This window comes from Melopsittacus undulatus, chromosome 17 (genome assembly GCF_012275295.1).
Source record: "Melopsittacus undulatus isolate bMelUnd1 chromosome 17, bMelUnd1.mat.Z, whole genome shotgun sequence".
In the NCBI taxonomy this organism is placed as follows: Eukaryota; Metazoa; Chordata; class Aves; order Psittaciformes; family Psittaculidae; genus Melopsittacus; species Melopsittacus undulatus.
The window spans coordinates 3,457,921-3,588,899 of NC_047543.1; the positions used below are offsets into that span (position 1 = coordinate 3,457,921).

General features: G+C 60.0%; 16 protein-coding genes across 24 annotated transcripts; 8 read left to right on the forward strand and 8 right to left on the reverse strand.

The window, feature by feature from the left end:
- Positions 1 to 9,996: 9,996 nt before the first annotated feature.
- On the forward strand, positions 9,997 to 17,659 carry TBX21 (T-box transcription factor 21). The gene is given in 7 exon segments (XM_034070255.1): positions 9,997 to 10,448; positions 15,496 to 15,650; positions 15,734 to 15,855; positions 15,965 to 16,120; positions 16,670 to 16,731; positions 16,812 to 17,382; positions 17,384 to 17,659. Coding segments are annotated over 7 exon segments (1,716 nt in total). The 3' UTR covers positions 17,582 to 17,659.
- A 309-nt stretch (positions 17,660 to 17,968) lies between these two features.
- OSBPL7 (oxysterol binding protein like 7) lies at positions 17,969 to 24,931 on the reverse strand. Its single transcript, XM_034070333.1, has 23 exons — positions 24,891 to 24,931; positions 23,997 to 24,184; positions 23,703 to 23,825; positions 23,499 to 23,552; positions 23,264 to 23,377; positions 23,096 to 23,188; positions 22,895 to 23,015; positions 22,705 to 22,808; positions 22,532 to 22,624; positions 22,322 to 22,451; positions 22,126 to 22,250; positions 21,832 to 21,912; positions 21,625 to 21,756; positions 21,192 to 21,264; positions 20,827 to 21,104; positions 20,021 to 20,158; positions 19,880 to 19,943; positions 19,722 to 19,800; positions 19,491 to 19,635; positions 18,877 to 19,018; positions 18,667 to 18,793; positions 18,466 to 18,588; positions 17,969 to 18,344 (listed from the first exon to the last, which is right to left on the reverse strand). The coding sequence occupies exons 2-23, from the start codon at positions 24,087 to 24,089 to the stop codon at positions 18,236 to 18,238; spliced, it is 2,541 nt and encodes an 846-aa protein (XP_033926224.1). The 5' UTR covers positions 24,090 to 24,184; positions 24,891 to 24,931; the 3' UTR covers positions 17,969 to 18,235.
- A 352-nt stretch (positions 24,932 to 25,283) lies between these two features.
- Positions 25,284 to 26,939, reverse strand: MRPL10 (mitochondrial ribosomal protein L10). Its single transcript, XM_034070187.1, has 5 exons — positions 26,869 to 26,939; positions 26,617 to 26,792; positions 26,241 to 26,405; positions 26,020 to 26,164; positions 25,284 to 25,873 (listed from the first exon to the last, which is right to left on the reverse strand). The coding sequence occupies exons 1-5, from the start codon at positions 26,900 to 26,902 to the stop codon at positions 25,626 to 25,628; spliced, it is 768 nt and encodes a 255-aa protein (XP_033926078.1). The 5' UTR covers positions 26,903 to 26,939; the 3' UTR covers positions 25,284 to 25,625.
- Positions 26,940 to 27,063: 124 nt separating this feature from the next.
- On the forward strand, positions 27,064 to 29,284 carry LRRC46 (leucine rich repeat containing 46). Its single transcript, XM_034070311.1, has 7 exons — positions 27,064 to 27,296; positions 27,391 to 27,499; positions 27,672 to 27,718; positions 27,836 to 27,945; positions 28,169 to 28,238; positions 28,363 to 28,520; positions 28,926 to 29,284. Exons 1-7 carry the CDS (start codon positions 27,064 to 27,066, stop codon positions 29,282 to 29,284), a joined length of 1,086 nt encoding a protein of 361 aa, XP_033926202.1.
- Positions 28,732 to 31,646, reverse strand: SCRN2 (secernin 2). Of its 2 annotated transcripts, XM_034070348.1 has the most exons (8): positions 31,615 to 31,646; positions 31,248 to 31,419; positions 30,986 to 31,167; positions 30,709 to 30,908; positions 30,408 to 30,623; positions 30,123 to 30,288; positions 29,828 to 30,005; positions 28,732 to 29,736 (listed from the first exon to the last, which is right to left on the reverse strand). In XM_034070348.1, exons 2-8 carry the CDS (start codon positions 31,416 to 31,418, stop codon positions 29,578 to 29,580), a joined length of 1,272 nt encoding a protein of 423 aa, XP_033926239.1. In that variant the 5' UTR covers position 31,419; positions 31,615 to 31,646; the 3' UTR covers positions 28,732 to 29,577. The 2 variants fall into 2 exon arrangements, with proteins under 2 accessions (XP_033926239.1, XP_033926238.1); XM_034070347.1 differs by lacking the exon at positions 31,615 to 31,646 and having other exon boundaries at positions 31,248 to 31,558.
- An 817-nt stretch (positions 31,647 to 32,463) lies between these two features.
- SP6 (Sp6 transcription factor) lies at positions 32,464 to 42,827 on the reverse strand. Of its 2 annotated transcripts, none has more exons than XM_034070022.1 (3): positions 42,774 to 42,827; positions 35,104 to 36,294; positions 32,464 to 33,562 (listed from the first exon to the last, which is right to left on the reverse strand). In XM_034070022.1, the coding sequence occupies exon 2, from the start codon at positions 36,258 to 36,260 to the stop codon at positions 35,136 to 35,138; it is 1,125 nt and encodes a 374-aa protein (XP_033925913.1). In that variant the 5' UTR covers positions 36,261 to 36,294; positions 42,774 to 42,827; the 3' UTR covers positions 32,464 to 33,562; positions 35,104 to 35,135. The 2 variants fall into 2 exon arrangements, with proteins under 2 accessions (XP_033925913.1, XP_033925912.1); XM_034070021.1 differs by lacking the exon at positions 42,774 to 42,827 and adding an exon at positions 39,098 to 39,279.
- On the forward strand, positions 39,993 to 55,092 carry SP2 (Sp2 transcription factor). 3 transcript variants are annotated; one of them, XM_034070018.1, is made up of 7 exons: positions 39,993 to 40,139; positions 48,522 to 48,597; positions 49,455 to 50,402; positions 51,253 to 51,568; positions 53,651 to 53,825; positions 54,425 to 54,618; positions 54,819 to 55,092. In XM_034070018.1, the coding sequence occupies exons 1-7, from the start codon at positions 40,000 to 40,002 to the stop codon at positions 54,917 to 54,919; spliced, it is 1,950 nt and encodes a 649-aa protein (XP_033925909.1). In that variant the 5' UTR covers positions 39,993 to 39,999; the 3' UTR covers positions 54,920 to 55,092. The 3 variants fall into 3 exon arrangements, with proteins under 3 accessions (XP_033925909.1, XP_033925910.1, XP_033925911.1); XM_034070019.1 differs by lacking the exon at positions 39,993 to 40,139 and adding an exon at positions 45,444 to 45,941; XM_034070020.1 differs by lacking the exon at positions 39,993 to 40,139 and adding an exon at positions 46,376 to 46,480.
- A 1,638-nt stretch (positions 55,093 to 56,730) lies between these two features.
- Positions 56,731 to 59,366, forward strand: PNPO (pyridoxamine 5'-phosphate oxidase). Its single transcript, XM_034070358.1, has 7 exons — positions 56,731 to 56,852; positions 57,278 to 57,402; positions 57,953 to 58,052; positions 58,187 to 58,240; positions 58,458 to 58,586; positions 58,666 to 58,736; positions 58,806 to 59,366. The coding sequence occupies exons 1-7, from the start codon at positions 56,808 to 56,810 to the stop codon at positions 58,969 to 58,971; spliced, it is 690 nt and encodes a 229-aa protein (XP_033926249.1). The 5' UTR covers positions 56,731 to 56,807; the 3' UTR covers positions 58,972 to 59,366.
- A 735-nt stretch (positions 59,367 to 60,101) lies between these two features.
- Positions 60,102 to 62,022, reverse strand: PRR15L (proline rich 15 like). 2 transcript variants are annotated; one of them, XM_031042346.2, is made up of 2 exons: positions 61,812 to 62,022; positions 60,102 to 61,016 (listed from the first exon to the last, which is right to left on the reverse strand). In XM_031042346.2, exon 2 carries the CDS (start codon positions 61,002 to 61,004, stop codon positions 60,714 to 60,716), a length of 291 nt encoding a protein of 96 aa, XP_030898206.1. In that variant the 5' UTR covers positions 61,005 to 61,016; positions 61,812 to 62,022; the 3' UTR covers positions 60,102 to 60,713. The 2 variants fall into 2 exon arrangements, with proteins under 2 accessions (XP_030898206.1, XP_033926248.1); XM_034070357.1 differs by having other exon boundaries at positions 61,806 to 62,022.
- Positions 62,023 to 63,329: 1,307 nt separating this feature from the next.
- CDK5RAP3 (CDK5 regulatory subunit associated protein 3) lies at positions 63,330 to 66,791 on the forward strand. Of its 2 annotated transcripts, none has more exons than XM_031051599.2 (14): positions 63,330 to 63,381; positions 63,507 to 63,564; positions 63,772 to 63,903; positions 63,974 to 64,074; positions 64,148 to 64,196; positions 64,352 to 64,530; positions 64,656 to 64,792; positions 64,923 to 65,067; positions 65,164 to 65,280; positions 65,381 to 65,456; positions 65,904 to 65,992; positions 66,070 to 66,275; positions 66,357 to 66,528; positions 66,600 to 66,791. In XM_031051599.2, the coding sequence occupies exons 1-14, from the start codon at positions 63,376 to 63,378 to the stop codon at positions 66,663 to 66,665; spliced, it is 1,533 nt and encodes a 510-aa protein (XP_030907459.2). In that variant the 5' UTR covers positions 63,330 to 63,375; the 3' UTR covers positions 66,666 to 66,791. The 2 variants fall into 2 exon arrangements, with proteins under 2 accessions (XP_030907459.2, XP_005140475.3); XM_005140418.3 differs by having other exon boundaries at positions 65,384 to 65,456.
- Positions 66,792 to 68,764: 1,973 nt separating this feature from the next.
- LOC101873320 (feather keratin Cos1-1/Cos1-3/Cos2-1) lies at positions 68,765 to 82,264 on the forward strand. Of its 3 annotated transcripts, none has more exons than XM_005140266.4 (2): positions 68,765 to 68,886; positions 69,318 to 70,066. In XM_005140266.4, exon 2 carries the CDS (start codon positions 69,339 to 69,341, stop codon positions 69,633 to 69,635), a length of 297 nt encoding a protein of 98 aa, XP_005140323.2. In that variant the 5' UTR covers positions 68,765 to 68,886; positions 69,318 to 69,338; the 3' UTR covers positions 69,636 to 70,066. The 3 variants fall into 3 exon arrangements, with proteins under 3 accessions (XP_005140323.2, XP_033925972.1, XP_033925971.1); XM_034070081.1 differs by lacking the exon at positions 69,318 to 70,066 and adding an exon at positions 81,652 to 82,264 and having other exon boundaries at positions 68,806 to 68,886; XM_034070080.1 differs by lacking the exons at positions 68,765 to 68,886; positions 69,318 to 70,066 and adding exons at positions 81,230 to 81,363; positions 81,652 to 82,264.
- Positions 73,335 to 74,394, reverse strand: LOC117437065 (feather keratin Cos1-1/Cos1-3/Cos2-1-like). Its single transcript, XM_034070082.1, has 2 exons — positions 74,236 to 74,394; positions 73,335 to 73,947 (listed from the first exon to the last, which is right to left on the reverse strand). Exon 2 carries the CDS (start codon positions 73,924 to 73,926, stop codon positions 73,621 to 73,623), a length of 306 nt encoding a protein of 101 aa, XP_033925973.1. The 5' UTR covers positions 73,927 to 73,947; positions 74,236 to 74,394; the 3' UTR covers positions 73,335 to 73,620.
- Positions 74,365 to 79,343, forward strand: LOC117437063 (uncharacterized). The gene is made up of 4 exons (XM_034070078.1): positions 74,365 to 74,387; positions 74,830 to 74,947; positions 78,067 to 78,198; positions 78,566 to 79,343. Exons 1-4 carry the CDS (start codon positions 74,365 to 74,367, stop codon positions 78,944 to 78,946), a joined length of 654 nt encoding a protein of 217 aa, XP_033925969.1. The 3' UTR covers positions 78,947 to 79,343.
- On the reverse strand, positions 76,236 to 77,532 carry LOC117437064 (feather keratin Cos1-1/Cos1-3/Cos2-1-like). Its single transcript, XM_034070079.1, has 2 exons — positions 77,380 to 77,532; positions 76,236 to 77,013 (listed from the first exon to the last, which is right to left on the reverse strand). The coding sequence occupies exon 2, from the start codon at positions 76,990 to 76,992 to the stop codon at positions 76,633 to 76,635; it is 360 nt and encodes a 119-aa protein (XP_033925970.1). The 5' UTR covers positions 76,993 to 77,013; positions 77,380 to 77,532; the 3' UTR covers positions 76,236 to 76,632.
- A 2,995-nt stretch (positions 82,265 to 85,259) lies between the features above and the next one.
- DLX3 (distal-less homeobox 3) lies at positions 85,260 to 89,425 on the forward strand. Its single transcript, XM_034070212.1, has 3 exons — positions 85,260 to 85,743; positions 86,075 to 86,265; positions 87,805 to 89,425. The coding sequence occupies exons 1-3, from the start codon at positions 85,425 to 85,427 to the stop codon at positions 88,144 to 88,146; spliced, it is 852 nt and encodes a 283-aa protein (XP_033926103.1). The 5' UTR covers positions 85,260 to 85,424; the 3' UTR covers positions 88,147 to 89,425.
- A 3,884-nt stretch (positions 89,426 to 93,309) lies between these two features.
- Positions 93,310 to 96,277, reverse strand: DLX4 (distal-less homeobox 4). Its single transcript, XM_034070361.1, has 3 exons — positions 95,890 to 96,277; positions 94,822 to 95,015; positions 93,310 to 93,968 (listed from the first exon to the last, which is right to left on the reverse strand). Exons 1-3 carry the CDS (start codon positions 96,179 to 96,181, stop codon positions 93,717 to 93,719), a joined length of 738 nt encoding a protein of 245 aa, XP_033926252.1. The 5' UTR covers positions 96,182 to 96,277; the 3' UTR covers positions 93,310 to 93,716.
- Between the last annotated feature and the right edge of the window lie 34,702 nt (positions 96,278 to 130,979).

The following is a 130,979-nucleotide window of genomic DNA, read 5'->3' on the forward strand; positions in this document are numbered from 1 at the left end:
TGTGACCCAGGGTGCCATGCTCCCGGGGGGCACAAGGCTCAGTGGGGCTGAGTACCTTGGTATGCCCCAGGAGCAGGATAAGGGTGCATCACTCCCCCCTTTGTAGCCCTCAATTCATCACCCCATGGGGCTCACCCCGTTCTGCATGGGGAAACCCTGACCTATCCCCACCGACGCCATCAGCACCCCCGTGCCTCAGTTTCCCTCTCCCACCCCACTGCAGCCCCACTGCCAGAGCATGGGGGGGTGAGGGGGGGTGTTTGCGGCCCCGTTTCCTCCACACACCCCCCCCCGGTTGCTGCCGCCTCCTCGGTGCTCGCAGGAGGGAGCTCAAACCGCAGCGCTCGGTTGTGGTTTTGGTCTCTCTCCCACCCCCCCCCGGGGTGGCAGAGCCTTCACTGGGGCACCCACCAGGGCTGAACTGGGTGCTCCTGGGGGGACTGATGCACCCAAGGGTGCCTGAGCCCGACACCCGGTTGCCAGGAGCATCCCCCCTTTATGCCACTGGCACCGCACACCCCACCGCAGATGTGGGGACAGGGATGGTGGCAATGACCATGCCCTGGGGTCTGCTGTGGGGGTCCTGTTGGCACCAGGGGGTGGGAGGACCCACATCGGGGTGCGGGGCTCTCGGGGTTGGGGTCACGGATCCAGCTGGACCCATCGGGTCCCCAGTGTGACCTGGGATGAGCCAGTCCCTCCTCAGCCGCAGCATGGCTGGGATGCAGGGACCCTCCTGCAGGGGCCAGGGATGGGGTCCAAGGACAGCGGGAGCATCCCTGTGGGGATTGTGCCTGGAAACAGCAGGGATGGCTCAGGGCATTGTCCCCCAGAGCCACGAAGAGCCCCCCACCTATGGGGCCCACGCTGCAGCTCCATGTCCCTGTCCCCATCCCCTCATGCAGGTCGCACCTCAGCATTTCCTAAACAGCAGCTTCCTTTGGTTTATTTGACTTCTCCCACCAAAAAACCCTTATTCTGAGGCAGGTGAAAAGCTGCTTTTTCCTGAACACTTTCAGTTTTGGGGGTTATTTTCCTTTCTCGGCATTTATATCATTTAGGGGAAAAATGAGCCAGTTCTCCCTTGCTCCTGCAGCACCACCGAGGGGATGGGGATCAGGGATGCTGCTTCCCTATTGCCGGGTGTTCAGGGTCAGCTCCAAGCAGGGAGGACAGCGTCCTGGTGTCCCTGGCTGCCTGCATCACGAAGGCGATTCTCTGATGTCTTGTAAGGGCTGTGCTCATGTCTTGCCCTGGGTGCTTCTCGCTCCACCTGCCCCCAGAAGCTGATTCCTCCCCTCCCCAGACCAGGCTGGAAGTATCCCTGCGGCTCCAGATGGGCTCCAGAGGGCCCCATGGCTTCGGTTGGGGGCAGCAGCAGCTCAGGCTCTTTCTTTTTCTTTCTTTCTTTCTTTCTTTCTTTCTTTCTTTCTTTCTTTCTTTCTTTCTTTCTTTCTTTCTTTCTTTCTTTCTTTCTTTCTTTCTTTCTTTCTTTCTTTCTTTCTTTCTTTCTTTCTTTCTTTCTTTCTTTCTTTCTTTCTTTCTTTCTTTCTTTCTTTCTTTCTTTCTTTCTTTCTTTCTTTCTTTCTTTCTTCTTTCTTCTTTCTTCTTTCTTCTTTCTTCTTTCTTCTTTCTTCTTTCTTCTTTCTTTTCTTTCTTTCTTTCCTTTCTCCGTCGGGGTTTATAGGAAACGGCTCTGCGAGGAAGCACCCGGCGCTCCTGCCCGGGTGAGCGTTTCTTTCCAGCCGTGGGTGCCAAAAGGCCCCCTCTGTGCCACGGATCCGGTGTGAGTCAAAGCCGGAGCCCTGGGGTTTAACCACAAGCCCCAGAGCTGCCGTGTCACGGGGCAGCATCGCCAGAGGCGTTTATAAGAAACGGAGGGGCTGCCGGGGGGGGGGGGGAAGGGACCCTGGGTGGCACCGGGGCTTTGTCCCCACCCTGGGGTGAAGCCCTTTGGTGACTGCAGCAGTGGCCACGGTCCTGCGAAGGACCCGGGGTTGCTGCACTTCAGCTTTTCAGCTTGGTCTCTTCCCAAGGGTGCCCCATGCCCGCATCGCCCCAAGGTGCCCGCATCACCCCAGGGTGCTCGCATCACCCTGAGTACCTTCATCCAGCATCACCCCTGGGTGCCTGCATCACCCTGAGGTGTCTGCATCCCCACGAGGTTCTGGTCCCTGTACTGCCCTGGGATGCCCACATCACTCCTGAGTGCCTGTATCCAGGCTGGGTACCCAGTGCCAGCATCACCCTTAGTGCCCACACCGCTGCATCCACCTGGAGTGCCGGTCCCTGCCTCATGGCCCCGGGCTGTCGCTCTGCTGTCAGCCCCAGCTCTGGCTGTGCACCACTCACCACTGGTCCCTGTCCCACTGGGGTGCTGGCCGCTGCCCGACCTCTCTCAGATGCTCTTCCTGGAGATACAGGAGGTTTTCACACATGCCTCACCCTCCCCAGCGCCGGCTCCCCACAGCCTCGCAGAGGAGTTGGTGTCACCCGTGGTCCCCACGGCCCTCCTGCCCTTCACCCCCGGGATGTGCCCTTCCCACCCAGGCAGGATGAAGCAAGTCCCCTCCTGGCCAAGCCACCGCAGTGTCCTTCCTCATCCGTGTGATGGGATCAGCTCTTTAGCATCCATCCGTGTTCCCAGCCAGCGGGGGGGGGGGAAGGGGGGAGCACACACACATAACAACACACACGGCCCCGGCTGCCATGTGCCCAGCGCCATCACAGATGCTGCAGAGAGACAAGTGCCACCGGCCCCCCCGGGGACACGCAGGCTGCCAGCGTGGGACCCGCCGTCTCACTGCGGGGAGGTGACGGAGCCAACGCGCCCTGACATGGGTCTCACGTCCCGTGTCCCCCCCTCCTCTCCCCTCCGCGGTCAGAGCCTCGCCACTGCTGCCAGGGGGGGACTTCTCGGCTGTCACATCCCATCTGCATCGGGGGCAGCGTCTGCCGGCGCCGTAAGTGGGGTTAAACTTGGGGTCACCCCGATCGAGCATCCAAGGGGGCTTGTGAAACACAGCCCCCAAATCCCCCCTGTGCCTGTGCCTATGCCCTGCCACCCCCCTGTCCCCAGCTGCCACTGGGGTGGGGATGCTCTGCGATAGGGATGCACCCAAAGCAGGGATGGAGATGGTCCCCCTGGTTGCTGTGTGGCTCTTGGGGACAGCAGTGATGGTCAGCCATGCTGGTGGCCCCGTGGCTGATGTGTCCCCTGGGGACCTGCTGCTGGGGACATTGTGGGGCTGTGACAGCCACGACCCACTGGTGGCCCCACTGAAATCCAGCACCCAGTGGGTGCCCGGAGGCCATGGACACCCTGAACTCCCCATGACCCACTGAGCCAGCGCGAGGCCACCGTGGGCACCGGGCCCCACAGCCCTGCCCCATGGGAAACCTTGGGGTCCCCTAAACACCTCCACGGGGACCAATCTGGCCATGCCTGTGCCAGCACAGGCTGATGCCGAGCTGGGCTTTGGGCAGGCAGGACCTGGGGCTGGGGTCCCACCACTGATGGAGCATCCCATCCCATCCCATCCCCTCCCACCTCCATCCCACCCCACTTTCAGCTCCCTCCGCGCCGGCTGGACCCACAGGCGGCTCCTTGTACCCGGCGGCTGAAACGAACCCGGCTCCTTCTCCTTCCCCATGACCTATTTTTAACGTTCGATTGGAATCTTTTCCCTCTGTTCCCGGTGCCACGGCGGTGTCAGCCCCGCGTCACATCCATTAACGCGTGCGGGGCGTCATTTGTCACTTTGCATCTCCCAAAGGCCCCTCACCCCTGGGCACACGCCGGGACCCGGGTCCCCATCGCGGGGGATGCTCCTCAGCACCCGTGGGTTGGGGTGTCCGGTGGGGCCGCAGCACCCGGTGCTGCCTCCCATTTGATTGCGGTGCCGGGGCTGGGTAGGAGGGTCCCCGGTGGGGGCCGGGACACCCGAGTATGGCCCCCCCCCCCGGGCTGGAGCAGCCGGTGCCGACACCTCCACTTCCGTCGGCAGGGCCCCCACGGGTATTTTTAGCTCCCGGCTCTGCCGTTTGGCACGCGGTGAGTGCCCGTCCCCAGCGCTGTGCCCCGGGCAGGATCGGACCGTCCAGAGCTGCGTCGGACCCTGCAGGACTCAATGGCGCAGGATGGGACCCAGTAGGAAAGGATGAGACCCTATGGAGGACGAGCAGCCCCTACATAGGATGGGACACTGAAGAGTTGGATGAGACTCAAACAGGCAGGATGAGACCCTACCGGCCAAGACAGGACCTTGCAGCACAGGGTGGGTGCCTATAGAACAGGATTGGACCCTACAGGACAGGCTGGAAAGCAAGGCTAAATTCAGTGGGGCAGGATGAGTCCTTGTGGGGGAACGTAGGACCCAGCCGGGCACGATTGGACCCTATAGAGGATGATCAGCATCTACATAGCAGGATGGGACCAATCACACTAGCATGTGTCCTTGAGCAGTAGAATGGGGCCCAACAAGGCAGGGTGAGACCAAACCTGGCAGGACAGGACCCTGCAGCACAGGACTGGAACCTATAGAGCAGGGTTGGACCCTATAGGGCAAGCTGGAAAGCAGGGCTAAATTCTGTAGAGCAGGATGAGACCCTGTGGGGGAAGATGGGACCCTGCAGGGCAGGACTGGACCCTATGGGTTAAGGTCCTATGTGACAGAACCTTCCAGACCTGGCTGTGATTCTATAGGGAAGGGTAGGACCTAAAGAGGGAGGATTGAACCCTGTGGGGCAGGATCAGACATCACCATCTCTTCCGCTGGGTGCGACCATCCTCAGCCTCATCCCAGAGGGGTCCGGCCCCCCCATGACCCCAAGTTACCCGCAGCAGGGCGGGTGATCCCACACAACGTGTGCCCGCCGGGATCGCGCGTTGTCAGAAGCTGTAGCCCGTATCTCACCCATTGTCCCTGTCTCCCCCCCCCGCACATCACTCCCCGGCCTTCGCCTCCCGCTGATGAAGAGGAAGGGCCGGGGGGCCCGAGCCCCGTGTGCCCCCGTCACGCTAAGCCGGCCAGACAGGGGCTGCAGCCCCCCGGCTGTCCCCAGGGAGCCCCGGCTCTGCACCGGGGATCTGCCTCCCGCTGAAGCAAATCGCCTCCTACAGCAGCGGGGGGCGACACGGACCCCCCCGGCCCGGCGGGTGATGGCGGGGGGGGGTGCTTCACACAGCCTCATGGACCCCCCCTGTGCTGCATGGGCCCACGGGGGGTATCTGTGTGCAATGAGCATCCTTTGCACACCCGTGCACACTCATGCACACATCCTCACATGTCTGTGCACCCCCCCCCCCCCTTACACAGCCCCTTACACACCCTTGCACACACACCAGGCCTTTTGCACACTCACACCACCCCCAGTGCCCATCGATGATCCCTGGAGCTTCTGCCCCATGGACGGTGACACCCGCACACGGTGACACCCGGGCACGGTGACACCCGCACACAGTGACACCCGCACACAGTGACTGTGCGGGCTGTGCACACCCCAACTCCCACACGGGCTCCCACGCTGGGGTGTGAAAGAGGAGGAGGAAGAGGAGGAGGGACCGGAGCTGAGCTGCGGTTCAGTGTCCCCAGAAGCTTTAAGCGGGACCCCCACAGGGATGGGGTGCTGGGGGCTCTGTCGGGTGGACCCCCCCCACCAATGTCACCCCACGCCCCCCCCCCCCGCATGTCCCCCCCCGCATCACGGCGCTGGGGACACGGGGCTGTCGCACGGCACCAGTCGGGTTTTGGATGGCAGCGGCTGGAACGATGTTAATGACTTTTCTTCCTGTTGCTCTCCTTTTACACCGAGGGCAGCTCCGTAACCAGAGCCGCTTCCTTCCCCGAGATTAAGGAGCCGTCTGCTCAGTGCCCCCCCTCCCTGCTTGCTGATATCCCCCCCCGGAGCTGCCACCGACGAGTCACCCCTGGCTGGCCCTGGCAGCACCCATGGGTGCAGGGTGAGCATCCTCCCAGCGCTGGTCAGGATCCATCAGGGTGGTGGTTTGAGGCTGTTCAGGGGAAGCCCCATGGTGGAACGGCCTCCGTGCCCCCCCACCCCGCTCCCCTCCTTCCCACCGGACACCCCCTTCCATGAGGTTTCCCGCAAGTGGGGCTGCCAATGGCTGGGGTGGAGTGTGGTGCTTTGGGGCAGGGAGGAGGGTGCCAGTGTTGGGGCGCAGGGTGGCGAGTGGTGGCATTGGGCAGATGGAGTCTGAGCCCACCCCCCCCAACCCAGCCACTCATTCCCTACTTATCTGAGTCCCCACCCGTGACTCAGTTTCCCCAGGACACCGATGGCAGCACGGGTCCATGCTCTGGGATACAGCACGGACCGGGGAATGGGGCTCCATCTCCCCTTGGATGCGCTAAGGATGCTGCCTGCAGCCCCAGGGCAGGCTGGGTGTCCCCTGGGTGGGGGAGTGCCCTCATCCTGCCCCATCCCACCCTGCAGTTTGCATTCAGGCCTCCATGAACTTCTCAGCAGCACATTGCCTTCGAGCAGCAGCGAGATGCAAATTCCTCTGGGGTGGGGGGAGTATTTTTGGTTTTCCCTGAGACCAAATTTAGCCCCCGTGGGTGCCCAGTGCCTTCGTGCTCGTTTTAATAATGAAAACAGGAACGGGGCCGTTTACTAAGAAAATAACCCCAAAGTTTCCCTTTGGTGCCCAGCAGCCAAATTCCTGATGGGAAAGCAAATATCCCACCCTCCCCCCAGCATCACCAGCACTGCCTGGGGTCTGTCTATGCTGGAGGGGACAAGGGGGCTTGGGGACATCAGGGACATTGATGAGGGCTGGCTCCTGCCCAGTGCCTCTGTCAGGGATTTGGTCCTGGGGCTGATGCCCATGAGTGAAGAGATGCAGGATGGAGACATGTTGTAGGGCTGGGTGACATAGAGCAGGGGGTGTTCAGGGTAATGTCCCCACAAAGGCTCTGACCCCCATCCCCATCAATGCTGGAGACCCCAGGGATGGGGATATCCAAACCTGCAGCCACAGGAGAAGAAACTGAGGCAAGGCAGATGCTGGGGCTCAGCTCTGGAGATGCTGCGGCTGCCGTGGGGAGGGATGTGGCCCGTGGGGTGCATCCTGCAGCGTTGGACACTTGCTCCCTCTTCCAGGAGGGACCGGGCTATGGGGGGGACACGCTGCTGCCCTCATCCACCATCCCCATGCTGTCAGATGTGCAAAGTGCCGTGTTGCATCAGCTGTCTAGAGAGAGGAAACTGAGGCACGGGGCTTGATTTAGCCTCTAGGAGGTCCTGGAGCACTGCAGATGGGGGTGCATGGGTGCATTTCCTGCTGTAGGGAGGTTTGGACCCCACCTCCCAGCTCTTCCTCACTACGGAGAGCTGAGCTCAGGCTGCTTGGTCCCTTATGCCAAGGGACAGCGCAGTGGAGAGGACCGAGGCTGAGGATGCCCCGGAGCATCCCGGTCACCGTCGGGGCCATGGGAGCTGTTCAAGGTGACGGTCAGGACACGGCTCCCAGCTCTCCTTCCCCTCCTGGCCCCAGAGCGAGCCCTCCCTGCGCAGGGACACTGGTGACAACCAGCGCCGGGAGTGCTGCTGTGTCTCCCAGGGAGGGCAGCGTCCCCGGTGTCACTTTACGGGGGGGGGACACAAGCACACACTCAAGGACAAGACACCCTGGGGACAGATCCATGCTCCCCTGCCAGACCCGGTGTCACAGCGGCAGGGACCGGGGGGACGCGGGGTGACGGGGGCAGGTCCCCAGCCATGGGCACAGCGGGATGCTCTGGATCCCGGCGCTGATCCCGCAGCGGGGGGGGGGGGGGGGTGTGCCTGTGAATTCATCCTCGCCGGCGATGGTATAACGGGAATGAATTAGCACGTCGTGATGTTGGGGAGCACATGTGCTGCAGCACTTGCTTCCCCCCCATTAATGAGTCACTCCCCCCCCCCCCTCCCCTCCATAACCCCCCCTCCGGCCTTCATTTTATCCTCCTAGAAAAAAAAAATTGCTGGAAATTTCCATGTTTTCCTGCTTTTTCCCACTTGGGGGGGAGGGGGGGAATTCCTGACTGATGGATGGGGAGGGGGTGCCCAGGGACAGGGGGCAGCCTCCATGCTCTGACCTGGATGCAGGAACACAGTGGCTGTGCCGGGGAGGGGGGGGGCACATACATGTGCATGTGCATGCGTGTGCACATACCAGGCCAGGTGTGAGCATGGGGTCTGCAAACACACCCCCCCCCCCCCCCCCCCGCTGCTACACCAGTGCTCTCCCCCCACCAACTCCCAAGGGATTAGAGGGCAGGAGGAGCTGGCAGGGAGCCGGAAAGGATGGGGAGGGGGTCAGCAGGAGGGGACTTTGCATAGGGATTGAAGCCAAGGACCCCTCTGAACAATGCCCCCGGTGAAAAGCCGGATGGAATGGCTGCTAAGCTGTGTCTGATGGCCAATACACACCCCCCGGAGACCACCGAGGCCACCAGGTGACTCACTGTGGAGACATGGGGGTCCTCTCCAAACACCCCCCACACACACATCCTGTGCATCCTTAACTCCCCATTTCCTCCTGCCCCACAGCTGGACACCTCCGTGGGGGAAACAAAGCTGTCCATATCCCTGTTCCCATCCATATCCCTGTTCCCATCCATATACCTGTCCCCATCCATTTCCCTGTCCCCATCCATTTCCCTATCCCCATCCATTTCCCTGCCCCATCCATCCCTGTCCCCATCCCTATCCCATCCACATCCTTGTCCCATTCCTGTCACCATCACACCCACGTCCCCATCCCCTGGCAGCCCCATCACCTGCAACCCTGAGGCCACAGAGCCCAAACCACTTAAATGCACGTTTGCCAGAGCCCCCCCCCCCACTTTCTCCCTACACCCCCCTCAAGACCCCAGCTCCAGAGGGGTCCCATCAGCACCCAGGGACCAATCCTGGCCTTCAGGGCCGGGACCCCCAGGACGGTGCCAGCATCCCTTGTCCTTCCATGCGGTGCGGGAGTGACAGGCACGGGGATGCTCCAGCCGTGCCCCACCGCTGGGCATGGAAAGTATTGATGGGCTGGGGACCTGCCAAGGGATCCGGCCCCCTCCAGACCCGAGCGCCTCCGCCGGGGCTCCAGCGGACACACGGGGACTTCCCTGGGCACAGCGGGGTCAAGGGCAGGTCCTGGGGAGGCCTGGCCTCGGGGGGGGCACCGGTAACGGGACCCCGCGGTGCTCCGAGCCCCCGACCCCAGGGACAGGATGTCCTCAGGTCACCCCCAGTGAGCCATGGGGGGAACCCCAAACATCTGCACACGGCAGCGGAGGCGGTTGGGGGGGGGGGGTCCTCAAGCTCACAGGAAGGGGGAGCACCCGCACAGGCCCCATGCAGCACCCCAGGGTGAGTGAGTGGGGGGGCCCCCAGTGCCACCCCAGAGACCCCTGCTCTGTCCCCTTGCTCCCCTCATGCTCTGTCCCTGTGTCCCCATCCCTGCAGGTGTTCCATGGCCCCACGTCCTCATCCCCTCTCACGGTACCCAACATCCCCCCATGTCCCCCCGTGTCCCCCCGTGTCCCCCATCCCCTCCCCTCGTGTCCCGCCCCCCGGCCCGCCCCGTGCCCGTTCCCCGCCCCGGTGAGGGCCGCCTCTATGGGGGGGCGGGGGGGGCGGAGCTCCCGGTGCGGAGCCGCTTCTTTGGATAAGAGGCGCGGCGCCACGGGGATGGGCAGGTGAACGCGTGAGAGCAGCGGCAGCCGCGGGACGGGGCCGGATCCCCATCCCCCCGACGCCACTTTTGGGCGCTTTCCGGGTGTTTGGAGGCTTTTCTTTGGGGGGGGTGTTTGGGTTTTTTGCCTTCCCCCCCACACTTGGCTTTCCCCGGGTCCCCACGGTTCGTTCCCCCCCCTGCCCCTCCGGGGCCACCGGGCATGGAGGGGGCGGCTGAAACGCGCCCGACTCCGGGTCCCGGGGCCACCGGCGGGGCCCCCATGAGCGGCTGAGCGGAGCCGGGGCCCCCCCCGCCCGTCCATGGGCGCGCTGGAGCCGGGCACCGGAGCCCCCCGCCCCGCCGCTCCCATGCTCAGCTTCGCCAAGGAGCCGCCGGGCCCCCGGGACGCCGCCGCCGCCGCCTCGTACTACGGAGATGGGGGGGGGCCCCCTCCGGAACCGGGAACCCCCCCGCTCCCCTACGGTGCTCCCGGGGGCTTCGGCGGCCGGCTCTTGGGGCCGTGCCCCCCTTACCGAGCGCCGCCGCCTCCCTCCGCCGGCCCGGGGGAGAGTTACGGGGGTGCGGAGCTGTACTCGGGAGCGGAGGGAGGTTTCGGGGCCGGGGCCCCCCCGTTGTGCCCCCGCTCCGGAGCGCTCTGTGCCCTGCCCGGGTACCGGGCAGCCGGGAAGGTGCAAGTGATGCTCAACAACTACCAGCTCTGGGCCAAGTTCCACAAGCATCAGACCGAGATGATCATCACCAAGCAGGGCAGGTGAGCCGGGACACCTGGGGGGGAATCGGCATAGGGACCGGCAGCAGCACCCGGACCCTTATGGGCTCTGGGGAGGAGAGAGGATGGGTTCCGGTATGGAAGGGATGCTCTGGGGATGCTGTGATGGGCAGCGGGGTGGTCGGCACGGTGAGGTGCTGGAGGTGTGGGAGATGGTTGCGGGGGTCCCCATCTGCCTGTGCAAGGGGTGTAGGGGGGAGTGCAAGAGGGATCCCACCCCTGTGGGTTTGGGATGATGTCTTTCTGCATGGTCAAAAGTGGGGGAGCAAAGTGAACCAGACCCCCCCAGGCCTCATTTTCTAGGGGAGTTGGAAAGAGAAAAGGGTCTGGGGGTGGAGAGAAGGGGGATCCAGGCAGGGTTTGTGTGCCAAGGCAGCTCATGGCAATGGTACTGGGGGCCTGGAGGCAGGGTTCGTCTGGCCTCGACCCAGAGCTCAGCACCGCTACAAGTAGTGAGAGCCCAGGAGGGTGCTGGTGGCCCCGGGCACAGCGGAGTGGGGGCTGACACCCCCTCTGCTCGCTAGGATGGGGGACGGGCAGAGGCCTGGGGCCTCCGTGTGCCTGCGGAAGCGTTTCGGCAACATCCTGGGTGCCGGAACAGCCGCTGGTGGCACCGCAGGCCAGGACCTGCTGCTCCCTGTGTGCTGCCGCAGTGTCCATAGGGGTCCTGGGGGGCATGTGGGGAGACTGAAGTCCACCCCAGCCCTGCCAGCATCCCTGTTTGCAGGGTTTGGACAGGGTCCTTCAGCCCCACACCAGAGTGATGGGGGGCAGGCCCCATGCTGCGCTGTGTGATGTCTCAGTGGGATCATGCTGGGGCCGGGAGGGGAGTGTGAGCATGGTGGTTCTGGGGTTCCCAAAAACCCATGGTGAGGATTCCCAACCCCCCCCCCCCCCCCCAGCTCCTTCTGCTTCGCCCCCCCCACCCGCTTCCACCACCATTCCTCGCCCAGGGGTTCTCTTTCTGCCCCTTCCCTGCCTTGGCCGAGACAGACGGTGTCACTTCGATGCTGAGCCCAACCTGTTTAATGTGTTGGAAGTCTAAACACGTTAGGGCCGCTTGGTTTGCCACAGCCATTCCCAGGCCTGCTGCCCCCGCCGGGCTCGGGGGCCGCTCAGCACTGGCATGGATGGGGTGATGTGTCCCCAGCATCGGTCAAGGGGGTGGCTGAGGCATTGGGACCCCCCCATAGGGTTGTTTCTCCTACAGGAACCAGATGAAATTCACCCCTTTGCTTTTCTCTTCTCTTTCCCCATCCCCTGTGGCAGCGGCTGGGGCAGTGCCCATCCCCGCTGCATCGGGGCAGCTCCGGAGGCTGGTGCTGAGGCAGGGCTGCATCCCGAGATCCCATCCTCTCTGCCCCTCACCACACATCTGGGCTCTGCTGCCAGCCCCAAACCAGGCGATTCTGGGGCTCTTTTCCCAACTGTTCCCCACAATGGCTCTGCAGAGAGGTCGGGGTCTGGGAGGGGGGGGACGGGACGGGACGTGCGCTGTGCAGGGGGGGGTCAGAGCAAACCCAGCCCGGGGGAGCCGTCGAACTCGGAGCCACAGAACATCCGTTTCCCCCGACCCTGAGCTGCTTTTGCACAGCGCCGGCTGCGGGGCCAGGCTGCAGCGCTGCTCGCACAGGAAAAACCCCATGTGGGGCTGGAGGGAGAGGTGAGCCCCAGAGCTGGCACCCCCCGGGCTGGGGGGGCTCTGGGGCAGGGAACGGGACCTGTCCCATCCCGTTGGCACTGCAGGAGCCCCATTCTGCGGGGCTGCGCTGGTCCCTCGGTGGTCTCTGGGGTTTCCCAGTGGAGAGGAGCTGAGGCCGGGGGGGAGATGGTGCCATTGGGGTGAGCCTGGTCTGGTTCCAGGGTTTACCTCCTGTTCCTCTGCTCTGGTTCTAGCGCGCTGTCCTATGCCTCCCATGCATGCTGTGCCATCCCATCCCACACCATCCCATGCCCACTCATCCCCAGCAGAACTGGTTTCCTGACAGTTCCCCACATGGATACCCATCCCTCCTTCATCCCCATTCCTCCTCCGTTCCCATTCCTCCTCCATCCCCATCCCTCCTCTGTCCCCTCTACTGTTGGGGCTCAGCCAGGGCTGGATTTCTGTGGAAACCCCCAAGGACTCACCATTGCCCGGCTGCAAGGACCTGGGGAATTCCTGCTGTGGGTTTCTGCTGCAAAGCAGGCGCTGGCTTTGCCTTTTGGGGTGACACAGGGTCTGGCTTTGACTTTGAGGGGGACTCAGTGATGCCATTAGGGGCTGGCTTTGCAGTTGGGGGGACTCGGTGCTGCCTTTGGGGGTGGTTTTGTGTTTGGGGACAGAAGGGATGGCGTCGCTTTTGGGGAGGATGCTGGCAATGGCTTTGCACTTGGAGGACATAGGGGTTGGCGTTGCCTTTGCAGGAACACGGGGCAGCTTTGGGGACAAAAGGGCTGTGTTTGGCAAACACGGAGGTTGGTGTGGTTGCAGGGGTGAGTGTGCATTTGGGGGGACTCTGAGCTGCTGTGCCCAGCTGCTGTTCCACCATGTAGCTGTGCCATATACCTATCTGTGCCACACAGCCATGCAGCAATGCCATGCAACCGTGCTGCTATGCAATGCACCCATGAAGCCATGGCATATCTCCATGCCATGCAGCCATGCTATGCAGTCATGTAGCGCCATGCCATGCGGATGTGCCATGCAACTGTGCCGCTATGCCATGCATTGCCATGTCACCCTGCCATGCAACCATGCGGCATCATGCAGCTGTGCTGTACCACGCAGCTATGCCATGTCACCATGCCATGCAGCCATGCATTGCTGTGTGCTGTGCCATGCATTGCTGTGCACTGTGCCATGCAGCAGGGTGCTGAGGGCATGTGGAAGGCACTGGGGATGCAGACAGGGGGAAAACTGGCTGGAAAATGGGGTTTACTTGGCAGACCCCAAACTTCCTTCCACTTGGGCTCATTATGGACTCCCTGTCCCTGTTCCCTGCCTCCCATCTCCCCAAGTTCCCATGTCCTAGCATCTCCTTGACACTTGGATGTGCCACTGTGCCCACAGCTCCCATGTCCCCTGTGTACACCCCAAACCCTCTGAATGGAAGAGTTCGTGCAGGGGCAAACCTCGGGGCAGCCAAAGAGCCGGGACCCCCTTCCAGAGCTCCATCAATGGAGTGAAACCAGGGGTCCCCAGCTGCTTCTGGGGTGCATTGATCACCCCAACCACGGCACCTCCCAACCCCAGCGGAGCCAAGTCCTGTCCCGGCGGCAGCGGCTCCAGTGCTGAGGGGTTATAAATAACCCCGAGGTTTCGGGTCTTACCCCCACCCGGCCGAGCCCTGTGGTTTGCACCGCGGCACCGGTTGGGCTCTAAGCCCGTCTCTGCTCCGAGGCTCCGGCGGCTCCGAGGGAGCGAGGTGCACAAAAACCCCCTAAAACCCCAGAAAAAGGCTGTTTCTTCCTCCCCGCTCCTCGCAGCAGCTCGGGGCCGGTGCAGCAGCCGGTGCGGCTGCTCAGCCCGGAGCCTGCATCACCCCGGGGCTTTGGTGGTGAGGGTTTGGTGGTGGTGAAGCACCGCCCAGGAGAGCTCGGAGCCCCTCGATGCCGCTCTTTGATGTGGCTGCAGCTTTTATCGGCGGCAGGAACCACGGAGGCGATGCTCGGCACAGCGGCGGTGGGATGGGTGCTGGCACAGCGGCGGTGGGATGGGCGCTGCCCCGGCTCGGATGGAGCCTGTGGTACCCGGGATGCTCGGGGCCGCCGCGCATCCCGGCCCCGCAGAGCACGTGTGAGGCTCCTCGTTACAAGAACCGCTTTCTTTTTCCCCTTCTTCTCTTCTCTCTCTTTTCCCCTCTCCATCGCAAGGGCAATTCTGAGTCAGCAGCACCCGGGTTGGGCCATGGGCTCAGCTCTTCGCATGCTGCTGCCCTGGTGCCATGGCACTGCCCAAGACATGCTTCCTGCCGGGGCCATGCCTGATGTATCCCCCCTGCTCCCAGCCCCTTGCTTTGCTCCTCAACCCCAAGCTGGTGTGAAGGGGCTCCGCGGTGTTGGGAGGATGCTATTGGTGTTTCCCTAATGCTGCTGCTGGAGGGGGTGGGGGGGTTATTGTGATGCTGGGGCAATACTGGGGTGTATCAGTGGTTTCTGTGGCCTTGGGAGGATGGTGGAGGGGGGTTGTTGTGGTTCCAGTGCTGTTGGGGTGGAGGTGTGGGTGCTGCTGCCCTTTGGTGCGTGGTACCATCCCTGTCATGAGCTCACAGAGCCTTGGGCCGGTGGGATATGCCGGGATATGCCAGGATAGGCAGGACACCCAAACTAACCCCCCACTGGATCCCCCCCATCCTTACCTACTGGGTACTGGCTCATGGAAACAGCAAAGCACAAGAGAAGGAGGAAGAGGAGGAGAGAGGGATGGGGTCAGGGTTCCCCCCACTCCTCTTCCACCAAGGAGGGGGGGTCAGGCTGAATTCCCCCATCACCCCATGCGTATCATACCTGGGAGGAAGGCTGAGGACTCCCGTGTCCCCCATGTTGGTTTGGACCAGTGATTCCACTGCAAACCTGGGCTGGCAACTGGGGCTACTGGGACTACTGGGGCCGGTGATGGCAAAGGAGGGCTTGAACTTGGAGGAAGGGGAGCAGGCCTAAGGGTGGGATTTGGGGGTGTGGGGCACAGTGGGGTGCAGCCCCATGGGGGGGTGGCAGCTGCAGCCCCAGGGCAGCAGGGTCGCCCCTGTCCATCCCATCCTGTCCCCTTCCTGCCCTTGGCGCAGGCTGGCGCCCAGCCCGAAATAGCAGCGGTGTTGGTTTCCGATCCGGAAGGTGCTTGGGGAGGGGGAGGAAGATGCCGGGGCGGGGGGGGGGGGAATCATCCCCGAGAGCATCCCCCCAGCTGCCAGAGTCAGTCAGCTCCTCACAGGCACCAGGATGGGGGGGGCAATGACTGGGCATTGCACTGCCTCAGTTTCCCCATCCCCGCCATGCCAGAGCTTGAGCTGGGGGGGTTAAACTGTGCCTGTCCCTGTCCCCTCCCCAGGCGAATGTTCCCGTTCCTCAGCTTCAACCTCTCGGGGCTCAACCCCGTAGCCCACTACAGCGTCTGCGTGGACGTGGTTCTGGTGGACCAACATCACTGGCGCTACCAGGGCGGCAAGTGGGTGCAGTGTGGCAAAGCCGAAGGCAATATGCCAGGTACGGGCTCCCAGTCTTCATCCTCATCCTCCCCATGGTGCCGAGAACGGGGTAACCCCATCCCTGCTGCCCCTTATCCCCAGGGAACCGCCTCTACCTGCACCCCGACTCTCCCAACACGGGCGCACACTGGATGCGGCAGGAGGTCTCCTTCGGGAAGCTGAAGCTCACCAACAACAAGGGCGCATCCAACAACGTTGGCCAGGTGAGGGTCCCACCTGTGCCCCCATAGCCCCCCTATAGCCCTGAGGGTCCCACCTGTACCCCCATAGCCCCCCTACAGCCCCCCCTGACCGCCCGCTGCCCCCCTGCAGATGATCGTGCTGCAGTCGCTGCACAAGTACCAGCCGAGGCTGCACGTAACTGAGGTGCAGGAGGGTGAGGACGAGGGGTTCCCCTCCCCACACACGCACACCTTCGCCTTCCCAGAGACGCAGTTCATCGCTGTCACAGCCTACCAGAACGCTGACGTGAGTATGAGACCCCCCCTCCGGTCCCTGGTATGGGGGTACCCCCACCAACACTACCCCTCGCCCCCCCTCAGTACAGGGACCCCAACATCCTCCCTCCAGCATCCTCCCAGCACCACAGAAACCACTGGTACATCCCAGAGTCACCCCAATATCACCCCAACATCACAGTAACCACCCCAGAGCAGCCCCTCACAACCTCCCCCCCAGCGTCATTGAAGGATCCCAGCATCAGGGAAACCCCAATGGCATCCTCCCAACACCACCAAACACCCCTGTCTAGAGCATCTCTGCACACCCCCAATCTCCTCAGCATCCCAGTGCTTCTCCCCGAATCCCAGTAGCCCCCCAGCCCCCCCTCAGCACCCCAACACCCTGCAGTGTCCCCCCAGCACCCCAGCATCACCCCAGTTCTCCCGGATGCAGCTGAACCCCATGGGTGATGGAGTGGGGGTCCGCCGATGGGCAGGGTGGTGGGTACATCCCGGGATGCAGAGGGGGGATCAGCCTGGCAGCAGCAGCACCCCCATATCCATGCCCCCCCCCCAGATCACGCAGCTGAAGATCGATCACAACCCCTTCGCCAAAGGATTCCGGGATAACTTTGACTCGTGAGTGTGTCCCCTCTCCCTTCCCACGGGTGCCCTGTGGCAAGAGGGCACCCCCCGACTCCCACCCTGTCCCCCCCCAGGATGTACACGGCCTCGGAGGGGGAGCGCCTCACCCCATCGCCGCTGGAGGGCCCCGGCTGCCGGCAGCTCCTGCCTGCCCCTCGCTTCCAGCCCTTCCTGCCCGAGCAGTTCCCACTGCCCTCGGGGCGCCTCTTCGGTGCGGAGCGGGGGGCTCCGCTGCCGCTGCCCCCCAAGGACCCCCCCCGCTGGTACTTCACCCCCCAGCAACCCCCGGCCGCGGGCACCTTGGAGTACAGCGGCTACGAAGCGGGGTACGGGGGGGGCAAGCTGGTGCCCTATGGGGTGAAGCCCTTCACCCTGCCGCCCGCCCCACATCAACCCCTGCCCTATTACCCCGAGGGGCCGGCGGGGTTCGGGGTGTCGGGGGGCTGGAGCCCTGGGCAGTACGGCCCCAAGGGCAGCCCCGGGGCTCTGGGCTGGTACCGGGAGCCCCGGGAGGAGAAGGGGAAGGAAGCAGAGGGCTGGCCCCCCGAGCCCCCCGCCCCAGCGGACTCCGTGGACTTGGGGCTGTACGAGTGCAAGCGGCGCCGGGTGTCCCCGTACCCCTCCAGCGCCGAAAGCTCCCCCCCACCCCGCAACGGGGACCTCTATGACAAGGACCCGGCTGCCGACGGTGGCTACTACGGCTTCTATGGCAACTGAGCCACACTGGGGGGGCTCAAATACCCCCCTCTCCATGGGCACCCCAAAGCCTCAGGACCCAAGGGGTCCCATGAGTGTGTATGTGTGTGTCCCCCCCAGTTCAACATCATATCCTGGGAAGACTTGAGCACATGGGGGGGGAAAGATGATGCCAGACAATCAAATCAGCCCCCAGTGGCACCCCGGTGGGGCCATGGGGGCAAGCGAGGAGGGAACAGGGAGGAAGGGGGTGGGTTTTTGTCGTTGGTTGTTTTTAAGGCGGGGGGGGTTAATGCTGAAGTATTTATTGAGCCCCCCCACGTGCCCGGTGTGGGGCTGGGGGCAGCAGCATATCTTGCAATAAAGGGGACGCTGTGGGGCACAGCTCTTTGCTATCCTTTGCAGGTACATGGGGGGGGGGAAACTGAGGCATGGGGAGGAGGGTGAAGGGACCCGTGTGTGTCCCCCCCATCCTGGCCTGGGAGGGGAGTCCTGGATGGGGGAGAAGGAAGCTCTCCACACACCCCATCTCTTTACAGCCTTTATTGGAGCAACCCTTGGGGGGCCAGAGGGGTCTGCCCGCCCGCGGGCACCCCACAACCCCCTGCTGCCTGCTCCCCCCAGCGAGCCAAGGACCCCCAGGGCAGGGGGGGCACTGCCAGCCCCTGCCCCATTGAGACCCAGCCAGCCCTGAGGCTCTGCCCCAGGCTTGGGGGGTGGCTCCACACCCCCTTTACTGGGGGGACCAGCCCCACTGCTGTGATGAGCCTGGAGGGGGCTCAGCACCCCATTGTGGGGGTCACTACCAGAGCACCGCGCTGTCCAGGTGGGCAAAGCCGGGATCCAGACGCAGCTTCCAATAGGTGTTGTTGGTGACCCACGACTCCTTGCCATTAGCATCCATCAGCCGTCTAGGGATGGGGGCGGGGGGGAACCATCCCATCAGGACCCCCAGGGGATGTCCCCATCCCATAAGAGCCCCACATCCCCCTAAGCCATGGCGTGCCCCACGCATTGCCCCAGAAGCCGGACCTGAAGAAGCGAGCCTGGTGTGTGATGTTGTTCTCCTCCATCACCCGGCGCCGGTCCCGCTGCAGCTGCTCGATCTGGCGCTTCTGTGTCTCAGCCGCCGGGACGTTGCCTTCCTCCAGGTACCTGAGGAGGATGAGGCCGTGGCTGCGGTGCTGGGGCAGCCTCAGCACCCCCGGACCGCGGTGCTGGGGCGCTGCTCACCGCTGGTCCGGCCGCAGGCGGGTGTCAGTGGAGGGCAGGACTCGGCGCAGCTCCGGCGTCAGCTCGTTCAGCTCCAGGGCGAACTGGGTGAAGCCGTAGTTCTTCTCATGGTCACGGGGCATGGGGTCTATAGGGATGGGGGGCACAGTGCTGAGCCCCCCCCCATTGCGGTACCCCCCTCCCCATACACTTGTGTGTGTGGGTCCTTACTGGCCCTCCAGATGCAGTGTCCTGGTGCCGGCCCCCGGTGCAGCCCCTCGTGCCACTTCCCGGCCAGGCGCTCCACCACGGCCCCGCTGCGGCTCAGCACCAAACCCTGCACCTCGTTGGTCCCTGCGCCCCAGTACCGAGCCTGCGGGAGGGGCGAGGGGTGGGGTGCGGGGGGTGGGAAAAGGGGAGGGGCTATGGGAAAGAGTATGGATACGGGAAGGGATGGGGGAGTGGGAAATGGGTGGGATTGTGGGAAAGGCGCGGGGCTATGAGGGAGGAGTCATTGGGAAGGGATGGGGCCATCGGGAAGGGGGAATCCAAGAGTGATGGAGTCACTGGGAAGGGATGGGGCCATTGGGGAGGGGGAATACAAGAGTGATGGAGTCACTGGGAAGGGATGGGGGCACTGGGAAGGGGGAATCCAAGAGTGATGGAGTGGAGCCATTGGGAATGGGTCACCTAAATGACAGGTGGGGCCAGTGGGAATGGGGCGGTGCTATTGGGTAAGGGGAGGGGGTATCTGGAAAGGATGTAGGCATGGGAAAGGTGGGAATAGGGTGGGACATGACAAGGTGTGTCATGGTATGTCGCAGTGTCGTGTGTGTCGGCCGCACCTTGCCGAAGGTGATCTTGCAGTGGTAGGCAGCATCCCGTGTGTTGCGGATCAGCACCTCGCCATAGTGCTCGATCCAGCGCGGGCCGCTCAGCACGTTGTGGATGCACGTGGTCACCTTGTTCCATTGGAAGTGGTCCCCGGTCCTGCGGGAGCACAGGGGCAGGATGGGGATGGGGATGGGGATGGTGGCAGTGCCGGAGGGGGGCACCTCCTGGTGCTGGGCTCTCACCGTGGCAGCTGCACGTTGACGGTGCCCACAGGGACGATCTCCAGGGACTTGCCCCAGAACTTATTCTTCCACCTCATGTCTATGGGATGGGGGAATGGGAGGGGTCAGACCCCCCCATGTCCCCCTTGCATGGCCCCAGCACCCTCCTCAGCACCCACCTTGCCAGAAGATGAAGTTGTCGGACTCAGCGTGGCAGGCGGAGATGGGAGGGTGGTGGCAGACCTGGATGGAGGGGGGGGGTAAAGGGCGATGCCACGGCCCCATCCGGCCCCCGATGCCCCCCCTGTGCCCGGCCCTACCTGCTCGCTGATGAAGCGGAAGCCGCGGTCGGGCCTCACACACTCATAGGTCTCTCCCAGCACTGGGTTGAAGGGTTTGCTGCCCGCCCGGTAGTAGGTGGAGGCATAGGCAGACACGGCGAAGGCAGCCACATAGACCTGTGCCCGCAGCGTCAGCACCAGAGCCACGGCAACAGCAGGGTGCCCCCAGGAACCCTGAGCCCCCCAAGGGTTCCCCTGCTCCTACATGGCCCCCAAGCCTCACAAATCACCAAACTCCCCAAGTGCCCCCCGGGCTCCCAGTGCCCCTGACCTTCCTGAGCCCCTCATGTCCTCCAAGCCCCACATCTCCCCTGTATTCCCCAAATTCCCCTGTGTTCCCCAAGCCCCCTGTATCCCCTGAGCTCCCCCTGCATCCAACCCCCAGTGTCCCACAAGCCCCTGAGCTTCCTGAGCCTCCCATGTCCCCCACATAGAATCATAGAATAGTTAGGGTTGGAAAGGACCTTCAGATCATCCAGTTCCAAAGCAGGGACACCTCACACTAAACCATGGCACCCAAGGCTTCATCCAACCTGGCCTTGAGCACTGCCAGGGATGGAGCATTCACAGCCTCCCTGGGCAGCCCATTCCAGTGCCTCACCACCCTTACAGCAAAGAATTCCTTCCTTAGACCCAATCTAAACCTCTCGTTTCAGTTTGAACCCGTTACCCCTTGTCCTATCACTACAGTCCCTAACGAACAGTCCCTCCCCAGCATCCCCCGTACCCCTCACTCCCCCCATTCCGTCCCCCCCCGATCCCCCCCCCCGGTGCCGGTGCCGCACCAGGCGCTGCCGCGGGTCTCGGGCACGGCTGGCGCGGTCCAGGAGTGAGCTGTACTCGAGCTCCTCGCAGAGCCGCTGGAGTGTATTGAGGGGCTCATTGAGCTGCACGGGCAGCGCCACCCGGGACAGGTCCTTGCCCACACTGCTCCGCAGCAGCCCCCATAGGCTCACGTCCCCCGACGGGGCGGGCGGTGCGGGCAGGCGGCTCCTCCGCTGCGGGTCCGGACCCGGCAGCTCCACCGGCGGCGGCTCCGCGGGTACCCCCGGGCCCTCCGCGCCTGCGGGAGCGGCCGCTGTGGGATGGAGCCAAACACATTCCCCCCCTTCTCAAGGTCCCCTTCTCATCCGTGTCCCCCCCCCGGTACCTGTCGGGGGCTCGGCCGCGTCCTCGCAGGCGCTGGTGGTGGCCTCGCTGATGCAGGATTCATCGTCCGAAGGCTGAGGACACGCAGGGACCGCCGGCGGTTGGGGGGCGGGCCGGGGTCTGGGGATTACCCCATAGGAGGGGTTGGACCCTCCCCCGAGAGGATGGGATGGGAGCCGGGTGCCTGCGATGGGGGCAGGATGGGGAAGGGGGGGTACTGGTGGTGCAGGAGTGGGGCCGGGGGGTGTTAGAGACTGCGGGGTCCCTGAGAGCCTGAAGGGACTGCACTAAAGGGGGGGCCATGGAACACGGGAGCTGGGGGCACACGGGGGGCAGCTAACAGGGAGGGACAGGGAGAGAGAAGGAAGAGATGAACCCACAGAAGCAGGGGGGTCCGCAGAGCCCCCCCCCCCCCCCCGAAGCCCCTTCCCCACCTCGTTCTCAGAGGAGCTGGCGGAGAGGAAAACCTCACAGGCATCGAAGAACTCGGTGTGGGAATCAGCCAGAGACACGATGCTGCGGTTGGAGAGCTGCTGCTCCCGGCCCTTGGCTGGCAGCGTGTCCGGCTGCGGGACAGCCACCACCTGAGCCCCCCGGCCCCAAACCCCGACCCCCAACCCCATCCCGGCCCCCACCCCGACCTCATCGGGGAGCAGCGACGCGAAGGAGTCCATGGTGGCGTCAGAGGAGACGGAGAGGGAGTGGAAGCGGCGCAGGGCAGCCTGGAGAGGTGTGGGGAGGGGGATGTTGAGCCAAACCCCCCATACATGTGCCCTCCGACCAGTGTGGGGCTGACGGGGAGGGGGGATCACCCCCCAATGGTGTGATCCTGAGCCCCTGCCAACTCACTGCACCCAACAGCACCAACCCCCAGGTACTGGGTGTGGGGGACACACACACACCTAAAACTCCCCCCCGGCCCCTGCAATCCTCACCCCGGTGTTGCCGGCGCTGCCGGGGCGCGGTGCTGAGCGCCGCCGGTCCAGCGCCAGCCGCAGCTCCTCCAGACGGGCCCTCTCCACCGTCAGCGCCGTCACCACACTGCTGAGCGAGCCGTGCACTGCCGGGCACAGGGGCTGTGTCACAGCACCCACCCGCAGCGCTCAGCACCCCCAGCAGCCCCTTCCCCACCTTTCTGTGCCAGCGCCCAGAAGCTCCTCTGTAGCTGTGTGTACTCCGGGGGGAGGCTGAAGGGAAGCTGGCTCTGGGATGGCTCCAGGTAGCGCGAGAGGTTGGGGACGGAGCCATGCAGGCGGCCCACCTTGGGGGGGGGACACAGGGGTGAGCCCCTGGGGGTCTCCATCCCCGCACCAGTGGGTCAGAGCTCGGTGGGATGCTCACCCTGCCAATGGTGTCGTCTTTGGCAAAGCTCTGAGTGCACCAGATCCTGGTGCTCCTTCTGCCTTTCTTTGGCCTCTCTGTGGCGGCTGAAGGCTGCGAGGAAGAGGAAGGGGCTGGAGATGGGCCCTTGCCATGAAGAGTGATGCTCAGCATCATGGCCACGTCCCACTCACCTGGGTGCTGGAGATGAGGGGTGCCGAGGGGATGCGGTGCAGCGCCTCCAGGCTCTGCAGCATTCCCATCAGCTCCTGCAGCTTCGCCTGGCATTCCACCAGCTCTGCAATGGGTGCAGAACGAGCCCCATCAGGGAGAGGGGAAGGGGCATCACCCCCTGCCCCACACATCCCCTGCTGCCCCACTCACCGGCCGAGCAGCGCTCCAGCCCCTCGCTGTCCTTCAGCCAGGCATTCACCTTGTCCCGGGAGCTGGCCAGGGTGGAGAGGGCAGGAGCACTGCCCGAGGGCAGGATCCTTGTCCACTGGCCCTGAAGGCACGGCCAGGGCTGACATCAGGAGCACCACACTGGGACCCTGCCCCACATCATGCCCCCGAGGTGTCACCCACCTGTGTGTTGGTCCCTGCGGGCCCCCTCTTCTCGCCCTGGTGATGGGAGCAGAGGCTGCTCACCCAGCTGGAGAAGAGCTCTGGGGACTTGATCTGTGGGACAGGGGTAAGTTGATGGGGGGGACACAACCCAACACCCCCCCAGCCCCACAGCAGCCCCAGCAGCACCTTGAGGTGGTAGATGTTCTCCTCCGTGTCCAGGTCAACCCTCTGTGCCTTCTTGTTGACAGACATGACGGCCAGACGGACATCGATGGCACCATGCAGTTTGCCCTTGAGGACCTGGGGGAGCCCAGGGATGCCTGTCAGGGGAAGACCCCTTCCTCGTGGGGTCTGTGGGGTGTCAGCCCTGCCCTGAGCCCAAGGGGAAGGCCGCACGGGTGCAGCTCGGCCCCATACTCACATCCTGGCGTGTGGTGGCGTATTTCAGGATGCCGTTTTCCAGCACAAAGTACCTCTGGGGACACAGAGAGCAGCAGTTGTTGGAGGGGGGGAGCAGGGACTGATCCTTGCAGCCCCTTATCCAGGGGTTGACATCTCCCCGTGCCTGGGCTCAGCACCCAGCACCAGTCAGATGCTGGCTCCTGGTGCCAGCTCTGCCCATTACCTTGTGCCAGCCCTTCAGGGGCCATTTCCTCTTCTTGAGCAGATACCCCTCGTGCCGCTGCGGCTCCGTGCCCGGGCTGCTCCGTGCACGAGGCTCCTCCACCACCTCCCAGCTCTCAGAACCCTATAGGAACGAATGGGGGTCAGTGTGGGGCTCCCTTGGCCGATGGGGTGCTCCCAGCCTTGTCCCCAAGCACTTAATACCCCCTGGGGATGGGGGACCCCTTCCTAAAGTGGGGTGAAGCCCCAGCCAAGCCCCCTCAGTGCCAGTCCTGCATCCCACTGAGTGCCCAACCTGCTGGATGCTGCTCTGCTTGGAAGACACGGTGCTGTTGGAGCGCGACAGGGCCCTTCTTGGGGAGGACGCATCCTTCTCGTGGCTGCCCATGGCCGGGGAGCAGATGGGGATGCAGGGACCGGGTCCAGCCCCTCCTTCGGTCTGTGCTGTGGGTCTGAGCTCGGCTGTCACAGCAGTGGGAGCCGCTGCGAGGAGAGGACCCCACGTCAGGAGCCCACCCTGACCCCATCCCCTCATGGCAGTGAGGGCTGGGGGGGGGATGCTCTGCCCCCCGTCAGTGGGAACCTCACATTGACTGCACCGAGCACCCAGAACCTTCTGCGTGAGACGGAGCCTTGGACCTACCCATCCTTATCTCACCCACAGCACCCAACCCTCACCTGCCTGCCGGGTCCAGAGTCCGCTCCTGCTCCATCACCCCATAGACCCTGTGCCACGGGGCAACCGCACAGCCACGACCCGGGGGACAGAGCCCTGGCCCAGCCCCGCTCCATCCTGAGCCAGGATACGCCCCCCCCCCCAGCCCCCGACCTATCCCATAGGATCTTCCCTTTGACCTTCTCAATTACAGGAGGGGGGAACCGAGTCACGGCCCCCCCGTTTCCCGGTGCCGGACCCGGGGATGGCAGCGAAGCTCCGGTACCGCCCGCACCGACACCCCCGGCCCCCGTGGGGCAGGACTGAGCCCCCCCGACACTGGGGGGTCCCCAGCGAAGCCTCCGCCTGCCCCGGGCAGGACACGACCCCGGTAACGCTGCGGAAAGCCCGGCCCGTGCCCCCCCCGCCGCCCATCCCCGTGGCCTCCCGGCTGCCCCTCGCCGGGCGGCAGGACCCGGGTGCTGCTGCCGGAGCTCCCCCCTGCAGCCCCGGGTCGGGGTCCCCGGTGCTCACCCGGGCGGCCGGGGCCGGGCGCATCCTGCCCGGCGGCTGCAGGAACCGGAACACGGAAGGAGGCGGAGGCGCTGGGCCGGAGCCGCTCGGCTCTGCCCCCTGCTCCGTGGAGGACCGGAGCCGGCAGCGCTCCGGAACCCCCCTAACCCCGCCCCGGGAGCCCCTCGGCCCCTTCCCATACAGGGGGTGCATCTTGTCCAGGCTGCCCCCCCCCAGCTCTGCTCATGGGGGTCAGGGGCACCCCCAGCACAGCCACCACCCGATGGGGGTCCCAGTTTCCCCCCGGGATTTCCCTCATCCAGAGCCCTGGAGGAGCACACAGCCCTCCCCCCCCGCCGTGGCATCAAGGGGCTGGGAACCCCCCCTACCCCCCAAAATCCAAGACGAGGCCTCTGGCATCAACACCACTTGCTTTAATGGGCACGGCAGGATGCTGCAGTCGGTTGTTACAACACACTCCCCCTCAGCGTCCATTCGGGGGGGTTGGAGCACCCAAAATCCTTCCCAGCACACGCAGCTTCCACCGGGTGACCCCAGCACCCTCTGCCTGCAGCACCCAAACCACAGCAGGGTTGTTCCCCACGGCCATGGGTGCAGGGAGCAAAGGGAAGGGCTCCAGGGTGGTGCTGCCAGACCCGGGTCCCACCGCTGGCTTCCCACCCGGTGCCAAAACTTCCACCCCTGGCTCCCCCCAGTGAAGGAGCCGAACACACAAGGCAGGGCCGGGTCCCAGCATCAATGAGCCCCTGTGGGCTCTGGGCTGGGCTGCACCGGGGCCCCCCCCTCGCCCTCCTGCAGCCGGCGGATGTGCTGGTCCAGCAGCGCAGTGAGGTGTGCAGAGCTGCACTGGAGCAGGGAGGAGGTCTGGGAGGGCAGGAGGGAGAGGGCCCCCACTGCCTGCCCCTGCACCACCTCCAGAGAGGGCAGCTTGGCAAAGTTCTCCACTCCCTGCCTGCTCAGGATGGTGTCGTCGATGCAGGCGCCTGCAAGAGAGGAGCAGAGCTGAGAAGGGGACATGGAGAGGCTCCATCGCTGCTGCAGGCAGGGCTCCCACCTCACCGTCCATTCCCTCGTTTAAAGGGACATGGATGCAGCTCCCCCTGGACGGCAGGGCAGGGGATGCTCTCACCCAGCAGGTTGACCTGCGGCACTCCCTTCAGCACCCGCAGCATCTCCTTGGCCTTGGCTTCCCGGCTCACCAGCAGGAGGTTACGGGCCACAAAGAGAGGGAGGAGGTTCCTGTACTTGGACTGCGCCAGCACCGGCCGGACGATCTGCGGAGAGAGCTCTCAGCCCCCGGAAGGCTCCAGCACCCTCCCCTCGCTGCCACCGCAGCAGCGCTGCCCCTACCTCGTTCAGGAAGAACTTGACCTCGATGTTGTGCCTGCGCAGGTAGTGCCGCAGCAGAACCACATCGTCCCCGGCCATGGCGTTGTACTGGCACACGGCGATCATCCGGTTATCCCGGAACGCCTCCTGCACCTGCCGCTGCAGCAGCCGCACGTAACCGTCGTCCTGCCGGCATCACAGCGGCCATGGGGCGCGGGGAAGGGGCCTCGGCTGCTGCGTGTCCGGCTCCAACCCCGGCCCCTCGGGCCTCACCGCTTGCAGGCCTCGGTTACCGGCTCCGCAATGGGGTGAAGCGGGGCAGGACCCCCGCACACGGCGGCCCCAGCGCAGGGAAGCGCTGCGGGGTGAACCCCTCAGCGGCCAACAACAGCTTTACCTCCTGGTCCACCCGGGCTCCGGTGTCGGGGGGCCGGCACCGCGGGGGCACGGCCGGGCGCGGGGCCACGTACTCGGTGACGGCCATGAGCTTCTGGCGCTGGAAGTGCATGGCCTTCCAGTGGCGGGTGACGGCCTTGGAGCCGCGGCGGACGAGCTGCAGGGCGGGCGGGCAGCCTGCGGGCAGGGCACGGGTGAGGCCGGCGGCTGAGGGCATGGCGGCCTCGGCTCCGCGCTGCGGCCCGGCCCTCACCCCGCCGCCATGGAGCCGCGCTCAGCGCCGCCATCTTCGCGCAAGGCCCTGTGGGATGCTCCGCCCCTCCCTCCGTCTGTCTCCTAGCAACGGGCACGCTGCGGCCTGCACCGGTGACCCCGACCCCGGCCCCCCTCGGTACCGGTGACCCCGATCCCGGCCCCCCTCGGTACCGGTGACCCCGATCCCGGCCCCATGTTGCCCACAGCCCCCGGGGGCTCCGTGCCCGGCCCGGGGCTCCCAGCGCTGCCCCGAGCCCTCCGGTTCCTGCCCCCCATTGCCCCACAGCGCAGCCGCCCGAGGGCCCAGCGCAGGGACACGGACACCGGAGCCGGGGCTGGGCAAGGGGGGGCTCGGCCGGGGGGGGTGACCCTCACCGACAGCCTCATCAGCAGCAGGATGATGGAGACCCCCCATGCGGAGAGTGGGTGAGGGTCCATAGAGCCTCCCTGCACCCCCAAACCTGATGATGGGGGGGGTCTCTGTGCTCCAGAGTCACCCCCAGCACCCCCTCTCCTCCAGGCCCACCGAGCTGCCGGCCCCCTGCACCCTCCGCCTGGACCGGGAGAGCATCGGTGCCATCGGGAGGCTCCGGAGCCTGCGGAACATCCACAGCCTCTACCTGCAGTGGGTATGGGGCAGGGAACACGGCTCAGCCGAGGTCTGAGCCGCTTGGAGCATTAGGGTCCCCCTGAGCCCTGCAGCCCCATAACCCTCTCCCATTAAGCTCCTGCACTGCCCCAGCGAGGTCGGAGCTCCCAAAGTCCCATTTTTAAGGCAGTTTCTTTGTTTTCTCTCCCCAGAACCAAATTGAGAAGATCGAGAACCTGAGCAGCTTCCCCAGCCTGCGGTACGGGCACCCCAAGGACGCGGCTCCCCATGGGCAGAGGAGAGCAGGGATCCCTCCTTCCCTTGGCAGAGCCGGGGGGGTCCCAGCTGCAGCCCCTGACCCCCCCGTGCTCCACAGGTTCCTGTCCCTGGCTGGAAACCGCATCCGCAGAGTGGAGAACCTGCAGCCCCTGCAGCACCTGCGCGTCCTGGACCTGTCCCACAACCTCATCCAGACGCTGGACCCAGGTGTGAGGCAGGAATGGGTCTGGATGTAGCCTGGGTCTGGCTCACAGGTGCCTTGGGTAGCCGGGAATGCCGGCAGGCCCTGGTCTGGGCTCTGCCCTCAGGTCCCAGTCTGTGGCTGCTGGCTCTGGAGTGGGGGAAGAGCTGTGGGAGATGGGGGTGTTGATGGATGGGGGGGTCTCAGCTTCATCTCAGTTCCTTTCTGCCTTCCCTTGGACCTCTGCAGCTGAGCTGCCCCACAGCCTCCGTGTCCTCGACCTCACAGGGAACGAATGCACCCACCAGCAGGGATACAGGTGGGGCAGGGGAGGCTGCAGCCAGCCCCCCAAACATGGGAGACCCTCAGTGGGGTACAGTGTGTGTGTGTTTCCCCCAGGGTCACATACAGCCTTTTGTCTGCTCTTCCTTTGCTGCTTGCAGGGAGCTGGTGGTGGGTGCTCTGCCCCACCTCCTGCAGCTGGATGCGCAGCCCATCCATGGCAGTGTGGATGAGGAGGAGGAAGGAGGCTCCTGCAGCAGTGAGGATGAAGATGATGAGTGGCTCTCTGCACCAAGCAGCCCTTTCACTGCAGGCAAAGGTGCTCAGGTTGAAGCAGGGCATGTTGCATGGTTGGGGGTTAAGCAGGCTGGTCCCTCTGTCCCCAGGGGTCACAGGAGGGGCAGGGAGCTCCATCAGACCTCCCCCATTCATTCTACCTGAAAGGAGGATGGATAAGGTGAGGCCATCTCTTCTCCTGAGTGATAGGATAAGCTGCACCAGGGCAGGTTTAAGTCGGAGATGAGGAACAATTCCTTCCCAAAGGGTGCTCAGGCATTGGAAGAGGCTGAACAAGGTCCTTGCAAGTGTTCACATACTGTGTAGACGAGGCCTCAGTGCCATGGGTTAGTGGTGGCCTTGGCAGTGCTGGGGAATGGTGTGGACTAGATGAGTTCAAAGGGCTTTTCCCACCTGGTTGATTCCATGGTTCTATGATCCCTGGCAGATTTCTTTGCGGATCTGCACCAGGAGCTGGCCAGGCACTCTGAGAGGAGGAGGAGGGAAGCCCTGGAGGAACATCAGACCCATCTGGAAAAGCTGGAGGAGCTGCGGGAGCGCCGGGATCTGCTGATGCCACCAATGCCACTGAACCCACCCAGCATCACGGCCCCAGGCCCCCGGCAGGGTCAGCCCCGTCCCCAAGTGAAGCTGGGGACACCACTGCCACTGCTGCCCCAGCGAGCTCCCAGCAGGAGGCAGCCCCAGAGCAAGGCTCTGGATGAGGACACTTGTGCCAAAGGAGCAAGGAACAAAGAGTTGCCCCCAGTACCCCACAGCAGCACAGCAGAGCACAGCTGGGATTAAAGCTTCTTTATTCCTACACCAACCCCCCGTCTGCCATGGAGCATCCAGCCTTGCAGCCTAAGAATGGGAAAGACACATGGGGTCATAGGCAGGACCCCATATCCCAATCCACATCCCTCTCCTTCCCCCTGCAGCTGCATTTCAGGCCACAGCCACCTCTCAAAGAGCTGGCTCCCCAGCAAGCTGGAGGCTCTGCAGCCCCAGGCTGGGCTGGAGACACCAGTTGGGATCAAGTGAGGAGCTGGGGTGGGAACCGGGAATGTTTTCTCATCCCCTGGATACAGGAGCAGGGTTTATGGGTAAAACTTCATCTCTGCCTCCACGCAGTCAAAGAAGAGGTCAGCCAGCTCCTCGGGGCAGGGGGCCACTGCCCCCTCCAGCAGTGCATTCATCCCCTCCAGGCCCTGCTTTTCCAGGTCCCGCAGTGTCTGCAGGAGCTTCTGGCCTCGCTCCTGGTGGCATCAGGAAGGGAGAAGAGCTGAGACTGGGCACCCTCGAGGAGCTCCACTGCCTCACCCATCACTGGGGCAGGGTCTGTGGTACCTGGTCGCTCTCCATCAGCTCCAGTGCTGCCTGATGCCGGCGGTAGAGCTCGTGCCGCCGATCCACCGTGCTCTGGAACCGCGGGATCCGCTTGGCAGGGTCATCCCGGAAGGTTGGAGATCTCACCTGCGGCACAGGCTTGAGCCCGGCCACGAACACAAAGGGCTTGAAGACAGACCTGCCGGAGCAGAGCACCCCTGAGACCAGGCAGCACGAGGACAGGCTCTGCTACCCAGGGATGCTCAGCCTGGGACACAGCCTCATCCCTGTCACCCCAACGTGGGGCTGCGCCCACCTGGAGGGGTCAGGAGTGGCTGTGAAGAAGTGGACGCAGGGCAGAGCAGGGTCCCGGGGCAGCACGGACACCATGCTGCCCGCTGTGCGGAACCCCTCCGTGTCCACACAGATCCCACTGGCCTTGTCCCGCAGGATGGCCATGAAGGTCTCTGCTGTGATGTGACCTGGTGGGTAAGGCAGAGCAACGTCACCACTGGCACCCGAGCTATGCTCACAGCCACCACGAGGAGTGGGGAGATACTGGGATGAGCTCTTGGGGGGGGTTCCCGTCCCCTGTCCCCACCTGCGTTCTGCTGCAGCAGCTCCCTGCCCGCGCTGTAGCGGGCTCTGGCAGCCTCCATGCGAGGAGGCTGCTGCGGCAGGGAGAAGACCTGGGCGAAGCTGAACTCTCCATCCCCACTCCACCAGCCCTGGCTGAGCGCTCGCTGCCGCAGCCCCGGGTGCTCGGCCGTGATCTCCTTCCCGATGCTCAGCTGGTTGGAGATGTTCCGGCTGCCCTCTGCCAAGGCCGGGCTGTGGGCATGAGGCTGAGGGACACACACACAGGGCTCCCCGTGCTCCCAGTGCCACCAGCACCCGCTCACCTCGGATCTGCTGGGCTGCCCAGTACCGCCCCGCCGTCTCCAGCACCCAGGCCTCGGTGCGGTCGGCCAGCAGGAAGGTGTTGTGGTAGATGAACGGCACCGGCTCCTCTTTGCAGCTCCCACCTTGGCCATAGCGCTCCAACAAGGCCGTGATCACCTCCAGGGCCTCCCGGGCAGAGCTGCCCCGCTCCAAAGCCAGCCTGCCCCCCGGAGCACCCGTCTAACGGCGCTGGTGGGGGCGGCCGCGGCACCGGGAGGGTCACAACGCGCTCCTCACCTCACCAGGTCCATCCCCAGCAGCGCCTCCTCCTGCCCCACGGGCTCCCGGGTCCAGACGCCCTCGTTGCCCACACAGACCCCGTGCTCGTTGGCACCCATCTCAGCACCCCAGAGCCAAGCGGGACGGCTCAGCACCACGGCGTGGGTCCTCTCCGCCTGCTCGATCTCCAGGTAGGTGCACTGGGGACGGGGACACGGCGCTGGGGCTGAGGTCCGGCACGCTCAGTGCACTGCAGCCGATGTCCCCAGTGAGGTCTCACCTGGACCCTGTCCCCGGGCTGGTGGAGCGCAGCGGGCACGTAGAGCACCTCCTGCACCTCGCTCCGCGGCCGGTCCGCGTTCTTGCCGAAGATGACGGCAGGAGCCGCGGTGTGCGGAGGCAGCGCCACGAAGCAGTCGCAGGACGAGGGTGTGGGATCGCATCCCGCCATCCTAAACCGAGCCCCGAGGGGGATGTCACCCCCTTGGCCCCGTCCTGAGCCTGTTCCCAGCGTCCCCTTAGGGCTGGGGGACAGCATAGACCCCATCCCCTGGGGGCACCTCCTGCCCCGGGACCCCGCAGCGCTGCACAGACCGCGGCTGGGACCCCCTCCATCCCCATTAACCCCCATTCGGGACCCCACGGACCTGCTGCCGCTCCCGCAACGCCGCCGCCGCCGTCCGGTACCGCCCCCAGCCCCTCCCCGCTCGTCCGACGGCGGCGCCCCGTGGCCGGAGGCCGAACGGCGGCAGCGGCAGCGGCACCGGCCGGGATGAGGGGACCAGGGCCCGAAGGAGCCCGAGGATGGGGCTCCCGCGTTGCATCCCCCGTGGGGAAGGGACGGGGACATGGTGTAAACTGGGGGGGGGGTCTCCTGGGCAGGACCCCAATGGGCAGCATCCCCATGGGCATCAACCGCCGTGGTGGGCAGCACTCCCATGCTGAGCACCCCAATAGGCATCACACCCCAAATGGCAGCACCCCCCAGTTGCTGTGCATGGGCATCACTTCTCAACTGGCAACATCCCCCAATGGGCTACACCCCCACTGGCATCAGCCCCAATGGGCAGCACCCCCATGGGAACCACCCCACACTTGACAACACCCTAGTGGGCATCACCCCCGTAGGCATCATCCCCATGTTTAGCAGCCCCCATATTCAGCACCCCCATGCGCAGCACCCCAATGGGCAGCACCCCCATGCTGAGCACCCCAACGGGCAGCTCCCTCCGTGGGCAGCGTCCCGCAGTCACGCCCGCCCCGCGGTATGTGGGCAGACCTGCCGGCAGCTCCCTGCCCGCGGGGAGAGACCCTGAGCACCCGCCCGGCACGTCCCGGGGTGCAGGATGCGGCCCTCCTGAGGCCGGGGTTCATCTGGCCCTTACCCTCCCTTCCTGCATCCCCATCCCGAGGGTCTGTGACGGGGGGGAGGTGGATCCCGGGATCCCGACGCCTGGATGGATCCCTTGGCACAGACAGAGCCGGAAAGCCAGGGTGTGGAAAAACACGCGGCGTTTATTCCAGTACAAAACCCAGTCCCACAGCCCCGCAGCCTCTTCACAGCACAAACGCTCCCCTCCGTGCAGGGGGGACACCCCTCGATGCAGCACCCCCGAACCCCCTTCCCCAGGGGGGATGCCGGGAGCCCCCAGCTGGGCCGGTTCCTCCCTCGCCCCGGGGGAGGCAGCTCGGGGGTGGGAGACGCGGCGGTTCGGGGTGCAGGGCTGGGATCCCCACGCCGCAGCAGGCTGGACTGGTTTCGGCGGGTGGGAGCCGGCCTCCGGCCTTCCCCACCCGGTTTTACAGCCTTCATTGCCCCATCGCGGCAGGCAGGGCCCGGGGGGGTGCGGGGGTAGAGCGCACCTGGGGCCCCTCCTCGTAACCCCCCCGGCTCCGAGCCAGGCGGGGGGCAGCTCCGTGGGGCTGAGCCTTGACACCCGGCATCCCATGGGATCCCCCCTGCTCGGTGGGGCTGAGCCCCGGCATCACCGGGGAGCCCCCGTGCTCGGGGGTCCCTCCCCAGCCCACCTTTGGGGGTGCCTGCAGTTCAGCCCCCCTAAACCTGCCCCAGCAGCACAGGGGGTCCCCAACACTCCAGAGCCCCCTGGCTGCGGCTGGAGCCAGGCTTGGCTACTGAATTCCAGCGGGACACTGGAGTGATGCTACAGCAACACGAGGAGGGGCTTGAGCCCCACCTCTGGGGTTCCCTCAGGGGGTGAAATCCCAGCCAGGGGCTCCCAGAGGGAATTTTGTGCTGGAAAAGGCAAAAACCGGAGTCGGGGACGTCCTTCGAGAGCTGCGGGCAGCCCAGGTCACCCGAGTCCTGCGGGGGGACGGTTGGTGGCATTTGTGCCATGGGGCTGAGGACGCGTTCTGAGAGCCCCCCAACGAGACTTCACCTCGTGCTGGGTATATCCAGCCCCATAGCTTGTCCCCAGCCCCACAGCACAGTGGGGCTGCTGTCAGCCTCATTGCACACCAGTGGGGATGGGGTTCTTTGGGAGGTCCTACCCCCCCATCCCCATCCATAAGGCCCGCGGCCACAGCTTCGGCCCGAGATGTCCACTCTGCCCGAGTGGCAAAGCCTGGCTTCACCTTAATAAAATAATAATAATTAATAATATTAATTAATAATAATAATAATAATACAATCAAACCCGAACGTTTTGGGGCGCCCTCTGGGCACGGACCCCATTCGACTTCACCTCCACCTCTTCCCCCCAGACCTTGGGGTGCTCCGAGCCCGGGCAGCCCCCACCCAGAACCCCCAGGATGGGGCCATGCTGGGAGATCATCCCCCCTCAAATCTCCCCCCCTTTTCCCAGATTCCCAACTGGTGTGAACTGGTGCTGGCTGGGGGGCAGAGCCGGGGGAGCCCCGGGTGCCCTGAGCAGCCCCATCCCACCCGACCCCAGTGCTGCCCCCCAACACAACATCCCCCCACCCCCAGGCCCCAGTTTCAGCATCTCCTTCTGTATCCAAAGGGTTCTGCCAAAATCGGGGGGGGGGGATAAGACCCAAAAGGTCTAAAACCCAAACTTCGCGGTTCCCCAGCCAGGGGTGAAGGACAGAAATGGGGAAAGGGAACCGGAGGAGGAGAGATACGGGAGGAGCAAAGCTAGGGGATCCCTGCTTGGGGGATGGCCCAGGGAGGCACAGGGACCTGGGCAGGGACGGCTGTGGGGTCCGGGGGGGACAGGCAGCATGCACAGGGGTTCTCTGGAGACACGGGATGCGGGGGGGGGGGGGGGGGCAGCATGCACGGGGAGGAGGAGGGGGGGGGGGGGATGCAGCGGGGGTCCCGCAGCGCCGCGGTCCCCAATGGGAGGACGGCAGCAATGGGGGGGGGGGGGGGGTCCTCCGGGCAGCGCGGCCGCCCCGGGCCGGAGGAATGCGGCCGCCCCGGCTCTCCCGGGGCCGCGGCCGCCCGAGGCCGCGCTGGGTGTGGGAAAGCTGCAGGTGTGCGCTTGGGCAACCGCCCGCCGCGCACGCGCCCGCCCCGGCCCTCCCTATGGGGCGCAAGGGGGTTCACCCCCACACACACCCCCCCCCCGGGACCCACAGCGCGGCCCCACAGCGTCAGGGACCCCCCAACCCTGCGTGTCCCACACGGGTGCCGGAACCTGCGCGGTTGGCAAAGGGACAGGGCTGGAATGAGGGGGGGGAGCTGAGCCGGGAATGGTGACACTCATGGAAAGGGATATGGGGAGGGGGCCGGGGGGCTGGGGCTGCTCTCCCCAAGCAAAGGCTCCCGGGTTTCTCCTCTCTCCCTTTCTCCTTCCTCCCCTTTGGGCTGGACGTGCCCAGGCAGCGCCTCTCCCTCGGCTCCCATTGATGTTGCTCCCAAGCAGCCCCAGCGCCTGCCAGCAGCCTCCCGAAAGGAGAGATTTGGGAACCCGGGGGAGGACGGGGGGGAACCGGGGCGGGAGAACAGGAGCGGGACAAGTGAAACTGCCGCGGGGCAGCCTCGGCTCCAGCGCTCCCCACCCGGCACCGCCGTGCATTGTGTGTGTGTGTGTCCCCCTTGGAGCACAGGGTGCCAGCCCTGCGCCCTCCCATCCCACCCTATAACCCTTTGGAGACCAGCCCCAAAGGGACACATCCATCCCCCCCCCCCAACCCGGGGCCCTCCCCACCTCCATCCGTGTCCCCCCCGGGGCTCAGTGGCTCAGTTTGTGGGGGCTGCGTTCCCCCCCTCGGGCTCCCGCTTGCCTCCCTTGCCGGCCGACGGGTCCCCAGCGCCCTTGACCTCGGGTTCGGCCCCGTCTTTGCCCCCATCGTGTGTCTTCATGTGCTTGCCCAGGTGGTCGCTGCGCATGAAGACCCGGCCGCAGACGGGGCAGGCGAACTTCTTGGCTCCGGTGTGGGTCTGGAGGTGCCGCTGTAGCTCATCGGAGCGGGTGAAGCGTTTGCCGCAGAAGAGCCAGTTGCAGACGAAGGGTCGGTCTCCGCTGTGCCACCGTAAGTGCGCTTTGAGGTGGGACGTCTTGGCGTAAGCCTTCCCGCAGCCGGGAATGTGGCAGTTGTGTAGGTGCTTCCGTTTCACGCCCTCGGGGCACGGACCCCCCCTTTCGGCCTCCTGGCAGTTGGGGCAGCGGCACGCAGCCTGCCCCCCGCCCCGAGGCACCGCACGACGGGCACCCTTGGGCCTCCCACCGCCTTCCACCTCCGGCCCGCGGGGCTCGGGGGGACCCTCCAGCGCCTTCGCCCCCTCCGCTCCCAAGAGATGCTGGGCTGGGGGGGGCAGCAGATGGGCAGGGGGAGCGCAGAGCTGGTGCTCCCCACCCCCGTACCCCCCGAGGGCCGGTGGCAACCCGGGGTGCCCGGGCACCTGCAGCCCCCCGCCTTGCCCGGGGGGCAGCTCCATCCAGCTTGCTCCGGCGTGGAGGTCCCACCAGTTGACGCCTCCTTCTTCACCGGGGGCACCGGGATGGGGGGGCCGAAACCAGGGCTCGTAGGGATGCGCCATGTCCGGAGGAGCGGCCGGTAGCAGCTTGGTGTAAGCACCGGGGGCCGAGGGGCCGTCGCTGGGCAGCTCTAACCGCGGGGGGCCATGCGGCTCGTAGGTACCGGGATTGGCGAAGGCGACGTCGTCCGGACCCACCAGCGGCAGCTCCGGGGGGGGCGGTGGGTTCAGCGGGGTGGTGAATTCGGCGGCGGCCGCCGCGGCGGTGCCGGTGCCGGTGCCGTGGGGCTGGAAGGGCTGCAGCGGCTGCAGGTCCAGGTGGCTCGGGGAGGAGCGGGGCGCATCCGAGGGCTGAGTCCCCAGTGAGCCGCAGACCGCTGTGAGCATTGCCGAGCGGCGCGGGGCGGAGGCGCAGGCAGACCTGGGGGCCAAGGAGGGGTGGGGAGAGAAGAGCTGCGTGAAAAGGGGGGGCACGCACACACCTCCTACACCCCCCTTACCCCTGCGCACGCCGGCACCAGGTCCTATCCTGCACCGCCATGCACCCCATCACCAGAGATTTGGGGGACACCCCAGTCATTCGAAAGGGGTTCTGTGCTCTACAGCCCGGTGTGATAACAGGATAGTGGCACCAGGTAGGGGGGTACCCCTTAGCACCCACCCCTGTGTGTCTATGGACCCTATGCCAGAGCCGGTGCTGGTGGGTCACTCTTGTGGCCCAAAGGGGTCGGTGCCTAAGTCCAAAATCCAACAAAACCACCACCATCTCCCTTGTCACCCCCCCAACCGTGTCACCCCAACACAATTGGGGTCCCTATGGCGACACGAGCAGTGTCCCCAAGCCAAGGGGGAACACAGCGTCCACGAGGCCACCCTGGCTCTCCCACGTCTCAGCCACACTGGGAAACCATCCCCCCCATCCCTGCTCCTGCCCCAAGCCCCTGGCCCGGCTCCGAGCCCCCAGGCTGCCAAAGGGGGGAGCAGAAGGCACCCCGCATCCGCGGGCCGGTGACAGCAGGATGGGGGAGCGGAGCCGGCTGCGGGGCGGCAGCTGAGCCCCGGGGCTGAGCCACCGGCAGCGCTTTGAAGCCTGGCTCCGGGGCTGCCTCTGCCTGCGGCCCCGGACCCCCGGGGGACAGCCGTGGGTGCAGCCGCGGACCCCCCGGCACCCACTGCCTGCCCCATAGAGCTCCGTGACTCACCGGAGCTCTGCAAACCCCACTGGGGACGGGCCCCACCCCGGTGTCGAAATCCACCTGCCGCCACCGGCTCCCGCCCCCCGACTTCCCACCGGCGCCGGGGGGGAGCAGAGGGACCCCCCCACAGTCTGCAGCCCCTCCCAGTCCCCATCACCCCTACTCCATCCCCTCTGGCTCCCGGCCACCAGAGTGGGATGGGGACAGAGCCTCAAGGAGACCCCCCGAGGGATGCTGAAAGCTTTGGGGTGGGGGACTCCCTGTGCAAAGGGGCCAGACCCTCACTGCCTCCCAATCCCCAGTGTTATAAGCCCAGAGAAGGGAGGGGGTCTCCAATGGTGAAGACACCCCCCACCCCAATTGCATAGGGACAGTGTTTTCCCCTGCCAGAGGGGACAGGGGGACCCCAAAGGGAGCTGGAGTGGGAAGGGGGGTAAAATCCCCCCAATAGGATCCTCCCCATCTGTGCTACCAGCACCTGTGGGTGTTCGGCCTCGAGGCAGGGTGGTCGCGGGTGGGATGAGCCCTCAGGTCCTGGCAGCCCGAGCAGGTTTAGGGGCTCAGCTCTGCCCACCCCAATCCTGGGGGATGTGGCACCAATTTTGGCTCCTGGGAACCATCCCTGTCTCCTGGGGATGCCAGTGCGGTGAGAGAGGGCTGTCACTAAGCTTCCTGCTCCCTATGGGGGCAAGATTGGGGTCACAACCATAAAACCTCATGGTGACAGCATGTCATGGGGCTTTGGGGTGCCAGCTGGCACTGCACAGGGTCCCCCAGATCTGGGGACAAAGGGGATGTGGCACGGATGTCCCCCAGCTGTGACAAGAGGAGAAGGGACCCCCCTCGAGTCCGGGCAGGTCCCACTGGACCCAGAACCAACACAGCCACACCACAGCGAGCTCCGGCTACCCCGCTTCCAAACGTGTGTCCCTGCCCCAGCACCGAGCCCCCCAACCAGGTCCCACCGTCCCCACTGCAGCTACACCATTCCCTGCTCCGCAGCCAGGAGCAGGGACCAGCTTTAGGTTGGGATGGGGGGGCTGGAGCAGCGGCTGCCCCTGCCCCGCGTGGAGGCTCCCGGGGCAGTTTTCCATCCGGGAATGACAACAAAAAGTCCCCGAGGAGCTCCCGGCGTCCCCCTCCCTGGCGACGCTTTGGCCATTTCACCGCAGGGAAACTGAGGCACCGGCGAGTGAAGCGTCCCGTGAGTCACGGCCCGGGCCCCGTCTCCCGCCCCGCCGGTGCCTCGCCCCGCGGCGGGGCTGGGCAGGAGGCGCTGCCCGCACCCCGGCCCCGACCCACGGAGCCCCGACGGGGGGGTCCGCAACGGCGGCGGGGCCGGGGGACGCGGGGTCGGGGTGATGCTGCGGGGCTGGGGGTGATGCTGTGGGGCTGGGGGGGATGCTGCGGGGCTGGGGGTGATGCTGCGGGGCTGGGGGGGATGCTGCGAGGCTCGGGATGATGCTGCGGGCTCGGGCAGGGAGGAGGACGCCGTGGGTTGGGGTAAGCAGGGGGATGCTGTCGGTTCGCCGCGCTCACCCCACCGCCCACCGCCCAGCACCGCTCCCCGGTACCGAAGCGAAACTCCCCGAGGCTTTGTTACGGGGCGGAGGGACGGGACGGGACGGCTCTGATCGCAGCGGGGGGAACGGGAGAGGGGACAACCCCCATAGCAACCTCGCACCGGCGCTGGGTCCCTGCCCCGGGGGAAAGGGCTCCGCGCTGTGAGTTAATGGGGGACGGAGAGAGGGCGGCGGGGGCAGCGCAGGGGCCGGGAGCCCCGGGGCTCGGTGGCCAGTGGACGCGGCTGGGCGGCAAGCAAAGACTTGCCGGGGCTGGGCTGGGCTGGGGCGCGGAGCCACCGGCAGCACGTTCCCAGCCGCCGGCCGGTGGGGGCGGCCGCGGTAACCCTGACCCGGGCCCCCCATTGGGGAAGGGGGGATCCCCCCTTGTCCTTCCCCACCCGCCGCCCCCCGCTCCCTCCGTCCCTCCCTGCTGCGGGGCCGGGCAGTGCCGGGGGGTACGTACGGGTCTAAGGGCGGCGGTGGGGAGGTCCCGGCGGGTCCGTCCTCATCGGCGTGGAGCGGGCGCTGCCTCCCGAGGGGACCCCGAGGGACCCGCGCGGCTCCCCAGGGACCGGGCACCCACTGGGCCGGGCGAGCAGGAATGGCCGGGTCCCAGCCCGGCGCCCGGCTCTTCCCTCCTCCCCACCGCCCAGCTCCACCCTCCCGGCCCAGGTGATTTTAACCCTTGGAGGCAGAGCCCCAGCCCCGCCGCTTGACAGGAGCCAGGTCCCGGTCCCAGGATCCGGTCATGAAAGCGGAGGGAGGGGACGGGAAGTTCGCAGCAGACACCGCAAACGAGGGGGGTAATTAAAGAAGAAAGACACAACCGCCTCCCTCCCGCGCCTGTGGCCGCCTCCCTCCTGCCAACCCCCTCGACGGGGACCCCCGGGCACCCCCCGCCTGGCCCCGGGTGGTGCCTGCCGGCTTCTGCCCCCAGGGTTGCGCCCCACAGCGTTTGGGGAGCTCGGAGCCCCCTTTGCGGCTGTACCATAGGATTAAATGGGATGGGGACAGGCACAAGGGGATGCGTTTTGGGGGCAGAGCAGGGCTGGTGGCAGGATACTGATGGTGGATTTGGGGATATCCTGGCTGAGCTTGTCCTCACTGGGGGTGTCAGACCCTCCCAGCTCCCATGTCCCCACCACCAATGCTGCCAGCACAGGGGGGTGCCAGGAGGGAGAAGCCCCAGGAGATGCCAAGCAGCAACGCCCCCAACACTTAACCACGGGGGCATCGTGTCCCCATTCCCATGGCCACAATGCCCAGGCCCCCATTGGGACCCTCGTGGGCCTGGTGGAAGCCAACCCCCCTCCAAAACCCATGGGAGAAGGTGCTGGTGCCTCGCTGGAGCTGGGATCTGGGCCGATGCCGCATCTCCCGGCGCTTGCCAAGCACCCGGCCGGGCGGAGGGCGCGGAACTCCTTCGCCTTAGGGAAAAGCTCTCCTGGTTTTCATCATCCCAGGGATGGCTCCACCGTCACCACCGAAACGCGGCTGCATGTGGGGTGAGCGTGGCCCCATGGCTTGGATGGGAACCCTGGGATGGAGACCCCGAGGTGGGGACCTCGGGACAGGCGGCTTGGCTGCACACAGATGGTGGTGAACACCCACTCTGGTGCTCTGCAGGGCACATGGGGGATGCAGAGGGACCACAACCCCAGGGTCTCGCTGCCTTTCCTCCCCTGCGCCTGCCTGAGAAGCGCTGGGGGCCGTCCCCGTGGCTGTGGGGCAGGGGATGCTCCGTGCTGGGGACACCCCAGCGCTGGCTCTGGGGCCAGGGTGGTGGCCATGGACTCCCCGGCTGCCTCGTAGGCGCCGCGCTGCAGCCACAGGAGCTCTCCGGGGCAGGGAGCAGTTTTCCCATGTAGAGCTCCCTGCACTGGCCGGACGGATCCCAGTCTCGATCCCAGTCCCGATCCCAGTCCCGATCCCAGTCCCTATCCCAGTCCCGATTCCAGTCCCGATCCCAGTCTCCCCATCCTGGCTGTGCCGCCACAGGAAACAGGGACCCCATGGTGGGGACGCTGGCCTGAGTGTCCCCCGGTCCCCAGGAAGGATGTGTTGGGAAGTATCCCTGTGCTCCGGGGTCTCCTCCCAGTGCTCCAGGGACTGGTGGCTCAGGAGGTCCCCGGTACCGGTTGCTGTGGCTCCTCTCCCACTCATTCCCAGTGTGGCCTCTTCCCCCCCGCCCGTCCCCATGGAGGGGCTGCAGCATGGAAGGACGTGGGACACCAGGAGCCTCCTCCAGGGACAGGAGGAGTTGGGAAGTCCATGACCCACTTGTGCTGCTGGTTCCAAGCCCCAGAGATCCCTCGGGATGCTCCAGACCCATCCTCAAACACCGCTCCTGAGCTGGGGGAGGGAGGAAGGAGATGTCGGGAAGTGGTCGGGAACAGTGGGGGGGGGGGGGGGGGAGCTGAGAGCCTGCGGCTGGACGGGACCATGGGGACAATGGGGACAGGGGGGCTCCTGGGACCACCAATTGGAGGCAATCGCGCTGATGCTGGGGGGGGGGGGGGCACCTCCGAGTGTCTGAAACCCCGAGCAGTGCCTTGAAATTAGAGGTAATTACAGAGCCCATTTGCATCCATTGCAACGTGAGGCAAATGCTTCCAGTCCCTCACAGAAGCCACCCCCCCTGCTCGGGGGGACACAGGGGTGTTTCCGGGGGGGGGTGTCCCTGGGTCCCACTGGGAGCCTGAGTGAGGACCGGAGGGGTCTGTGCTCCCCAAAGCTACAGCCGGGACCCCCTCACCTCCTGCACCCCCGAACGGCACCGCCTTGGGGACACAAACACACAAGGCCTTGGATGCACCCCTATGGGTGATGGGGGGGTGAGAAGGGCTGCTATAGGGGAGGGGCTGTGCCGGGGGGGGACATAGCCCTAATGGCACAAGGGTGCTGGGGACACCCGTGTTCCCAGGGGAAAACAGGGGTGAGGGGATGAGGGATGGATGGACAAAGGGATGGATGGACAGAGAAGGAGAGGCCAGGGCCAGGGGGATGGAGGGAGGGAGGGAGGAGGGACGCCCCCCACCACAAGCCCCCCGAGAGGGTGTTGGGGGGCAGAGGGATGGCCAAGGACCCCCCCCCCCCCCCCCCCCCCCCGCCCCAGCCCCGGGGCAGAGGCTTCAAAGGGCTCCTGGCTCTGGGGACCGGACGCAATTTTCTTCTGATGCCATAAAACAAATTGGGGGGGGGGGGGGGGGCAGGGGGGGAGCGTGTGCATGCATGTGCGTGTGTGTGCGTGCATGTGCATGTGCGTGCGTGTGCGTGCATGCGTGTGCATGTGTGTGCATGTGCTGCATCCCTACGTGTGCACCTGCTGCCTGCATGCACTCCCACACTCGTGGGTGCTGAGGATGGTGCCCTGGGGGGGTTCCTGGGGGGGTCTGCAGCGGGTGCCGTGGGGCTGCGCTGTCTGCATCGCCCCAGCCTTGGGGGGAGCCCCAGGAGCAGCCGCAGGGCTTCAGACAGGGAGGATTTGGGGTGCCCCCCCCGGGCTCTGCACCCAGACAGCTCCGGGGGGGGGTGAGGCTGGGCTGGTGCTGTGGGTACAGCCGGGGGTGATGGCGGGTGCCGGGGGGGGCACCCCGAGTCTGCTGGGGTGGCACAGCAGGGACAGTGCTGGGTGCTCATGGCGGGGGTGTCACAGCCTCGGCTGAGCAAACCTGGAGAGCAGCACCAGTCTGGGGTCCCTCAGCCCAAACTGGGACGCAGTGGGCACCTCCAGGACAGGGTCCCAAATCCCCACTGCTGCTCCTGGAGCACAGCCCCATTGCTCCCACATGGGAGTCACTAAAGCCAGTGGAGGGGACGAAGTCCCATGGCATTCATGACCTGGGGACCAGTGTCCAGTGTGGGGTCCCTCAGACCCATTGCGGGGTCCCAAACCCTCCTGGCCGCTCCCGAAAGGCACAGCCCCATCACTCCCACATAGGAGCCATTAAAGCCAATGGAGGGGACACAGTCCCGTCCCCATCCCCATTATCCTCACTCCGCCCAAGCTGTGCCACCATGGGGACAGGGGCACCGGTACCGCTGCGTCCCGGGGACAGGCTGATGGCAGAGATATCTACCGGGATTATCGCGACGGGCTTCCCTGCCCGCGGTGCGTGCCCCGAGGGAGCGTTTCTCACCGGCAGCAGGAATTACTGTCGGGACTCGACCTCTGCGACGTGGCGATGGAGCTGGCGGCTCGGCAGGGTTAAACTGGGAGGTTTTAATTAGCCCCGGGTTAATCTCCCTGTTCTATCTGCGCCCAACCGGCCCCGGCTGTCACTCACCGTGTGGGGAAACCTGCCCGGCGCTGCGCACCGTGTGCGGGATGGGCTGTGCTGGGAATGGGGACATGGGGATGCACTGCGGGTGGGACACACGGATGCACCAGGGATGGGACACTGGGGACGGGGCATGTGGCTGTCCTGGGAATGGGACGTGGGGATGCACCTTGGATGGGGACATGCAGATGCACTGGGAATAGGGACATGGGATGGATGCACCAGGGAGAGGGACATGTGGATGCCACAGAAGACAGGGCCACACAGGTCCTCCCACTGCCACCTTCCCCCCGCTGCAGGGCTGTACCAGGACCCCCATGGGGTCCCCATCCTGCTGTCCCCATGCCCGGTGATCCTCAGAGCCTCCACAAAACATCTTTAACCTCACAGAACCCATTGCAGCAGCTCCGGAGCTCGGCCGGGAGCGGGGCCGGGACGTGCCGTAATTGCTGTAATTGAGCGTGGGTTTGGGAGCGGGAGTGCAGCACCGGGTACCGGGTACCTCCTCCGGGTCTCTCAGTCCTCCCATTGTCCCCATGTTCCCATGCCCTTGAGTCCCTGTGTCTCCACGTCCCCGTATCTCCATCCCCAGCCTGTGTGCCTGTCCCCTGCCTCACTGTATGGACCTGTGCTCTCTGTATCCCCATGTCCCCATCCCAGCCTCGCTCTGCTGTCCCCTGTGTCCCTATCCCCTATCTTGCTGCACAAACCCTTGTCCCTCTGTCCCCATATCCTCATGTCCCTGTGTCCCCATCCCAGCCTGGCTGTGCCAGCTTGAGTCCCTGTCTCCTGTCTCACTGCACAAACCCTTGTCCCTGTGTTCCTGTATCCTCATATCCCCATGTCCCCATCCCAGCCCCGCTGTGTCCCTGTCCCCCATCTCGCTGCACGGATCCTGGTCCCTGTATCCCCATGTCCCCCTTATCCCCATGTCCCCCTTATCCCCATGTCCCTGTATCCCCATGTCCCCCATATCCCCATGTCCCTGTCCCCCCCCTGCTGCCATGGCCCTTTCCCAGGACGGTGGCAGGGATCGTGCCCGCGCTCGCGTCCGCGCCGGGCTCGGAGCCCAGAGCCGGCGTCAGCCCCGCCTGGGGACACTGAGGCCGGGAGGGGCAGGCTGGGGCTTGCCCCGGCAGCCGGGAGCCGAGCCCGCTCCGTGTCCCCTGGGCTCCGCTCTGGGCTCCGCTGCCTCCCGTCACCCGCCCGCGGTCACTGCATGGGGCCAGCGCCTCCACATCCAGCTCCGGGGTCCCCTCACGGTGATACCGGATGGGGACCCCCCCCCCCCCCCCTTCCCCGGGATGTCCCTTATGGGGATTGGAAATGGGATGCGGATCCCGCAGCACCGCGATGTACCCGTGTCCCACACACACGTCAGGACCGCGGCGCCTCCGCTGCATTGATTGATTGATTGATTGATTGATGAGCTTGGCCCTGGGGGTGTCCATGGGGTGCCCATTGGCTGACCCCCACCCTGGCGACCCTCAATGGGTCACCCCCCCCGCAGCCCTCCCCTTCCAGCCGGGATGAGGGCTCACGGCGAGCACCCCGAGGGGACCCCGCATGGGGCCGGGGGCTGAGGCGGGGGTCGGAGGCGCCGGTGCCAGGCGGTGAGTAAGCAGCAGCGTGAGGAGGGGAGGTAATTAAAAGGAAGGCACTCGCCACAGCAAGTTCCCACAAATGGAGGCCCCCAGGCCATAGACACTGCACAACAAAGCACCGAGCAATTATTTGGCTCCAGTGGGAGGTGCTGGTCCCTGTGGGGGCTGGAGCCCAGCTGGGCACCCCCGGGGCCCTGGCACCGCGGTGAGGGGCGCTGGGGGTGATGCGGGGAACCCCCTATCCCCAGCAGGGCTTTGGAACCCCTGTGGAGCTCGGGATGAGGATGGGGAGGGGGGGGTCACAGCTGCTGCGTACCCCGATCCCTGTGAGGGGACTGCGCACCCTGACCCCCCCCAACCACCCAAATCCCTCTGAAGGGACGGGGGACCCCGACCCCCTTCATCACCCCAGCTCCTGCGAAGGGATTGGGCACCCTGAGCACCCCAACCCCAATGAGGGGACTGGGGACCCCAACTGCTGCGAGGTGACAGAGCACCCCAATGCCCTCCGAGCACCCCAGCTCCTGCAGGGGACTGAGGACCAGGACCCCCCCCCCAGGACCTGAACCTCCCTGGAGGGGGATGGGGTCCTTCAGGCGCAGTGGGACTGGGTGCCCCCAGGCTTGGGGTGCCCCCAGGCTTGGGGTGCCCCGTCCTCCTCTCCCGATGTAGGGGAACCCTCTGCTCCACAGGCGCTGGAGCCCCCAGTGGCAATGGGGGGGGACGGACACGAGGGGTCCCGTCCCGGGACACCCGCACGGGCCTGCGGGGTCCCAGAAGAGGTCTTGGGGGGCGGGGGGGGGGGGGGGGGCGGCATTAGGACCCATGCGAGGATCCCCGAGACACCCCCGCGGCGACCCCGCTGTCGTCATCAGCCTTCAACGTCGCAGACCCGCCCCTCCAAGAGCCTTCGACCAATCAGAAGCGGAGTTCTGCCGTGTCTGGTCTTCCATTGTGTGTTCTGCCTGTCAATCAAACACGTATGGACCAATCGAGAGGCGGCTCTAGGGTGGCCCCGCCCACGAGGACATCCGCTTCAGCCCCCCTCTGAGGCTTGTCAATCAATCAGCGGGCGGTGACAGACTGAGCTCGCTTCTATTGGTCAGCGGTGCTGTCAATCAGAGCTCTGCCCTCCCATTGGGTCCTCGCTTCCGTCTGTCACTTCGGAAGGCCAGCGCCCATTGGTGGAGCTGTCACTCCATCACGTGTCCTATTGCTCGGGGGAGCTGCCCATCAAGCCCCGAGCCGCAGCGGATTGGCTGCCGATCAGACGTCTCGTTGTCAGTTGGCCAGCGCGCCGCCGAGCGGAACGCCGATTGGTCAAGAGGCAGCAGAAGGGGCGGGTCCCCAAGGGCGGTGCCCGGGCGGCCCCGGAGGAGGAAGATGGCGCCGTGAGCGGTCGGAGCCGCCGCCGCTCGGGCCGGTGTGTGCGGGCCCACGGCGGGGGGGGGGGGGGGGAGGGGGAGGGGACGGTGCCACGGAGGGGGGGGGGGCAGTGGAGGAGGCGGTGCCGGGGCCGGAACCGGAGCGCGGCCTTCACGGCCCGCCCTCTGCCAGCACCGGGCGGGCGGCGCTTCCGGGGCCGGGGCCCGGGCGGGGGCGGGCCCGCAGCCCTCAGCCCCGCCTCCCCGGGGACCGCGGGGGGGCTCGGGGTGCGGGGGGGGGCGGCCCCGTTCCGCTCTGTCCCTCGGGCCGGGTTCCGTTAGAGCCGTTTCTTGGCTGCGTCCTCGTTGGTCGCAGCCGGATCCCGGCACCGGGCACGGGGCGGGCACAGTTAAACCAGCGGCAGGAGGGCCCCGGGCCGCTTCACCCCCGGTTCGGCTCCGTTTCCTGCTGTTACCATGTAAATGGGCAGGTGCCGGCGCTCGTCCGTGCCCGGCTTTGAATCCTTCGTAAGCCCTCGGCAAGCAGATGGGGCTGGCACCGCTTTGTGCCCCCTGTGCCCGTGCGTCCTGAGCCCAGGTGGGGTTTGTCTCTCATGGATCTGGGGGGGCTGAGCCACCTTCGTGCTCAAGGGGTGCGTTAGAACCGTGGTGACTTGGATGAGTGCTGAGGGTCAGGAGTGTGCGCACCCCTGCACCCCAAAACCGGCTCCATCAGGCAGATGGGAGCAAAGCCTCCCTCCCGACTGGAATCTCCGTGTGTGTTTCCTCTCGGAAGGGTGCTGGGGGAAGGGAACAAGGAAATTATAGTGATCAGGTTTGAAATCAGGGTGTAAAACACACAGCATCTCTCCAGTCCCACCTGCACAGAGTGTTTTGGAGCTGTATAGGAGCCCCTGTGTGTCCTGAGGTAGGAATGAGCCTTGGTTGTGCTCATTGAGGAACATCATAAAGGCAACAGGAATCGCTCAGGGTTTGGTGGCTTTGCCACGGGTGAGGTGAGCGTTGTGGTGTGTGGGGATGGTTTCCATACAAAACCACTCTTGTGACGAGCTCAGCAGGAGGAGGATGGCTGGAGAAAAGTGCATTTTATGCATTAGTGCCATTGAAGTGTCTAAGGGAGAAGTCTTCTGTTTGCGGCTCGCCTGGGGGTTAGGGCAAGGCAAACTGGACCTGGAATAGATGGGCATGAATAAGTGTGTAACAGGGAGCAAGCAATGCTGCAGCATCAGACTCAGGAGGGTCTGTACCCCGCCCCCCCCCCCCCCCCCCCCCCCCAGGACCAATCCCAAAGCATTCCTTGCCAGTGGCACTGGTCCCGTTCCCAGTTCTAGCCTGGTTTCACTGCGCTGGGAGCAGGATTGTACCCTCAGGATGTGAAACTGTCACTGCTGCACTTGGGACCTGGGTCGGGCAAGTGAGAAACGGGTGGAGGGATTGCAGCTGTGGCTGCGGGCACACGGCTCTGCTCCCTCCATCATTATCCCTTGTTGTTGGCTGGGGTTAATGGGATCGCTCCTGGAATGTGCGTGTGTCTCCGGCCAGCTCAGCAGTGCCCTTTATTGGTAGCCAGGGCTGTTAATCCTCAGCAGTGCCCTAATTCTGCTGTGAAAGGGAGGGTGCAGCCATGGAGCTCTCTGGGGAGAAACCAGCCTTTTATCAGCAGCCAGCTCGGCTGGGCGCAAGCGTCCCATGCTTCCAGCCACAGCTTCCAGGGAATGGGATGCCCTTCGCTAAGGAATGGGGTTGGAATTCCCATGCGGTGCCGTCAGGGACTCTGAGCTGACCCTTCCCAAGGGATTTATGGGCTTGGTTCATGGCAGGGCTGTGGGAGAGCCTGGGGAGCAGCGAGGGGGGAGCTGCCTGCAGTGGGCAAGCGGGCTCCTTGGTGACCTGGCACGGGGCTCCCTTTCTCAGTGCTTGCTGTTTAGTGGAAGGCTGCGTGTTCCCAGGGAGATGTCTGGCTCGGGATGGATGAGGAGCTGAGGGCCTGTTTCCATGCGAGCCTTGCCTGCATCCCAGTTCCTGACAGGCTGCGGGATGGGGGAGACAGGAGAGTTTGCCAAAGATGTCAAGGATGAAACATCCTCCTTGTCCCAAACAAAAGCTTTGCAAAGGGTGAGGGTTTAGGAGTCTCTTTCCCTGGCTTTGCTGGCTTAAACCCTTCAAAAGAAGCTCTTGTAGCTGCCCCAGTGACAAGAAGAGCCTCAGCCTCGGTGTTACCACCCTGCAGCATTGGGGGCAGCAGGAGGGATGAGTGTTGGAGATTCCAGACTCAAGGAAAGGACAAAGGATTCCCCCCATCCTCACATTCTCCTTCTGGTCCCTTAAGTGCCCTTGAGTTCCATAGAGACTCAATGGTGTGGTGATGGGCTCTGCCAGCATGGGGCAGGTGAGGCTGCAGCTCACTGGAGCTGCCCCTTCCCTTTGCTGGCAAACAGAGGTCCCATGGAATGGAGGGAGGGAGATGATGGGATTTCTCTGGCCCCTTTATAACCTCCCCTTGCTGAAGGCTGTGAGTGTGTTTGGGGGATGCAGGGAGAGCCCCATGGGCATCGGGGCCTTGTGCTGCAGCTCTTGCTGCTGGGCTCACTCCTCCCTCTCTGTGCTTCCTCCTCCAGATCCAGAGGCAGCATGGCTGCGACTGCTGCCGTCAGCCCCAGTGAATACCTGCAGCCGGCAGCCTCCAGCGCCCAGGTGAGTGCAGGGCAGCAAACACTTGGAATTAAAACTGCCTGGGATACTCCAGGTTATGTGGTACCAGCATCACTGCAGGGCACTTGCAGCTTTGTGGAGGCTGTAAGAACATAGGCACATGAGTAAAAGGTGGTCCCCAGCCTGATGGCTGAAAGCAGCGTCAGGGGGTTCATTTAGACACACATGGGGAGTAATTAAGCAGCTGCTAACAAGGGGTGTCCCATTGGCATGGACTGGATCGCTTTTGACAGCGTGTGCCCTCTCCTTCACTGTGGCCGCATCTCCAGCTGTGTGGCACAAGGCCCTGTCTCTAACGTGGTGAGGCCACATCTGGAATATTGCATCCAGTTCTGGGCCCCTCAGCTCAAGAAGGACAGGGGATTGCTTGGAAGAGTCCAGTGCAGGGCCACAAAGATGATGAAGGGAGTGGAACAGCTCCCTTATGAGGAGAGGCTGAGGGAGCTGGGGCTCTTGAGCTTGGAGGAGACTGAGGGGTGACCTCATCAGTGTTTACAGATATGTAAAGGGTGGGTGTCAGGATGATGGAGCTGGGCTTTTTTCAGTGATATCCAGTGATAGGACAAGGGGCAATGGGTGTAAACTGGAGCATAGGAGGTTCCACGTTAACATCAGACAGAACTTCTTTACTGTGAGAGTGACAGAGCACTGGAACAGGTTGCCCGGGGGGTCGTGGAGTCTCCTATGTTGGAGATATTCAAGGCCCGCGTGGACAAGTTCCTGTGGGATGTACTCGAGGTTACCCTGCTCTTGCAGGGGGTTGGACTGGATGATCTTTGAGGTCCCTTCCAACCCTCGGGATTCTGTGTAACGTGCCCATCTCCTCCTTTGCCCCCCAGGACTCCCAACCTTCTCCTCTCGCCCTCCTCGCAGCGACATGTAGCAAAATCGGGCCCCCTGCAGCCGAAGCCGTCGTGACCCCTCCTGCCCCTCCTCAGCCAGCGCCACGCAAGCTCGTCCCCATCAAACCCGCTCCGCTCCCGCTGGGCTCCGGTAAGAACAGCTTTGGGATCCTGTCGTCGAAAGGGAACGTCCTCCAGATCCAGAGCTCTCAGGTCAGCGCCTCCTACCCCGGGGGGCAGCTGGTTTTTACCATCCAGAACCCAGCTGTCATCAACAAGGGCACCCGCTCGTCCACCACCAACATCCAGTACCAGGCAGTGCCCCAGATCCAGGCCACGGGGGGTCAGACCATCCAGGTGCAGCCCAACCAGATCCAGATTATTCCCGGCACCAACCAAGCCATCCTCACCTCTTCGTCTTCCTCTCACAAGCCCGTGCCCATCAAACCAGCTCCGGTGCAGAAGGCTGGTGCTTGCCCAGCGCAGGGCACGAGCAGCGTGCTCAAGTTAAGCGGTGGCAGCAACGTGACTCTGACCCTGCCTGTGAACAACCTGGTGAACGCTGCCGAAACGGGGGCCCAGGCTCAGCTCCTGGCAGAGAGCACCTCAAAACCCATCAAAAAGCCTCGGAAGAAAGCCATGGCACCTGCCCAGCCCACCACGGTGGCCGTGACCGAGCAGGTGGAGACCGTGTTGATAGAGACCACGGCAGAGAACATCATCCAGGCGGGCAACAACCTGCTGATCGTGCAGAGCCCGGCCTCCGGCCAGCCGGCCGTGGTGCAGCAGGTCCAAGTGGTGCAGCCCAAGCAGGAGCCGCAGGTGGTGCAGATCCCGCAGCAGGCCCTGCGTGTGGTCCAGGCAGCCTCTGCCACGCTCCCCACTGTACCCCAAAAACCCTCCCAGAACTTCCAGATCCAGACGACGGAATCCGCTCCTACCCAGGTACTGCCTCCTCCAGGGCTCTGCTGGTTCTGCTCTGAGCCCTCACCCGGGTGTTTTAGGAAGGTTTTTGGGAGCCAGTAGATTCCCAGCTTGGCATCCCCTTTAGGCATTGCTTGTGTGGATTCTCTGCTGTTTTAAGAAGGGTTGGGAGCACAGTTCTCTCGGCAGGACCTTATGAAGTGTCCCTTGGTGGCCATCTGCTTTTACCATAGGATCATAGAATGGGTTGGAAAGGACCTTAAGATCATCCAATTCCAGCCCCCTGCCATAGGCAGGGATGCATCACACCAGACCATGTCACTCAAGGCTCTGTCCAACCTGGCCTTGAACACTGCCAGGGATGGGGCATTTACCACCTCTCTGGGCACCCTGTGCCAGCGCCTCAGCACCCTCACAGGGAAGAACTTCTTCCTTGTGTCCAACCTGAACTTCCCTGGTTTCAGTCTGAACCCATCACCCCTTGTCCTGTCCCTGATGAAGAGTCCATCTCCAGCATCCTTGTAGCCCCCTTCACACACTGGAAGGACCTGTAGGAGCATAGTGTCCTTGGAAGCTCTGCTGTGCCACCAGCTGGGGTTGGGATGAGGCAGCCTGCTCAGGAGCTCTTGGGAGATGGGGGCTCCCAGTTGGACTGTGTCTTTAGCGTTGCCTTTGGCTGCAAGGCCAGAGCCGCCCTTTGCTGCCAGAAAAGGCTGGGACCTTCCTCCAGGAGGCCCATAAAGGATCTTTAGATGCTTGGACAGCTGCTCCTTGGCTCTTGGCAGGCCTGGGGTTGTGTGGGGAGGGTGGCGGGGGGGTTCTCCCTGCTGTCAGTGCCTGTTCTCATCCCTCTTCTCTCCCCTCCCCTCAGGTCTACATCAAGACCCCATCAGGTGAGCTGCAGACAGTGCTGCTCCAGGAAGCCCCAGCCATCACCGTGGCTCCATCTGGGACCTCTTGCAGCAGCCCCGTGTCCCGCAGCTCTGGCACGGGGGGGTCCAGCAGCACCAGCAGCAGCAGGAAAGCCCCAGTGCGCAAGGAGCGCACCCTGCCCAAGATCGCCCCAGCCGGAGGCATCATCAGCCTGAGTGCAGCACAGCTGGCGGCTGCAGCACAGGCCATGCAGACCATCAACATCAACGGCGTGCAAGTGCAGGGTGTGCCTGTCACCATCACCAACAGTGGAGGTGGGCTGTGCCGTGTGGGGCAGCAGGATGTGGAACACAAAGCCCCCGATGCTAGCAGCACTGTTCCGCTTTGCAGCTGGCTGATTATAGATTCATAAACAGACCCCTTTGTGCCCTGAGGTTTGAGTGTTGCTGGTTGTTCAATGTCATCAGCTTCTCCAGGAAGGCCCCGAGTGGTTCGTAGGCTGGTTCTTTGGTGGCTCTGCTGGCTGGTTCCAAGCCTGTCCTGGTTGAGCTGTGTCAGGGAGGGCGGGTTGGAGAGGCAGGCGCCTGCAGGGTCAGGGCTCTGCGGTTGTGCTGAGCTGCAGGACACGCAGGACACGTCTGAGGGCAGGGCTGAGCCCAGACCAGCTCTGGTTGCTCCTGAGCTCAGGGCAGGGGGAGGCTCAGCCCCTTGGGGTGAGATGGGTGTCTTTATTCTCACCCAGAATCATGGAGTGGTTTGTGTTGGAAGGGACCTTAAAGCTCCTCCAGCTCCACAGGATCCTTGTGCTCCCACAGGCAGGGACCCCTTCCACTGGAGCAGCTGCTCCAAGCCCCTGTGCCTTGAACACTGCCAGGGATGGGGCAGCCCCAGCTTCTCTGGGCACCCTGTGCCAGTGTTTCTCCCCAAGAGCTGGGACCAGCCAGGCACTGGGCTGTGGTGCACCAGGGCTTTCCCACCAGCAGCTCCTTCCAAAGACCACCCTGTCAGGCCCCAGGGCTGGGACATCTCCTGGCATCCGCTGGGTTCGATGCCTGCTGGTTTGGGCTTCCAGGAGAGCTACTTTCACACACACAGGCTCTGTCAGTGAGGGATCCCCATTCCAAGAGAGTGAACCCAGCCCCTCACCTCTGTGGGACAAGTGCCTTAAGGCAAAACCAGCCAGATGTGGCCAGCAGCTGGAGCAGTCTATGAGCTGCAGACAGCCACCAGCAGCAGCTCTGTCCTCCTGTCCTGCCCCACAAGCCTGCCCCAGCCCAGTGCTGTGGGTGCCATGGGGAGCCGAGGGCAGGGAGCTATGTCTCAGGGAGGTTTATCTGCTGTATGATCCAGACAGACCTGCTGCCTCGTGATGGTTTCTCCCTCAGCAGGAGCCCTGCCTGGGGTTTGCAGTTGGAAGCTCTTCTGTCTTGGCTTAACTAAAAGCTGTCAGCATAAAGCAGGGCCCAGCGTGGTTTCCTCCTCCTCCGCAGCCACCCTCCTGCTTTAAGAGGGTGCTTTAATTGCTGCTTTGCATGTGAACGTGGGGCCAGACAGGAGCGATGCCACAGGCAGATGTTGCTGCAGTGCCGCAGGGCAGGGCCTGTGCTGCAGCCCTGGCTGGGGAAGGGACAAGCAGGACCTGCTGTCTGCTGCCTGTGTGTGCAATGACTTGAGGCTGGTCCCAGCCCGGACACGGCAGCGCTCCCAAAGGGCTGCCCAGCCCTTCGGCTTCCCAATGGATACAGTGGGATGTGCTCTGCCTGCGCCCACCTCCCCTCTCTGCTCTCAGCCCTCCTTGGCTCCGCTCCCATCCCACTCCTTGTCCTTCCATTGCTCCGGGAGCAGCGATCCCGCTTGCTGATGCTGAACCCCCCTCCCCTTCCCTTCTTCTTCTTTGCAGCCCCCGTCACGGCTGCCGGGTGCTGTGCACGGCCCAGGCTGCCGCCTCCGTGGCCCCGAGCGTGGAGCGGCCCCTGTGGCTCCGGGGTAAGTCCCGTTTTTTTTGCTCAATATATTGCACGTTTTTTCAAAGTTTCTTTTTTTGTTTCCTCTTTGGTCCTTGCCCCACCCCGAAGGGTCAAAAATAACCAAAAACTTTGAAAAACCGCACAGTATATTCAGAAAAAAAGGGACTTACCGGCCCCCCCCCCAACCCCCATCCCAAAACCTGCCCCCCGGGGGGGGCTCAGCGCGTGGCAGGGCAGTGCTGCATGCGGGAATGGGGGCTTTGAGACCTGGGGTGTCCCATCCCATTTGCAATGGTGGTGGTAGTGGGGGGGTCTTGCCTCCATCCAGCCATCTCCAGAGGGTTGCAGCTATGCCCAAGTGAGGAGCAGGGGTTGGATGTATGGGTGAGAGCAGAGGGGCAGTGTCTGACTCCCCCTTTTCCTCCGCAGGCCAGCAGCAGCTCACTGTGCAGAACGTGTCCGGCAGCAACCTGACCATCAGCGGCCTGAGCCCGACCCAGATCCAGCTGCAGATGGAGCAAGCGCTGTCCGGAGAGGCTCAGCCTGGGGAGAAGAGGCGGCGGATGGCGTGTACCTGCCCCAACTGCAAGGATGGGGACAAGAAGTGAGTGTGGAGCAGGACAGGGGAAGCCCTGCGGGACCAGCACCTGTCCCTGAGGCTAAGGAGGTTGAGGGAGGGGATTCTCCCCCTTTGCTTTGCTCTGGGGAGCCCCCTCTGCAGCCCTGATCCAGCTCTGGGGCAGCAGCACAAGAGGGACCTGGAGCTGTTGAATGAGGCCATGGGGATGCTGCAGGGCTGGAGCAGCTCTGCTCTGGAGCCAGGCTGAGAGAGCTGGGCTGGGGCAGCCTGGACAAGAGAAGGCTCCTGAAGGGGAGACCTGAGAGCAGCTCCAGGGACTAAAGGGGCTGCAGGAAAGCTGGAGAGGGGCTTGGGACAAGGGCTGTAGGGACAGGCCAAGGGGAATGGCTTGAACCTGCCCGAGGGGAGACTGAGCTGAGCTCTTAGGCAGAAGCTGTTCCCTGTGAGGGTGCTGAGGTGCTGGCACAGGGTGCCCAGAGAAGCTGTGGCTGCCCCATCCCTGGCAGTGCTCAAGGCCAGGTTGGACACAGGGGCTTGGAGCAGCTGCTCCAGTGGAAGGGGTTGGAGCTGGAGGAGCTTTAAGCTCCCTTCATCCCAACCCATTCCACGCTGTTCCTCCGCAGGACGGGCGATGCAGGGAAGAAGAAGCACATCTGCCACATCCCCGAGTGCGGGAGGACCTTCCGCAAGACCTCTCTGCTCCGTGCCCACGTGCGCCTGCACACGGGCGAACGTCCCTTCGTCTGCAACTGGGTGTTCTGCGGCAAGCGCTTCACACGCAGTGATGAGCTGCAGCGGCACGCGCGCACGCACACAGGTCTGAGCCCTCGGATGTGCTCCCACAAGGACTGGGATGATCCCAGCCCACCATTGAGTTATCTTGGGGGGGGGTCTCAGCTGCTTCTGGCCATGGGGGACATGGGAAGGGGCTGCAATGGGGAGCGGTTGTAGGGGTGGCGGTGGGTGCAGGGATGTGGTAGCAGTCACCTCCTGACCCACAGTTGCTCTTCCCCGCAGGTGACAAGCGTTTCGAGTGTGCGCAGTGCCAGAAGCGCTTCATGCGGAGCGACCACCTCACAAAGCACTATAAAACCCACCTGGTCACCAAGAACTTGTAGGGCCTGGAGCTGCCCCACGGCCGAGCGGACAGAGCCCAGAGCCAGGGGTCCCCATGCAGCAGTGCCACGGAGAGGAGCCCTCGGGGACATCCTCCTGCCCTTGGCCGATGCCACCACGCAGCAGCAGCAGCAGCAGCCGCTTCCATAGGGGGCGAGGGGCTGAGCATCCCTGCGGATCCAGCAGCATTCTGGAGCCGGGTACGGAGGGGACTGCGCACGCCGGTGCGGGCGGGCTGGGAGAGGCTCCACAGCACATTCCTACTTTATATTTAAAGTCTATAAATAGCTATAAATATCTATATAACCCCTTTGGAAGGTCCCTTTTTTCTATGGAGATCGTTGCCTTACGCTCCCCGCTCCCGATGACGAGCACTGTGTATTGTGAGCACTCTTTGGAATCTATTTAATTTCTGCTGCCCATTTTGCCCCCTTTTCTCCTAACATTGCCTTGTTTTCCAGCACTGAAGACTCGTTTTTCCTTTCCCTCCGATGATTTCGCTCTCCCCACTTCCCCTTTCCCAAGTGACGCGGCATTTCCTCACCGATTCTGGGACGTGAGTCCCTTTCCCTCCCCTGCTGCCCGCCAGCCTGTGTATAGTGTACATTGTACCATAGATTCTATTGCTTTTGTGTTTTACTACGTGTTTCAGAAAGAAAACCAATATGGCTTTGTTATTTTTGAGCTTTTAAATTAAACCAAATCCACTTTATTTTGGAGTTGTAACCGCCCGGGGTTGTTTCCTGCAGGAGGCGACAGAGCTCTAACATTCCATGAGCTGGAACCATGGAGCCAGCCGGGAGCTTTGCTAAATAAAGGTAGTCACCAGAGTGTCTGCTCCCAGGGTCCTTGCTCTCTCCTGAGCTGGCACCGTGCGGGACCAGGGCACCAAAGAGCTTCCTCGGCCAGAAACCAAGTGGGTTTATTAACAGGAATCCCCAATATTGCTGGAAATGAAGTGATTTACAGGGAAACAGGCCCGGATGAGCGGAGCTGCTGTGTGTGGGAACAGCTCTACCCCCAGGGCTGCTGGGACACCAGCCCTTATCCCTGCCAGTGCCCATTCCTTGCTGCTGGAGCGAACAGGACATGTGGCCACAAGCTCTACCACCATGGGGCTAACCCAGTTGGCATCTGCAGGGTGAATCCTCCAGCTGCAGCCCCTCTATAACCACGAGGACACGATCCCAACATCCTGGTCCATCCCTCCTGCTCTCCCATCTGCGGCACCAGACAGAGCTCCAGACTCATCCCCTCCGTGTGGACCTCAGCTGGGTCTCAGCTCACTCCATCTTCTCCACCAGCTCCTTCCTGGCGGACCAGGACGCGTTGCACTTGCACTGGAAGGGGTCCCTGCCCGTGGCAGGGGTTGGAGCTGGACTCGCACCGTGCTCCCCATGGGGGCACAGGGATGTGCCCCTGCCCCATACCTGCCGCAGCGCCGCCTGGGAGTGGGGGGCTCTGGAGTCCTGCTCCCCCCGCTTGCCCCAGCTGTGTCCCTATTGCTCCCATCCCCATTGCCCCCACTCTGTCCCCATTGACCCCCCCTCCCCTCAGCTCCATGTCTTGCCCCCACTTCCCTCGTCCCCAGTGTCCCCATATCCCCACATGTCGTTGTCCCCCCTCCCCCCCCCCCGTGGGACGCTGTACCTTTAAGAGCCCCTCTGTGGGTCTGTTTACAGCCCTCGCACTCCTTCCGGGTCTCTGCGTCCCGCCCCCTCCTCCTCCTCCAATTGGCTCCAAGCTCTCCGTGTCCGTCACTGCGAAGGGCGCTTCCTATTGGCTGTCAGGAGAGGCGGGGCATGGCCGTGGACGGTACCATTGCGGAGCCGCTGCGCGGGGGGGGTCCGGTTGGCTCCGCTGGGCTCCGCTCGGCGCCCGTCGGCCGGGATGGACCTGGGCCCGCTGCGGAAGAGCTACCGGGGGGACGAGGAGGTGCGGACAAGGGGGGGGAGAACGGGGGGGGCGCTGGGTCCCTGCTCCAGCTGTGACCCGGGGCCGCCGTGCCCCCCCCGCCGGAGTGACCCACACACGTGCTGGTAGTGACCATGAGGATGGGGTGTCCCCCCCCACGTGCTCATTGTGCCCCTGTATTGGGGTGACCCCCCCAGGCTGCCCCAAAGGACCCGGGAGTTCCCCCCCTTGCCCTGGAGTTGGGGTCACCCCATCCCCTGCATGCATCACCCGGGGGGGGGGGGGATCCGTGTGTTGGCCGTGCCCTTGTCCGTGCTGCCCCCCCCTTCACGGTGTCCCCAAAGAGTGCCCCCCCCCCCATTCACGGTGTCCCCAAAGGGTGCCCCCCCCTTCACGGTGTCCCCAAAGGGTGCCCCCCCCATTCACGGTGTCCCCGGTGTCCCCAGGCCTTCGAGGAGCAGCACTTGGCCTCCCGTGACCCCATCCAGCAGTTCCGAGCCTGGTTCGAGGAGGCCGTGAGCTGCCCGGACATTGGGGAGCCCAATGCCATGTGCCTGGCGACCTGCACCAGGTGAGGAGGGGGGGGCACGGACCCTGCCCCTGGGAACGGGATGGGGTGGAGAGGTGAGAGCAGCAGCACCACATGGAGGGAGGGGATTGTCCCCGTGCACCAGGGATGTGAGCCCATGGGGATGCTGCAGGGCTGGAGCATCCCTGCTCTGGAGCCAGGCTGAGAGAGCTGGGCTGGGGCAGCCTGGACAAGAGAAGGCTCCTGAAGGGGAGACCTGAGAGCAGCTCCAGTGCCTGAAGGGGCTGCAGGAAACCTGGAGAGGGGCTTGGGACAAGGGCCTGTAGGGACAGGCCAAGGGGAATGGCTTGAACCTGCCCGAGGGGAGACTGAGCTGAGCTCTTAGGCAGAAGCTGTTCCCTGTGAGGGTGCTGAGGCGCTGGCACAGGGTGCCCAGAGAAGCTGTGGCTGCCCCATCCCTGGCAGTGCTCAAGGCCAGGTTGGACACAGGGGCTTGGAGCAGCTGCTCCAGTGGAAGGGGTTGGAGCTGGATGAGCTTCCAGGTCCCTTCATCCCAACCCATTCCATGGTGTCTCTATGATCCCCTCTGCAGGGATGGGAAGCCCTCGGCCCGCATGGTGCTGCTGAAGGGCTTTGGGCAGGATGGGTTCCGCTTCTTCACCAACCACGAGAGCCGCAAGGGGAAGGAGCTGGTGAGGCTGCAGCCATGGGGGATCCAAGGGGGGGTCCAGGGGGGGAACACCGGGGCTGTGCCTCAACTTGGGTCCTGCACCGCGCACCTTTGAGGTCCTCTGGTCGCTCATATCTTCTCCCCATTGCTTCCCAGGATACAAATCCCTTTGCCTCCTTGGTCTTCTACTGGGAACCCCTCAACCGGCAGGTGAGTTGTGTTCCGCAGGGATATGGGGAGCAGGGGGAGCACCCATAGGTCAGGCCCTCGGCACATGGGTGCTCCACACTTGGGGTGGGATTCTGCGGCTCCCACTTGGATGGGGGGGAGGAGACGTGATGGGGGGTTCCCATTATAGGGGGGTGGGGGCAGCTCCTCCCTTGGGGTCCATGTGGCCCCGTTGATGGGGTGATGGGTCCCGGCACAGGTCCGGATCGAGGGCTCGGTGAAGCGGCTGCCGGAGGAGGAATCGGAGCGGTACTTCCATTCCCGGCCCAGGAGCAGCCAGATCGGGGCTGTGGTCAGCCGGCAGAGCACCGTCATTCCGGACAGGGAGGTGAGCAGCCACCCCATTCCCCATGGAACAGCCCCGGGAGCTCCAGCGCTTCCATCCCATTCACCCGCTTCCCCTGCAGTACCTAAGGAAGAGGAACGCGGAGCTGGAGGAGCGGTACCGGGACGCGCCGGTGCCGAAGCCGCCGTACTGGTGAGTGCCGGGGCTGTGGTGCGGTGCTGGTGCCCACCAGAGCCCACTGAGCCCCATGTCCTGTGCCAGGGGGGGTTACATCCTGCACCCGGACGTGGTGGAGTTCTGGCAGGGGCAGACCAACCGCCTGCACGACCGCATCGTGTTCCGGCGGCTGCGGGACGGCTCCGAGCCGCTGGGTGCCATGAGCCACCGCGGAGAGGGCCCCTGGGTCTTCGAGCGCTTCTCACCCTGATGCATTGTCCGTGCTTATCCCTTGGGAATGGGGTCGGAAGCTGCCCTGCCCCGTGCCCGGTGCTGTGGGGGGGGGGGTACTGAGGGGGGTGGCTCTGTTCCAGCCCCATTGCCCGGCTCCTTCTTGCTTAATTCATCATGTTCCTGGTTGTGGATGGACCAAGACAGACCTCAGTGATCCCCCCCCCATCACTGCCTCGTGTTTAGTGTGCAAGAAGTGATTTAATTGTACAATAACTTATTCAATCGTGGCATTAACGCCAATGCTGGCATTGCCAGCACCGTACCCCATCTCCCTGTAACCAGGGGACCCCAACTTGGGGGTTCCTCTCACTGTTTCCTCCCCTTCTCCAGCTGCTTGGCCGAGCTTGGATGTAATAAATCCCAGTCATTGCAGTGCTGTGTGCTGGCTCTGGTTAATATTTACCCACACGGGGCTGGGCTGTGCGCTCCAGAGCCAGTGCAGCCGGGGCGATCCTGCCCCATGGGGTGCTGCAGCCCTTGGTCCGATGGGTCACATCCTGCCATCACGTTCTCCCTCCCTGGCTCCATGTTTGCTCTCCCGGTCACTGGCTCTCAGGGCAGGATCATGCCCCATGGATGAGGATCCCATTGGGGTGGGTGGCAGTGAGAGGGGATAGTGGGGCCAACACGAGGTGGCAGCCTCATGTCCCAGGGAGAAGCAGGGGGAGGGAGAGATGGGGTCTCACACCCACCCTGGTACTGGGAGCCCAGATACCACGGGTATGGGCACAGCTGAGCCTATGGGCACCGAGTCCATGCTGACACCTCCCTGCTCCCCCTCCCTTCCGTGTGGGGCAGGATCCCACATGCACTGGGGACAAAGAGCAGGCTGTGAGCTGGGGCAGAGCAAACAGAGCGAACCAAAGCGGGGGGGGGGGGGGGGGGTTTGGACTCCGGCACTTGGCACCATCCGGCTTTTGTCATAGCTGGGAAGTGGCTGCTGCTGTTGACTTCAGGCTGGGCTGCACCCAGCAGCACGGGGAGGGCACCCAGGGGTGGCAGCACCAGGGATGGGCACCCCCGTGTGCCCTGGTGGTGGCACCTTCGGCTCTGCCAGGCTGGGGCTGGGGGTCCCCTGAGCAACCCCCCCCCCCAAGTGGCCTTTGCTTCCACACCCCATTCATTAACCGCAGTTAATTACCAGCTCCTGAGAACCCACCAGCCCCGGCCTGGCTCTGGGTGCTGCCAGGACCAGGAAGTGATTCCCGGCTGTGAGCAGGAATCCGTCTGCTCCTGGGAAGGGAGCCTGGACCCACCATGGGGGCAGCTCAAGGGGCACTTTCCCTATAGGGTTGTTCCCTCTGTGTTACATTCCTCATTCTGGGGGTGATCCTGGCAAGGACATGGCTCTGCATTGCTGGCTCTGCCCATGGCCACGCAGCCCCTTGGGTCTGGGGACGAGCCAGGGGGTCCCCATGGACCCCCCCTGCAGGAGTGATGGGTAGGAGGGGATTGGGAATGGGATTGGAGCCGTGGTAGAACTGGGTGTGCGATGACTCCGGTGCTCCATAGCAAGCAACCAGTGTGAGCATCCTCATCCCAGTATGAACCAGTCAGTGCTTGGGGGTCTCCTCCAGTCCAGGAGCCTGGCTCTGATTCCCAGTTCTCCCTCTGGCTGCAATTACCCAGGGTCTTTGCTTCTGCCTTCAATCAACACCAGTCATTTCCCCTTCCGAATCCCCATGGAGCAGCATTCCCGGGATGTGACGATGATCCAGGTCACTTCTCCTCCTGCTCACCCCCGCAGAGGTTGGGGTGCTCAGCCAGCGTCGCCCTCACTTTCTTCTTCTCCTTGAAGCGCCCCGAGTTGGAGACCTTGACGTGTTTGCCCTTGCTCTTGTCCACCAGCTTCTCCAACCGCGCTGCCAACCCCTCCGGGCCCGGTCCTTCCTGGCTGGCACCGGCACCGGTGCCGGCACCGAGGCTGTCGGGGCTCTCGTAGAGCACCGTGGGTGCCGCTTGCCGCTTGCGCAGGAACGTCAGCTTCCACCAGCCGTGGCTCTCGGCCATCGCCGCTGCGCCCTGGGATGGAGATAGGGGATGGGATCCTTCCCCCGGTGTCCCTTGGCATTCCCAAGCCAAGGAGCGGGATGGATGAGGGATATGGTTGCTGATTTGTGCCGTGTTTGCCAAAGGTGGTTCTCCCACTGGCTGTGCTCATAGGGGCACAGGGCAGGAGGTGCCAGGAGGGATGCTCATAGGATTTGGGCATTGACAGGCTCCAGGGACATGCTCTGCTGGGAGCTGCCGGATCAGCCATGGGAGTGGATGGGAAGGGAGCCCAGTGAGCAAACAGGAAGAGGAACTGGGAAGCAGGTGGGAGCTGTGGAGGTGCTGGGGTCCCTGCCATGGGTCCCTGCCCCATGCCCTGCCCTGCTGCAGAGGCCCCGGCTGCATCCCGGAAGGCTCTGGCAAGCCAGGAAGGCTCCAGTGCCAAGTGTGGCTCCAGGGCAGGGACCAGGGAAGGCGGCTCCCGAGCACAGGACCCAGACGGGATCCCCTGCAGGAAGGGGATTCCCAGCGCCCCATCCCTGTCCTGGGGGCCAGCACAGCTCCATGACCCCACAGCATCAGCTCCTCCCGGATGGTGCCTTTGGCATCACTTTCAGGTGCCGGGATAAGGGGACAAGGACACCAAACCTGCGACCACCACCCCAGGAGGACACCGGTGGCCCCGGGGGCTGGTGTGCTGTGTCCCCCCCCAGCTCCATGCCAGAGCCGGGTGGGATCTGTCACCAAACCATGTGCTGGGGCTGGCGCCGGTGACTCCCACATCCCGCAGCCCACCACGGACACCCCATTCCCCGGTACCTGCACCTCCTGGTGCCGCTGCAGCCGCCGGCTCCGGTTGGATCCGTACCTGCCGCTGCCCCGTTGGCTGCCGGTCAAGGTGAACCCGCGACCAAACCCCTCCTGCGTGAGCAAACAGCGGGGCCGGGCCAGGCCGGGGCTGAATATTCATGACCGGGCACCGGGGCTGAGCCTGCCCCGGGGCACCGGATACCCGAGGGCCGGAGTGAGGCTGGCACCGCGGCTGCAGCCGGGGGTGAAGGGCATGGGGTGGGATCAGCCGAAACCAGCGGCTGCCAGACCGGTTCCTGCCTCCCGCTGCCCCCGCCCCCGGCTCCCGCTGCACATCCCATAGGGACACACAGGGAATCCCCCCCCTCGGGGTTCCACTGCTCCCGGTGGGAACAGCACCAAGAACATCCCTGAGGGATGTGGGATCTGCTCCGGGTTCTCCCGTCTCTGCCGCAAAGGGATCCCCAAGGGGCACAGGATGCCCTGCGAAGTGGATGGGAATCCTCGAGGGATCTGGGATCTTCTCTGGGTCCCTCTGTGCAACAGCATCCCCAAGGGAGCCAGGATCCCATGAAGGCCACCCGGGGATCCCTGGGGGACCTGGGATACCCTCTGGGGGTATCTGAGCATCCCTATAGGACCTGTGACCTGCTTGGGCTCCTCCCAGGGATCCAGACTCTGCTGGGGCACCCAGAGCTCTCTGAGGGATCTGCTCAGGGTCATTCCCATAGGGATCCTATGGGGATCCCAGCTCTGTGCTGGGGCACCCAGAGCTCTCTGAGGGATCTGCTCAGGATCATTCCCATAGGGATCCTATGGGGATCCCAGCTCTGTGCTGGGGCACCCAGAGCTCTCTGAGGGATCTGCTCAGGATCATTCCCATAGGGATCCCATGAGGATCCCGGCTCTGTGCTGGGGCACCCAGGGCTCTCTGAGGGATCTGCTCAGGATCATTCCCATAGGGATCCCATGAGGATCCCGGCTCTGTGCTGGGGCACCCAGAGCTCTCTGAGGGATCTGCTCAGGATCATTCCCATAGGGATCCTATGGGGATCCCGGCTCTGTGCTGGGGCACCCAGGGCTCTCTGAGGGATCTGCTCAGGATCATTCCCATAGGGATCCCATGAGGATCCCGGCTCTGTGCTGGGGCACCCAGAGCTCTCTGAGGGATCTGCTCAGGATCATTCCCATAGGGATCCTATGGGTATCCCGGCTCTGTGCTGGGTCACGGAGCGATCCCAGAGGGATCCGGGATCTGCTCTGGGGGCAGCTGAGGATTCCCACAGGATCTGCCCAGGGATGCACAACACTGCGCACGCGCGAGCTGCCCGCTGCCTCCCTCCCCTCCCGATTGGTCAGCGCCGCCTCCTCCCCCGCCCGATCCCAGCCAACCGGAGCGCCGGTAAGCGGCGTTGTCGCTCTGCCGCTCCCTTCTGATTGGTCTAACGGGGCGGGGCCCTTTAGACGGAGCGCGTTTTGATTGGATAAAATACACGGCGCCGTGGCCGGGGATTGGCTGAGGCGGGGCGGAGATGGGGGAGTGAAGGGGGGGGGACAACGGAACTGGAGCGGTGGCATCATGCAGGTAGGGACCGGGGCCGGGATCGGGATCGGGACCGGGATCGGGATAACGGGATAACGGGATAACGGGGAAGGGGCCGTGGTCCAGCCCCGGCCGCGCTCCTTCCTTCGCCTCTCGCCCCCCCGCAGGTCTCTCCCCAGGACTACCAGAACGTGCCCATCGACATCCAGACCGGGAAGCTCCTGGGTACGGGCACCCCCACAGGGTGGGATGGGGTCAGGGGTCCGGTCACTCGTGTGCTCGGTGCCGTGCGGGGTTGATTCCCCCCTTTCCCTTCCAGCCCTTCCCAGAGCTTGGGAAGGAGCCGGGGCTTTATCCCTGTGTTGGGGATGGGGCACCCGGGAGCCTGCGGGGCTGAGCCCCCCCAACCCCTGCTTGCCCCCTGCACCGCAGACTGGCTGGTGGACAGGAGACACTGCAACCTGAAATGGCAGAGCCAGGTCCAGGCCATCCGCGAGAAGATCAACGCGGCCATCCAGGACATGCCGGAGAACCAGGAGATAAAGCAGCTGCTGGATGGGGCCTGTGAGTGCGGCCTGGGGCTGGGGGTCCCCTGATGGTGACCCCAGTGACCGCATCCCTCCCTCCATCACAGACCTGCACTACTTCCACTGCCTGAGGATTGTGGAGATCCTCAAGGGCACTGAGGCTTCCACCAAGAACCTCTTTGGGCGCTACTCATCCCAGCGCATGAAGGTGAGTGTGGACCATGGGGGCCGGGGGTGATGGGCTGGTGTCCACTCATCCTCACCTGCTCCTTCCTCCTCAGGACTGGCAGGAGATCGTGTCCCTCTATGAGAAGGAGAACACCTACCTGGGTGAGGCAGCTGCGGAGGGAGCCCTTTGGAGGGGGTCATTGGGTTGCTTTCCATCTCCAAACTGGGATGTGCAGAAGGGGGCAGGATGCGCTGGGCTGCCAAGCCCCACCATGGCAGCACCCTGAGGCTCTCAGCCCCTGTTCCCCCCCATGCAGCTGAGCTCGCCAGCCTCCTGGTGCGCAGCATCAGCTACGAGATCCCATCGCTGCGGAAGCAGATCAACCGGTGCCAGCAGGCACAGCAGGACTGCGTGCGCCGAGAGGAGGAATGCCAGCTGGGAGCGGCGGAGCTGCGGGAGCGCTTCTGCTCCTGCTGCAAGCAGTACGGCATCACCGTGAGTGACCCCCTGCTGCACCCCACAGGGTGTCCCAATGGAGCTGAGGGTGACCCTGCTCCGCTCCATCTCAAGCAAGGAGAGGGGAAGGCAGCACAGGGAGGCTTGGGCTGCTCTGTCCATAGGGAGACAACGTGCGCCAGGAGCTGCTGGCGCTGGTGAAGGATCTGCCATCGCTGCTGTCCGAGGTCGGGGCAGGAGCCGGCGCGCTCGCCGAGGCCATCGAGCTGTACCAAGCCTGCGTGGAGTTCGTGTGCGAGAGGTGAGTTTGGGGGTGCAGGGACCCCCCCCAGTGTCCCCTCCCCATAGGGTGTTGGGCTGGGGCTCACCCTGAAGGACCCCGGTGTGGTTCTGGGGGTGCCGGGTGCTGATGTCCCCATGGGGGCTGCCAGCCCTGCAGAGCAGGTGGTGCCCCTGCTGCGGTTCGTGGGGAGCAGAGGCAACACCACCGTGTACGAGTGGAGGACGGGGCTGCGGCCGCTGCGTGTGGAGCGGCCGGAGCTGCAGGAGGAGCCGGAGCAGCCCAAGGAGGACTCGGTGCGTCCCGGCCGGGCTGTGGGGCCGGGGGGGAGAGCCCCATCCGGCTCTGCCCCCATTGGGGTCTCAGGGACTCTCTTGTCCTTCTCCCCATAGATTGACTGGGGAGACTTCACCCTGGAGCCGGCTGCGGTGGGTGATGCTGCTGCTGCCAATGGGGGAGCCCAGAGCGAGGAGATCGACTGGGGGATCACCATAGAGCCTGGTCCTCAGGTGTGATTTGTGCTCCTGGGGTCTGGTCCTGCTCCAGGACTGGGATGGGGACCTTGGGGTGTCCCCGGCACCCCCTTCTCACACAGTGCCTGTCCTGCAGCAGGATGATGGCATTGACTGGGGAGATGGGGAGAGCCAGGAGGTGCAGATCACGGTGCTGGAGACTGGCACTGAGGGTGAGCACGGCTGCAAAGGGACATGGAGGGTCCAAATCACAGGATCCCAGAGTGGTTTGGGTTGAAGAGACCTTAAAGCTCCTCCAGCTCCAACCCCTGCCACTGGCAGGGACCCCTTCCACTGGAGCAGCTGCTCCAAGCCCCTGTGTCCAACCTGGCCTTGAGCACTGCCAGGGATGGGGCAGCCACAGCTTCTCTGGGCACCCTGTGCCAGCGCCTCAGCACCCTCACAGGGAAGAGCTTGTTCCTTATCTCCAACCTGAACTTCCCCTGTTTCAGTTTAAACCCATCACCTCTTGTCCTCCTGCTGCCCCCAGCTTCACTCCCCATGCAGGGCCCTGACCCCACTAAACACTGCCATGGGGTGATGCTGTATGGGACAAGCTGGGGTGTGGGGTGTCTGAGCCATGGAGCTCCATCCCCTGCTGCTTCCCTGCTCATCCCCAGTGCCCGAGGGGGTTGCCTGTGGCTCCGATGCCCTGACACTGCTGGAACACACCGAGACCCGGAGCCAGTTCATCGACGAGCTCATGGAGGTGAGGATGCTGCAGGAGCTGGGTAAGGGGCATCATGACACCACAGTGGAGCATCCCCTCCAACCCCTGTCCCGCAGCTGGAGCTGTTCCTGTTCCAGCGCCTGGAGGAGATGGAGGAAGAGGCCGACATCGTGGCCATGACCCAGTTCCAACTGGCCCCTGCAGTGCTCCAAGGCCAGACCAGCGCCCATGTGAGCTCGCTGCTGGCCACCACACGGGCTCTGCTGGGCCAGCTCTGCACCCGCAGCATGCAGCACCTCTTCATGATCCTCGCCTCACCCAGGTCCTCCATGGGGCCGTAGGGCTCTGCGGGAGGTGTCCCATGGTGGGGCCGGGGCTGATGGGGTCCTGGCTGTCCCTGCAGGTACGTGGACCGTGTCAGTGAGCTGCTGCGGCAGAAGCTGAAGCAGGCGGAGCTGCTGCTGGCCAAGAAGGAGCTGATGGGGCAGAAGAGGCAGGAGGCACTGGCGGAGCAGGGGGCCCTGGAGCCCAAGCTGGACCGGCTGATGGAGAGGACCAAGGAGCTGCAGAAGCTGGTGAGGGAGGGAGGGAAGGAGACCCCACAGGGCCTCCCCTTTGTCCCCATTCATCCCTCTCTGTCTTGCAGATTGAAGCCGACATCTCCAAGCGCTACAATGGGCGCCCAGTGAACCTGATGGGCATCTGCCTGTGAAAGAGGGGCAGAGGGGGTCTTGTTCCCCAAACCCCCCCCCCATCACATCCTTGGGATGCTGGTAATATGTCTATGGCCTCATTGAGGAGGTGGATGTTGCTGAATAAAGCCAAAACCCTTTTCCCACCCGTTGTTCTGCACTATAGGTGTGGAAAGGAGCCCCTCAGTCCCCTGAGTTTGGGTCTCGGTGGGGTTTAGGCTCTAGGGATGTGTGTGGGACATGGGGGGGCCCACAGGATAAGGCTGGACGCCCTCCAAGAGCAGCTCTTGGGGGCGCCTGCTGCATCTAGTGATGTCACTGGCCACACCCCTCCTGACACACCATTGGTCCCCGTGCTTCTCTTGTTCCGCCCCCTCCCACTGTACAGATGCTCATTGGTAGGGCTCTGCTGTAGGGCTGGACCCCCCATAGGGCGGGAGTAAGATGTGAGCATCCCTCCCTGCATCCCTCCATCCCAGTTTTGCATCCCTTTGTCCCTCCATCCGCCCCTGCATCCTTTCCTGCATCCCTCCATCCCCCTCACCCCCTCTCAGCCAGTTTTTGAGGTGCAGAAGCCGGGTCCAAGGGGCCTCGAGCAGCTCCTCCCACCCCCCTGAGCCTCACCCCGGCTCCTCCTGGGCTCTCACAGCCATGGGGTCAGCGTGGCCATGGGGCTCCATGGGGCCGGCAGGGTGCTGTGGGGTGGCCCGCGGTGTGCCGGAGCCCCCCCTTATCCCTGTGTCACTTGTGGGAGCCTTTGTGCTCCTCCTCCTTGTTCTCTGGGGGCTGCCCGGGATGGGGATGGGGGGACCCGGGGCTGGGGTGGGTGTTGGGGACCAGGGGGGGGGCTCCTGTCCGGGGCTCCTGCGCTCCCCGGTTCCGCCGGCAGATGGCGCTGCAGGACTGCGGATACGCAGCGCCGGGAGGGGCGGGGCTAAACCGGAGTTCGGTGTGGCCATGCGCCATATAAGGAGTGCGCCGGCGAGGGGGTGTGGCTATGCAAATGAACCCCCGTCCTGCCAAGGGAGCACCGAGCGGCGGTGGGAGGGAGCAGGGATGGAGCCTCCGTTATCCTATCGCATCCCATCCCATCCAACCCCGCTGTGGATGCGCAGCCTTGGAGGTGTCAGCGGGGGGGGATCGCCTGGCGGGCTGCAGCACCCCAGACAGACGTTCACACATTCAGCTGCTTCCCTGGCAGTTGATTCCCTGGCTTGGGAACGGGGCTGGCTGGGAAGAGGAGCAGGGATGTGGGAATGACGCGGGACCCCCAGGGACAACCTCAGCTCCCGAGCAGCCAAAGGGGAAGCTGCCAGCAGGCAGAGGCAGACGGAGCTGCAGGGGCGAGGGATGGACAGGGTCACCCTGCCTGGGTACCCCCATGGCCTTGTGCTGCTGCTCACCCCCAGAGCCTCTCCTGAGACCAGAAGGGCTCTGTTTAACTCAGGTCTCCCACTGGGGTCTGGATGCTGCTTTCTTCCTGCTATTGGAAAACCAAGATGAAGAACCCCAGGCCCTGGGTGGTGCAGAAAGTCCCACACGGCCTCCTGCTTAGCAGGCAGATCCCTCATGTGAGGAGCAGGGGAACCACAGCATCACCACACAGCCGGAGACCCCGAGCCTGCAGCAGGACTCACACAGAGCTCATGTCTGTGTTCAGGTTCAGGGAGCAGAGGGAGGCTTCCCTCCTCTCCCACCTCCATAGGCACAGAGAATCCCTGCCTGGCTCCCCCCATGGAGATGCTGGATGAGGAGCACCACGTTCTGCACCACCCTGTGAGACCAGAGGAGGGTGAGGGAGGCAGGAGCACCATGGGGGGCCCACACTACTAAGGGGACTCAGCAACAGCTCCACTGACCCCTCCCAGCCAGAACCCTCGAAGGCAAACTGGAGCAGTGCATCCTGTCCCTCCATCCAGCCCTCACTAATGCTCCACTACTGCTGGCACTGGTGCTCTCCTGCCCCTAAAATCCCTGGGGCTCCATTCCAGAACTGAAAAGGAGCCTCCAAGGGGAGGTAGGGACGGCCAAAGAAGGAAATGAAAAGGCAGCCATGCAGGAAACCGAGCCAGAGCCTGTATCATTACCTGGGATGTTTTGCATTTCAGATGGGCTTCTCAGAAAATTACTGCTTCCACAGCGGCTTCCTCTGACCCGAGGCACTGCAGGACCAGTATAAAAACCATCGCAGCTCTTGACTTCCTCATCCACTCAGCTCCGCTTCTTCTGCTTCAGCAGCAAGTGAGTTGGAAGCCCTGAGCTGCACTGGGGCTGGGGCTGCCAGTACCTGAGAATGGAAGTGGGGAGAAGGTTTGGTGTGGAGAGGGGCTGGGTTTGGGCTGGGGACTCTTGGGCTCTTGGCTTGGGAAGAACTCCCCTGGTTGTCAGTGATGGAAAAGCTGCTCCTGCTGCTGCCAGAGCAGGTGGTTCCTGCCCGTGTGTGTGAGCTGCTGGGGGCTGTGGGAGCGCAGGGCTGGGAGCTGCTTGTCATGGGAGAGGGAAGGGGAGAGAAGGGCTTGTGCAGAGAGAGGCTGGGACTGAGCTGAGCTGGCTGCTGGGCTTGGAGGTGCTCAGCGTGTGCTGGGCCAGCAGGTGCCTTGGCTTGCCCAGGCTTGGCTGCAGAGCTGCTGCTGGCGTGTCCCATCATCTGCTTGCCCCTGCCCTGTGTCCAGGTGAAGCTCCAGCATCCAGACATGTCCTGCTGCAACCCGTGCATGCCCTGCCAGCCCTGCGGCCCGACCCCGCTGGCCAACAGCTGCAATGAGTGCTGTGTCAGGCAGTGCCAGAGCTCCACCGTCGTCATTGAGCCTTCCCCAGTGGTGGTGACCCTGCCCGGCCCCATCCTCAGCTCCTTCCCTCAGAACACCGTTGTGGGCTCCTCCACCTCTGCTGCCGTTGGCAGCATCCTCAGCTGTGAGGGAGTGCCCATCAACTCCGGGTGCTTCGACCTCTCCTGCATCACCAACCGCTACTGCTGCAGACCCTGCTAAAGCTGCTGCAGACACCCCACTGAAGGACACCAGGAACCCAGGAGATGGTAACGGACTGAGCACGGACATCCCGGCCATTGCTCTCAGAGGCACTGAGCATCCATGGCTCCACCTGCAAAGGAAGGCAGGAGGAGGCATACCCGGGCAGTCTGGAAGTGTGGCCCTGTGTAACTTGCCTGTTCTCTCCCTCTTCCTCCTCTCTCCTTTTTCTCTGTCGCCTTCTGCTCCCTGGGCTGTAAGGACCTGCTAAGCCCCATCAGAGGAGAGCCCTGCTGCCCCTCTTGCTCTCAGGGGCAGGCAGACACCTGGTGCAAACTCCAGCCTGGCCAAGGGACACAGACTCCGACGTCCCCTGGTGTTCCCTGCACCATGGCCTTGCTCAGAGGAGCTCCTTTCCCTCTTTCGACTCATTAAAGTTCTGTTGCATCCCAGCCTTGGCTTCTGTGTGGTCCTTCTGTCTTTGGATGCAATCCCCAGCTGCCAGAGAGAGCAGCATCACTCTGGGGAGATCTTGCAGGCACAAAGGAGAGGCATCAGCATTCCCGGAGGAAGGGAAGGGGGAGACACAGGCACTGGTCTCTGTTCAGGACACTGAGGAAGATGACCCAGGCTCCTGTAGGGCCAGGAACCATCAACTTGCTCCTTTCCTGCATACAAATGCCCTCCTCAGCCTTTGGGAAAGGGATGGGTAGAGTCTTGTCTTCTATCCCCATTGCTCCCCACACATCTCCCATCCTTTGCCTTCTCCAAACCTCGACCCAAAAGGTGGAACAAAGCACTCCAAGGGCTGCCTGGGATCCCACACTTCTGCCCCAGGGAGCCTTTCTCTTCCCATCACCCAGCAGTTAAAGCACTTGCTTGGTCAAACCAGCTTGTGAACTGCCAGGCTCAAGGGGAGCCAAGCACCTACATAGGCAGGTAGGAACCTACACAAGCAGGTAGGAACCTACACAAGCAGGTAGGAACCTATACAAGCAGGTAGGAACCTATATAGGCAGGTAGGAACCTATAGAAGCAGGTAGGAACCTATACAGGCAGGTAGGAACCTACAGGCATTCCAGAGCTGGAACAGCAGTGCTCAGGCAGGACAGAACCCTCATAAGCCATCCCCAGCAAGGCAAAAGGTTCCTTGGTGAATCGTGGCCTCCCAATGCACAAAGAATCCCAATGGATTTCTCTGGGAAGGAGCTGAAGATGGGGCCAGGCACCAGCACAGGGGAAGGCTCAGTGACAACCGTACAGCACTGGCACTGCCTGACATGGGGCTCATTGGAGCTGGTGGGCAGCTGGGTTCTCCTCACTGCTAATAGCAGGATGTGGCCCTTGAGAGAGGGTGGATGAAAGCAGAGCACGGGGCTGGATGAGAAGCAGCCTGTCAATCTGCAATGCAAGGTACCCACTGTGGAAGGAGGCAGGGGCTATACAGAAAAGCACATGTAATTCCTTGCCTTTGGATCGCAAGGACCCTGCAAAGAGCATCCAGGCCCGAGAAGGCTTCTGGCTAGTGCGGAGCTCAGAATCCACTTCATGGAATCCTCGATATCCCTTCAGACCAGACCTTTTCTCCACTTCCCACTTTCATTACAGGCAGCCCCAAGCCTCATCCCAGGACTTAACTGGGATGTTCAGTCAGGCAAGACCACATCCTGGAGGAAGAGACCACAGCTTCCAACTCTCCTGTTCCACAAGGAGTGAAGTAGATGAGGTAAGAATGGTCCTGGTCCTGCACTGCTCCAGGCCTAGAGAAATCCTCTGTGGGAGCAATGATTTCCTAGAAGGCTCATCTGACTTGCAAAACTTGCCAGCTAATGGCCTGTGTTTGAGATTCCTGCCCTATTATCTTTTAATTCCTGTGTTTATCCCATGTTCGCTCCCCGTGGATATTTGCTTCGAGGGCTGACGGGAATTCCAGGAATTCCCAGGGCAGGATTATGTCATTGACATCATAATGTGGGGCCAAAGTGCTGGAGGGCTCCCTTGCAGGCTTGTGGGGCACTCCTATGGGGTTGTTTTCAGCCCAGTTGGCAGGGAAAGCCAAGCTCCTCCCAGCCCTGCAGTCCTTGACTAGCCATCCATGTGTGAGGCCAGGCTGGATGGAGTCGGGCAGCATGGTCTATAGGAGGTGTCCCTGTGTGGGATAATACAGAAAGGGGGATGCAGTAACCAAACCCACAGACTTGATAGACAAGGGATAACAATGACCAAGCCTAAAAGTCTCCCATAACAAACTGATGAGCCCTGAAGAAAATGCAGGTGTAGCTTTGGGGAAAGGCCACCTGGACTTTGCAACTGATACGAAGGGGAAAATGGGATGAACATAAGGATTTGGGAAACTCAAGGAGAACCTATGGGACTAACAAATACCCTTTGCTGCTGCCTGGCTTCTCTCTATTTGGCTAAGGATAGGAACATTGATAGGACCAAAGGCTTTGTGCTTTGCCCTGGCATTGATGCTCTCTCTATGGTGAGGATGAGGGGATACAGCTCCCTCTTCCCATTCGGAACTGATGTGTGGTGCTGTTCCACAGCCTCCCGCTGGCCTTGTTCCCCCTTTCAGGAGCTGTTTCCTGAGCTGCACTAATGAAGCCTCTTGGCTTCGTGTCGAGTTCATGGAACCCTGGTGTCAGAGGAGACAACTGGGTGAACCATGCCCGGAGGTGGCACATCCCTGGGTACCAGGGGGTACGGAAGGGGTGGGTAAGTGCCTGGAGTGGCTGCCCCCTCCCGCCCCATAGCTGCAGTGTTGCATTGGAACATGCTGCATCCCTGCCACTGAGAGAGGGGTGCCCAGTGAAAACCAGCAGGTTTCAGCCCTGTACTGGGGCTTGACCTGTGCCTATCAGGCTGGCCATGGGGTGGTCCCACAGCTCCTTTGAGTCTGCTTTGACCTCCAGCTTCTTCACAAGCCTCTTTGCCCTGGACTGTCCTCCTGTCCTTCCCTGCATCTGCTCTCGTCCCCCTCCCCTCATCAGCCTGCTCTTTATCCATCTGCTTCTGTCCTTTCCTCTGTGTTTCTCTGTATGATGCTGACATCCTCTGGGAACTCTTCATGTCATCTCCGATAGTTCCTGACTGCTCCTGCTCAAAAAGACCCCTCTGACCGGTTGCTGTTAGCTTTTGCCTTAAAAAAGAAGTGGGTTCTTGTTTGGTTTCTTTACAAACAGGCTCAGATAACACAACCATGATCTGTTGTATTCACAGGCTGTGCGGACTCCACTTTGGGACTGGTACCGGTACTAGCTCACGAACTACCTCAGCCCTGCATGTCTGGCTCTGAATGACTGTCTGAGGTACCATCCACCTGGCCTCTGTGTGCTAGCCACGGACCCTAGACCAGGTGATGGAATGGAGGAGAAGGCAGAGATGAAGCTGTCCTCAGGTATTATTGTCTCCTTATCCCTACTCCAGCCACCCTTTGGAGCCATCCTCTTCTTGAACGTGCTCCAGGCCCACCTGGAAAGCGATACAGCAAAGCTGCAAGGACTGATGGTCATTTGCTATGCAGTAGTCAGGAATGGTCTCGTCAACTCCAAGGGAAACAGCACAAAAGATGCCCCATTGCAGTGAGTTCTATGCTTTCTTCCTCTGGGAATGAGGAATCTTTTGCAATCAACATAAATCGTCTCCAGGAAGCCACCTTTTCCCCTGAGCAGAGTGGCAGAGTTCCAATGGAAGGAAGGAGGACTCAGAGGCCCAGGCTTGGATGCAGCACAACTTTAATGGGGGTAAAGAAGAAAAGGAGGTGGCTCACAGGGAGCACCAGGGGCAGGCACCAAGATGTGGTGCAGCTCCTGCAGGGTGTCCGTCTGCCTGCCCCTCACATGCAGGGAGGGAGGCCGAGAGGTCCCCACTGGGCTGGTGTGGGAGGTGGAGATGGGAAAGGAACAGAGAGGAGAGTGGGAGGAGGAAACAGCTCCGTGAAGCTCTATCTCCTGTCCAGATCCATGTTGGGAGCTCTTGGAGGTTCCTGCCTGAGGACGCAGCTTTAGCAGGGTCTGCACCTGGTGCCGCAGGAGCGGTTGGTGATGCAGGAGAGGTCGAAGCACCCGGAGTTGATGGGCACTCCCTCACAGCTGAGGATGCTGCCAACAGCAGCGGAGGTGGAGGAGCCCACAACGGTGTTCTGAGGGAAGGAGCTGAGGATGGGGCCGGGCAGGGTCACCACCACGGGGGAAGGCTCAATGACGACGGTGGAGCTCTGGCACTGCCTGACACAGCACTCATTGCAGCTGTTGGCCAGCGGGGTCGGGCCGCAGGGCTGGCAGGGCACGCACGGGTTGCAGCAGGACATGTCTGGATGCTGGAGCTTCACCTGGACACAGGGCAGGGGCAAGCAGATGATGGGACACGCCAGCAGCAGCTCTGCAGCCAAGCCTGGGCAAGCCAAGGCACCTGCTGGCCCAGCACACGCTGAGCACCTCCAAGCCCAGCAGCCAGCTCAGCTCAGTCCCAGCCTCTCTCTGCACAAGCCCTTCTCTCCCCTTCCCTCTCCCATGACAAGCAGCTCCCAGCCCTGCGCTCCCACAGCCCCCAGCACCTCACACACACGGGCAGGAACCACCTGCTCTGGCAGCAGCAGCACAAGAGGCTTCGCACTCACCTGATTCCCAGGAGAAGGAGGCCAGAGAAGGGGATGAGGAGCACAGACCTGGGCTGCCTTTTATAGTCGTCCTGCAGTGCCTCAGGCCCACAGGCACCTTTGTGGCAGGAGGCATTTCCTGACAAGCTCATGGCAAATGCAAACCCTCCCAGGTAATGGCAGGGGCCGTGTCCCCGTTTCCGCCACTGCTGCCTTTTAATTTCCCGGCTCAGGTGCTTTGCCATAGGAAGGCTTCTGTAAGTGCCGGCAGGACAAGAACAAGGGTTTCCGGGGCAGAACCACGTGAGCGCAGCACAAGCCTCCCATCAAGGGCTGGTGCATCCCGTGCAGGCAGGGGATGTGCTCCTGGCTCATTCCTGTGGCCTTGCTTGTGGCCACACTGTGGGTAATGGGCACCGCTCTGGTGCTTCTCTTCCGCATGCCCATGGGGCACCCCCATGGGGCAGGAAATGGCACAGAGGTGCCCAGGGGACCAAAACGCAGCCTCTGCCTCCTGCAGCCTCCATTTCTGGCCTTAGGAACACGGAGAAGGACCAAGGAAACCTGCCCACCCCTGCAGCCCCTTGACCCTCCATTGATCCCCCTCTGACGCAGGGTTGCTGCTGGCTGGGATGGGACACGGGCTCCTCATGTCCAGCCCATTGCCAGATACACTGAGCAGCTCATCTGCCTGGTGCTGAGCGAGGCGGCTCTGAGCCCTCGCACCAAACAGGTATTGAAGCGGAGGGACAGGGCTCCAGGTGCTGATGTCCTGGGAGATGCAGGACAGGCTCCCTGGTCTGCAGGGACACTCACAGAGCTTTGAGTCCAACTCCTGTGGGGATCGAGCACCAGGACTTCCCTATCCCCCATCAGGAGCAGTCTGAGGAGCTCCAGCTGTGTCTGGGAAGGCGGAATTGTGATTGAGGGGAACCAACCAATCCCTGTGCTTTGTCATGTGCACATCAGGCAAAGTCCCTCTTCACACAGATAGAACCTTGTGCCACAACCGCCCCAGCCACATCCCGCTGTGTGCTGAAGGCTGGAGCCAAGAATGAAAGAGGGAAGTTGAGGCTGTGAGAGAGCAGGGATGGAGCGAAGCTGTTTTAAGGGGTTTTGCTGTTTCTCACCATCCTGATGTGTTTCTCATTGTCAGTGATGAAATGAACCTGCCCCAAGTCAAGTCTGCTCTGCCCGTGGTGGCAGTTGGCAATAATCCCTCTGCTGTACCTCAGCCCTTTCCACCTGACTTTCTCCTCCTGCCCTCTTGGGGAAGGACAAGGAAGCAGCAGGGTGGCTCTGGAAGCCAGCCCTGCTCTGCTGAGCCCTGCCCCAGGTACTGCAATGACAGTGCCAGCAGGTTTGTCATTTCCATGGGCTCTTCCTGCTTTCTCTCTCTGCCACCAGCAGCTCTCTCTTCTCCTGCTGCTGTTTCCCTCAGAGGACCGCGGGCAATGATCTCAGGTGCTCTCTGCACTTGTGTGCCTGGGCACCGGTGCAGGGTCACAGCCGTGGGCAGAGCAGAGCCCAGCATCGCTCCTGCCGCAGCCTCACACGGGCAAGTTCAAGCCCAGGAGCCTGGTGGGCAGGAGGCAGGGAAGGGGATGCCCTGTGCTGATGCTTCCTGCTGCTCTTCTGACTGCTGGCAAAGGGCTCCCATCACACGCAGGGACACAGAGGAAGCACTTGCTCCCTCGGTCATTGCAGACCTCCTGCCTCTGCCTTTGTGTCCGCAGGCACCGTCCTTGGGGGCGGCCTCTCCAGCCCATTCCCTCCTGACGTTGCCTTGCTGGGAGCACAAGGGGAACATCTGTGGGCAGAGATGCAGCGAGCGAAGGGCTCCAGGCAGTGGCTGTGGGGGAGCCAGGGAGGCCGTTCCCAGCTCCGAGGGAGGCCACAGGCAGCGTGTCCTGCCCTCCTGTCCTCAGCACTGAGCAAGGGACCACTTGCAAACACATTTGTTTCCTCGGGGCAGCTTCAGAGAGCACCCAGAGAGCAAAGGACCACACAGAGCCAGAGGCTGCGATGCAACAGAGTTTAATGGGTCTGAAGAAGCAAAGATGTCTGGAGAGGAGGTCATAGGGGAAGGATCTCAATGGGCAGCCAGGAGCCGGTGCCCATTGGACAGACAGGGGTGGGCAGGGCCCCCCTAAGCTGTCTTTGGGGGCCGGCAGGGCTGCAAGGAGCAGAAAGCAAGAAAGGCAAAGGAGGGAAAGCACAGAGTGGAGGAAGGGAAGGAGAGGCAGTGGCCGTGTTTTCAGAGAGCCCAGGCTGGCCCCTTGCCCAGGGCTGACTCCCTCTGCAGCAGGAGCAGGACACGCTCAGCCCCTCTCCAAGCCATGGCCACAGTCTCCGTCGTTCAGTCCGGCGTCATCTTCTGGGTTCGTGGGGCTCCTGTCTGGGCTGTCAGCGGTGGCTTTAGCAGGGTCTGCACCTGGTGCCGCAGGAGCGGTTGGTGATGCAGGAGAGGTCGAAGCACCCGGAGTTGATGGGCACTCCCTCACAGCTGAGGATGCTGCCAACGGCAGCGGAGGTGGAGGAGCCCACAACGGTGTTCTGAGGGGAGGAGCTGAGGATGGGGCCGGGCAGGGTCACCACCACTGGGGAAGGCTCAATGACGACGACGGAGCTCTGGCACTGCCTGACACAGCACTCATTGCAGCTGCTGGCCAGCGGGGTCGGGCCGCAGGGCTGGCAGGGCTGGCAGGGCTGGCAGGGCTGGCAGGGCTGGCAGGGCCGGCAGGGCTCACACGTCTGGCACTTCTCAGGGCAGGACATGGTTCGGGGCTGCAGCTTCACCTGCGAGAGAGGGCAGGGAGGGAGCAGAGCACAGGGGCACTGAGGAACAGCCTGCAGGGACACCCAAGGGAGCACAGGGCACCTCTCGTGTGGGGAGGTGGAGGCTGCGCAGGAGAACAAGGGATCCTTTGCCTGAGCCCTCCCAGACCTTCACACAGCATCTTAGCACCGGTTTGCAGCCAAAGAGCCACCCCAGCCCGTCCCGAGACTCTCTGCATGACAGAGCATCTCTGCTCTGCCCTCTCCCACAACCACCATCGCAGAGCACTAGCACAGCCCCAAGGAGCAGCTCTCAGCTGAGATGTCCTTGCAGGCTGCACCCTGTCCCATAGAGAGGAGTGGGTGAGAATGGGGGCTCCAGCTCACCTGGTTCCCAAGGAGAGGGTGGTGGCAGAAGAGCTTGAGAGAGTGACCCGTTGGGCTGGCTTTTATACTGACCCCCCAGTGCCTCAGGCACAAAGGCAGGCACCGCAGGGGCAACGATTGTCCTGCACATTCCTAATGAACGGAAACATCGCAGGTAATGACATGGGATGTGCTGCTGATTCCCTCTATGCTGTCGGTGCACTTCTGGTTTATGTCATGCCCGTTCCCTCACTATTGATTCTCTTGAGTGCCGGGATGAGAGGTACCATGATTTCCAGGACAAGTGTGCGTCAATGTGGGCAGAAGACACAAGGTAAGTGCCAGAGGGGTCCATTGCAGGCTGGTGATGTCAGGCTGGGTTCACTCAGGTGGGTTTTGTATGAGCCTGCTGAGAGGAAGAGCCTCAGCTGATCCCAGCCCTCCCATCCTTGATTCTTCCCCAAAGGCTCCTCTGAGTCAGAGCCTTGTCCTCTCTTTCCTTCCATCCCGTTACCTGAGGGGACACCGGCAGGGTCACAGCACTCACTGACGCACACTTGTCCTGGAAATCATGGTACCTCTCATTCCAGCACTCAAGAGAAACAATAGTGAGGGAACAGGCATGACATAAACCAGAAGTGCACCGACAGCATAGAGGGAATCAGCAGCACATCCCATGTCATTACCTGCGATGTTTCCGTTCATTAGGAATGTGCAGGACAATCGTTGCCCCTGCGGTGCCTGCCTTTGTGCCTGAGGCACTGGGGGGTCAGTATAAAAGCCAGCCCAACGGGTCACTCTCTCAAGCTCTTCTGCCACCACCCTCTCCTTGGGAACCAGGTGAGCTGGAGCCCCCATTCTCACCCACTCCTCTCTATGGGACAGGGTGCAGCCTGCAAGGACATCTCAGCTGAGAGCTGCTCCTTGGGGCTGTGCTAGTGCTCTGCGATGGTGGTTGTGGGAGAGGGCAGAGCAGAGATGCTCTGTCATGCAGAGAGTCTCGGGACGGGCTGGGGTGGCTCTTTGGCTGCAAACCGGTGCTAAGATGCTGTGTGAAGGTCTGTGAGGGCTCAGGCAAAGGATCCCTTGTTCTCCTGCGCAGCCTCCACCTCCCCACACGAGAGGTGCCCTGTGCTCCCTTGGGTGTCCCTGCAGGCTGTTCCTCACGTGCCCCTGTGCTCTGCTCCCTCCCTGCCCTCTCTCGCAGGTGAAGCTGCAGCCCCGAACCATGTCCTGCCCTGAGAAGTGCCAGACGTGTGAGCCCTGCCAGCCCTGCCAGCCCTGCCGGCCCTGCCAGCCCTGCCAGCCCTGCCAGCCCTGCGGCCCGACCCCGCTGGCCAGCAGCTGCAATGAGTGCTGTGTCAGGCAGTGCCAGAGCTCCGTCGTCGTCATTGAGCCTTCCCCAGTGGTGGTGACCCTGCCCGGCCCCATCCTCAGCTCCTCCCCTCAGAACACCGTTGTGGGCTCCTCCACCTCCGCTGCCGTTGGCAGCATCCTCAGCTGTGAGGGAGTGCCCATCAACTCCGGGTGCTTCGACCTCTCCTGCATCACCAACCGCTCCTGCGGCACCAGGTGCAGACCCTGCTAAAGCCACCGCTGACAGCCCAGACAGGAGCCCCACGAACCCAGAAGATGACGCCGGACTGAACGACGGAGACTGTGGCCATGGCTTGGAGAGGGGCTGAGCGTGCCCTGCTCCTGCTGCAGAGGGAGTCAGCCCTGGGCAAGGGGCCAGCCTGGGCTCTCTGAAAACACGGCCACTGCCTCTCCTTCCCTTCCTCCACTCTGTGCTTTCCCTCCTTTGCCTTTCTTGCTTTCTGCTCCTTGCAGCCCTGCCGGCCCCCAAAGACAGCTTAGGGGGGCCCTGCCCACCCCTGTCTGTCCATGGGGCACCGGCTCCTGGCTGCCCATTGAGATCCTTCCCCTATGACCTCCTCTCCAGACATCTTTGCTTCTTCAGACCCATTAAACTCTGTTGCATCGCAGCCTCTGGCTCTGTGTGGTCCTTTGCTCTCTGGGTGCTCTCTGAAACTGTGCAGAGAGGAACGAGATCTGCCCCGAGGAAACAAATGTGTTTGCAAGTGGTCCCTTGCTCAGTGCTGGGGGACAGGAGGGCAGGACACGCTGCCTGTGGCCTCCCTCGGAGCTGGGAACGGCCTCCCTGGCTCCCCCACAGCCACTGCCTGGAGCCCTTCGCTCGCTGCATCTCTGCCCACAGATGTTCCCTTGTGCTCCCAGCAAGGCAACGTTGGGAGGGAATGGGCTGGAGAGGCCGCCCCCAAGGACGGTGCCTGCGGACACAAAGGCAGAGGCAGGAGGTCTGCAATGACCGAGGGAGCAAGTGCTTCCTCTGTGTCCCTGCGTGTGATGAGAGCCCTTTGCCAGCAGTCAGAAGAGCAGCAGGAAGCATCAGCACAGGGCATCCCCTTCCCTGCCTCCTGCCCACCAGGCTCCTGGGCTTGAACTTGCCCGTGTGAGGCTGCGGCAGGAGCGATGCTGGGCTCTGCTCTGCCCACGGCTGTGACCCTGCACCGGTGCCCAGGCACACAAGTGCAGAGAGCACCTGAGATCATTGCCCACGGTCCTCTGAGGGAAACAGCAGCAGGAGAAGAGAGAGCTGCTGGTGGCAGAGAGAGAAAGCAGGAAGAGCCCATGGAAATGACAAACCTGCTGGCACTGTCATTGCAGTACCTGGGGCAGGGCTCAGCAGAGCAGGGCTGGCTCCAGAGCCACCCTGCTGCTTCCTTGTCCTTCCCCAAGAGGGCAGGAGGAGAAAGTCAGGTGGAAAGGGCTGAGGTACAGCAGAGGGATTATTGCCAACTGCCACCACGGGCAGAGCAGACTTGACCTGGGGAAGGTTCATTTCATCACTGACAATGAGAAACACATCAGGATGGTGAGAAACAGGCAAAACCCCTTAAAACAGCTTCGCTCTGTCCCTGCTCTCTCACAGCCTCAACTTCCCTCTTTCATTCTTGGCTCCAGCCTTCAGCACACAGCGGGATGTGGCTGGGGCGGTTGTGGCACAAGGTTCTATCTGTGTGAAGAGGGACTTTGCCCGATGTGCACATGACAAAGCACAGGGATTGGTTGGTTCCCCTCAATCACAATTCCACCTTCCCAGACACAGCTGGAGCTCCTCAGACTGCTCCTGATGGGGGATAGGGAAGTCCTGGGGCTCGATCCCCACAGGAGTTGGACTCAAAGCTCTGAGCATCCCTGCAGAGCCAGGGAGCCTGTCCTGCATCTCCCAGGACATCAGCACCTGGAGCCCTGTCCCTCCGCTTCAATACCTGTTTGGTGCGAGGGCTCAGAGCCGCCTCACTCAGCACCAGGCAGATGAGCTGCTCAGTGTATCTGGCAATGGGCTGGACATGAGGAGCCCGTGTCCCATCCCAGCCAGCAGCAACCCTGCGTCAGAGGGGGATCAATGGAGGGTCAAGGGGCTGCACAGGTGGGGAGGCTTCCTTGGTCCTTCTCCGTGTTCCTAAGGCCAGAAATGGAGGCTGCAGGAGGCAGAGGCTGCGTTTTGGTCCCCTGGGCACCTCTGTGCCATTTCCTGCCCCATGGGGGTGCCCCATGGGCATGCGGAAGAGAAGCACCAGAGCAGTGCCCATTACCCACAGTGTGGCCACAAGCAAGGCCACAGGAATGAGCCAGGAGCACATCCCCTGCCTGCACGGGATGCACCAGCCCTTGATGGGAGGCTTGTGCTGCGCTCACGTGGTTCTGCCCCGGAAACCCTTGTTCTTGTCCTGCCGGCACTTACAGAAGCCTTCCTATGGCAAAGCACCTGAGCCGGGAAATTAAAAGGCAGCAGTGGCGGAAACGGGGACACGGCCCCTGCCATTACCTGGGAGGGTTTGCATTTGCCATGAGCTTGTCAGGAAATGCCTCCTGCCACAAAGGTGCCTGTGGGCCTGAGGCACTGCAGGACGACTATAAAAGGCAGCCCAGGTCTGTGCTCCTCATCCCCTTCTCTCGCCTCCTTCTCCTGGGAATCAGGTGAGTGCGAAGCCTCTTGTGCTGCTGCTGCCAGAGCAGGTGGTTCCTGCCCGTGTGTGTGAGCTGCTGGGGGCTGTGGGAGCGCAGGGCTGGGAGCTGCTTGTCATGGGAGAGGGAAGGGGAGAGAAGGGCTTGTGCAGAGAGAGGCTGGGACTGAGCTGAGCTGGCTGCTGGGCTTGGAGGTGCTCAGCGTGTGCTGGGCCAGCAGGTGCCTTGGCTTGCCCAGGCTTGGCTGCAGAGCTGCTGCTGGCGTGTCCCATCATCTGCTTGCCCCTGCCCTGTGTCCAGGTGAAGCTCCAGCATCCAGACATGTCCTGCTGCAACCCGTGCGTGCCCTGCCAGCCCTGCGGCCCGACCCCGCTGGCCAACAGCTGCAATGAGTGCTGTGTCAGGCAGTGCCAGAGCTCCACCGTCGTCATTGAGCCTTCCCCCGTGGTGGTGACCCTGCCCGGCCCCATCCTCAGCTCCTTCCCTCAGAACACCGTTGTGGGCTCCTCCACCTCCGCTGCCGTTGGCAGCATCCTCAGCTGTGAGGGAGTGCCCATCAACTCCGGGAGCTTCGACCTCTCCTGCATCACCAACCGCTCCTGCGGCACCAGGTGCAGACCCTGCTAAAGCTGCGTCCTCAGGCAGGAACCTCCAAGAGCTCACAACATGGATCTGGACAGGAGATAGAGCTTCACGGAGCTGTTTCCTCCTCCCACTCTCCTCTCTGTTCCTTTCCCATCTCCACCTCCCACACCAGCCCAGTGGGGACCTCTCGGCCTCCCTCCCTGCGTGTGAGGGGCAGGCAGACGGACACCCTGCAGGAGCTGCACCACATCTTGGTGCCTGCCCCTGGTGCTCCCTGTGAGCCACCTCCTTTTCTTCTTTACCCTCATTAAAGTTGTGCTGCATCCAAGCCTGGGCCTCTGAGTCCTCCTTCCTTCCATGGGAACTCTTCCACTCTCCTCAAGGGAAAAGGTGAATGCAGGGTGGAATTTGCATCCCTGCAGTGGGTTTTGTCCCTTGTTATCGTGGTACATGGAGTGGTTTGAAGCCATATTGACAAACGTGCTTCATCCCTGGCAGTGTTCAAGGACAGATTGGACACAGGGGCTTGGAGTGAACTGCTCCAATGAAAGGTGTCCTTGCCCATGGTAGTGTTTGGAACTGAATGAGCTTTAAGGTCCCTTCAATGTAAACCAGGCTGGGATTCTATGTTGATTCATGATCCAGTGAAAAAAGAAAAACATATTGGCTAACAGGGAATCCTATAAAAAAAGACAAAAAAGAGAAATCCACATGGAAACGAAAAAAATCATGCAAAAGCCTTGGCTGAGGGGTACTAAATATATAGAAAGAACATTTAAAATGCTACAGGCAATAGATAATGATAAAGAACTCATACGGAAAAGGGACAGGAAACTGAAACAGAGACACAGAAAGGTCAGTAAAAAAGCAAAGGCAACAAATAGAGAATTGAAAAATAAAGACATTGAAGGAGAGAAAAGTAGAAAATCCTAAAATCCTGGGGATTTAAGGAGAAAATAACTAAAAAATAACAACAGTGAAAGAAAACACAGATGGAGAAAAATGTTTTAGAAGCAGCAGCACTGAGGAAGGAGAAGAAAGAATTAAAAGATCAAGACAACAAAGGGGATAAACGTAGGCAGAAAGAGAACATTTCAGAAGCAATAGCCATTAAGGAAGTAAATCTAAACCAAGTTGAAATAAGGACAACAAATTACCTACACAGAACTACTTATGCGACTATTGTATAGGATCATAGAATCCCAGCCTGGTTTGGGTTGGAAGGGACTTCAAAGCCCATCCAGCTCCAACCCCTGCCACAGGCAGGGACCCCTTCCACTGGAGCAGCTGCTCCAAGCCCCTGTGTCCAACCTGGCCTTGAGCACTGCCAGGGATGGGGCAGCCACAGCTTCTCTGGGCACCCTGTGCCAGCGCCTCAGCACCCTCACAGGGAACAGCTTCTGCCTAAGAGCTCATCTCCATCCCCAAGGCCACCCCTGCCAGCTCTGCCCCTGCAGACCTCCCTGGTACCTCCATGCAGTGACTTCTTCCAGCCCCACTGTGCTGGTCCCCCCAGACCGTTCCCTCCTCACAAGCTGCCCTCATCCATGAGCTCCCCTTTTCAGTGCAGCCTTGCTGAATAACCCCCACCAGCTGGAGGCACCAGTGCCTCCCAGTCACAGACTGGTTCAGGACCGCACAGACCTGCTCCCCGTTTGTGTCCCACTCCCCGGGCACATTCCCCAGCCTGCAGCTCCCGAACCAGCTTTTCCTGCTGGAGGAACCCTGTCCCAGCAGGAACCAGCCCTGGTGACAGTCCGGCTGCAGGGACAGCCAGGCCGGCGACCTGGGAATGGCCCAGTGGCTCCTCCGGGACCTTGGGAAACGTCCCTGAAGGGGGCCCTGCAGAGCTTCGAGCAGGGCTGGGGCTGTCCCAGACACTTCTGTCTCCTCTGAAATGATTCCTCAAATCTGGAATTGATCTAAAGTTATTTCTATTTCTATTTCTATTTCTATTATTTCTACTTCTATTTCTTCTATTTCTGTTTCTATTTCTGTTCTATTATTTCTATTTCTTCTATTTGTATTAGCTCTATTTCTGTATTTCTCTTTCTATTAGTTCTATTTATAGTTCTATGTTTCTCTTTCTATTATATTTTTATTATTTCCATTTCTATTATTTCTATTTCTATATTTCTTTATTTTTCTTTCTATTTTACTTCTATTTCTCTCATTTCAATTTCTGATTCTCCTGTTCTTTTTCCCGTTCCCTTCCCATTCTATTCACGTTTCGGATCATTCCACCGCTTGACCCCCGGCCCATGCGGTGCCGGCAGGGCCGGGACTCGAACCCGAAGCCCCACATGGTGCAGTTCCCCATTCAGTCCGTCAGGTGGCGCCGTTGCACCGCGAGGTGCTGCAGCCGGGCTGGGGAGGCGCGAGGAGGGCGCAGAGCTGGGACAAGGTGGAATGGGAGGAAAAACCATTCCAGAGTTAAGGATCTGCCCCCAGCCCCTCCCAGGGATACGGAGCTGCCAACAGAGCAGAACCATCCCCTCCCCCCCCCCAAAATACGTCCCCAGAGCTGAGTGGATGGGGGGGTCTGGACACAGCCCCGGGGGTAGCAGGAGCAGGCTTGAGGACCCCGGTCTGGGTGATGCTGCTGGGGGCTCTTAGTGCAGTTGGGGGGCGGAGGTGGCGGGGGGGTGTCAGGAGGTGGGGGGGGTGTTAGGACCATGCCTGGGGTGCGAGAGGGGCACAGAAGAGGAGAAGTGTCCTCAGAATCAGGGCTTGTCACCACTCGAGGTCCCCACAGGGCAGGTGGAGGAGGGCAGGTTGGTGGAGTACCTGAGGGACCACTCCATGGGGCTGGCTTGGGCACGACATTGAACTGGGAGACACTGGGAGAAGGTGGGACTTTGGAGGGGGGGGGGAGTGGTCCTAAAACGTACCCCCACAGCCACCCAATCCCAATCCTGAATCCATCCTACTCCCTATCCCCAACCCTTCCTCTGCTCTAACCCCCAGCAAACACCCCCAGCCCTGCTCCTCCTGCAAATCCCCCCTCAGCACCAAGAGTCCCCTTGCCAGAAAGCACCCCCTTGACTCACAGAGTCCCCACAGGCCGCGCCAGTCCCGTCCCCCCCCTTCCCTCCCCTGCTCCCGCAGACAGGAGCCTGCGATCCCTATTTATCCCTTCCCCTCCTTCACCCACTCTTTGTTGTTTCTTGAGAGAGGGAAAGAAGGGAAGGAGAGAAAAAAAACACACACACAGAGGCAGAGAGGAGGCCGGAGCCTATTTTGCCTCCCAGGCAATATTTCTGGAGCCAATCGGAATGCGCACCCACCCTGCCCTGCTCCCTAATTAAAGGCTTTAAGCAGGCGGCCGGGGCTGGAGGTTTGGGCACAGTCTCTTGGTTGCTCCTTGCAAGAGCTGGTGTGGAGGAGCCGGCTCTGGGCACCCCAGGCCTGACGTGGGTAGCCGGAGCCGCCGGGTTGGGGGGTCCCCAGCCAGGCAGGCAGCTCCCCCCCATTGCCCAGCTCCAGCAATGAGTGGGTCTTTCGACAAGAAGCTCTCCAGCATCCTCACCGACCTGTCGGGCTCCCTGAGCTGCCATGCTGCCTCCAAGGACTCTCCCACCCTACCGGAGTCCTCCGTCACCGACCTGGGCTACTACACCAGCCAGCACGACTACTACCCGGGCCAGTCCTACAGCCAGCCTGTGAGCCACTACCCCTACCACCAGTTCAACCTCAACGGCATTGGCGCTGCCGGCACCTACTCGCCCAAGTCTGACTATTCCTACAGCCCTTCCTACCGCCAGTACAGCCACTTCAGGGACCAGCAGCTCCCGGCCCAAGAAGCAGGTAGGATGCTTGGGAGAAAGGGGCCGTATCCATCCTGCAAGTCCCACTGGACGACAGCAGCGAAGTTGCACTCCTCTAAGTGTCCCCAAGCTGGGGATGGGGTTGTTGCTGTGTATGGGGCGAGGGATCAGCCCCCTCTGGCATCCCCATTGCTGCTGGGGGGGATGCAGCAGGATGGATCCACGCTGGATGTGGCCATCAGGCCACATCCCTGATACCCCTGGGGACGGGGGGCACAGAGTGCGATGACCCTGAGCTGGGGAGGGGGGCGGAAAGGGGTGTTCAGCTCTGGGACCCCTTCACCAACCTCACAGCTCCGTTCTCTGCCCAGTGTCGGTGAAGGAGGAGCCGGAGCCGGAGGTGCGGATGGTCAATGGGAAACCCAAGAAGATCCGCAAGCCCCGCACCATCTACTCCAGTTACCAGCTGGCGGCTCTGCAGCGCCGCTTCCAGAAAGCGCAGTACCTGGCGCTGCCCGAACGGGCGGAACTGGCTGCCCAGCTCGGGCTCACCCAGACCCAGGTAAGGGCTGAGCCCCCCGACACCCCCCACACCCCAGTTCCCAGCCACAGACAGGAGGGACTGGGAGGGCAGGAGCCGGGAGCCTCCTCCTCGCAGAGCCCGAATCGGTGCGGTCTGGGGGGGTTCTGTTCACGGAGTGGGGCTGGGGGCTGCGGGTCCCTATGGATGGATGCTGCCCACTTGCTCATGGGCGCAGGGGTCCCTGCTGCCGGATTTCCCCGTGCGGAGCAGATCTGCTTTGCAGAGGAAAAGGTGGAGAGGAGGGAAGGAGCAGAGAGAAAGGAAGGATCCCAGCCAAGCCCGCTCCCAGGTTTCGGGGTTTATCCCTTTCCCTCTGGCGCAAGCCCTATCCCAGACCTTGCTCTGTTCCTGCACTGGGTAGGGTCAGAGGCTAAATCCTGCCCTGGTGTCTGGGAGAGTCCTGGGTCACCAACACACCCGGCACGCCGGGAATGTGGGACACCAAATCCGGATGCAGGACAGGATGTTTGGGACAGGTTGCTTGAGACACCCCATCCCAGCAGCAGGTCCTGGCCCTGTGCCTGCTGGGAGCACCTGGGGCCCAGACCCTGCTCTTCCAGCTGGATTTTCCAGAGCTTCCCTTAGGGAGCTCCTCCCGGGGCTCCTGCTCCCCTATGCTGCTCGGTCCAGCCAAAGAGAAGGGATTTTGGGATAGGATCCGCATTCCCCCAAGGATCTCAGTGCTGGGGTAGTAGTTTAGGCTGTATGGGAAGAGCAGGGACAGGTGCTATGGGCTCCGCTTATGATTCGGGGCTAAACCCTCACTTTTGGGGTTTGCCTGGCACGGGGACAGATCCCCCCCCCATCTGCTGGCACGAGGACGAGCCGGTTGTCACCCCCATCGCGGCTCCCCCCGCACCCCATCCCATCGCCAGCACCCTCCCTGCCTGCGGGCCGGCACCGGCGCCCTTGTGCCGCCCTTGGCGCCTCCCGGCCTTCCTCCTCCTCCCTTGGGCGATGAAGCAATCGGGGACACTCGGCAAAGGGCTGACGGAGCGCGTCACCCGCTCCCAGAGGGACATCCTGTTTGGGTGACAGCCACCCACCCCTTCCCCAGGGGCGTCCAGCGCCGCCTCACCCAGCTCCAGGGACGCTCCCAACGCCCGTGATGCTGGAATGACAGGCTTCCCGCGACGCCCGTGTCCCCACCAGGACTCCCTGCGATGCTCCATGTATCCAGGGTCCCCGTGACACCCGTACCATGGTGTGTCTGGGTGACACTCACATCCCGGGTGTTTGGGGTCTTCTGGGAGGCTTCCTGCAATGGGGTCCCCATGATGCCCACGGCCGTTGTCCCTTCCCACCCAGCATTGTGTGTTCTGGGGTCCACATGGCACCCATGTCCTGGGGTGGCTTCCCGCAATGTCTGTGAGTCCCCATGATCCCATGGTGCACGGTGTGCCCATGTCCCTTATCCCTTCCCACTTCAGTGGGGTCCATCCCATGTCCCCCTCACGAGCATCCCTTTCCAGCTGCTCTCGGTGCCGGGGCACTGACCCCCTTCTCCCTCCCTGCCAGGTGAAGATCTGGTTCCAGAACCGGCGCTCCAAGTTCAAGAAGCTCTACAAGAACGGCGAGGTGCCGCTGGAGCACAGCCCCAACAACAGCGACTCCATGGCCTGCAATTCCCCACCCTCCCCGGCCGTCTGGGACAGTAACTCGCACGGCAGCGCGCCGGGCAGGACCCCCCTCCCGCAGCCGCTTCCTTACAGCTCTTCTCCGGGCTTCTTGGAGGAGCACAACCCCTGGTACCACCCCCAGACCCTCAGCGGACCCCACGGACCCCACCAGCCACCACCGGCCACCACGATGCATCACACCTCCCCGGGGCCGCCCCCCAACACGGGTGCCGTCTACTAAGAGCCCGGAGCTGAGACCAGGGATGAGGGACAGTGGCAGAACTCCTTTGCCTCCTTTTTTTCCCCCTACTTTTTGGGTTTTTTTCTTCTTTTTTTTCTATTTTTAAAGCAAAAAAGGACACCCATGTACACACACCCCTAAATATACTCTTAGATATCCTATCCTTTCCCAGCTCATCTCAGGAACAAGAGGACTCCAAAGGGTTACACTCCTTAGCTACCAGCCCAGGGCAGGCAAGGAAAAGGTGGCAGCGAATTCTTCTTATGCATTTTTATCCTTATTCCATCACCCCCTAATAAAAAACAGCCCCCGAGGAGCCACATCCCATTGGGAATCTCTCACTGGAGCTTTGCTACTTGGGGCCACCCTGGGCAGCTGCCTATGGGGGGGCTCCCTGAGCACAAGGGGCACCCAGAGCACCCGCACCCAGGTCTGGATGGAGCCCATGGGGAGGAGGACACGTGCAGGTGCCCATCGCCGATGCCAAAGGAGTGGGATGAGCTTCACCCTCATGGCATCTGATGAGAGGATGCACTTCACCACTGGGATGCAGGGGGACCATGGATACCCCATGGGAGCAAAGCAGCACCCGCAGCCCATCCGCTTCAGTGGCGGCTTCGCGGGATGAGGAGCAGCTCCGACAATAAGGTGGTTATTTAAGAATAAATCCAAAGTGTAAGGGGAGGGGGAGAAAAAACTATTTTAATATTTAAATGGTTCAAGAATGGTTTAAGTTATTTTGTAGAGAGAAAAACTGTGCTAAAGTCTGTTTCCCAGCAGTGCCTCCATCTGTGTCAGTTCAGTTACCAGCGAAGCAGGATGCTGATTTTGTGAGCAAATCGACTGCACATTTTAGAGGGGAAAAAAACCAAAAAAAAGAGAAAGAAAAAAGAAATTTTACTATTTTTTAAGAGGATGATGCTATTTTTTTAAAAGCAGCAAGTGCCGTTTGAAGAAGTGTTCATATGCGTTGTACAGTCCCGAGGGTCTTATTTATGTTGCCTTATATATAAATAGGGGTGTATTGGGGGGAAAAAAAGAGAGTGTACATAAAGGTTTGTTTGTATAAAGTTGATCCAAACCAAACTGGTTTTGCTCTGGTTTTGTTGTTTGCTTTTTGGGTTGTTTTTTTAAGGAGAAAAAAAAGGGAAAACACCCAAAATTGGGTGATGGGAGCCCCCTCTAAGGACAAAGAGGCTTCCTCCGAGCGACCTTTGCTGCTTTCCTAATGACCAAAAGCTGATCTCGAAGTGTGAATAAAAGTGGCTTGAATCTGAAAGCTCCAAACATCGTTTTTGGGGAGGGTTTTTGGTGAGTAGGGAGGAACTCCTGAGTTTTCCAGCTTGGAAAACACGGAGTTAAACCCCATGTGCCCTGGTTTGGGAAGCAGTTGGGGGGTTAAGGGAGCAGGCATCCAAGGGTGCTGCTGGCTCATCCCGGCTCCACTTTACCCCTCTGAGAGGGAATCTGGAGGAAGGGGATTTTACTCCTGGTTGCAGAGTCTTCCTCACTGCCGCTGGTGCTTGCTTCCCACCCCTGCTGCTTACTGGGACCAGTACACTGCTGGCCATGCAAACTGGGAAGGTGCTGGGCTGTCCCATTGTTCCTTTTGGGGATGCCCATGAGCAAGGGCTGGCAGGGGATGGGATCCCCCCCTAAGGTACCAATCCCATGGGGCCAACAGTCGCTGCTCCTGCAGAGATGGTGACTTCACCCATCAGTGTTTTGGGGTTGGGAGGGCTCCGGTGATCGGTGGTAGGACCAGTCCTTGGGGCTGTTCCTGGTGTCACCAGCATCATTCCATGCATAGCAGTGCAGCAAAGGGTCAGGGGTTGAAGCTCCATCACCCATCCCAGTGCTGTCCCCACTGAGCCATGCACCCCATCCCCAGTGACCCAGGAGGGTCCTCCCTCAGCCCCGCAGAGCACTCAGCCCTCCATGGGGTGGCTCTGGGGATGGTCCCCTGCATCATCCAGGGAACCCCAGCTCCGCTGAGTGCTGAACGCAGCCGGGACGCACCCAGAGGTGTCCCCACATCCCTTATCCCATGGCCAAGTCCACACGGAGCCAACCTCACTCTTATCACCCATGAAAGTTTCCTCAAATCCCCCCATGGGCTGCACCCCCCAGCTCCCCACCTCATCCCATGCATCCAGCATCGGGCACAGCTGCATCCCTGGGTATCCCCATTGAGCTGCTGCATGACCAGTCCAGCTGCAGCACACACAGGGGTGCTGCCAGCCCCCCGTATGCAGTGCTTGGGGTTGGGGTTGGAGGCTGTGTGCAACGCGCCCCAGAGCCGGCGGCGGGCAGACAGGCTGGAGACATGGGGGTGATTAGGGGGAGCTGCCAGCAAGAGCAGGGAGGAGACGGGATGGGAAGGAGGAAACGGAGCGGCATTGCCTGGAGTGAGAGGCATGGAGCGAGCTGGCGCTGGGGTTTTGTTGGGTTCTTAATGTAGGGAAGGGAAAGGCAGAAGGTTCCATAGCCACACATAATAGAAAATGCTGGGAGCATCTGTGCCCGTGGACGAGGTTCATCCTGCTCTCCTCCAGCACTGCCTGTGAGCTGGGGGTCTGCAGGCAGCTTGTGCCACAGGGAGGGACACCAGGGATGCTATTGTCCCCTTGTCCCTCCATGGAATGGTTTGGGTTGGAAAGGACCTTAAAGCTCCTCCAGCTCCAACCCCTGCTGCAGGCAGGGACCCCTTCCACTGGAGCAGCTGCTCCAAGCCCCTGTGTCCAACCTGGCCTTGAGCACTGCCAGGGATGGGGCAGCCATAAGTTCCTGGGGCTGCAGGACCCAGACTTGCCTCCCTAGGGTCAAGCTCAATCCTCCTGCTAGCAGCTGATGCCCCAGAGTGCTCCCAAAAGCAGAATGAAGCCTGAGAGCCAGAGGCAGGAACCCCCCCCACCAGGGTGGAAACATCACCCAAATCCCCCCAGGATCCCTCACCCGGCCCTGGCACAGGATGGGGATGACCCTGGCACAGGATGGGGATGACCCTGGCACAGGATGGGGATGCTGGGGACATCCAAGTCCTTGGAGGGGACTTTGCCAGCATCTCTTTCCCTATTGCGACACGCTGCTGCCAGCACCAGGAGCGGGGGCAGCTGCTCACCCACAGCCCAGCCTGGCATCCACTGTGTCCTCATCCTTTCCCAATCCTCATCCTCTCCCAACTCTTGGCTAACCCAGCATGAGGCAGCCGCAGTGAGGAGTGACACGGGGCAGCTACAGCATTGCCACGAGCCAGGGCTCCTGCTCCATTCTTGGCTCTGGAAAACAGGATGGAAACACTTCCAAGTGGCTTCAGGGATCTTTCTGTCTGCCCCTGTCCATGTCCCATTACCCTGCCTCGGCTGGGGACAGGAAAGGGACACAAGATCCACCCACTGCCCAAATCTGCCCTGGTGATTTGCAGGGAGCTGGTTGGGTTTCCAGCCCGTGCAGGTGGAGGGAAGAGGGACCCAAAGAAGCCCATTCCCAAGACATCCGCTGTTGGGTTTTCTCCCATCCAGTGGCTTAAACCCTACCAGAGGGGGATGCCTGGGAGCTCTGGGCCTTTCCTGCATGAGGACACTTTAGGCTGGTGGAGAAGAGGCGAGAGCAGCTCCAGTGATGCTGTGCAGGCATCTCCTGGGGCATCGTCTGATTCGGCTGCAGAAAGGGTAGAACCTTCCCAACCCTCCTCCTCTGGACCCCAGACCCCATCCCCATCCCCATCCCATAGGAGCATCCCGAGCACAGGTGGGTGGCAGCAGGGGACAGGGATGCCCAGAGATTGGCTGGAGCAGGGTCTGGGGTCAGATATGTCTCTCCCATTGGGTGCAGGGGGAGCCGTGGGTGTCCCCACTGCGGGGTCCAGGCACAGCCACTGTCCCAGTGCCGGGTGGGATGGATCCTGGCTCCTGGAGCCCATGGCTGCTGCCTCCCTCCCGCTGCAAGCCGGGACCTGTGAGCGGCTCTGGCTGCAGGTCCTTGGCAGCACATCCATCGGGAAAGCCGAGCGGGCACCTCAGCTTCTGCCTCCTGACTTCCCCATCCCCTGCTCAGCACCCGACAGCACCACAAGCCACCTTTTGGAGCCAGGACCACACCATGTTCTAGCTCCTTCCCATGGCTGGAGAGTAATTCCTTGAGGAAAGATGCCCCTTCCAGCCCAAGCCCCTCTCTGGGATAAATCCCACCCACAAGGAGCTGGGTTTGCCCCAGTCTCTGGATGAGTTCTCCTTTCATCCGACAGCAGCGCAAAGCAAATCCATCCACCTCCCTAAAGCCTCCATGGGGATGATGGGCTCCATCCCTCAGGAGAAATAAAGCCAAGGTCTTACCCTGCACAGACCTTGCTTCTGCTGGATTCATCCCCTCATCCCCACTTGGGACATCATCCACCCCTGCACCATATCTTGGCCTCGGTTGGTCCTGAGCCCACAGCCTCCACATCCTCCACATGCCATTGCTGCAACGTGCCCATGGCCATCACAGGACACAGCAGGGCCCAACCATGCCTGTGGCTCGGTGGGGTCACCACCAGCACCCCAAACCTCTCGGCTGAGGGATCAAACCCACTCCTGGCTGGCCTCATGTGCTGCTGATGGTGCAAAGCAAACAGAGCCATGCATAGCATCCCTGCATCACTCCCTCCCAGGCTTTTCCAGCTGGGATGCAAAATGTGGTCCCTGGGGCAAAAAGGGACCCTTGGAATGGGAGGAATATAAAGGGGAAGTACCGGGAGCGCAGATCATGTTTGTGCAATGGAGGACACCTTGGTACCTCACTGCCCCAGCAAATCACTGCTGGGGAGACCCCAGCGCAGGTCCCATCCCCATCACAGGGGACAAGTGCTGACCGGGATTGGGAGAAGTGGGAAATACCAATAATGTATTTTCCAGCCAGGTTCTGGCCTCTGGAAGGCACAAAAGGAGGTGGGAGATTCACTGCAGGAGGAAAAGTGTCTCCCTATTCCCAGAACACTCCCCCTGCCAGAGCCAGGTATGGACTCGGGGGCTGCTGGACACATGGGGCAGCCCCTGCTTCAGTGCTCCCATCCCCACAGGGCTGTTCTCCCAAGGGATGGGAGCCTCCAAGGACAGGGACTGAGGGGTCTGCTCCCCCAGCAGGGGCAGAGCCCCAGGAGGCAGCGGCAGGTACAGAGGAGCAGTCAGTACAAGTGTACAGCATTTATGGGGGGGCATACAAGAATGGACGGTATTTATAAATAAAGCCAGGCCAGGGGGGGTCTGGGGACCCCCCAGCCTCTCTCCAGGCCCCCCCTGCCCCCTGTCTATGAATGGAGGGACCCAGAGCTGCGACTGGAGGCCAAGTCCTGTCCCACCGGGATGGTCGCACCAAGGTGTTGTGCTGGAGCTGTCTCACTTCTGACCACGATGGAGCAAGTCATTCACAGGTTCCTGCAGGCTGCGGTCACCTTCCTCCTCCTCTTTCTCCTTCTCCATTTGCTGAGGTCCCCAAGGCTTCGCTGGGCTCCCCAGCCCCTTGGGGGTGGCCGCAGAGCATCCCCCTCACTGGTCCTCCCAGTGCTGGCAAGCGCTGGAGCCATGGCAGCATCACATCATGGGGGCCCGGGGAATGGTGTCCTGTGGGTGAGGCTGGTACCAGGCTCCAAAGCTGTTGATGTAGCTGCTGGAGGACAGGGGGGGTCCTTTTCCCGGCATGGGGATGTCCCAGAGCGGGGGGATGTTGGGGGAGCAAGGGGAGAGGGAGGCAGTGTTATGGAGGTGCTCCCCATCAGGCGCGCTGGAGCCCTGCTTCATGATCTTCTTGTACTTGGAGCGCTTGTTCTGGAACCAGATCTTGACCTGGGGGGAGGGAAGGGGGGAGGAGAGAGGTGTCAGTGGGGAAGATGGGGTCTGTGGCCAGTACCCCCCCATAAACCCCCAGCATCAATAGTGATGGGGACTTGTGGTCTCCATCTCCATCTGCACCAGCCCTTTCCAGGGCACACAGCCAATGGGCATCAGGGTCTATGAGATAAACCAGGCCCTGAGCCCAATCCCTTACAAGCCACCAGAGACTCCACTAAGAGAAGGATTTGGGAATAGGCACAAGGAGCCCACACAAACACATGATACACGGAGAGCAAGCCATGAATCCCCAGCCACGCACATCCCCACGGCCCCCGCTCCAGGCCGGGCTGTGGCCACCCAAGCCCAGCCGGGTGCCTGGTGCTGGGGTGCGGCACGGTGGGGTGGTGGCCCCCGCTCATTCCTCCCGCAGTCCCCCCCGCGCTGCCGGCAGGTTCCCACTTGTCTCCTTCTTCCCCAGCTTTATTAGCTCGCTTCGCCCCTGGCTCCGGGCTGCACCGCTGCCGCCTGCCTGTCTCTCCCCATCGCCTTCAAAAACCCACTCGCCCCATCCCACGGCCCAGGGCCGCCCAGCGCCGGGCACGGCCGGGCCGGCAGCCAGGCTGCGGGGCTGGGAAAGTCCCAGTGCCGCTGGGAGGTGCGAGCAGGAGCACCCCGAACCCGAGCCCCGGGGGCCCACCGGCGCCAGCTCCCCCGCCGCAGCATGGCTCGGCTCGGCACCGGTCCAGCTGCACCCCAGCATCGTGACGCAGCCTCGGTGCAGAGTCACTCCTGGAGCAGCAATGGGCATGAGGCCCCCGTGGGGTCCATGGCCATGGGGCTGTGAGCATCCCCTCACCCCTCATACCTGGGTCTGGGTGAGCCCCAGCTGAGCCGCCAGCTCGGCGCGCTCCGGCAGTGCCAGGTACTGGGTCTGCTGGAAGCGCTGGTTGAGGGCTTGGAGCTGCAGGCTGGAGTAGATGGTGCGCGGCTTGCGCAGCTTCTTGCCCTTGCTGCTGATGCGCAGCTCCCCGTTGGCCATGGCCAGGGGCTTCTCGTGCTCTTGGGGGGGGAGAGGAGCAGAATTAAACCAACACGCTGGGAGGTTAAAGAAAAGAACCCAACAACCAACCCCAAACCATCCCCCCCGGCCCTGGGCTGCTCTGGGGTTTGCTTTTTTGGAGGTTAGGTTTGGAAAGGGAATAAAAAAGCAGGACCTGCTTCTGCTTTGCTGGTGCGTTTTAAGCCACAGATAAAGCAAAGGGGGAAGAGGAGGACAAATGGAAGGATGGGATTATCCATCCAATATAACCATTTAAGTCCTAAAGTGGGCAGGCCGCAGGACCCTCTGCCGTGCACCCAACTTAGGGGGCAGGCAGGGCCCCATGGGGCAACAAAGGGTGCAACAGGAGAGTCCCCTACCCCTGTGGGTCCCTTCTATGGGGATGCTGGTGGTCCCTAGATCAGCAGGACATGGCTGAGGTGGGTGAGCGCAGGGCACGGAAACGTTTTGCATTACTTTGGGGAGAAAAGAGTGGGGAATGGGAATGCAACGGGGCAGGGAGCTGAGATTGGAGCATGTTGGCGGTGGGGCAGAAGGGGAGAGTCTGCCTGGACCGGGAGGTCTCAGAGGGAGGACAGGAGCAGCCGCGGGCTTCAGGGGGCTCTGAGGCAGGATGCGGGCAGCCGGGGGTCTGATGCTCCCCATCCCCAGTGTTTCTTGCCATCACGCAGCCGCCCTTCCCCATGCGGCTCCAGCTCAGGGAGGGATGGACGCAGCCCCCGGCTCCGCAGGTCCCAATAGGGACCTCCCCGTCAGGCCGAGCCCCGCATCGCCGCTGCCCCGACGGCGCTTCCTGATAAACGCCCGTGGCTCCACGCTGGGTGCGTGCCCGGCAGCGGGTGCGCAGCGCTGAGCACCCTGCGCCCTCCTTACCTGCATCCTGCAGCCTGGCTCCGTGGGCCAGCTGGGCCGGGGGGTGCTGGGCGCCGGGGGGCGGGTAGGGCAGGTAGGGCCCTCCGTGGGGCAGCGGGGGGGCACCGCCGGGGTAGGGGTAAGGCCCGGGCCGGCCGTAGGAGGCGAAGGGCGCTGGGTCGTGCTGGGGGTGGCTGGCGGGGTGGAGGCCGTGCAGCGGGTAGTGCGGCGGCGATGGGTGCCCGAGCTCCAGGAAAGCGGCTTTGGACGGGTCGGACCCCAGCAAGCTCTCGGCTACGGAGCTCATGGTCATGGTGGGCAGGGCCGGGCCGGGCCGGGGCGCGCAGCCCCCGGAGCCCTCGGAGCCGCACCGAGCCCCGCCGCCCCCCGACGGGCTCCACGCTGCCGAGCGCGGCCCCGCGCCCGGGGGATCCCCCGCCCGCCCCGCCCCCCCGGGCGGAAGGCCCCGCCCCTCGTGACGTAATCCACCGGGCACCCCTCTGGTTGCCCCCCACCTCTGGGGCAGCCCCCTCTATGTCCCCATCCTGCTCGCATCCCCCTGTCGGTTCCCCTGGACGGGAGCGATGAACTTGCCCCGAGGGGACACCCAGGGGGATGCAGCCCAAACCCCATGTCCTGGCTGGGTCTCCTTAGAGGGGCTGCCCCTTTTTGCCCCCCATATTGGGGTGCTCCGTGCTGGGGGTAACCCCGTTCCCAGGGACCTTCCGGGATGGACGCCGACTTCCCTGCACATGGCCCTTGGGGGGATGGATCCCCTCGAAGGGGGACACGGGGCAGCCCCGGCAACCAGGGGACAGACACAGTGGAGCCGAGGCCGTTCACACTCAGCTCACCTGTGCGGGGACATGGGACACGGCAGGGATGGAGACGGGAGGGACGGACACCGCATGGAGGGATGGAGGCCTGGGGAGGCCCTGCGCACCCGCAGTGCTCGTGGGTGCTGGGGAGGACACCCGCGGGGGTGGGAACCCCAGAGCCACCCCGTCGGCGCCTGCCCCGGCAGACGGGAGGCCCCTTCCCCGGCGTCGGCAGCGCCCGGTCCCCGCGGGGCCCCGCTCCCGGCGGCAGGCGCCGACCTGCCCGGCCGCTCCCTCCCAGCGCCCCGGGGAGCCCTGACCCTGGCGGGGTGCGTGGGGCCCCGAGGATCCCGTGGCCTCCACCCCGGCTGCCAACCGGAGCAAACCCCCCCCCCTCCATCGGGCTGGTGCTGCCATCAGCGCCTTTGGGGTCGGCCGGCCGGAGCCGGAGCTGGAGCCGGGGTGGTGTTAGCAGGGGGGGATTTGCACCTCCTCCCCTCCCAGATCTCATGCAAAGCCCTGGATGGGGTCTGTGAGCCCCGGCTGCAGCACAGGGATGGGTTGGGGGACCCAGCACCAGCTGCCAGGCCTCCGAGAGCAGGGTTTGCCCGGGTGGAGCGGCCCTGAGGGAGCGGGCGCCAGGCGGATGGGGATGCAGGCAGGGAGGGTCCCTGTCCCCACCCTCCCTGGAGATTAAACCATCCCCAGAACATGCTTCCATCCGGCCATCATGCCAGGGCTGAGTCACACCAAGCAGGGGCCAGGAGCTCCAGTGTTAACAGCCAAGCTCTGGGCTAACCCCAGGACACTTGGGGCTTGTGTTCTACCCCACATGTCCCAGTACAACAACCTTTCCTCTGATCCCCTGTAGCTGATGCCTTCTGCTCTCTCTCCCCATCCCAACCTCCATAAGAATCATTGCCAGCATAGCTGGACCCACAGACTGGCCCCTTGGTGCTGGGCACAGGCTCTGGGATGCCCATGTCCCTTCATCCCAGCATGGAGCTGGGCAAAGCACCAGTGTTCCTTGGACTGTCCTCAGGGCTCAAAATCCGATGTAAACCCTAAATTTGGGCATGGGGAGAAGCCCAAAGTGCCCAGGCCGCCAAACTGCAGGGGCCAAAGTGAAAACTCCCCAACCCCACCCAGGCAAAAGCAGGAGCAAAGCAGCAAATAGAGGCAACAGGGAGAAATCCAGATGTTCTCCTCACTGGCTGAGGCATTCCCAAGGAGCCCAGCTTGGCCGGCACCAAGGACAAAGCACGGCTGCTGCAGTATCAAAGGAAACCTCCACTGATCTGCTTTTATCCCGGCTCCTCACTTTCCCTGCCGGGTTTGACTCAGCTCTCCCCGGCTCCAGGACGGGTGCTGGCTTGCAGGGATGAGCTCCTGGCACCTCTACTCCCTCAGGTGCTCCTCATCCCTATGCTGAGGGTGGGAGGGAGATGCTGGGACTGGGGGCTGCATCCCTGCCACTGCAGTGGCTGCCAGTGGTGGCACCAGATCCAAGGCTGGATCTGATGGGTTCAGATGCTCCCAGCCCCCTGTGCTCTCCCAGCCCTTTGCTATGGGATGGATGTAATAAATATCCATGATTAAATGTAAATGGAAGTATCCCAAAACATCCACCATGTACTAGAGGATCCAGGGTCCCTGTGGCAGATGCTGGAGTCTCCATGGGTGGTTTGGGGCAATATTTGACTTCTGGCAAGGAGAAGCAGGATTGTCAGGGTCAAATTCTCTCTCCTTGGGCAAGGTGTCACAACTCTGTTTCATTGGCGATGCCAAGGGGATCCCACGACTCCATACTGTGGGGCTAGAGAGGGAGTGGATACCCCTGTGTGGGAATCCCCCATGGGGCAGCCCATAGCAAGCAGTGAGGCAGCAATGACACCAGATGAAAGGGATCCCATCTCCTCCTCCTCCTCCCCAGCTCCATACAAGCAGAGTTTTGGGTTGGGGGTCTGCAGGTGCCAACCTCAGCATCCCTGCTCCAAGGGAACGTCCCATCTCTGATCCCACTACGGCAGCACAGGGACAGCTCCACCTGCTCTGCATTCCCTTGCGAGCCGGGGTAAGAACTGGCACCAAACCTTCAGGCTGTGTAAAACATCCCAGCTCCCAGGCACTGCTCACCCGGGGGGGGGGGGGTTCCCATCGGCATCAGCAGCTCCAGGGCAGGAACTGGTGCCGCCCAGGCACAGGGTCAGGTCCCAGCCCTCGTGTTTGTGTCGGCGTGGGCTGGCAGGGACGGACCGCGCTGCTTGAGCAGGGTCTGGAGCTCGGGGGGAACCTGCTGCCAAAGCAAATACCTCGAGTCGACTCATTCAATTAAACAAATAAATCACGGCCGCGCTTGGAGCCGACTCAAAGTCTCCATCTCGGGGCTGGAAGGTGCTGACACACACGCCGAGACCCACAGGATGGCAGGGAGCTGCCAGCCGGGACATGCGGGATCCATTCACCTGCCCGGTGATGCTCGGGATGCGGCGCTGGGAAGCTCCGGATCTTCCCCTGCCCGCTTGCACTGGCGAGGCGGATGGAAGCAGGAAGGGGTGCAGGGAAGGCTGTGTTGGGGGTGCAGGGAAGCATGTGCCAGGTTAACAAACCTACAAGATCCAAGATAAAGGGAGATCCCAACAGCTGTAATTACACGCTGGAGATAGAGCCGGCGCGGGGAAAGCCTGAAGCCAAGTACAGGAATTCTGGGTTAATGGCAGCCCAAGGAGAAGTTAATAACAAGCCCAACAAAGTGGGAGCAGACAGCCTGGCGTCTGCCCTCCCACACGCCACCGCTGCCACACTAACGAACATCCCTGCTATCTCCAGCCTGGCAGGAACCTCGCGGGATGCTGCAGTGCTGGCTGCTCCCTGCGCTTATCCCCTGGGAATTCCGGCTGGTTGGCAGGAGCAAAAGCCATCCCTATGGAAAAGAATAAGGGGCTGTTGGGAGCAGCGCTTGGGAGGGGGCTGGAGACCTACCAGAGAAGGTAACAGTGCAGGGGAAAGGCTTGGCTCCATTGCACCCCCTTTCCAGATCCTGCCCTATAGGGGAGAACCACCACGAGTGGGAGCAGGATTTGTCCCCTGGATGGTGTCAGACACCCCCGGAGCATCCAGGTCCTGTTTCCCTGTGGTATGAATCACAGCATGAGCAAGGCCAGACAGCAGCTACTGATGGGGAGGTGACCTGAAGGTGCAGAGGTAGCCCAGGGGACACACAAACATGGGTGGCTGTCATGGGGGGGGGTCCTTGGATCTGGCTTTGTCAGGGTGTTTTTAGAGGGACACAAGAGAAGAGAAAGTTCACATCAAGATTCGTTCCTCCCCTTTAGCTTTGCAGAGCTCCAGCATCTCTGGGAGGGATTTGAAAGGGGGTTTCTGAAAAAAGGATGCTCAAAAAGGGTTTGTCCAAGCGCTGCAGCCTCAGCAGGAAGCCTGGTTGAAGCCCAGCTCCCTGGCCTGGGCTCAGGTGGGTTTCTGGGGTGTAGCTCACCCTGGTGCCATCACATCAGCATCTTCTGTGCTCAGAGCCACTGGGTCATCCAGGATCTGGGCCCTGTTTCATCACTGGTTTGAGTTGAGTTGAAATCACACATACATTAAAATCCTTACAATAAGTAACCAGCCCCCCTGCCCTCCCCACTTTGTCCCCCCTCAATAAAGCAAATAGCTTGGTTTAGAACTTCAAATATTCCCCCGGACACCAAGCTGCTCTGGGTTTGGTTTTCATGGGGACTGGGGACTGCCAGCTGGAAATCCAAGGAATTAAGGACCCTGATGTACATTAGCAGTGATCCCCTGAGGGGCACACAGAGCACCCCCTGATTTACATCACTAGGCCAAGGGGAATGGCTTGAACCTGCCCGAGGGGAGACTGAGCTGAGCTCTTAGGCAGAAGCTGTTCCCTGTGAGGGTGCTGAGGCGCTGGCACAGGGTGCCCAGAGAAGCTGTGGCTGCCCCATCCCTGGCAGTGCTCAAGGCCAGGTTGGACACAGGGGCTTGGAGCAGCTGCTCCAGTGGAAGGGGTCCCTGCCTGTGGCAGGGGTTGGAGCTGGAGGAGCTTTAAGGCCCCTTCCAACACAAACCAGGCTGGGGTTCTATGATTCAACCCTTGAATGCCACTGAGACAGAGGAGCAGAGGAGAGGAGAACGTTCCCCTTTGTGCCATCTTGTTTGGAGAGAAGCGAAACCAGTGCCACCTTTGCTTCCCCATCGATGCACAGGGGCGAAAACTTCCACCAGCATCACAACTATTCCTGACCAAAACCTCAGGGGGTCTCTCCCCATCCCTGCTGTTCTTTGGTGAGTTCATTAAGTGCCTGGGATTAATTGTGGGAGCAATTTTCGGCTGTCTAAATCCCCCTCGTCACTGTTCCTGCCCTCTGGAAGCCAGTTTGGGGGTAATTATGCCCCATCTGGAAACCTTTGGGGAAGGTGTGAACCTGCTCGGCTGAAATCTGACATATTTCATCAATTATTCCATTCATTAGCCCCAGCCTCAGTGCCTTGCCCTGCTAATTTGACAAGAGCACCAGTTAAAGAGGCTTTTTAACCCTCATTCACTTCCCATCACCCTGAATGCTGAGACCTGGAGAGCAGTGCAGCTGGAAGTAAGCTGAGCCCTGTCCTGCAGGGATGGTGACATGTCACAGCCTTCCCTTCGGTCATCACTAATACAGCTCTGCCCCAGCCAGTAAGGATGCTGGCTCAGTGAAAGCATCTGATTTGCTGCTTGCAAACCCAGAAAATCCTTTGGGGTATTCCAAAAAAGCACTAAAACCTGAGTGAAATTCCAGTTCTTTCTGTTCACATGAAGCTCTGTCGCTTGGGCTTTGGCTGTGGATCTCATGCTGGGATTTCACTTGATGCCTGCCCCCTCTTTGCTGGAGTGGTGCAAAATTGCCTGTTTCTGTTAGAAAATTGTGCAGTAAATGGGCACTTCAATAATGGGAAATAGTGGTCTGGATTCTTAGTTTTTCTTTAGCTAACTTGAATTCATTGTGCAGTTAAATTCATTGTGCGTTTCAATAATGACCAGTTTGGTTTGGATTGGGTGTTGTAGATAACACTTTGGAGGCTGATTTTCCCTTCAGGGTGAGCCTTACAACAGCACCAACTGAGATCTCACCCAGGTTTCCTGCATGGTTTCCTTGTGTAAATGGTCTTTTCCTTCCCTGTTGCAGGCTCTTCATTTGGGAAGCTGTTATTTGCCTTTTGGAGAGACCCATTAAGGGTTTGCAACTTTAACAACATAACAAGGCGGTTGGTAATGGTTAGATGCAGCACTTAAAGGGATCATCAAGTACCGGCCACTCAGTGAAGCATTTGATTCAATAAACCTGATTATTTGGTTTAAAACAACCTCTTGCAGGCACACATCTTGAAAGGAGAAACCTGAGGAACTTTGGGATTATGATGGAAATGAGCAGCATCTATTTTACCAGCTTAATAACTGCCACAGCGGCAAAGCAGGGTGGGGAATGGGGGTTTAATGCTTCCAGCCATGCCTGGTCCCCATGAAGGTGCTTCCTACCCCTCATCCTCCTCATGCCAGCTTCTTGCAGAGGTTTCTGTGCCTGGAGCACCTCCTGGACTGGAACTGGATGAGTGTTCAGCTCCCTTCAGCCCAAACCGGTCTGGAATCCTCTGATCCCCCATTCAGGAGCATGTGGGATCCTCCAGGTCACCCTCAGCCTCTCCAGGCACTTAGGCTGCATTTGCAAGTGGACACATGCATGGGAAGGGGAAAGTGTGGACAACCCCACATCCTCTGCATGTGATGCACGGTGCCCGTCTCGTGCCATAGGGATCTGTCAGGGCTTGCAGGTTGGGGGAGGAATTTGCCAAGCCTTTAAAGAGCCGACAGGAAGGGCTTGAACTTGCAGCTGACTACATGTCCTGTCCTTGTTAGGGAGCTCTTTGCCTTGCTGATGGCAGAAAATGGCTTTGCTGCCCAGGTTATGGCCACTGAGCGATGGGAATTCTACCCTCCCATTGGCAAAGAGGGATCCTCGGTGGCCTGGGACATCCCCTGCACCTCCTCTTTGCCAAACATAGATGTGATTTCGTCATTAATATTCATCAGGAAGTGCTTTTGGGGAAGCCCTGTGTCAGAGCGAGCTCAGGACGCATCGGGGATGCTGTGGGAGAGCAAGGAACCACATCAGAGTCTCGTGGCAAAAGTCCATGAGCAGGTGAAGAGAAGATGGGAAGGGAGGAAATCACTGTGATGTTTCACTGATGGAACAGTTTTCATCAAGCACTCAGAGAGAAACATGCACATTCTGTTGGCATTTCCCACATTTGGTGAAATCCCAAAGCCCCAACACGTGCACAGCATCCCTCTAACAGAAAGCAGCATCCCAAAATGTTATTTTCTCTGAAAAAAAAAACAAAACTGTATTTCAGGAATTTTTTAAATGGGAAAGGAGCAATAAACTGGAAAAGCTTCAACATCTCTGGAGAAATGGGTGTTTTCCAACTCATTCCAGTGACTTGCTCCTGTGGGTTTGCTGCTGGAAGGTGCCAAAGACAGTGGCTGTGTGCGCACTTGGGGGAATGAAGATTCCCAGCTTGTTCCTTGGTCCAGGCACAGCGTTAGGGGAGCAGGGAAAAGATCCTTGCATTGGATCCACCACATTCTCCCTATTCCAGCTCTGATGAAACCCTCTGTGATAGCAGTCCCAGGCTTGGCTCCTGGCTCCTCCTTTGCAGCCAGCAATGAGGTTCAGAGGGAGCAGAATCAGGCCAAACCTTGGGAAAAGATACCATCTAAAAGCCCTCAATCTACAAGAGGTAACAGCCCCAGGTATCCACGTTGGATCCCAGGGAAGGCTTCCTCCTGCCCCTGGTGATGCCGAGGCTGCTAGGGGACACAGAGAGACTCAGCACCGTGTGGTCACTTGCTGTCCCCAGCTGGGCTGGGAGGGTTTGACAAGATGCTAAAGAGCATTATAATCAGTGACCCCACATTCCTGCTCATTAACAGAGAGAAAATTAGTGGTCTTACATTGCTGGTTCTGGTTTGGGTTGCTTTTGTTCTTGGCATGTACCATGCACAAAGAATTATTTAAGCCTCTAGGGCCAAATTCCCAGGCTCAAGCAAAATCCTCAGTGTGTTTTTGCCTGAATTAAGGAGTCAGGGGCTTGCCCCGAAGCAGGAAAGGGCCGAAGCCAACCCTTTGCTTCCCTTTAAAACACTGAGCCCGTGATACCCACTCAGGCAGCAGAGCGGTCCAAGGCGATGCTCAGCTCAGCCCAGCCTCTCCCCTCTGCAAAGGAGGATTCAGTCCCTGCCAAATCGTTCTTGTCTCTGCACAGGGCTCCAAGGGAAAGCCTTTGAAAAGCAGCCCGACGGCGCCGTGGGCATCAGACACTGTCTGAGGCGGACGGGATGGCTCAGGGATGCCACAAGGTTGGATGCGGGCAGAGCTGTCGGTGTGATATGTGAAGCACCAATGCCTGGTGACCACCCCCATCGGATGCCCGGGGCTAACAGCCCCTCAGGAGCATCATCCTGCTGCACGAAGTGACCATAGGAGCAATGCTGCATCCTCATCCCCTTGCCCTCCTCTTCCGACCTGCAACAACCCTGAATCCCAACGTGCTCCTTCCCTGCACAGCTGGAGGCAGAGGGGGACCCAAGGAACACCTTTACCGAGCTGGGGGGGGGGCACTGCCGAGCCAGTCAGGATGGTGTCACCAACCATGTCCCCACACCAGCACACTCATAGGTGGTCATTAGTGGGGCTGCCGATCCCCGCAGCACGCGCCGGGTATTTACATCCCTGGGGAAGCTGAGAGAGAGGGAGGGCAAAATGGGGATGGTAAATGTATAATTAAAGCCCTATTAGGAGGCGCCGGGGAGTCTCCCGGGGAGCAGGGTGTATGAGATCGCGGCTCTTGGGTGCAGGAGTCTCCCCACACACAGCCAGGAGGGATGAGGGGGACCTGCACTGGGGATGTGGCATCATCGGGGGCTCTGTAGCACTGGGGTATCCCATCGCTAGGTCAGGCTGCGGTGTGGCTGGACCATCCCATTACAACCTGTCCCATCCCATCCCATCCCCTGCAGCCTTGCTCTGGCTGTCCCATTGCTGGCTCCAGTGGCATCCGCATACTGGTGTGTTGGGTGCAGGGTGCTCCTGAAGTCCAACCCCCCCTTGGATTGGGCTGGAATAAGGGGCCACCAACCTCAGACAAGCAGAGCCCAGTCTGCACCCTGGGCTTAGCAGGGTGATACCTGGAGCCATGTGGCTCAGCAGATGTGTTGCAGGAGACAGGCATTTTAATAGGCAAAAAGAGGGAGTTGCTATCACCTGATTCACGTTCGCACTGTCACGGACTCAGGGTTGCACCATCTCCTACACGCTGGGGACTCTCTCTCCATCTCTCAGCCTTTCTGGTGTTATCAGGTCCTCACTGGGAGGTCCCTGTCACCCTCAAAGACCTGTCCACGTCCCACCATGCTCCCTGGCACCTTCACTCAGGCTCCGTGCCCATGCCAAGGATGCAGCCTGGCTCTGACCCACCTGCACTGGGTGATTGGTTTTCCTCTCCTTAGGAGCATCCCCATTACAGAGGTGACACCTGAGCCTCCTCTGCCACCCTCACCCCTCGGTGCCCCCATTCAAAGGCAAAACCAAGCAGGTTGTGGCCAGTAAATCACCCCTTTTCCTCACCGCCTGCCGAATTCCATCACCCTCCCTTGCAGGTGCCTTTCCCATTCAACGCCTCCCACCTTGCCTGCCCCTGCTCTTTACAGCTCCCATATTAGTTGTGGTTCACTGGGCACTGAATGGGGACTGGAATTCCTTAATCCACCTGCGACCTGTGGAGGAGCTTTCCCAGCCCCAGCCCCGTAACCCAATCCCACTCGGCACAAAGCCGGGGAGGCATCGCTGACGTTAAGCACCAGTTGAATCTCATCTCCTCCTGGTCCCGGCAGGGTGAGCAGCTCTGCTCCCTTTGAACATCCCCCAATACAGATTTGCTGGTGCAGAGATTGGCCAAGCTTTTGTCTCTCCATCGGCTTGGAAAATTCCACCTGGTTGCGGTCAGGCTTTTCCAGGGGTCCCATTCCATCCACTTTGTATTCCCAAATGTGCCTGTGGGTTTGGTCCAGCTGCCACCTCGCCCTGAGCAGTAAAAGCAGCTGAGGGAGGGATTGGAAGAACTTTGGGTTTGTTTTTAATGGGAAAATGCTGATTCATTGGAAATAACGAGTTTTGCCAGGAACGTATCTGCTCACCAAAACACTGCGGAGGTGCCTCTGGTCCTTCCCGGTGGGATCTATGGATGTCCTCATGGAGCCTCAGCTTAGGTAGGAAAACCTGGCAAAGAAGAGCTTTTGAATACTAACAATAACCAATTTGAATGCTCCAAAAGGCCTTTGAGGTGGGAAATGAGCCTTCCTCCAGCCTGCAGGAGCTACAGTGTGAAGTAATTCCCAAGCATGGCAAGACAACCTGAGAATTCACCTTTACAATCCAGCCATCATGCCAGAAAGCCTCTCTGTTGGGAAATAATGGATAATATGGATAAATATGCATAATCATCCCAATTTCAGGAAGCTTGGGGTGGGTGACCCTCACTGTGGGTATGGGTGGCCATGGGGCCAGTGTCTGTGTGCTCACTCTCACCTCCGTGTCCCAGCTCAGGCCAGAGATGCTGGTGGCTGAGCCTTGTGTCCCTTCGCCAGCCGCCCATCACCCGTGGCCTCAGTCCTGGCTGAGCTCAGCTCCAGCTGCAGTGCTGGGAGGACGAGGACAGGGCCAAGCTCCCGCTTTCCATTGACTTCAACTTTCCACCCCTGCATCCCCCCGCATCATCCCCATGAGTAATTGGGAGCGGCCGTTCCCGTCTGGACCAACGGGAGATGGGGCCACCCCTTGGACCAGGCAAGGTGGTTGGCAGGCAGCGAGGAGGAGGAGGAGGAGAAGGAAGGAGACTCTGGGTTTTCCTGTTCCTCTTGGTTGCTTGGGGTCCTGCACTGACACCGCTGGGTGCCCGCCAGCTCCATTGGGCACACAGGGAGGCACAGACAACCTGCAGCCCTGCCAGGGTGCTGGAGAGGGCAGAGCAGGACCTCATGGACAAGCACCATCGCTCTCCACTGCAAAGGAACCGCGAGGAAGAACCTGGGACTTGAGACCTCTCAGCTTCTGCTCCTTCCCCTTGGGCCAATCTCACCTTCCCCATGCTGTGGTGGTGGCATCTCTCGTGGGGCTGGCTCAGGGTATGGTATCCCACCCCTAGGGCTATGGGTAGAGACTAAGAAAAGCTGTAAATAAGAGGAGGAAAAGTAATACTGAGCACCTGGAGGCACCACAACAGAGAGTGGAGGAGCTCAGGAGTGAGGAAGGGCAGAGCTATTGGCAGGACTGTACTCCTGCCTCCATCCCCATCCCAGTCCACTATGGTCCATCCTCTCCAGACTCACAGGGAAAGACACAGTAATGCCTCTTGTTTATAATATTACCTGTTGTATCACTATAAGCTCCAACTTGGAGCTCCCATAAGTCCTTCCCTGGGTGAACAGCACATCCCTTCTCTGTTCAGGGCTGTAGTTTCATTTCCTCATGCACTGTGGCCCCAGTGTGATGGATAATTAACATCCCCATTCAGGCCAGCTGACTGCTTTAGAGAAGTGTGCCACCATGCTTCTCCATCCCATTCCTCTTCCTTGTATGAAGGGAAGCAGGGAAGGATCAGCACATGGGAACCACTACAAACTCGAGGTCAGTAACTTCTCTGCTTGCAGGAACTCACCAGCCAGCTGGATGTAGCCCAGCACCATGCTCAAAGCACCACCAGCTCTCAGCAGCCTTTCTCCTGCCTTTCCAAGCCCAGATTAACAGGAGATGGCTTTTCAAACCTGACCCATCCACCTCATCAGGACAAAAGCCCTGCACACAACAAGGCTTAACTATGGCACTGATGTAACAGGGGCAGTGAAGGGAGCAGGGGCAGGCACGGGTTGTTTCCCACAGGTTACATCCTCCTGTGCATTCCTGTGCTGGCTGGTTCCAAATCCGCTTGCTTTGGTCATGCCAAAGCCCTCCCAGTGCCCCCAGCTCCCGCAGCTGAGGTGCAGCTAACGGGACCCACTGGCCTGAGCCTGGGCAGCACTGCGGGGTCCCTGCCACCCCCGACCCCAGCAGACGTGGACGCATTGCAGGTAACGTTGCCATCTAGTGGCTTCCTCACCCCGAGCCGGGGGAAGGAAACAGCTTTGGGACTATTTGGGAAGGGTGGGGGGGGGGGGGGGGGGGGAGGGAGCTCCGCTGCGCTGGTACCCGAGGGGTACCCGGTGACATCCCAGTGGTACCCAACCCGTGGCATAGGGAGCAGCAGTCTGGGGATGCAATGAGCAGGTTTCACTCTCGTGTGATGTGCTCTTCACTCAGGGAGCAGCAGAGAATCCCAGAGTGGTTTGGGTTGGAAAGGACCTTAGGATCATCCAGTTCCAACCCCTGCCACGGGCAGGGACACCTCAATCTAGACCATGTCTCTCAAGGCCCCGTCCAACCTGTCCTTGAACACTGCCAGGGATGGAGCACTCACAACTTCCTTGGGCAACCTGTTCCAGCACCTCAGCACCCTCACAGGGAAGAACTTCTGCCTTATATCTAACCTGAACTTCCCCTGTTTCAGTTTTAACCCATTACCCCTTGTCCTATTGCCGCAGTCCCTGATGAAGAGCACCCCATCCTCTTCCTCAGCCACTTGGACCACACAGCAGCTCCTACCCCCAGCAGGTCAGTGTCTGTACAGCCAGCCCAAAGGCTCAGGGGGGATCAGTGGCAGCTCCTCCAACCTGTGACAATGCCTGAAAGCCGCTGACCCCTGAATTCGGCAGGCACAGGAGCAGGGAGCTCTGAGCCTTTGCACAGGGGGGAAAGGAGCTGCCTCCAGCCCGAGGGCAGAAGGTGGAGGCTTGGCTTAAACTTGGCAACACCTCAGCTCCTGGAGCTGTCAGGGCCTGGTCACAGCTGTGACATCGCAGCCGCCTATGGATGGTACTTGATGGGCAAGATTCCTGCCCAAGCATCTTTCTTGACAGAGCTTAAGATCAAAGGCAGATGGGGATGAATACATGCACGGCTCGGCTCTGCATGGGTTGCGTCTGAGCCAGATCCAGAACGGCTCCAGCAGGTCCCCAGCTGGGAATCGAGCACAGGGACATGCACAGAGGTGTAAATACTCCTCTAACCCAGGACAAGAAGAGCTGCTCACTCCTGGCAAACACGGGAAGGTTTCCCAGCCTCCTTGGCTGCACTTGGAGCCAGGGAAATAAAGAATCCTTCTCCTTGATTTAGGGTCCTGCCTGGACCATCACCCAGCACTCTTTGGGGAGCATGGCCCTCCCCTGTCTCTTCTCCCCATCACCTCTCCCGTGCTGGCAGCATCACTGCTCTGCTCATCCCTGCATCCCAGACCATTAGAGCAGGGCTTGTTTGATGCCCAGAGAGGAAAGTTCCAGCTCCAAAGCTCCTGTCTGGGAGGAACGGGGCCATCTCCAGCCCTCATGCTGCTGGCTCTGCAGGCTGGGGACACAACCAGGGTTTTAGCCTGGAATCTCATGTGTTCCCTTCTGGCCTGCTCCCTTGCAGGACCTGCAGGCTCATCAGCAGCCTCACCCTCAGCTGACAGGGGCTGACAACAAACTCCCTACAATTGCCTTTCCCAGCCCCAGAAGAAATCATTCTCCATCATGCTGGTACCAAGACTCGTTTCAGATAAATGGATCCTTACTCCAGATGAGTAAACCCAATGTTAGCACAGGAAAACCTCACAAAGGAGGAGAACTGCTCTAGGATGAGACTTGGGATTCCTCCTGTTCCTCCTCTGGGAATCCTAAAGGAAGTGGTTTGGGGATTACCTGCCCTGGAGTAGCTCCTTGCCTGTCTCTTCATCTCTTGCACTGCTCAAGCACAAGGATTTTCTCTGTATCCAACCCCTTTATACAACTGACTATTTTAAAACCCTCACAGCTCTTCCTACCCCAGTACCTCTCCAAAAGCTTGATTCACCCTGCTCCGCCACCAGCAGCAATAGTGCCTGGTGGCAATGAGGCTTGTACCACTTTCATGTTACTTCATTCTGGATGGAGGTGCTGACACTGACCCTTCCTCTTGCCTTTCAGGAGCCAATGCCCTGGCTGTGACGGCAAAAGCCTTTTGCAGCTGCCCCTCTATCTCTTCTCCACATCTCCCATACGCACAGAGCCTGTGCCTGCATTCCTCACGATGTAGTCACCTTGTTTGGCTGGTGCCTGAGCTGTCTTGGTTTCTGTCCTGCTCTGGAAAACACACCCACAGGAAGGCAGCCACCTCCTCTTTCCCCCATCAGCGATCTCCCTCTTCCCCATGGCACACACAGGGAGAGGCATCCCTCCGTGCCTGGTTTGGCTGTGGAAGAGGACGCAATGGCAGGGTGTTCACCCTTGGGTACCCAGGATCTTGATCTTGTCAAGGGCGAGAGGAAGCCCAGAGGATTAAATTGGGAGCTGGAAATTAGCTAGGCAGCAAGATCATCCCACACAGCTTCCAGTGGCCAAAGCTATCACTCCATCTGCCATAATCCTCCCCTGCCTGCATCCTACAGCAGCTCTCCTGATCCTGCCTGGAGGTACCCAGGCATCTTCCTGGGGATGCTGCAGACACCTCAAACTATGCTGGTCCAAAGCCACATCCCTGTAAGAGACCCAGGAATCTCATCTCCACCAGAACCACTATATAGTCCCCAAGTCTTGGGCTCAAGGAATGTGTGCCCCACATCCCTCATGCTTTACAAGCTGCCTGCTCCAGCTCCCCACCACAGCAGGCAAGTTGGAAAGGACCAACTCTGCCCAGAGTCTGCTACAACCAGGTCTTCTCCATCCTCAGACTGCCTTGGGCCGCTGGAGACCATCACATCTGCTCAGCCTCTCATCCATGGCATTTCCTTTTCCTATTGAAAACTACCTCCGTGGCAATCTAAGCCCCCCAGAAGCAGCTCAGGTCAGAGCCGGGTGTTAAGCAGCCAGGAGGACACTGGGGCCCCATGTGTAGGCTGCTGGATGGGGCCATGGGGAGTGTGCTGCAATCCCAGCCCTGCTCTGGGGTGTTTACTTCCCCTCCCAGGTTTCTTGCAAGCTCCTTGGGGCAGTGCCTGTTTCTCAATACAGGGCCCTGCTCTCTTGGGGTTTATTTCTGCAACTGTGAGCTAATGTTTTTAGCCAGAGATGATGCCCAAGATTAAAATATCCAATATAACACCAAGCAAACCAGGATCCTGCTGATGTCCCTGAGCAGCTCTGCTTGTGCAGGGGCAATCTCCAGGAACAGCCTGACCAAGCTGCACACCCTGGGTGAACTCCAGCTTCCTGCACCCTGCAGCACTGCTGCTATCACAGGCACCTACAGAAAAGGCCACTTGGTTTAGAAGGGAAGGCAATGCAAGGCAAGCAAAGCAGAGCAGACTCCCTGGGTGCTTCCCACAGATCAGCTCAATGCCAGCCCATATGCAGGCAGCAGCTGAAGCTCATGAAAGGATCCTTGCTCCCATCCAGCTGCAGTTTTGGCTCCTGATTCCCATTCTCCAAGGGTACAAACACAGCCCATGTGAATCTGTGGCAGTGCAGGGCTGTCACCAGCACACAGGCAACTCCCAAGTGTCATCTCCAGATGTCAGACATCTCCACAGAGGCTTTGCTGTTCTCCAAATGCTGCTTTAAACCTTCTTACGGTGGCCAGAAAGCCTCTGACAGCTCCGATTCAGTGAGTGGATGGATACAGACACTGACCATTCAACCAGCAATGTTTTCTCAGGCTCCTTAGGAGGAAACTACAGAGCTCTAGGGGCAGAAATCACTTCCTTTCACTAGGTTTGCACCAGGGACTCCTGGCTGCTACAGCAACGCAAATGAAGGATGTTCATTGACTCTGTGTAACAGCATCTTCTACTACACTTGCATGGTACCTACAGCCCACCTCCGCTGTGGCTGGTAACCCAAAGAGATCAAAATGGAAGCAGCCCATCCATGAAGGCCAACAGGTTGGTTTTGAACAAGCTGGTTGGTGAACGGGCTGCCCAGGGCAGTGCTGGAGTCCCCATCCCTGGAAGCATTCACACATGGTGGAGATGAGGCCTCAGTGCCATGGGTTAGTGGTGGCCTTGGCAGTGCTGGTTGGACTGGATGAGCTTCAAGGTCTTTTCCTTTGATTCCATGATTCTTTTCCTGCAAGATAACCAGAAGAGCTCCTGTCCGAGGCAAACAAGGGTGACACGGTCACGCTTTCCACGCAGGCCCCGGTGTGATTAATCCCTGAAGCCTGCCAGGGAAGCAAAGGCAGCCTTTGATGTGCAGCTTGGGGATGGATGAAACTGAAGCATGTTTAGTGCAGCGTAGCTCTAGGGTGGCCGGAGGAGAGGAGGGGGAGGGAAGGGAGGAGCAGCGGGCAGATAGTCAACCTGTCTATGCAGTGTGTTCTCCAGCTCACCCCGATGGACTCAGAGCAATGCCTAAGGTACATCACAGTAATAATAATAATAATAAAAAAAAGATGCTACAGAAATTTAATTTCATTTAATTAAATAATAAAAAAAAAAAGCTGACAAGAAGAAAGGTTTGTCCCACGAGACTTCCCCTTGCCCAAGGGAGGTAGCGTGGCCCCATGGGTGGCAAACTAAGCCTAGGGATTTGGGATCAACTCCAAGCAAGGCTGGTAGCCCCTGTGTGGTCTTGGGCAAGTTCTCTTCCCCTGTCCCAGTGCTTCTGCAAGGTCTTTGTGGCTGGATGTCAGCCCTCAGTGAGTCTGGCTGCAAAGGGGAGCGTGATGTATCATCAGATGGGCTTTCATCCTCATGGACCTGGGGGCTGCAGCAGGCAAGATGAGGATGCTGCATTGCCTCACCATGTAGAGGAGCAGAGGCAAGGTAGGATAGGGATGGAAGTGACAGGAAGAAGGCAAGAGGTCACCTTGCTCGTCACACACCCTGAAGGGGCAGCTCTGCCTGTATCACCCTTGGAGGGTTTGGAAAAACCCCTGACCACATTGCCGGCCATGGGGTTGACACTCTCAAAACAAATTGGGCCCAAGTTCCCAATTGAAGTCAAATGCAAGGCTTGGACTTCGTTAAACGCAGTTCCTCAAGAGGCAGAGGTGAGACGTGGAAACTCTCTCTGAAGTAACACAGACCTGGACATCTTTCCACCCTCACTGGCTTGCCATGCTCAAGGGCTTGAGGTCAACTCCCCCAGTGCTCCCACTCCAACCTCCAGCTCAAATCCTACTGCTGAGCCAAATCCACATCCTTCTGGGTTTAGCAAAGCACAGGATCAGGACTGAGGGCAGAGGATGGATGAGCTGAGCTGGGCACTTCCCTTGACTTCACCTCTTTGAAGGAATTGCAGCAACTCCATGATTAAGACTTAGCAAAGATAAACCAGGGAAAGTAAACTATACCTGTGCCTCGTAGGGAGGTGATGGTAAATCCCAGCCCAGCTCTGTGGTTTCAACCCTTCTGTGCCTCAGAACTCTCTTGCTGCCTGTCTAAACTTCTCTGCCGCGATGCTCTTTAATCTTGATAAAGAAAATTAGTTAGATTGTGAGGATTCAAACCCAAAACAAGATACATCAAACCCAAGCACTGGCTCCTTCGTGAGCCCCAAACTAAACCCAAGCATACACTTGAAGGAATCAAAGGGATGTGACTGGATGTCTCCATGGACACAGCTCACCTCTTATGGTGGCAGCAAGGCTTGGTGGGTCCTTCGTTTGCCTTTTCCCAGCCCAAAGCTGCTTTCTCATGCTCCAGTCTGCAACCAGGACCACAACAGAGCAGAAATCTCCAAGGGCTTTTGAGACCAAGGGGTGACCTGGGCTGAGGGGCTTTCCTCTTGGCTGGTTTTAATGTGCTTTGATTTCAGTCGATTACAAATGTCCATCACAACAAAAGCGATCCCAGGAAGATGCAGCAAATTCCAGCTTGCGTTGGAACAAACCCTGCTTGTTCCCTGACAAACTCTTGGATGAAACCATTTCCAAATGTCTTCCTCTTCCCCCAGGTGAAATAATTCCACATAGTTCCCTCCCCACTACCACACACAAGTTTCCAGCCAGCTCTGCCCATGGCTCTTTGTATCCCACAGCCCAATGCCCTCTGGTGAAAGAGATTGACAAAACCTCCTTGGAAACACTGGCCGGTGTGAGAGCACCATGGAGGACATTCCCTCCACAGCACTGTTATTCCATCCTCACACCCATCTCTGACCCTCTGCAGGCTCCAAGATTACCCATGGCACAAGGTTGCTCCATCTGAGTCTCCTGAAGCATCCGGGATTGCTCCCATCACATTGGAGCACTGCAGGACCTTGACTCATTTCTCCATAAGGTGGAATCAACTCTTCTGGCTTTTGGGGGGGGATGGATGTATTAGCCAGGATGGAGCAAACTGGCTCAAGAAAGTAAACTCACTCCTACCAACAGCCAGGGCGCCTGTGCCTATTTCCAAAACAGAGCCTTTGTGGCTCTACAAAGGCTAGATGTCCTCTTAATTTCAAATGTTCTTCCAGGACCAACAGGAAATGTGCTGAAACACCGTGAGAAAGCTTGTTCTTGTGGTTATGTCTGGCCCTAACCAGAAACAGAAGCGCCAGGAGGTGGGATGAGAGTGCTTGAAATCTCTCCAACTTCCCGTTACAAATGCTAAAGGTCTGCATGCTTCAGATGAACTTTTGGATGCTCCCATTGAGCTTTTGATGTCTTGCCCTTCCCTAGTCGCGAGGCACTGAGAACAGCAAAGCATCAAGTGAAAGAGTCTAGAGCAGCAATCCCCAAGGAGACAGTGGAAGACTCTTGTCCCTGTGTGTGATGTAGAGCCCATCAGTCCCCAGAAACAGCTGTAACTGGTTTGGCTCAAGTTCTGCTGCCAGCTCTGATGGCCCCAACTCCACTCCCTGCACACTGGCTCAAGAGGCAATGTCTTGGAAGAGCTCCTAGGATTGTTGCATCATGTCTCAACCTGAGTGTTTTCAGCAGCTATTCACATCTGGGGGAATCTCATCACGCTCCAGCAGAGATGGCATTCAAAATACCACTCATCTTTCCACTCCTGGGGTCTAGAATAGTTCCTTCTCTTAGACCCAAGTCCTCTAAAAGGTTCAATCTAGAGTCCATCTCTAATCGGAAGAGGAAGGAAACCCAAACAGAGAAGGGAACCCCAGAGAGGGCAGTCTGAGCAGACGCTGAATGGCACATCTTTAATGCCTTCAGTTACCTTACCTAACCCTCTGCACCAGCATCACGAGGTGCTGCAACAGCCGCATGGCAAGGAGAGACCAAAGGCCTCATGGGTGGCTCCAAAAATCCCAAGCCATACAGGTATTTCGGCATCCCACTCTTATGTAAGCACCGAGGACAGATTTCATGCCAGGTGATTCAAAGCTCCATCAGCTCCCTCTATGGGCTGCAGCGAGACAAGAGAGGTGGCCTCCACCAAAGAGGGTGGCTCAGAGCCTCAATGACTCATGTTTGGGAATGGGTGCTCTCTCCATCGACTCAAGAGGAAAGCTCTGGTGACATCCCTCCTTCCTTTGGCACCTCCAAAGGGTGCTCCTAGGGTGAGCCCTGGCCCCAAATCCTGTAGGCTTCCTGAGAGCAAGGAAGGTCAGCACCTTTGTGGACTTAACCCCAAAACCTCAAGCAATGACGCTGTCCCTAAAGCAAAAGGACCATCAACGCTCTTGGAATTTCTCGTTCAAAACAATGCGTCACTGCCGGAGCAGGAGCAGCTCTGAGTGACTCGTCACCTGCCCAACACCCCTGGGCAAAGGTGGAGTGCCTCTCAGTGGTCCATCCCTCAGCTTCCTGTTTGCTCTGCCCACAGCACACTCCTGGAGCACCCGGAATGGCCGGCAGTGCCCTTTCCTGCACACCAAGGTGTCCTGTTTGATTAGGAACAGGTTACCTGGATACGACGCTTCATCAAAGGGAATCCTGTGTTGATGGCATCCCATAGATGCTTGGCTAATTGCAGGTTCCTACTGGTTGGAGCCAGTTCAAACCCTGGCCTTGGCTTTGCTGGGAATTGTTATGCTGGAGAGGAGCACTGCATGCAAAACACAATGAGGGGGAAGAGCTGTGAGCTTCCCCAAGCTCCTCCAAAGAGATGCCATCATAAATACATCATGAACAGGAGGCCCCAAGAACCACTTTTACTCTGGAACCCCAGTAGTTGCCTGGCCAAGGGAACAGGCAGCAGGGCAGAAAAGCAGCTCCTGGAGCCAGGTCTGAGGACTCCCCATAGCTTCCCACTGATCTGGTCAAACATCCCCTTTGCTAATAGGACTTGGGACCTTTTGTCTCCCAAAGCTTGCATGTCCCCTGCTTGTATTGCACCTTATGGAATGGGGCTAAGCATCGCTGTGACATGCTGGGTGTTTTAGCCTATTGGCTTCAATTCAGCAGTCACAGACTTTCCCAGGTGACCCCTCCTCCTCCTGAACATTACTGGACACATTACAAGAACAGAAAGTGAAATCAATCGGAGTTCACACTTTGGAACAGCTCATACTGCCCTGGCTAATTTTACTCCTTCCCAGGCCAAACCTCCCCAGCTGAAGTACTTATTTAATTACCATATTTTCTATAATCATCTGCTAGCAGCCCATAAATGCGAGGAAGACACCAGGCTCCAGTTAGCAGTCACCAGTGAATTATGATGCGCTTGAAAGAAAGAAGCACTTCAGCCCAGGATGCCTGGCACCCTTGAGACATCAGCTATTATCTCATTTTCACCTCTTTGGTAATAACCTCAGCCTTTTCTACACATGCAGAGAAAGCCCCAATGCTTGAGGTGTGAGACACTAATAGCTTGATCTGGCTCTTATTTACAGTGGTGTAAATGAGAAACAACTGCCCTGAGGTCCATGCAGATAAAGAACACAGGGTCAGGAGCAGCTTCAGCAGCTGGCTCTGGGATGCTGCTGGGAGCTGCACCTTTAAGCGGCTGAGCCAAAGGAATTGGGTGTTCTTTTCAGCAGGGACAGGTTTACCAACTGACAGCAGGATTGAGCCCTACTTAGGGAGAAGCTGCTGGAAGTGGCCCTTTCCAGCACCTGGGGATCAGCGCGATCCCAGAATGTCACACCCTGTGTATAACTCATCGGGAGGGCGGAGGTAGGAACAGGAGTTGGGCAATACTCAACTCTTTCATTTTGGGAAGAGTTTCAGGATTTTGAAATTTCTAACTCGTTTGGAAAGGAAAGAAAACAACAAAAAATGATGTTGATGTTTCCCAAAATCCAAAGCTGAATAAACAGCAAAGAACAAATCCCTTCCCCAGCCCCATGCAGGAACCCAGTTACTCAAGGGCTGTCAGAGTATTCTGTTTCAGCAAAGTCTGGCCAAATGCAGCGCCTGTTTCACTCTATAACAGTTTCTTTTCTGGACTTATTTCTTCTCATAGGTCACAGCTTTGAAAACTATTTTCTTCCAAGCCCTTTTTTTGCATCAGGAGGTTCTTAAAGACAGACCAAGAGCTGGCTCCATCCTGTTGGTTTTCCACAGGTAACCCTTGAGGTAAGACTTTCCACCTGTTGATAAGTTGTCCAGGTATAAAGCTTAGGTCAGAAAAAGACTGAACATTCCAGACTGAAGCAGACTGTAGTTGCTTCCAGCAGAGAGAAACATCCATGTGCATTATTCAGCCCTGGGATGACCCTGAGTTGCCAATGTGGTGCAGCACATTGGGGTAATGTAATCCTGGGATCACCAGGCTCGATGTTTCCAGTAGAAATAGAGGAGTATTCCCTCAATATGGCCTTGAGTGATCTCATCTGGAATACAGTGTCCTCTTTTAATCACCCTTGATCAAGAAACCAGTGGTGGAAGAGGACTACTACAGCAATAAAGGGAATGGAGAGCCCTTCTTACAGGGAAAATGCTGGAGGACCTTGGTTCTCACAGAGAGATAAAAGGGAATGGTCTTGTTCTGTCTAAAGAGAGGCACAGCCCAAGTACCTATGGGGTGGAAAAGCAGCATAAAGTTGCAGGACAATATCGTTACAAGGACAGGTTTGTATGAATTGGACATTAAGGAATTTAGGCTAGAATCTAGCAGGTTCCTTATCAGCCACTCAGCCTTTAATGTATGTGAGAAATGGAAAGGGTGGTGGCTGTTTCACCCAGCTTTAGATGTTCAGAGTAAGGATGTCTGCATCTGAGAGCAGAGCACCTGGGGCTCTGTCTACAGTCCATAGAGAAATGGGCTCAGGTAATTCACGCAGCCTAATGCAGGCGCCGCGCTCGGTGAGAGCCAGAATCCTGGAATTGCTGATCTCTCCCAGCTGACTACAAAGGCAGGAGACAGGGAGAGATGTGCAAACGAAGAGAGGTGAATCCAGGCCTGATATCCCACAGATCTCCGGGCAATGCTACATGCACACAAAGTGTAAGTGGGAAGCAGCATAAACTGCTGTGTCTGATCGCACATGACTGGGATGTCCTTGGAAGACACCTCTGGCTCAGGACTAACATCACTTAGAGGTAAAAGGCCATCGGAATGGATCAGGCCAGAGCACAGCCTGGTGATGCTGAGTAGAAACAGAATGGGTTCTATTAGCTTATGAAGGAGAAAAAGGAAGGGATTGGAGTTGCAAGGACAAGAAATCTGAAGGCATATGGGTTATAGCTCAGCAGACCCATCCCATCCTCCTACCCAGAGAACTAGAAATATCACAGACACTTTATAGACTGGGGAAAGTTTCTTCCAACCCTTTCCAAGATAAGTGGAAAAGGCCCCAAAACCTTACGGAGGCTGGCAGGGCATCACCCCATGCTGCTTGGTGCCAGGCTGATGAATGAACCCTCATCTCCCTTTACCACGGTGACCAGAGCGGTGCCACATTGCACACAGGCAGGTGTCACCCAGCCTCTTCCTCCTGTGCAGAACAAGTTTATGGGCCTGATGCAATCCCCAGCAGGCGATCTGTCCATGGCAGCATTCCTGGGCACAGAGTCATTGGGTGCTCATGCAAGGCCATTGGAAGAGGGCACTCGGCGTGGGTGCCGCGTGTGTTTGCAGGAGCAAGTGCCTGGGAGGGAGGGGGGGGGTCTGTGCATGTGCATCACACACACCTGCAGTTGGATCCATAACATCCTCCCTCTTGGGAGAAAGGGATTGGGAGGAAAGCTTCGCCTAGTGGGGAACAGCCTTGGTCCAGAATCCTTGGGAGATCCCAAATCTGTGCACCTCATCTGGGAAATGGGACATGGGCTTGTTTGCCAGCTTCAAAACCCTTTCTATAGTCAATTATAGGAAATCAGAAAGCTCCTATTTCTTTGATTTTACAGATTTTGAAAGAGCAGGAGGCATCCAGTCTGTCCTGACCTTAGAGCATCACTGTGTACATAAGAACTTGTGTACAATCCCTAAATTCATGCCAACTCAGGGATAATTCCCACAGATGTTACTGAAGCTGTACCCCCAGATATCACTGCCAAAGAGCTGAATCCAATCCAACAACTGCTTTTTTTAAGTATAACTCAATCTTCAGTAATCACTTTTGTTAGTAACAGCACACTTGATCCACCTAAAGGGATCTAAAGCCATCTGCAGAAGGTAGGATGCTGAAAGCCTGCACAAGACTTCAAGGCCAGGTTGGACAGAGCCTTGGGTGCCATGGTTTAGTGGGAGGCATCCCTTCCCATGGCAGGGGGGTTGGAACTGGATGATCCTAAGGTCCTTTCCAAACCTAACTATTCCAAGACTCTATTCTAAGACAGAAAATGACTGTCTGTGATGGAGCAGAGAACCACCAGCCTGTGAAGCCATGGCATGAGTGTTACATCCATGCACTTGCTCCCATTCCATTCATGACCATGGGGTCCCCTAAAGGGTTCAGGGAGCGTGGCTCCCACCAAGGCTTCATAGAAGTAGCTGCAATTCATCCGGTGCACTCTGAAAAACACACTGGGAGTTGCCAGGACCCAAGTACTTTGGAAAACCTGGTCCCACCTTGAAAAACCAGCTCCCATCTCTGGAAAATCTGGTCCACACAAAGCAACCATCGCTTCTCCCCTTGCAAGGCACTCGGTGCTGGAGCAGACTGTCTGGCCCCCATCGTCTCCCGGCCACAATGAAGTGTTCAAAGTTGATCTAAAAAAGCAATTTCTAGGCTGACAGATAAGGAGTGTGAAAATGCCACAGGGAATGATTGGCACAGGCTCCGGTGGAGGCACCAGGAGAGCTGAGCTTTAATTACAGACTGGCCTGGTGGCAGTACCTGTCAGATGACTCACTTCCATCACATCCCAGAGGTTTCTCCTCTTCCCTCTCCCCTTGCACCTCTCTTCGCTGGGCTCTTTCATCAGATGCTGGCTCGCTGGCTTCCTTACAAGCCTTGAGGCATTGAGTCACTTGTCATCAGGCAGGAACCTGGCAAAAAGCACCTCATGGTCCACCTGACACCGGTGTCATGCAGCCATCCAGATCCACTGGTGGAAGAGGTCCCGCTGAGGAAACAGACTCATAGGGAGGAAAAAGAAACCACTGCATGGGACTGGAAGGAGCATGCAATCCATACCAAAGGAATCCAAGGGGTTTCTTGCCTGAAATAGTTCAATACACAGGTTACAAGAGGGCAGAATGTACCTGGGATTGATGAGGAACATCCAAGAAGCTTCCATTCATGGCATCCTCCTATTCCTATTTCTGTGTACCAAGCACTGCAAAGCACTGAGGGTTTAATGGTTGTGCAGGATTCAACAGACTATCTTCGTGTTACAGCTGCTTTAGGGTAGGCTTTTTGCTCAAACTCTTCTTATTACATTGGTTATAGCAGTCCAAACTGGTATTTTAGGAAGGAAGAGAGGGTCCTATCAATCACATAGAAATGGAAGCAATATATGGTTTGCAATTCATTTCAGAAGGAATAACATCCATTCGTAGAGGCAAATACTAGCCTACATTGTAAGAGTAATCCAAACCAGCATAGGAAATGGAAACTGGAATGAAATGCAACAGGGGTAGATGGTGCCAAGCTTGCCAAAAAGCTTTTATGGAAGTCTCCGACTCCAGGCAAAGGAAACAGGGAATCATCTGGACTGCAGCAAACACAGCAGGAATTGCCATTTGGCTCCGAGATGGGGATTAACACAGGAAAGCTGCCGTGGGCATGGAAGTGCCAAAAGTGAGGCAATGATGAGTGGTGGGGGGAAAGAGGAGCCTCAGGTTGAAGAGGATTTGTCACTGAGCTCTGCAGGAAAAGACCTTGAGAGAAACACTCTCCAATACAGTCATTAATGGTACTGAGAGAGATGGAAATGCAATTTGCTGATGGCATCATGGTATGTCCTAGGAAGAGCTCAATGCTACCAGAGTTCGTTGCTCAGACCAGGGCAGGTACAGAGAAGGACCACAAAGACTGCACTGCTGCCCTGGCTTCAGGACAAGGGAAGAGCAGTGGGGTTTTCTAGCACAAATAAAGTGAAAGGCAAGTCAAAGATGCAAAGAGTGAAGGTGCTCAGAGGGGGTTATTTATTGCAATGAGAGGAGGCAGGAGGTTAAGCCAAGCAAAGGTGCAAGTCACAGCTTCTGTTGTGGAAGTTTCTGAAACGAACATGGAGAAAGTCTCCATTACCCAAGAGACTTTCACGTGAGGATGCAAAGGGTTGGTCAGGAAATAATGGCCCAAATGTAGGACAGAAAGGGTCATTTTTTTCCTTCCTTTCAAGACACTTCCTCATTTCCCATTTATGCCATTTCATAGGACATTTTCTAAAGGAGCAGCCTAAATGATGCATTTCAAGTTTCTTGAATAAAAGCCACTTTCACAGAACCAAACAATTTTCTTCTCTGCACTTTTGTCTTACAAAAAAACCCCCAATTTCTAATCTTTGCTTTTCTTTCATCTAAGAATATGACTTTGTCCTCCATACTACACACCCCCAAGAGAATTTCCCACCTTCATAAAAGGCAGCTCCACATGGGCCTTATTCACTACAGTCATAAGCCGGGAATCCGATGAGTTCCAGTCCAGCCAGTGGTCCCAAACCAAGACAAGTGATTTTCTGCCTTTTTTGACTGTTCTATCTCAGACAGGTTTGTTATTTCCTTCTCTAGGTTGAACCATGGTCCTGTTGAAGCTGGTGGGATTTTTGCCATGGACCTCAACAGCTCCAGTCTGGCCAGCTCCTTCTCTTTTGTTTTTCCCCTTCTGAAGGGTCAAGAGTCAATGGGAAACAGATCCCCTTGGCACACAGCAGAAAGTAAAATTAGAAGCACATGTTTCCTGCTCCCAAAGAGGTACATATGGCAGGGGGTTGGAACTGGATGATCTTAAGGTCCTTTCCAACCCCAACTATTCTATGATGCTGATCCTTTCGAAGAGTACATTTAGTCTCCTTCATTCCTCCCAGTGCAGGAATGGCAAATTCCTTCATGTCTGACCCTCCCTTACATGCTCCAATGCTTTCCTTAATCTCCATTTCCATTCCTGCTTCCCTGTCCTGTCCCAGGACTGGAACTTAAAGACAGCTCAGCTCCAATTTATGTCCTCAAGGGTGACCAGCTCTTCCAGAGAGCTCAGTTTTCATGTGGAACCAAAGCATTTTGGAAGAAGCTGGTGCTCCACATCAAGGGATGGGTTTACAGGTTCCAAAGGCAGAACAGATCCATGTAAAGCTCCTTGCTTTTGAGTCCTAACTGTTAGGACACAATTGTGTCCTAATGCATCTCTTACACTGCCACAGTGAAAACTGGTTTGTGTGATGCTTCTAGAACCCTTGCTGTGGAAAAAACCTCACAGTGCAAGTCCATGCGCTAGAAAACCATTGGGTTCCTGCAGTTTATGAAGCACTTAATAATCCCCTTCCTACTAGGGCTGACAACAAAGCATCTACTGGCAACAGCTGTAGAACCAAGGCCAAAGCATCGGATCTGAATTGAGATTAATCAATGCCTCTCCAATGGTTGCCTTGTCCAAGGCTAGGGAGACCCTGTGTGGAGACATGGGGCAGCACAAGCTCTGCAGGTCCATGTGGGAGGAGAACCACAAGACTCACCTGGTGAAGGACGCCCAGTGTGCTCAGCACAGCTGAACCAAGCTGGCTGGGATCTCTGGTTCAAAACCTTGGGATAAAGAAAAGCTGGGGGAAAAAAACATCATTTCTGCTGAATAAACCCAAAATTCTCATCACTCAACTTTGATTCTCTTGTTCTGGTTCCGTTTTATCATTAAAATGATGGCAAAGGTTGGAAACAGGAGAGTAGGAACAGCAGAGAGACATCCACTAGCAGTAATAAAATATTCAGCTTCAATTTAAATAGATAAGTTACATATATGTAGCTATTAAACAAATAAATTGCATTTTTTTCTGCACAAAACAATCAATTTTAATAGGCAACCAAAGCCTTTTGGCTGCAAGGATCATATCAAAGGCATCACAGAACATTAAACCAATTCTTTCCTGTCTTCACTAACACTAACGTTTCCTTGGTGGGGGAGAGGGGAGGGAAGGAGGAGATCCTCACATAGCATTATGATTCCCATGATGCCAAGAAGAGGACTTCCAGCAAAGACAGAAACACTGCCAGGACCTCAACAGCCCAGAGAGGCAAAACCACAGGGAATTAGAACAAACTTTGGTGTCGTTTATCATTACAGCCCTGCAGCAACTACTACAGCATCCCCTGGAAGGCAAATGCTTTCAAGGCAATACTTTTCAAAGGCGTTATGCTTTCCTGCTGTCTCCTGCCTGTCCCTTCAGAAGCTGCATAAATGATTAAACCAGATTCCTAAAAAGGTGAGTCAGTTTCTCAGGGCTGCAGATGGATGTTATGGGATGAGCACAATCCTTGTTCCCCATTGCCCTCCTCACCACCGAGCTCCTATTGCTCTGCAGATGGAAAGCACAGCACATCTGGAGGAGAAGCCGGCAGTAGCGGCCGGTGATGGGTCAGCTCTCTGGCATCTCCTCACAGATTACATTGAGGAATGTTTCAAGCCAACACAGTGACACAGATCTCCAAGTACCTGACCTATTTCCCCTTAGGCCCATTGTCACAAACGCCTTAAGAACCAATGAAAATGTTTAACCTGAATAGCTTTGGCAATACCCACAGGACACCTGATCTTAAGTGGGTCGCATCTCCAGCAGAAATATGGAATGGGTCCATATCAGGACCTTCAACCCAGTTGCTTTGTTGCCAACACAAAATGAGATCCAAACTCCCCACATTTCCCATTGCCATAAACAAATCCCACTTTGGAAACCAAGGCAGCCAAAGATGTTCTTTTATACGCAGCAGAGTATGAATGAAGAGGGGAAAGCAGCAATTCTCCAAATCAATCCAACCCTTACCTATGTTCCCAGGAGGGGACACAAAGCTCTAACCTAATACATTGAGATGGAAGAGGGAGACAAAAAGGGGGAGCATTCTCCTTTCCACCTGTGCTGCTGAAGCAGTAATCCCAGCACTTTGGGTGCTATTAACATCTGCCAGTCCCAAGGAATCAGAAGTGGCAACTTTCCCCCACTCCCCCTCACAAAGAGATTTGTCTGAATACGACAAGAATCAAGAATAAGCTAAAGGATGCAGTGTTCACACTGAATCACTTCTTGCAGCATCTTTAGACACTGTGATTTCCCTCTGCAGCCATCAGGATTAGGAGCCTTTAACGAAAGCTGAGATCCTGATGGGTTGAACCCAATTCCAAGAACTAGGACTGTTTGGTTTTCTTTAAGGAAACAAACCCAAACCCCCCCCAAGCCCAAGAACAAATGTGATGAGACAGAACTAAACCCATGGAAGTTCGCAACGCTGGTGTTGAAAGAGGAGCCCTTTGTATGTTAATGATCTTTCCCCTTCTGTGCCCAACCGCTGAAGGGTGATTGAAGCATTCCCTGGGCTGAGAAATGGGAAATGAAACATGTCCAAGGACAGCCACATATTCTGGCATGCTCTTAAAACCTGCTCCACCCCAGGAGGCCACCACAAGGGAGCTGTGTTGCTCCAAGCCTCCTTCCTCTCCCCAGTCCCAAAAAGGAGAGGAAGAGGCTACTTTGCAGCTATTCTAGAGGGCTGTGACACCAGAAGGACACAGAGATGCTTCAGGAGGGGTGGGTTTGGGTTGCACACAGGCTGGGTGCAATAAGAAGGACCCCAAAGCAGTATCAGATGTGGAGACTGAAGTGGTGCTGCTACTTGTGCTGGATCAGTGCTGTGCTGCCCTAACAAGAAAGGGGCTGGGTGCACATTCCCGCACACGTGGACACCACCCTGGGAAGTCTTCATGGGTTGGAGTTGGTGGTTTTGCTTTGCTTTGCTGCTTAAAAGCACCACGACAGCAAAACCCAGAGGATTTTGCTCATGGTTAAGAGAACAAAACCAAACAATAGGCTGATGTATTGTTTTCCCAACTACAAAACACCATGATCTCATGCACTCGGAGGTGGGGAATATATTCAGCCACGAGGTCTTATCCACATGGCTTCTAAGACAAGGGTCATCCCTGTGGTGGTGCTTCTTGCTGACAGATCACCTACTTTTTCTTCTGCTCCTGTGGATTTCGGTGTCAAGCAAGACCAGGCTCCCCATACAACGTATGAGTAACCTGCCTCGAGGAAGGCTGGGGAGCCAGAGACCTGCGTGTTATGGCCAGCTCCTCCACGTTGTGCAATCTTGTGCAAGATGCTTCTTATTCCTCAGTTTCCTGCATGGATACGGATGCATGGGGCTCTTTCCCTTGCTCTGCACTGTGGTGGCACCTCAAGAGGCCAGGGCTCACAAGAGCTGTTACCAGCAAGTCTGGCTCCACTCTTCACGGGCTGCATTGCCATCATCTCCAGTTATTCCTGCTCCCTCCAGTGCCAGGGAAGCTGCAATCAGTCCCTGTGATAAAGGGAGTAGGACTCCACACCCACAGCAGCTCCAGCAAGGAGCCATGGAAGCAGAGGCTGGTGTGATCCCATGGGCTCTGGAGACAAGAGTGGTGTGCTCCTTCCCTGTGCCCACTGCAATCCCCACCGGAGCAAGCATCAGCTCTGGCTCTAAACCTGCTTTTAATTTGCATGGCAGGCCCAGGAACGAGCCCCTTTCCTCTGGGCTTGTTTGGCAGAGCCCATACGGTTCAGGCTGGTTTCTCCCCACCTCTGTAATTTTAGTGGGGACCAAAGAGTCCAAATGAGACTCCAGGCTCTTCAAACCACAAGCCCTACAGTAAATAAGGGTTAAAGGCATTTCCAGGCACGTCTATTAATTTGCTGGTGACTGTTTCATCCTTGATTTTGCTCTTTCTGTCAGACAAACTCTGCCCAGCTTCAAACACACAAAGAAGTCCCCAGGCTTTCAGCACCGACGTCTGCACATTCCCCGAGCGCTCTCGTAGGCTGGGAGCTGGTAAAGGAGGAGATACAACAGAGCTGATCTGGAAATAAGTGGCTTTGAGTTGTGTTTTACAGTGCTCCATCATTATAAAGAAGAAACTAACACCCCAGAACTGCTCCTCTGGGATATTTCCTATGCATTACTGGGGCAGTGAAGCACCATCTAAGCTTCTTTCTATCTCGGTGGTATAATTTTGGCTTATTTGATGGTAGAGAGTAAAACTCCTTTCCCCTAAAGTCAAGCTATTTGCAGAAGCCACATCTATTGAGTGCCACAGCCCTGCAGAGAGCAGCGGCAAAGCTGGAACTAAAACCCAGCAGCCCTGAGCCCTTGGGCTCTGTCTTACCCGTACTATTTAGCTTTCTAAATGTTTAAATATACTCTTTCTGGAATTATTCATCATAATTAATGGCAGATCATTACCTGTAACTTTATACAAGTAATGATCACAGATGCAAAATCACTTTTTAAATAACGCCAGGTCACGACACCACCCAAGGAAAACGAAATCCTTTCCCAGTTTACCCAGCACGTGCTCTGGTGTCCCGGGCAGACACAGAACACCATTACCTGCAGAACACAGGTATCACTGCAAGATACTCTGGCATCATCACAATATGACCCCTGAGGACCACTTCCATTCCCTCCTCACATAGCAGGGATCATCCAGGGATGGCAGCAAGAGAGGAGTGACTATGCTCAGCACTAGGGGAACATGACAACAGAGAAGCATTCCTACAAGCTCCTTTATCTTAGTCCATTTGAGTTTCTCAGACTCCTAAAAGAAAGGGATATCCACTCATTTAGCTAACTTGTCTCTTCGATGAGAGGTCTCTAATGCCAAACCCATCTCCTGAGAGACATTAGTTGGTCCTCTGCAAACCCTGGTCAGATTTAGCCTATAGGTAAGGACTTGAAAATGACCAAGGAAACCAGCATTAGAGCCTGTCCTCACTAGACTGAGCTGAGCACAGCTTCTGAAGACAAAAGAAGAGAGGAATGAGTGGCAGGCAAGAAGGGGAGAAATGAGCCTCTAATTAGACACAAGACAAGTCTATACCACACAATGAGCCCCAAGCCAGCTCCAAGGAGGCTGGTACATCCACACAGCCCACACATGGAGGCACAGGTTCCTCCTACTCAAGGTCAAACATCCCCCTCCTGAAAAACATGCACAAATGAGGGCCCAAGAGTGAATGAAGTCATTGGGATCCTCAAAGCAGCAGAGAACACCAGGGTGGCTGAGTGACTGGGCATGGTGGTTGAAGCTGTGCTGGGACAGCACCAAAGCAGAGCAGCTCCCAGACCTGGGGAACTTGATGTATCAGCAGAAAGCAGTGGTGCATGGCATGGAGCTGCCAACACAAGGCAAGGCAGGTGAATAAAGAACCAGCTGAACCCTATTCCATGTACAGAAAAGCCCCAAGAGCCAGTAAAGCCTATTGCAAGAGTAGGACACCCATGTCCTCATTACTCCTCCTGGCAACCCATGGGTCTTGTGAGGCTGCAGCTGGTGATCAGCTCTGCACAGCACAAGGCAACAGGAAGGCCCAGGGTGACGTTATGGTCCCTTGTTTACTACAGGAGGCTGATGGGATGTGGTGGGGTTTGTAGGTGGTCCACAGCTGGCCTCCCATGGGATGAATGGGCTGCTTGTTCCTGAGATAAATGGAACAAAAAGAAAGAGTGCAGAGAGGAGAAAGAGCTCCTTGTGATTACCTGAGCGGGACACAGATACCCTATGAAGTACAGTGGGAGCCATAGGCACTGGGATGCTCCCAGCAGCGGGCCCAAGCAGGGAGCCTCATCCAGCTGCTGTGACAAGGATGCACAGCACCAAGCTGAGGAACTGAGCAGAGGCTCTCTGCCATGAAGAATCACTGAGTCCTTTGACACCATTGTTCAGGGCTCTTTGGAGAACCCTTTGATGAGAGTCAAAGACCCCTGGAGATCTGCTTCAAGTTCCACTTGATTCAGCATCAAGAACTGGGAACCCCTGACACAAGCCTCAGGCTTGCAAACTGGGAGCAACAACAGAGTAACTGGCTCTGGTGTTGCATGCAACAGCAGATAAACGGGAGCCCTGCATCCCTGGGTGCCACAGAGCTGCTGCTGCCGGAAGGATCAGCCAAAGCTGTCCATGGTGGGACCACCACCAGTCAAGCAATGCCAGAAGGCACCAGGCTGGCCTCACTGCACAAGGAATTACTCAGCCTGAGCGAAACTCCTGCCTGCAGGACCCCAAGTGATGCAAAGAGCTCCTGGTGAGCAAATTCAGCTGCCCTTGCTCCGTCCCCAGTAACAAGTGATAGGCAAAGGAAACGGCCTCAAGCTGCACTGGGGAGGTTTAGATGGAGCTGAGGACCAATTCCTGCCCCAGAGGGTGCTCAGGCATTGGAACAGGCTGCCCAGGGCAGGGCTGCAGTCACCATCCCTGCAAGTGCTCACACACCCTCAGTGCCATGGGTTAGGGGTGGCCTTGGCAGTGCTGGAGTAAAGGCTGAGCTCGATCTTAAAGGTCTTTTCCTACCCATTTGATTCTATGATTCTACCCTTGAGCCAAAGCCCTCAACAAAGCTTCCAGGTTGTGAGGAATGAAAGAGAAACCCGAAGAGCAGCAGCACAAATCATCAGGCACTTGTCAAAGCAGTGCGTCAGCACCGGGCGAGCTGAGAGGCGCTGCTGATGCTAACACAGGCTTTGCTGCCCTGCATTGGCAGTGCCTCTGGCTGACAGAACGCTTCCAGCACAGGGCAGAGCCTTCATCCCGGCTGTGCCCAGCCGATCCCGGTGCCCACGTGATGCCGAGCTGTGTCAGCACAAGCATGTTGCAGCCTGAGACGACATTGCCATGTCCTCCATGACTTCACCCCGGGCCGAGGGTTTGTGGCTGAGCCCACGGAGCAGGTCGTGCTGTGAGTTACAGGGGTTACAACATCCCCACCAGCACTGGCCCTGGGCCAGGATCACCCTGACATGGCCATGGAAACCAGGGCAGCGGCAAGAGGACAGTCCCCATCCACACAGAGCCAGTGCACCCAGCTCAGACACTGCTTCCTTGGGGAGTTAAGTATCTATGGGGTGGAACAGACATCCCTGCTTCATTCCAAATTAACCCTTTACCCACACTGACCTCAGGAGCTTTTGTTCTTCCTTAAAACAGGAGCTCTCAGGCCCTTTCGGTACTTGTGTCACAGCACTGGAAAGCCAAGACAAAATCCCTCCAACAACCCATCCATGGACTGGGACCTCCCCAAGGGCTTTTCTAATGGCCTGGATTTGGTCTATTGTACTGGGGCTTTGGTAGGCTTGATATTTATCATTGCAGTGTACATCCTTGCAGGCTGATAACACAGTGGGAATGGAGAAGGCCTTGTCCTTATGCTCATTAAAGCTGCCTTGCACAAAAAGGGGGGTTCTCTGCTAAGATTGTCCCTTGGGTCCTGAGCACAGCAGATCAGCATGTGGTGAACATCCTCAGGACACCAATGGACCAAAAGGGCAGAGATGCAGGAGAGCTGCAACCGCATCTGAACTGAGACTCCATCACCCGCACTGGCCCCAAGGAAATCAATCCTGCCTGCACTGGGGCCCCAGTCCCCTGGCAGCAGCCACTTGGATAAACCAGATAGCAGTCATGCCACTGTACATTGTGCAGGGGTGAATTCCCCTTTGTCTCCAGAGGGCTTGTAGACATTGAGCCTGGGGCAACAGGTCAGGAAGGGTCAGCAAGGTGGGCACGGGGCTTTGAGCTTTGATTGCAGACTGGAGCAAGGAGCCCATTGCCCAGCTCTTCACAGTGCCTGCGAGGTCAGTGACTCTCTATGGGCCACTCGCTCGCAGGCACAAGGAGGGGATGTCAGTGCTGTCTTCTGTAAGCAGGATACAAGCATCCCTCAGCTGCTGCTTTGTCTCGAGCAACAGAGGAAACCCCCCAAAGGGCATCTCAGGATACAGCACCAGGCTAAGACACACTGCAACACCTCTCCAGTGGAAACAAGCCCCAAAACATATGGCTACAAATTCCCTAATAACATCATTTCCCCTTTCTGTGTCACTTTGCTTCTGCAGGCTGCAAAATGCTCCATAAACACAGGCAGAAACAGCTTCACAACCCACATGAAGGCCAGCTGATGTCCTACCTTCTCAGCATGGGAGGGAGGATCAATAGGCAGTGCAGAACAAGCCGCTTTAGGGATGTGGCTTGTAAACTTGGTATGGGAGAAGCAAGGAACAAGCAAAATCTGTACCCTTCCCTTAAACATTCAGTAGTGTGTTTTTAAAGGTATTTATGTGCCTTGGAAAGGCTGACAGCCATGGTCTAGACAGGATTCATCACCTCAGAGCACACACAACAGCTTCAAAGACCAATCACAACTCTTTAGCTGTACTGAATGGATTTAAGTATTGCAGTGAGGATACATTAGCGAATACATAAGGAGAACAATGAGGGATACAGGCCAAGACCTGGAACTTGGCTCTCCAAATAGTCAGGATCTGCAGGGGGAAGAAACAAGCAGGACACCTGCCCTGCTTCCTGGTCAGGTTTATCTTCCCACGTACTTGAGCACACAGAACCTACATGACAGGTAATGGGACTTTGATCCCAGTAAAGTCTCTGGGCCCTAGCTGAGGACTTGTTCTGTCATGACATTGGGTACAGCTTTGCCTCTAAGGAGGACAAACAAAAGCCATCTGTGTTTTAGGGATGTCAAGCTGAGGTTCAGTGACAGGAATAGCACACAGGGTCACACCACACTTCAGACCCTGGCATGGAAGTGGGATTCATTCCCAGTGTCTGGAGCCGCACACTGGCAGGCAGCCTGTTCACTCCAGCTGCAGCCTTGCCCAGCAACAGGTTTCCTCTGGGTACCAGCGGGATGCTGTCATCACAAGGAAGGTGCAGCTGAAACT

What these genes read in the sequence shown, in the direction of transcription:
- LRRC46 (XM_034070311.1), top strand. Translation starts at nt 27,064, where the DNA reads ATGTTGCCCACAGCCCCCGGGGGCTCCGTGCCCGGCCCGGGGCTCCCA. An exon ending in ACAGCCTCTACCTGCAGTGG is followed by an intron (nt 27,500 to 27,671) that starts GTATGGGGCAGG and finishes TTCTCTCCCCAG; the next exon opens with AACCAAATTGAGAAGATCGA. An exon ending in CCCTTTCACTGCAGGCAAAG is followed by an intron (nt 28,521 to 28,925) that starts GTGCTCAGGTTG and finishes GATCCCTGGCAG; the next exon opens with ATTTCTTTGCGGATCTGCAC.
- OSBPL7 (XM_034070333.1), bottom strand. Translation starts at nt 24,089, where the DNA reads ATGGGCAGCCACGAGAAGGATGCGTCCTCCCCAAGAAGGGCCCTGTCG. An exon ending in CGCGGCCGAGCCCCCGACAG is followed by an intron (nt 21,105 to 21,191) that starts GTACCGGGGGGG and finishes CCGCTCCCGCAG; the next exon opens with GCGCGGAGGGCCCGGGGGTA. An exon ending in GCAAGATCACCTTCGGCAAG is followed by an intron (nt 19,019 to 19,490) that starts GTGCGGCCGACA and finishes CCCCTCCCGCAG; the next exon opens with GCTCGGTACTGGGGCGCAGG.
- DLX4 (XM_034070361.1), bottom strand. Translation starts at nt 96,181, where the DNA reads ATGACCATGAGCTCCGTAGCCGAGAGCTTGCTGGGGTCCGACCCGTCC. An exon ending in AGCCAGGCTGCAGGATGCAG is followed by an intron (nt 95,016 to 95,889) that starts GTAAGGAGGGCG and finishes TCCCCCCCCAAG; the next exon opens with AGCACGAGAAGCCCCTGGCC. An exon ending in TGGGGCTCACCCAGACCCAG is followed by an intron (nt 93,969 to 94,821) that starts GTATGAGGGGTG and finishes CCCTCCCCCCAG; the next exon opens with GTCAAGATCTGGTTCCAGAA.
- LOC101873320 (XM_034070081.1), top strand. Translation starts at nt 81,673, where the DNA reads ATGTCCTGCTGCAACCCGTGCGTGCCCTGCCAGCCCTGCGGCCCGACC.
- CDK5RAP3 (XM_031051599.2), top strand. An exon ending in ACTCATCCCAGCGCATGAAG is followed by an intron (nt 64,075 to 64,147) that starts GTGAGTGTGGAC and finishes CTTCCTCCTCAG; the next exon opens with GACTGGCAGGAGATCGTGTC. An exon ending in AGCAGCCCAAGGAGGACTCG is followed by an intron (nt 65,068 to 65,163) that starts GTGCGTCCCGGC and finishes TTCTCCCCATAG; the next exon opens with ATTGACTGGGGAGACTTCAC.
- PNPO (XM_034070358.1), top strand. Translation starts at nt 56,808, where the DNA reads ATGGACCTGGGCCCGCTGCGGAAGAGCTACCGGGGGGACGAGGAG. An exon ending in TGCCTGGCGACCTGCACCAG is followed by an intron (nt 57,403 to 57,952) that starts GTGAGGAGGGGG and finishes TCCCCTCTGCAG; the next exon opens with GGATGGGAAGCCCTCGGCCC. An exon ending in GGGAACCCCTCAACCGGCAG is followed by an intron (nt 58,241 to 58,457) that starts GTGAGTTGTGTT and finishes GTCCCGGCACAG; the next exon opens with GTCCGGATCGAGGGCTCGGT.
- DLX3 (XM_034070212.1), top strand. Translation starts at nt 85,425, where the DNA reads ATGAGTGGGTCTTTCGACAAGAAGCTCTCCAGCATCCTCACCGACCTG. An exon ending in GCTCCCGGCCCAAGAAGCAG is followed by an intron (nt 85,744 to 86,074) that starts GTAGGATGCTTG and finishes TTCTCTGCCCAG; the next exon opens with TGTCGGTGAAGGAGGAGCCG. An exon ending in TCGGGCTCACCCAGACCCAG is followed by an intron (nt 86,266 to 87,804) that starts GTAAGGGCTGAG and finishes CCTCCCTGCCAG; the next exon opens with GTGAAGATCTGGTTCCAGAA.
- LOC117437064 (XM_034070079.1), bottom strand. Translation starts at nt 76,992, where the DNA reads ATGTCCTGCCCTGAGAAGTGCCAGACGTGTGAGCCCTGCCGGCCCTGC.
- LOC117437065 (XM_034070082.1), bottom strand. Translation starts at nt 73,926, where the DNA reads ATGTCCTGCTGCAACCCGTGCGTGCCCTGCCAGCCCTGCGGCCCGACC.
- PRR15L (XM_031042346.2), bottom strand. Translation starts at nt 61,004, where the DNA reads ATGGCCGAGAGCCACGGCTGGTGGAAGCTGACGTTCCTGCGCAAGCGG.
- LOC117437063 (XM_034070078.1), top strand. Translation starts at nt 74,365, where the DNA reads ATGGCAAATGCAAACCCTCCCAG. An exon ending in TGAGCCCTCGCACCAAACAG is followed by an intron (nt 74,948 to 78,066) that starts GTATTGAAGCGG and finishes TCCGTTCATTAG; the next exon opens with GAATGTGCAGGACAATCGTT. An exon ending in ACCCTCTCCTTGGGAACCAG is followed by an intron (nt 78,199 to 78,565) that starts GTGAGCTGGAGC and finishes CCTCTCTCGCAG; the next exon opens with GTGAAGCTGCAGCCCCGAAC.
- SP6 (XM_034070022.1), bottom strand. Translation starts at nt 36,260, where the DNA reads ATGCTCACAGCGGTCTGCGGCTCACTGGGGACTCAGCCCTCGGATGCG.
- MRPL10 (XM_034070187.1), bottom strand. Translation starts at nt 26,902, where the DNA reads ATGGCGGCGCTGAGCGCGGCTCCATGGCGGCGGG. An exon ending in CGCGGCTCCATGGCGGCGGG is followed by an intron (nt 26,793 to 26,868) that starts GTGAGGGCCGGG and finishes CCCTGCCCGCAG; the next exon opens with GCTGCCCGCCCGCCCTGCAG. An exon ending in GAGCCCGGGTGGACCAGGAG is followed by an intron (nt 26,406 to 26,616) that starts GTAAAGCTGTTG and finishes TGATGCCGGCAG; the next exon opens with GACGACGGTTACGTGCGGCT.
- SP2 (XM_034070018.1), top strand. Translation starts at nt 40,000, where the DNA reads ATGCCGCATCTCCCGGCGCTTGCCAAGCACCCGGCCGGGCGGAGGGCG. An exon ending in GAAACGCGGCTGCATGTGGG is followed by an intron (nt 40,140 to 48,521) that starts GTGAGCGTGGCC and finishes TTCCTCCTCCAG; the next exon opens with ATCCAGAGGCAGCATGGCTG. An exon ending in TGCAAGGATGGGGACAAGAA is followed by an intron (nt 53,826 to 54,424) that starts GTGAGTGTGGAG and finishes GTTCCTCCGCAG; the next exon opens with GACGGGCGATGCAGGGAAGA.
- SCRN2 (XM_034070347.1), bottom strand. Translation starts at nt 31,514, where the DNA reads ATGGGGTCTATGCTGTCCCCCAGCCCTAAGGGGACGCTGGGAACAGGC. An exon ending in CTGGGGATGGACCTGGTGAG is followed by an intron (nt 30,909 to 30,985) that starts GTGAGGAGCGCG and finishes TCCGGGGGGCAG; the next exon opens with GCTGGCTTTGGAGCGGGGCA. An exon ending in AGCTGATGGAGAGCGACCAG is followed by an intron (nt 29,737 to 29,827) that starts GTACCACAGACC and finishes TGATGCCACCAG; the next exon opens with GAGCGAGGCCAGAAGCTCCT.